Source organism: Myotis myotis, unplaced genomic scaffold, assembly GCF_014108235.1.
Source record: "Myotis myotis isolate mMyoMyo1 unplaced genomic scaffold, mMyoMyo1.p scaffold_m19_p_12, whole genome shotgun sequence".
NCBI lineage: Eukaryota > Metazoa > Chordata > Mammalia > Chiroptera > Vespertilionidae > Myotis > Myotis myotis.
The window spans coordinates 73,503,659-73,631,059 of record NW_023416316.1 but is presented as its reverse complement, the minus strand read 5'-3'; the positions used below and the strand labels follow the sequence as shown (position 1 = coordinate 73,631,059).

The 127,401-nt window shown below is 49.6% G+C and overlaps 1 protein-coding gene, 1 long non-coding RNA gene and 1 other non-coding gene across 3 annotated transcripts; all 3 read left to right on the top strand.

Moving 5' to 3' along the window:
• The first annotated feature begins 14,190 nt into the window (after positions 1-14,190).
• LOC118667643 lies at positions 14,191-15,791 on the top strand. The gene is made up of 2 exons (XR_004971351.1): positions 14,191-14,865; positions 15,542-15,791. It is a non-coding gene; the product is annotated as an uncharacterized LOC118667643 (long non-coding RNA).
• Positions 15,792-25,398: 9,607 nt separating this feature from the next.
• On the top strand, positions 25,399-72,530 carry HSD17B3 (hydroxysteroid 17-beta dehydrogenase 3). Its single transcript, XM_036331418.1, has 11 exons — positions 25,399-25,561; positions 37,857-37,903; positions 49,199-49,274; positions 50,864-50,971; positions 52,335-52,402; positions 54,048-54,083; positions 56,807-56,841; positions 58,615-58,696; positions 59,272-59,337; positions 68,970-69,119; positions 71,954-72,530. Exons 1-11 carry the CDS (start codon positions 25,480-25,482, stop codon positions 72,062-72,064), a joined length of 861 nt encoding a protein of 286 aa, XP_036187311.1. The 5' UTR covers positions 25,399-25,479; the 3' UTR covers positions 72,065-72,530.
• Positions 46,937-47,042, top strand: LOC118667770. The gene has a single exon (XR_004971364.1). It is a non-coding gene; the product is annotated as a U6 spliceosomal RNA (small nuclear RNA).
• Positions 72,531-127,401: the final 54,871 nt, after the last annotated feature.

Genomic DNA, 127,401 nt, shown 5'->3' with positions numbered 1-127,401 from the left:
CTATCTCAGTAAATCAAGTCCTGGGCTGAACAGTGAGGTTGGCTCAAGTGCCAAGCAGTCCCGGCTGAGGGGAGGGAAGCTTCTGGGGGAAATCAATGATACTGGCATCAGAGTAGGACAGAGGGCACACGCATGGTTGCTGGTGGAGTTTAAAGTGGTTCAGTATTTTTGGAGGATGATTTGGCAAAATCGATAGAAATGTTCCAGGTACATCCAAGAGTCTTCCAGGAATCTCATCTGCTGAGATAAAGCACGAGTGCGTACGCCCTGGTCAGAACCCAGGATGCTACTGTGGGCTCTCCTTCCACTATAGGAAACCTGCTAACAACCTGCATTTTAGGCAAGGTGGCATCCATACTAATAAAAAGGTAATATGCTAATTAGACTGAACATCTTCCAGACGACCTTCCGGACGTCCTTCCAGACAAAGCCATGGTGGCAGGGCTGAGGCAGAGGCGGTTAGAGGTGATCAGGCAGGCAGGGGAGAGCAGTTAGGAGGATCAGGCAGGCAGGGGAGAGCAGTTAGGGGGGATCAGACCATCAGGGGAGAGCAGTTAGGGGGATCAGACCATCAGGGGAGAGCAGTTAGAAAAATCAGGCCAACAGGGGAGAGCAGTTAGGGGATCAGGCCAGCAGGCAGGTGAGCGGTTAGGTGCCAGCAGCCCCAAGGGGTCCCAGATTGGAGAGGGTGCAGGCCAGGCTGAGGGACCCCCCCCCTCCATTGCATAAATTTCATGCACTGGGCCTCTAGTTGATATATATAAAAGCCTAATATGCTAAGTGTCCAACCATTTGGTAGACTGTTCAATCCTTTGCTCGACCAGTCGCTGTGAAGCACACTGACCACCAGGGGGCAGACCCTCCAACCTGTAGGTTAGGTTCTACTGGGGTCCCGCTGATTAGGACTGGGTGAGACAGGCTGAACATGCCCTGGAGCCAACCTCCCATGGGCCCTCCCTGGCATCTAAAATATTTCTTCTAATTAATTTCCTTTTGATGTGTACGAATTTGTGCACTGGGCCTCTAGTCTTTTTATAAAGTGAAAGCTGACTGTGCATATTCCCGGTCAGGGACTTGTAACAATACTTTATTGCTGAAGGTCATTCGTTAGAGTGAATGTAATTTATACTGTGAAAAACGTCAGCATAGATATTGTTACCAGAGAAATGCATGGATTTGCCTTCTCTTTTGTTTGGGGTACCTCTGGGAAAAAATTTCTGGAGGCTCCCACAGGAGAAAGCTTTAGTTGCATGAAATTACCAGTTGTATTGGTTAGTAATGTGGATTTTGTAATCAAAACATGATAATTTCAAGAAAAAACATCAACAGTACTTTATTCAAAGTAATGTCCATCGCTAGCTACACATTTCCCCCATCTTTTCAGGTAATTTGTGGATAGCGTCCCAATAGAACTTTTCTTGTTTTGAGGCAAACCATTCAGAGACCCAGTTTTCCACTTCGTACTTTTTTTTTTTTTTTTTTTTTTTGCAGGATTCTATTTATTTTTCTTTTTCTTTTTTTTTTTTTATTGCTTAAAGTATTACAAAGGGTATTACATATGTGTCCATTTTATCCCCCCGCCCTAGACAGTCCCCTAGCCTCCCCTATCCCCCAATGTCTTATGTCCACTGGTTATGCTTCTATGCATGCATACAAGTCCTTTAGTTGATCTCTTACCCCCCTACCTCCTGCCCCGCAACCCTCCCCGGCCTTCCTGCTGCAGTTTGACAATCTGTTTGAGGCAGCTCTGCCTCTGTATCTATTATTGTTCAAAAGTTTATAATGGTCTCTATTATCCATGAATGAGTGAGATCATGTGGTATTTTTCCTTCATTGACTGGCTTATTTCACTTAGCATAATGCTCTCCAGTTCCATCCATGACGTTGCAAATGGTAAGAGTTCCTTCCTTTTTAGAGCAGCATAGTATTCCATCGTGTAGATGTACCACAGTTTTCTAATCCATTCATCTACTGATGGGCACTTAGGCTGTTTCCAGATCTTAGCTATGGTGAATTGTGCTGCTATGAACATAGGGGTGCATATATCCTTTCTGATTGGTGTTTCTGGTTTCTTGGGATATATTCCTAGAAGTGGGATCACAGGGTCAAATGGGAGTTCCATTTTCAGTTTTTTAAGGAAACTCCATACTGTCTTCCATAGTGGCTGCACCAGTCTGCATTCCCACCAGCAGTGCACAAGTGTTCCTTTTTCTCCACATCCTCTCCAGCACTTGTCGTTTGTTGATTTGTTGATGATAGCCAGTCTGACAGGTGTGAGATGGTACCTCATTGTTGTTTGATTTGCATCTCTCGGATGATTAGTGACTTTGAGCATGTTTTCATATGTCTCTTGGCTTTCTGAATGTCCTCTTTTGAAAGGTGTCTATTTAGGTCCTTTGCCCATTTTTGATTGGATTGTTTATCTTCCTTTTGTTATGTTGTATGAGTTCCCTATAAATTTTGGAGATTAGGCCCTTATCAGATATGACATTGGCAAATATGTTTTCCCACACAGTGGGTTTTCTCGTTGTTTTGTTGATGGTTTCTTTTGCTGTGCAGAAGCTTTTTATTTTGATGTAGTCCCATTTGTTCATTTTCTCTTTAGTTTCAAGTGCCCTAGGAGCTGTATCAGTGAAGAAATTGCTTCGGCATATGTCTGAGATTTTGTTGCCTTTGGATTCTTCTAGAATTTTTATAGTTTCCTGTCGTACATTTAAGTCCTTTATCCATTTTGAGTTTATTTTTGTGTATGGTGTAAGTTGGTGGTCTAGTTTCATTTTCTTGCATATATCTGTCCAATTTTCCCAGCACCATTTATTGAAGAGACTATCTTGGCTCCATTGTATGTTCTTGCCTCCTTTGTCAAATATTAATTGAGCATATTGGTTCGGGCCGATTTCTGGGCTCTCTATTCTATTCCATTGATCTATATGCCTATTCTTGTGCCAGTACCAGGCAGTTTTGAGAACAGTGGCTTTGTAATACATCTTGATATCTGGTATTGAGATCCCACCTACTTTGGTCTTTTTCAGGATTGCTGCAGCTATTCGAGGTCTTTTTTTATTCCAGATGAATTTTTGGAGAGTTCGTTCTAGATCTCTGAAGTATGCCGTTGGTATTTTAATGGGAAGTGCGTTGAATTTATAGATTGCTTTGGGTAGTATGGACATTTTAATGATGTTGATTCTACCAATCCATGAACACGGTATGTTCTTCCATCTGTTTATGTCTTCCTCTATATCTTTTTCAACGTCCTGTAGTTTTCTGAGTAGAGGTCTTTTACCTCTTTAGTTAAGTTTATTCCTAGGTAGCTTAATTTTTTTGGTGCGATGGTAAACGGTATTGTTTTTATAATCTCTCTTTCTGAAAGTTCACTATTGGTGTATAGAAATGCCTCGGATTTCTTGGGGTTAATTTGTATCCTGCTACATTGCCAAATTCATGTATTAAGTCCAGTAGCTTTTTGATGGAGTCTCTAGGGTTTTGTATGTATAATATCATGTCGTCTGCAAATAAGGACAGTTTTACTTCCTCTTTTCCAATTTGGATGCCTTTTATTTCTTCTTCTTGCCGAATTGCAATGGCTAACACTTCCAGTACTATGTTGAACAGGAGTGGTGAGAGGGGGCAATTATAGTTTACATTCAATATTATTATTATTTTATTATTATTATTTTTAATTGCTTAAAGTATTACAAAAAGTATTACATATGTCTCCTTCCCTGCCCCCCGACATTCCCCCAGCCTCCCCTACCCCCCATTTTCCATAGTGGCTGCACCAGTCTGCATTCCAACCAGCAGTGCACGAGTGTTCCCTTTTCTCCGCATCCTCTCCAGCACTTTTCCTTTGATGATTTGTTGATGATAACCATTCTGACAGGCGTAAGGTGATACCTCATTGTTTTGATTTGCATCTCTCAGATGATTAGTGACTTTGAGCATGTTTTCATATGTCTCTTGGCTTTCTGAATGTCCTCTTTTGAAAAGTGTCTATTTAGGTCCTTTGCCCATTTTTTGATTGGATTGTTTATCTTCCTTTTGTTGAGTTGTATGAGTTCCCTATAAATGTTGGAGATTAAGCCCTTATCGGTGATAACATTGGCAAATATGTTCTCCCATGCAGTGGGCTTTCTTGTTGTTTTGTTGATGGTTTCTTTTGCTGTGCAGAAGCTTTTTATTTTGATGTAGTCCCATTTGTTTATTTTCTCTTTAGTTTCCAATGCCCTAGGAGTGGTATCAGTGAAGAAATTGCTTCGGCATATGTCTGAGATTTTGTTGCCTTTGAATTCCTCTAGTATTTTTATGGTTTCCCATCTTACATTTAAGTCCTTTATCCATTTTGAGTTTATTTTTGTGTATGGTGTGAGTTGGTGGTCTAATTTCATTTTTTTGCATGTATCTGTCCAATTTTCCCAACACCGTTTATTGAAGAGACTATCTTGACTCCATTGTATGTTCTTGCCTCCTTTGTCAAATATTAATTGAGCGTATTGGTTCAGGTCGATTTCTGGGCTCTCTATTCTGTTCTATTGATCTATATGTCTGTCCTTGTGCCAGTACCAGGCAGTTTTGAGAACAGTGGCTTTGTAATACAGCATGATATCAGGTGTTGAGATCCCACCTACTTTGTTCTTCTTTCTCAGGATTGCTGCAACTATTCGGGGCCTTTTTTTATTCCAGATGAATTTTTGGAGAGTTCGTTCTAGGTCTGTGAAATATGCTGTTCGTATTTTAATTGGAAGTGTGTTGAATTTATAGATTGCTTTGGGTAATATGGACATTTTAATGACGTTGATTCTAACAATCCATGAACACGGTATGTTCTTCCATCTGTTTATGTCTTTCTCATCTCTTTTTCAACGTCCTGTAGTTTTCTGAGTAGAGGTCTTTTACCTCTTTAGTTAAGTTTATTCCTAAGTATCTTAATTTTTTTGGTGTGATGGTAAATGGGATTGTTTTTTTAGTCTCTCTTTCTGTAAGTTCACTATTGGTGTATAGAAATGCCATAAATTTCTTGGGGTTAATTTTGTATCCTGCTACATTGCCGAATTCATTTATCAAGTCTAATAGGTTTTTGGTGGAGTCTTTAGGGTTTTTTATGTACAATATCATGTCATCTGCGAATAAGGACAGTTTTACTTCTTCTTTTCCAATTTGGATGCCTTTTATTTCTTCTTCTTGTCTAATTGCAATGGCTAATACTTCCAGTACTATGTCGAACAGGAGTGGTGAGAGTGGGCATCCCTGTCTTGTTCCTGTTCTTAAGGGAAATGGTTTTAGTTTTTCCCCATTGAGTATAATGTTGGCTGTGGGTTTGTCATATATGGCTTTTATTATGTTGAGGTATGATCCCTCTATTCCCACCTTGCTGAGAGTTTTTATCAGAAATGGGTGTTGGATTTTGTCAAATGCTTTTTCTGCATCAATTGATATGACCATGTGGTTTTTTTCTTTCAATTTGTTTATGTGATGTATCATGTTTATTGATTTGTGGATATTGTACCCTCCTTGCATCCCAGGGATAAATCCTACTTGGTCATGGTGTATGATCTTTCTGATGTACTGCTGGATCCGATTTGCTACGATTTTGTTGAGGATTTTGGCATCTATGTTCATGAGGGATATTGGCCTGTAATTCTCCTTCATTGTGTTGTCTTTATCTGGTTTTGGTATGAGGGTTATGCTGGCTTCATAGAATGAGCTTGGAAGTGTTCCTTCCTCTTGAATTTTTTGGAATAGTCTGAGGAAGATAGGTTTTAGTTCTTCCTTGAATGTTTGATAAAACTCCCCTGTGAAGCCATCTGGCCCTGAGCTTTTGTTTGCTGGAAGCTTTTTGATGACTGCTTCAATTTCTCCCATAGTTATCAGCCTATTGAGATTTTTAGATTCTTCCTGATTGAGTTTTGGAAGGTTGTATTTTTCTAGGAATATGTCCATTTCCTCCAGGTTTTCTGGTTTGTTGGAATAGAGTTGTTCATAGTATTTTTTAACAATCATTTGCATTTCTGTGGGGTCTGTTGTTATTTCACCTCTGTCATTTCTGATTTTGTTTATTTGGGTCCTCTCTCTTTGCTTCTTGGTGAGCCTGGCTAGAGGTTCATCAATCTTGTTTATCCTCTCAAAGAACCAGCTCTGTTTCATTGATCTTATGTATTGTTTTTTTTTTGGTCTCTATGTCATTTATTTCTGCTGTGATCTTTATTATCTCCTTCCTTCTGCTCACTCTGGGCTTTTCATGTTGCTCTCTTTCTAATTCTTTGAGTTGTAGAGTTAGATGATTTACTACCATTTTTTGTTTTTTGAGGTAGGCCTGTAGAGCTATAAACTTCCCTCTCAGGACTGCTTTCATTGTGTCCCATAGGTTTTGGATTGTTGTGTTTTCATTGTCATTAGTTTCCAGGATGTTTTTAATTTCTTCTTTGACCTCGTTGGTAACCCAATCAATATTTAATAACATGCTATTCAGCTTCCAAGTGTTTGAGTGTTTTGAATTGTTTTTATTGTAGTTTATTTCTAATACTATGCCATTGTGGTCTGAGAAGATGCTTGGTATGATTTCAATCTTCTTGAGTTTGGGGAGACTTTGCTTGTGACCCAATATGTGGTCTATTTTTGAAAATGTCGCATGTGCACTTGAGAAGAACGTATATTCTGTGGCTTTGGGGTGAAATGTTCTGAAGATGCCAATTAAGTCCATCTGATCTAGTGAGTCATTTAGGATTGCTGTTTCTTTGCCGAATTTTTGTCTAGAGGATTTATCCAGTGATGTCAGTGGTGTATTAAAGTCCCCTACTATGATTGTATTGTTGTTGATCTCTCCCTTGCTATCTTCCAGGAGTTTTTTTATGTATTTGGGTGCTCTTACATTGGGTGCATATATGTTTATCAGGGTTATATCCTCTTGTTGTATTGATCCCTTTAGTATTATGAAGTGGCCTTCTTTATCTCTTGTGATGGCCTTCACTTTGAGGTCTATTTTGTCTGATATAAGTATTGCTACCCCAGCTTTTTTTTTCATTTCCATTTGCCTGAAAGATATTTTTCCATCCCTTCACTTTCAGTCTGTGTTAGTCCTTTGTTCTGAGATGGGTCTCTTGTAGACAGCAAATAATATGGATCATGTTTTTTTATCCATTCAGCCACTCGATGTCTTTTGATTGGAGCATTTAGTCCATTTACATTTAAAATTATTATTGAAAGGTACTTGTTTGTAGCCATTTCTATTTTTTGTGGCTGTTTTCTTTCTTAGCTTTTTATTTCTTCTTTTTATGCCAGTCCCTTTAGCATTTCTCGCATTGCTGGCTTGGTGGTGATAAACTCCCTTCGCCTTTTTTTGTCTGTGAAGCTTCTTATTTCCCCTTCAATTTTGAATGATAGCCTTGCTGGATAGAGTATTCTTGGATTCAGTTCTTTGCTTTGCATCACTTTGTAAATTTCCGTCCATCATTCTTTCCTGGCCTGATGTGTTTCTGTTGAGAAATCATTTGATAATCTAATGGGAGATCCCTTGTATGTAACTTTCCATCTCTCTCTTGCAGCCTTTAAGATTCTCTCTTTGTCCTGACCATTTGCCATGGTAATTATGATGTGTCTTGGTGTGGGTCTTTTCGGGTTCATCTTGCTTAGGACTCTCTGTGCTTGTGTGACTTTTTTCTTCCCCACCTCAGGGAAGTTTTCTGATATTATTTCTTCAAATAGGTTTTCTAATCCTTGTTCCTCTTCCTGTTGTTCTGATACCCCTATTATTTGTATGTTGCTTTGTTTCATGTTGTCCCATAGCTCCCTTAGACTCTCCTCCTGTCTTTTAATTTTTTTCTCCAATTGCAGTTCATTTTGGGTGTGTTTTACTTCCCTGTCTTCTAATTCGCTAATTCAGTCCTCTGCTTCTCCTAGCCTACTTTTGAAACTTTCCATGGTGTTTTTTATTGCAGCTATATCACTCCTTATTTCTTCTTGATTCTTACATACGTTGTTGATTTTTTCCTCCAAACAGTTTATGCATCCTAGGACCCTTATTCTGAATTCTTTTTCTGACATATTGCATGCCTCTGTTTTACTTAGCTGTTTTTCTGACAATTTCTCATTTTCTTTCCTTTGGGGGTTTCTTTGTCTGCCCATTTTTGGTCTCACCCACTGATCTAGATGTCAAGTCATGCAGGGGCTGCTCCTTGGGTGGCAGTGGTTCCTCGGGCTGCAGTTGCCCCTCTAGTTGTTGCAGTAGTGGCTGCTCCTCAGTTGGCAGCGGCTCCTCTGGTGGGTGCTGATCGCAGCAGTGGTGTCTCCTTTGGTTGGTAGGTGAGGCTGCTCGCACAGCTGCTGTTCCTTGGACAGGGGTGGGCTGATCACGAGGCTGCTGCTCTTCAGGTCGGGTGGGCTGAGCATGGCTGCTGCTCCTTGGACAGGAGCGGGCTGTTCACGTGGCTTCTGCTCCTCGGATGGGCACGGACTGCTCACGTGGCTGCTGCTCCTTGGATTGGGGCTGGCTGCACGCTGCTACTGTTCCTCAGATGGGACGGGCTGCTCATGAGGCTGCCGCTCTTTGGACAGGGGCAGGTTGCTTACAGGGCTGCTGCTCCTCATACGGGCGCAGCTGTTGCTCCTCAGATGGGGGGCAGGCTGCTTGCGTGGCTGTTGCTCCTCAGATGGGGGACGGGCTGCTTGTGTGGCTGCTGCTCCTCAGGCGGGAGTGAGCTGCACGTGTGGCTGCTGCTCCTCAGATGGGGGAGGGATGCTCACCCAGCTGCTGCTCGTCGGACAGGTGCAGATTGCATGTGGCTGCTGCTCCTTGGACCAGTGTAGGCTGCACAGGGCTGTGCTCCTCAGATGTGGTCGGTCTGTCTGTTCGTGTGGCTGCTACTCCTCGGACGGGGGCAAGCTGCTCAGGTAGCTGTTTTTCCTTGGGCAAGATTGAGCTGCACGTGCAGCTGCTGCACCTTGTACGGGGGCTGTCTTCTTGCATGGCTGCTTCTCTTCAGGCGGGAGCAAGCTGCACATGTGTCTGCTGCTCCTCGGATGGGGGCAGGCCGCTTACCCAGCTGCTGCTTGTCGGACAGGTGCAGGCTGCATGTGGCTGCTGCTCCTCCGACAGTGTGGACTGTGCAGGGCTGCCGCTTCTCAGATATGGGTAGTCTGCTCGTGTAGCTGCTGCTCCTCAGACTGGGGGAGCTGCTTGGGCGGCTACTGCTCCTTGAATGGGAGCGGGCTGCTCGCGGTGATGCTGTTCCTCATATGGGTATGGGTTGCTCACACCGCTGCTGCTCCTCGTATGGGGGCAGGCTGCTCGTGCAGCTGCTGCTCCTCGGATGGGAGTGGGCTGTGTGGGGCTGCCGCTCCTCAATTGTGGGCAGGCTGCTCGTGTGGCTGCCGCTCCTCAGATGGGGCAGGCTGCTCACGTGGTTGCTGCTGCTTGGATGACGGAGCGGGCTGCTCACACAGCTGACAGCTGCTGCTCCTTGGACTGGGGTAGGCCAGGTGAGGCTTCTGCTCTTAGGCCCAGGACAGGCTGCTCATGGGGTGCTGCTCCTTGGACTGGAGTGGGCTGCTCACGTGTCTGCTGCTTGCGTGGTTGCAGTGTCCCGGGCTAAGGCGTTGGGCCGGTCAGGGGGGAGCACGCTTCAGAACTCACAAGAGCCTGCGCCCAGGGTGGCTGGAGATTCGTTGATCATGGGACCCCAGCCGAGGTAGCAGGTCCCTGGCAGGGGTGTATGTAGAGTCCTAGGTGTTATCTGAGGATACCCTGGGTAGGGGTGAGGCCTGGCTCCCAGTTACAGCAGCTCTCCCCTTAAAAATACTAGGCTTCTGAGGACGAGCCAGCCTCCTGGAACTGCTTACACGGTAGCAGAGGCTGCCTAGTTAGGTGAGCCCGTTTAGCCTGACCCCGAAGGCCCTGCAGGATCTATCCGTGCCTCACTCACGTACACACACACATTCCACATGATCACACACTCCTCTTTTGGTCCCTCACTGACTCTCGCTCTCTCCTTCACTGCCGTCTTTTTCCTGCCTCTGTAGTTGGGTCTGAGGTGTTATTGACCCGTTTGTGGATGGAGTTTCCTCTCCAGGTGTCTGGTTATGAGCTGACTCTCTAACATCTGGCCAGACAGGATAAAATTCACTTCGACAAGACACAACACAAAGGGACCAAAGCATGAATGCACTCACGACAATAATAACACTATTATCAGTGACCACCTGAGAAAAGAGGATTAGGGGCGAGAAAAGAGAACATAAGTGATATCGAAGAGAGTGAAAAAGATAGAAGAGAAAAGAAGAAGGAAGAAAAGGAGATTATATAATCTCCTTTTCTTCCTTCTTCTTTATTCCTTCTTCTTCTTTCCATATATATATATATATATATATGGGGAAAACACCACAGAACCAATATATAAACAAACAAACAAAACAAACAAACAAAAATAATAGTAATAATAAAAATAAAAAGTAAAAATAAAAAAATACAAACACCAAACCCCCAGGAAAGAGGATGGGGACAGAATCTGTAGATGCTGAGCTTATATATAGAAGATAAGGGGAGGATCTCAGTTCAGCATAGAGAAAGTAGAAAGGGGATGGATGGATAATAGGAAAGAGAATGAGAAAAAATAATAATAAATTTATAAAAAATTTGATTTCAAAAATGGTATAAAAATAGCAAATAAAAATAAAATAAAATAGAGTGATGGAAAGATAATGTGAAAAGAAATAGAAAATAAAGCAACAAACAAAAACAGGAACAAACAAAACAAACAAAAAAGAGATAACAAAGTAATAAAAAATAAAATAAAATAAAAATGAAAAAGTGAAGTGTTCCTTTGGCTGGCTTAAGATCCCAATCTTCTGTACTGTAGTGTTTCTCTTTAGTCCCTCTTCATACGTTTTGAAGTGCTGCTCAGAAAGTGTGTGTGCCATGTGCCATCAATCCAAACAAGTAGGAATCTGAAGGAGCAAGGCCTGGTGAATATGGCAGGTGGGTTCATACTTCCCAGGCAAGATCTTTTAACGAGTCTTTAACTGGTTTTGAAGTGTGTGATGGTGTGTTATCATGAAGCAAAATTACTTTGCCAAGTCTTCTGGCCCATTCTGGTCGTTTCACAATCAAAGCGTGGTGCAAGTTGATTATTTGTTGTCGGTAGCGATCGGTATTAATGGTTTCACCTGGTTTTAGAAGCTCATAATACACCACACCTTCCTGATCCCACCAAACGCAGAGCATTGTCTTCTTTCCGAAGTGATTTGGCCTTACAGTCGATGTTCATGTTTGACCTGGATCAACCCATGATTTTGTGCATTTGGGATTGTCAAAATAAATCCACTTTTCATTGCCAGTCACAATTCAATGCAAAAAAAGACTTTCTTTCGTGCTGTTGAAGCAACATTTTACTGATGACTTTTCGGTTTTCCATTTGTCTTTCGTTCAGTTGATGTGGCACCCATTTTCCGTCCTTTAAAATCTTTCCCATTGCTTGTAAATGATCAGAAATTGATTGCTGAGCAACGTTTAATCTTTCTGCAAGCTGTTTTTGAGTTTGACACCCATCTTCATCCAATAATGCTTATAATTGTTGGTCTTCAAACTTTTTCGGTTGACCTGGACGTTCTTTGTCTTTCACATCGAAATCATCACTTATAAAGCGTTTAAACCAGCGTTCACAAGTATCTTGAGATGGAGCGTGTTCACCATAAGCTTCCCGAAGCTTTCAGCACTGCCATCAGAGCAGGTGGGCTCCACTGCCATGTCCTCCTCGTTCAGAGATCAGAACAGAGATGTGGATCCTCAGTGTCACTGCACAGAACTTGATCCTTCAGGTTCTGCGCCTGCTGCCTGGAGGGTAAGCTACGAGTCGATGGGAGTGGGATGACTGCATGAGGAGCTCTGTGAACCCACTTCCCAGGGAAACCAGCAAAACCAAAGACGACTATAAAAAATTTAGTCTCTTGAAATTGTCCTAAGGTAGCAAATGGAGGACACTGATTCAAAAAAAACCATGCCCTAACCTGTTTGGCTCAAGGGACAGAGCGTCAGCCTGTGGACTGAAGGGTCCCAGGTGCGATTCCGGTCAAGGGCATGTACCTTGGTTGCGGGCACATCCCCAGTAGGGAGTGTGCAGGAAGCAGGGGTCTGAAGCCAGAGATATTTTTAAAATATATATTTGTATTGATTTCAGAGAGGAAGAGAGTAGGAGAGAGAGAAACATCAATGATGAGAGAGAATCATTGATTGGCTGCCTCCTGCAAGCCCCACACTGGGGATCCAGCTTGAAACCTGGGCATGTGCCCTGACCGGGAATCGAACACTGACCTCCTGGCTCATATGTTGACTCTCAACCACTGAGCCACGCAGCCGGGTGAGAGCCCAGGGGTCTTGGTGTCTGGCACGGGGCAGGGGGGGTGGGGTGGGGGGGCTGCAGGAGCAGATGGCTTGGCGCCCCTTTCCGGCAGCCCCCTCTATGGCAATCCTCAACAAGGTGTCCGCTAGGCCACCTGCTCTGCTCAGGGCAGCGGGCCTTCTCCTGGCTCTGCTGCAGGGCCTTTGCTTCAGCTATGCCCTCTGCCTGACATTCTCCACCTGGTTCCTGCACTGTCCTCCTTCCAGCCCCTGCTGGAGGGTCATCGGCTCAGTGCCCCCTCTCCAGTCCCAGTTTAACTCTCAACATGCCCCAATGCCGGGGTTCTTGCCCCAGCACCAAGAAGGGTTCAGGAATTTGGAGAAGGGGTTCTGCGTAGATGACATAGGAATCCAGAGACTAATAAAGAGTCCGGAGACGAAATATAATTTTGAAAGGCATTGGGGGTCAGAGGAGCTTAGCTAAAGGAGCTAAGTTCTAAGGTCTTAAGTCTAAGGCCTTAGGTTCTCCCCGTCCCCAGGACCCCATGCTTTTTATTAAAACAACTTGTCCTGAGGCGAGGCAGAGATATACACTTCAAAGGGTACAGGGTCCATGGTCAGAATGGGGAAATTAGCCTACGGCTGTTCAGGTGTTTGGCCAGTAGGAGGCAATAACATGTAGATTAAGTTGCTTTTTAGCTGTCTGTCAGCCACAATCAGTTTCCTATTCAAGTTTGGGGAAAGGCCTTAGGCCATTCCCAGATGCAGCCATGCTGAACATGCTGGAATTGGTCCCCGGCACCCCAAACCAGCTACACCCCCACGCCCCCCACCTACACACAGCCCCCCAGCATCCTCCCAAATCCAGCCAAGCTTCTAACTTCCCTGCTGTTCCCAGGACAGCGAGGCCTTCAATCCTCCTCCATCTCTTGTGGTTTAGGGTTAGAACCTTCTTTCCCCACTTGTTCTTTTTCTTGACGGCGACTCTCCAAGGCGGCCAGGCGCTGTCCAGAGGCCGGCCACCGTTTTCACTCCTGGTGAAGCTGCACTGGCATCATGGGTCTCGTGTGTCTATTAAGTGGGAGTGAGCTCTAGACTGCACTGCGGGATCCAGCAGCCGCCGGCACGTGGGGCTTTTACAGCGTACGTTATATTAATAACAATAAACTGAGTTTAACATTCTCCTTCTTGGCCAGACTGGCTAAATGTCCCTGCTCAGGAGCCCATGCGCATTGGGCCTTGCTGGACATATCAGAGACCCCCAGCGCCTGCCTCAGGGCAAGGGGATAAAGTGGGCCTCTCCATTGGAAAAATTTATTTTTCCCCTTTGCAACTAACAAGTGATCTGGGGGTCGTGGGGAGAGGGGAAGGTGATCCATAATACTTTCAAGAGAGTGCATTTTTGAGCACCTACTGAATGCAGGCACCACGCAGAGCACAGGAAGAGAAGGACTGTAGCCTCCTGGTTGTGGGAGCGCAGGTGTGGGTCTGTGTGCCCACTCAGGCTGTGGGGCTCCCAGGATTATGACACCCGACAGGTAGGTGTGGAAGGCTTTCCTCAACCTGTGGGCGCCAGCTGAAGTCTCCTCCCTCCCTTAGCACACGATTCATTGAGAACAGCCGCCCCACAAGCTGCCATGTCCTGGCCTTTGTCGGAGGCCCCATGTGCCTCCCTGAGGCTGGGCGCTCAACATGAGGAAGCAGAGCAGACGCCCCCTTGTGTGCTCATTTCCCTAGAGCCATTTCCAGCAGACGGAGGTGTCCTCCTTCAGGGCGGCTGCTGAGGGTCCATGCAGCCAATCTTGAGTGTGGAGGGGGCTATTGGAAAGGATGACAAAAACAAAAATCCCTTGGGGGGAAATAAAGGCAGGTGCCACAGATGAGAAAACTCCAAAATTCGGCTCAGCAAACCACCCTACCCTCAGGCCGGGCTGCCCTCACCTTCAGTCCAAACCAAGCCACTTTCAGTCCAAATCAAGCCACGAGGGAGGAGGCGGGGCCACGACAACGTGCGACGGCAAGTGTGCCCCTCACCCGGCCACGGCCAATAAGCCTGTGAGTTTATATATAAAGCATCGCTGTCGTCGGGCACTCGCACAGATTTGTACAGAGCACAGCAGTGCCTGTGCACGCACAGCATTTAAAGTCGAATAGTTAAATTCCCTTTACAGTTACAGCGACATAGTTTACGCTTCCATTTGACCTGGCGCCACATCATACAACATCTCGTACCGGTGCGCTTACTCCAGGTGTCTTTAATCACGTAAATCCCTCATCTATTGACTAGTTTTACCGTCCAAGCACGTCCTAGAGCCGCGGGGTATTGTGGGTGCAGTATGCAAAACACCGGGCAGACGCAGCCCCGCCCCCCGCCGCATCCCCACGCTCCTGGCGGGCAGAGAAGGGTCGCTCTCGCCGGCGCTGCGACTCGCTGGCGTCAGCCGGGCGGCGGAGGCGGATGGCGGCGGCGGAGAGGCGGCCTGTGGCGGCCGGGAGGCGCCCTCGGGGGCCCGTGGGCCGGGCGGGCGCGACGCTGGGCGGTAAGTCGGAGCACGCGGCACCCGGAGGCCCGGGGCCCGGACCCAGCGGCGGCCCTGCCCCCGCGCGCGGGCCCCGCACCCGCAGCCCAAACCCCAGGCCGCTCATCCACGTGCGCGACCGGCTCTTGCCCGCGCCCTTGGTCAAGATGGCAGTCGCCTCCTCGCGGCTCTTCCCGCCCGCCTTCCGCCGTCTCCTCGGGTTCTTCGTGTTGCTCAGGTGACCGTGGCCCGGACCCCCGACTCTCGACCGGCGGCCGGATGCACCCCCAGACTTGCAACCTCTGACCCCTCCCCGGACCGCCCGCCGCGTTCCCGGGGTGTCTAGACGGTCCTATCCGACCGTCGGGTCCCGCCCCTTAGCGGCCGCCCAGCTCCCAACCCCCTCCCGGACCCTCACCCGTGGGCGGCACCGGATCGCACTCCGGACTCCGGTCCCCTCCAGGCGGCGCCCGCGGCCCCCCCTCCCCCGCGGCCCAGCCCCCGCGGCCGGAGCCCGGTCCCCCTGCCTGGGCCCCGCCAGCCCTGCTATTGAAGCAGGGATTTGGGGGGAACAGAGGCAGGCGTAGGGTTTTTTAGAATTGGGGTCCATGGAAAAGCGTGGGGCTGCAGACTGGGAGAAGGTACATTTCCATAACAAGCAGGTGCAGTCACATGTCCCTATATTTACGAAATAAAGAGAAGGAAGCCCTTCATTCAGATGGAAAAGAAGAAAGCCCAGAGGAATGGAAGGACTATGAGGAAGGAGGGCCTTAGCAATCACGGTAGTAACCAATTCGAAGAGGAATATTGACCAATCAGAGGGATATCGGGACACAGGAACTGCAGCCTTTATAAGCCATAGAGAAAAGGGACTCATTGGACCCTTTCCCCCCTCCCTACACGGGAGTCTACTTGTTCTTCAATAAATTTCCATCTTTGCTATACCACTTTCTGTCTGTGGACTCATTCTTTGATTCCGGTGGACAAAGAATCCGGGTTCCGGTCCAAAAATTCGGTATCAGATGGTGTGTTGGCTGGGGATTTCTCCCTAAGTCAGTCAACACTCTTCACGTCGAATGGTGAGTAGTCACGGATTCTGTCTCTTTTCTGTTTCTGGTATGATTTTGGAGGCAGAAGGCCGCCCACCAGTAACTTAAACTTGGCTGCCGTCTAAAAAGCGGACATCTCTCTCTCACTGCTTCCTTTTTTAATTTATTGATTTTTTACAGAGAGGAAGGGAAAGGGATAGTTAGAAACATCGATGAGAGAGAAACATCGATCAGCTGCCTCCTGCACACCCGCTACTAGGGATGTGCCCGCAATCCTGGCACATGCCCTTAACCGGAATCGAACCCGGGACCCTTGAATCTGCAGGCCGATGCTTTATCCACTGAGCCAAACCAGTTAGGGCTCTCACTGCTTCTTTCTGGATGAATTCTCCAGGGCCAAAACCAAAGCGGGCATGGGTCAGTCAAGTAAAGGTCACTAGGGCAATTGCCGCTAGAAGAAAAAGCCTCCCATGGGAGGATACACTGGTGCCCGGTCGGGTTGAGCATTATGCTTCCGCCAGTTGCAAGTCAAAGCCGGGCCATAGACTAAATGAGTGCTTGGGTCTCTGCCCAGCTCCGAAGATCAAAGAGGCGATTCTACCCCCGGTCTGGGATTCTCCGATGTTCTTACGTAAGAACCACAGTGGAGGTGCTGGGAGCGAATCTCTCCATGGTGTGCAGACCGCCTCAATAGGGTTTTAACAACACATGTAATTAAAGTCTGCCCCGTCTAGGGGATGCATACAAGGTTTGGTCACCCAGCATCCTTGGCCCTCGCGGCTGTCTTAGACCGCTGGGAGAGAAACTGAGATATGGTTCCAAGAACAGCACATTTCTGACCCAGTACTTATGTCGACTCCTCTGGCCCAGATCCCAAGCAGGTTTTAATTGGAGAATCGTCTGCTTTCCTTCTGCTTGCTATCTCAGTCAGGTCAAATAGTATCCAGCCAAGACCGCTGCCTCCGCGGTCCAGGACCCACTAAGCTTAAGATCCTAAGTCACCATTTGTGCACGCCCTTATGGTGAGGGTCCTAGGCAAGAGTTAAGAAAGGAGAGCCAGCTAACTGTTTTCCACCCTGTAGAAGTTTTAGCCTTTTCAGAGAATTCAGCATTAGAGCCAGACAAGCTGTTAAGTTATCTCATTAATTACTGGGTACTTCGCTTCTCGCCTTCATTGTGATTCTGTTAAATGCTCGCACCCTCTCGGGAACATTCTGAAAAGTCTCATTTTCGCCAGATTTTATTTCCCAGTCCATTTGAAATTTGGAAAGGCTTTTGGTTAAGCGCACCAACATTACCACAGATTCAGAATTGGGACAACTAATTTTAAAGGACAAATGTATCACTCAGGCTATCCCAGACATCAGGAGGTTGCAAGAATTGGCTATTGGTCCCGAGTACTTTAAAAATCTCCCGAAAGTTACCACCTCTGTGTTCTATAATAGAGACCAGAATGGGGAAAAAGGAGAAATGGGAAGCCAGGCTAAAGCCAAGGCTCTTAGTGCCACGCTTAGGCAAGGCAAGGACCCCCAGTCAGAGCCCAGAGGCAAAGGGTCAGTCCCGGTCACCTGCTACAACTGTAGACAGGTTGGACTTATGTGCTGGAGTTGCCCAAGGGGCGTGGTGGACTCCTGAAGCCCTGTCCTGCCTGCCAAGGAAACCACTGGAAGCCGGACCGCCCCTGGAGACTGAGGTCCCTTGGGGGGGGGGAGGGGTGCTGACGACCAGTTGGCTCAACAGGACTGTTGGGGCTCGGGGTCTCTCAATTTGGTTCATCAGAGGACTGCCACCTCCACCCAGGAGCCCTGGGTAAGCCTGACAGTTGGGGGGCAAGGAAATTAATTTCCTGTTCTATGCTGGAGCCACCTTCTGTGTACTCCTCCCAAACCTTGGCAAACCATCCTCAGAGGCTGAAGCTGGTACAGGCATGTCTGGGAAGCCAAGAAAGAGATCCTTTTCTCAGCCTTTAGGGCGCAGCTGGGGTAAGTTGTTCCTTTCCCATGGCTTCCTGATCCTGCAAAAAGCCTCACATTCACAAACTTACACTTTCAAATTAGCTTCAGAATCTTCAAATGTTAACCCAACAGAACATGGTTCTGAGTGACACACAGCCCTACACGGTGCAGAGGCAGAGAGCTTTCTATCTTCATAGAGACGCCGAAGAGCCATCCAAGCTAGCAGCCTAGGTACGTCGCAGCAGATAAAGAGACGCTCAAGTTCAAACCCGCCATGTGTTCCTCCTGTCCACAAGCAGCTGAGCCCTGGCAAATTGGGATGTTCCCCGTCTTTAAACAGACTGATTCAAACGTCAACATGAAACATTAACAGAAACACTCTCATACACAGTATTGACAGGTGCGCACAATCCACAGATACTCCGCAAAGCACTCCATTAAAAGCAATGTCTCTCGTCCCGGGTTTGGGACTGGCCCTCCCCAGAACCTTAGCGTTTTCCAATGGACAATTTTGGCCATGTGGCTTGGCTGATTGCCTCGCAATCCCCTTGTGTCATTTTCACCATTTTTCAAAGAAAAACCATCTCAGGGCCATTCTACAGCATCCATGAAGAGGTGGGCTCAGGCCAAGGACCACCTAAAGTGAGGTGGGGCGCCTCTCCTTGAACTAGCCTTTCCTCTACACGGTACAAAAGTCCCAGAAGCACCCCTTAATTTATGAGAAGTGGCTCACCTTTCCAAAAGCCTTCGTGAGCCTTCCAAAAAGGCCGAGGGGTTTTGTTATCCCCTTGACTAATGGTGGTTAATTTAGAGTAGTTAACAGGCTTTATTTTACTAAATTTGAGACCTTCTATAGTGCAGAAAAAAATCAGGCGCTTTCTTTTTAAGGTTTGTGGGTCAAACTTATCCCAATTCTTGAGGATACATCCTAATGGACTGTCTTTTTGTAGTGTAGAAAACACTTCCCATCTGAAATAAGTATAAAAAAATAAAAAACGTGCAAGGATGCCCGCCATCCTTGTACAGGTGACCTATCCAAGGTCCGCGTGCAGTCGCAGACAAGATGGACGGGTGGACCACGCACTTACCACCACTTCACATCAGAAACACTATCCTCTCAACACCGAGCCTCTAGAACAGGGGTGGGCAAACTTTTTGACTCGAGGGCCACAATGGGTTCTTAAACTGGACCGGAGGCCGGAACAAGAGCGTGGATGGAGTGTTTGTGTGAACTAATACATGTTAACACTGCTGCTGGTGAAGGAGCGGAGGGGAGAGCAAAAGAACCCTCCGCTCTTTCGGCTCCGCGGGCCGGACAGAACAGCCGAACTGGCCGGATCCGGCCCGCGGGCCGTAGTTTGCCCACGGCTGCTCTACAAGGACTCAATATTCTAATAGGCCATCTATTCTAGAAGCCCAGAGGAATGGAAGGACTATGAGGAAGGAGGGCCTTAGGAATCACTGTAGTAACCAATTCGAAGGGGAACATTGACCAATCGGGATATCGGGACACGGAACTGCAGCCTTTATAAGCCATGGGGAAAAAGAACTCAGTGGGACCCTTCTCCCACTCCCTATGTTTTCAGATGTGTTCTACATACTTTTTTTTTTTTAAACATTCTCTTACTATGTTTAAAAAATTTAGCACGGTCCTAGCCGGTTTGGCTCAGTGGATAGAGCATTGCCTGCAGACTGAAGGGTCGCTGGTTCAATTACCGTCAAGGGCACATGCCTGGGTTGTAGGCTCAATCCCCAGTAGGGGGCAGCTGATCAATGATTCTATCTCATCATTGATGTTTCTATCTCTCTCTCCCTCTCCTTTCCTCTCTAAAATCAATAAAAATATATTTAAAAAAAACTTCAGCACGAAACACATTTATCAACGGTTACCATCTAGTTCACAAAAGCACTGGGAAGGGGCGGCAGCTATATCTGAAATGAGCAGAAATACCGAGAGGCTGGTGGTGGGGGACACAGCGGAGCCGCCCCTCCCAGGAAGTTCACATTCCTCCTCCATTTTCTCTCTTCTTTCGGGACTCTAATTATTCAGATGTCGGGTAATATTATTTCTGGAACTTCTATTATTCATCCCCTATTAGCTTTTCCCCCCTCATAATTTCTATTTCTTTGACTTTCCTGTCAAAGAAAGGATTTCATTAATTTTATTCTTCAGCTTTTCTACTAATTTTTTAATTTTTTGTTCTATTGATTTTTAAATTTCACATTTCTAATACAATTAAAAATGAAAACTTTTAAAAGAAGTTAAAAATTGTTGGCCAGTTCTGATGGTGTGTTTCTCAGCCCTCCATGCAGGCCTATGTAGCCCTGTTTTATGGGTCACCCAGGGTTCGAACTCTGTATCTTCCTGATGAACGGACTAATCTGTATTTCTAGTAATACTCATGTGCTTTAATGCCCTTTGTGATTGATATTTCCCCTGTTTTCACTTTTAAATGTAGCTTGTGGACATCTAGTTGGAGCCTTCGGGCTTGAGATCGCAGGAGCTTGCTGATGACAGAAAAAAAGCAGGATAAGAGTAGTAGTACACAAAGGAATCCAATTAGGTACCAGGTGGTGTTTTTTAATATATTCCATGGATGAAATCTTTTAAATCATCCAGCAATTCTTTTGCTAGTTTTGCTTGAGATATAATATCATCATGACTATTCTGGATGGTTTGCACATGTTTGTGTAGCCGCACTAGGTCTATACTGATATTATTATGATGCCATATTCCCTGTAGGTGCATCTTGATTTTATTCCAATCCCATAGAGAACTGTTATAGCCGGCTGAAGTCACACAAATATATGTAAAAGCAGCATGGCACTGCAGCTGCTGTCTAATCTTGATACTTTCTAATTGATTACCTAGTCCTATCACTACAGCTTCCAAAGCATTTAGCTTTGTTTCTGGCCTTTTGTCTATATCTTCTTGATCATGAAATGTAGCCGAGGTGTTCTGAGCCAATTTATTGACAAACTTTGCGTTCTGGATGCTTTGCGTCAATGCAAGAGATGCAGTGACAGCAGACGCAGTGACAGCAACTAGGGTAACAAGATCAAAAATAATAAGTCCCAAAGCACACTTTTCCTGGGACAGCTGATTGTGTAATTCCTGCAATGCCTGAAGGCCTGCATCATGATGCCATTTTCCTCTTATGTTGGTAGGAAGCATAATAAAAGAAGGCTGCTTTAAAATTAATATATCTTCATTCAGGTTATGCCTGGAAACACAGCTGGCAAGGTTACAGTAATGACATTGGACAGCATAATGGGTGTCCAATCTGGTGATGTTCACATTTCCAGTTATCAATACATATGGGGGCTGGACACAGGCTCATAGCCATAGCAAGGGCTCGATGAACAGCTCCTTTAGTAGTAGCTAAGAAAGAGCCAGTAAAATTAAGAAAGTCAAGGGCAGCGGCTAAACGCCACAGATCTTTCTGCAAACCTCCTGTTTTCGTGGTCAGGGCGTTACCTACAAACCCTCCTGGTGACATAGGCTCGTGATGGGGACGTTCAGCATCAAGCCTGTGGGACCAATCCAATACATACACGTCAGAGCCAGAAATATGTCTCACTGGTACAGGGCTGGCACAATCTGGCCATTGAGGAAATGCTCCCAGCTCAGTAGTGGTGCTATTAGGGCAGGAGGGGAGCGGGGGATGCTGATCAGACAGCCACGGGTGGCCTTAGGAAATCCTAGTGTAGTAACTGTCTGAACATATTTTCCCATATCCCAAGAGCCTGCAATGTTAGCAATGTTTGTGCCTCCATAGGACGTCTTATTTTCTTGGCCAAGCTGCAAACATCCTGAAGTCCCCCTTTTAGATAAACAAATAGGGAGCTCCCCACTGAAGCCATTATAAGTATAATCACCTTGGGAAGCAGGAGTTATATGCTTATCGGAGCTCCCCCCCCTCCCGACCATATTAGTGTTGTTAGTAAACATTGGCACTGATTCTCCGGTCCAGATGGCTGGATTGACCACAGGGGGGTCTGGAACATAAGTCCAGTAAGTTTCTGATGCAGCCATACATACTTGGCAGCTGACAAGCGCCAGCATAGCAACAAAAAGGTTGGAGGGGGTTACCTGAACCCCCTGTTCTTTCGCCACGAGCATCGGTGGTCAGCTTCTTCAGTTGACACTAGCTTTTGGGTGGCCTTGGCCAGCTGCCTTCTGCTTTTCTCCTTCGGGGCTGGTGGCTGAGCTGGCATCATCACCGGAGGTGTGATCTTCAGCTTCTTGAACGGCGGGATGAGCTGTTCTCCTAGGAGGTCCATGGTTGTGACGCACTGCTTGCTCTGGCACCCAGGTGGGGTTAGAAGCCCCTTCTGGAAAGATACAAACATGGCCTCTTCCCCACATCATTACTGGATCTGGCCCTCTCCACTGCCCTGTTTATAAATCCTCCCACCATGCCATACCGGCAGATGCCATGGCACCAGGGCTTGATGCCTCTCGGCTGCTGTGCAACCCTCATCGTCACCATTTAAAAAATTGAAAGTGTGAAGGGCATGATTTAACTGATTCTGTAGAGTAAGATAATACCCCTCTCCCCCTTTCTGTTTTTATATTTGAGTCTTTAAGGTTCGATTAGCTCTTTCTACAATTGCCTGTCCCTAGGGATTATAGGGAATTCCTGTTTTATGCATAATTTGGTATTGCTTGCAAAACTGCGGAAAGGAGGAGCTAGTACAGGCAGGTCCATTATCTGTTTTTATCTCTAGGGGCCGTCCCATGACTGGAGAAGCCGCTAGGCAGTGGTTAATTACATGCTTTGCACTTTCCCCTGTTTGGGGAGTAGCAAAAATGAAACGTGAGCATGTGTCTGTAGAGACATGGACCCACCAGAATCTGCCAAATTCAGGCACATGAGTAACATCCATTTGCCAGATTTCTTAGGTTTAAGTCCTCGGGGATTTACCCCCAATGCTGGCACAGGGAGGTGGATAACACACCGAGGGCATTGCTTAACAATTTGGCGAGCCTGTTCTCGGGAAATATGGAGTTCCCTGCGCAAGGCAGAGGCATTTGGATGATGCAGGGCATGCGGGGCCTGTGCCATGGAGGATGGAGTGACCTCCTCTACCGAGGCGACGAGGCGATCTACTTCCTCATTACCTGCAGCCAAGGGACCCGGAAGGCCAGAATGGGATCTTATATGGCCAATAAAACATGGAAACTGTCGTTTTTCAAATAACTCTTCGCAAGGTGATAAACAGGTGGAATAGCTCTTCAGAATTCGTATGCCCAATGGCAGCAGTTTCAATAATTATAGCCATTCCAACTACATAAGCACTGTCACTGTAGATGTTGTCAGGTTCAGAGGCAAAGTTTTCTACAGCATAAATGAGAGCTTGGATTTCTACTCGTGCAGAGGAGTAATTTGCCTGAATTACTTTAGAACTCTACACTATGAAATGCGGCTTTCCCTGAACTGGATCCGTCAGTGAAGACTGTTAGTGCTGGGGGGAGAGGTTGCTGCTTAACTATTTTTGGAAAGATAAAAGCTGTAACAGACAAAAACTGTAAAATCTTATTAGCAGGATAATGATTTCCAATTTGACCAGGGTCGTTAGCAAGAGCTGTTTGCTAATTACTAGAGTGTTGCCATAGCCAACTCTGCTGTGCTGTGGTAAATGGCACTATAATGAGGGAAGGTTTTTGCCCTACTAATTGAACTAGTCTGTACCGTGCTTTCGCTATGAGTTGAGAAACTAAATCATGAAATGGTGTTAATACTTTGGTCGGAGAATGGGCCAGATGGAGCCATTCTATTACTCCTGGGTCCTGCAAAATGACTCCCGTGGGAGTGTGAGTAGTAGGGAAAATTAACACCGGAAAGGGAGTAGTTAAATCTACTCTTGCAAGCTGAGCAGCATGAAGGGCGGCTTCTACTATGGTTAAAGCAGTACCAGCTTCAGCAGTTAATTGTCTGGGAGAAGATGGTGAGGAATCTCCTCGAAGAACATCAAAGGAGCTAAATCTGCAGTAGTCAATTTTAATGAGGGACAGAGCCAAGTAATGTTCCTGAGTAATTTTTAAAAATCATTTAATGTATCCATCCGAATTTGTAAACGTTGAGGACACACAGTATGTCCTTCAATTAAACTGCCCAGATATTGAAAAGGAGACATTTTCTGTACCTTTTCTGGTGCAATACACAGCCCCATGGTTAAGAGAGAGTGTTGTACGTCTGCAAAAGCTTCATGAAGAGTGTCTACATTCTCATGAGCCAGCAAGATGTCATCCATATAATGGATGATGTGTGCCTGGGGGTGCTGCTGCCTTTTGGGGTGGAGCGCTGCATCCACAAAGTCCTGGCAGAGCGCAGGACTGTTAGCCATTCCCTGCGGCAGCACTTCAGCAGTATCTCTTCGTTGGCTCCTTAAAGTTTATTGCAGGGACACTAAATGCAAATCCAGTGGACACTGGATGCAAAGGCATAGTGAAAAAACAATCCTTTAAATCTAGAACGAGTAGTTCATAATTAAGAGGAATAGCAGTAAGTGAGGGCAGCCCCGATAAAAGGGGGCCGGCCCATAACCTCCATGGCCTTTATTGCTCGGAGATCTTGCAAAAGTCTCCTCCCACCTGATTTTTTCTTAATTGCTAAAATAGGTGTATTCCTTGGACCAGCCTTAAGTTGTTCTTGTACTATTGTACTAGAAGCTGTGCTGCTTGAAGCTTCTATCCAGTTAGGGGCCATTGATCAACCCAAACAGGCATGTCTGAAAGCCAAGTAATTTTTGCAGCAGTCTTGGGTCGGAGAGACGACCAAGGCCCTAATGAAAAAGCTGTGGCTCCCTGTATCCTAACCCTCTTCTCCCTTGCCGGGTGGACGTGGGGATAATCTGCCTTGCTGCCTTTTGCCTAGACCTTTAACAGGATAAAATCCTTGACTTGACGTTGGGACTCCTCGGCAGGGGACAGTGGGGGTTGGTAAAAGCCATCATGAGCACCAAGCACTAGGCAGGCGTGAAAGATGAGAAGAAAAACCCGGCTCAGCAAACCACTCTTCCCTCACGCCCGCGTTTCCTCAGTGAAAGGGCCCGTCCCCAGCCGGCGCAGTTGCTGGTTCCGAGCCTGGCACCCCGGCTAGAAAGCCGCCCCGAAACGGCAAATTGGCCAGTGAGGGGAGAGGCGGGGCACCGAGACACCCTATGACGCCAAATGGGCCCACTGTGGCCAATGGACCTGCCCAACGCAGGGCTGCAACATGAGACGCCACAGGGCATCGGGTGGAGCCCGCAGCGATTTGCACAGAGAGCACAGGTGCCCAGCGTTGTCCGCCAAGTATTTCAAGGCGGCTGTGCAATTCCTTTTACAGTTAGAGTGATATACTTTACGCTTCCATTTGACCTGGCTTCTTACAGCGCCACATCAGAGAACATCTCGTACAGGTGCGCTTACTTCAGGCATCTTTCATCACGTAAATCCCTCATCTATTGACTAGTTTTACCGTCCAAGCACGTCCTAGAGCCGCGGGGCATTGTGGGTGCAGTATGCAAAACACCGGGCAGACGCAGCCCCGCCCCCCGCCGCATCCCCAAGCTCCTGGCGGGCGGAGAAGGGCCGCTCTCGCCCGCGCTGCGACTCGCTGGCGTCAGCCGGGCGGCGGAGGCGGATGGCGGCGGCGGAGAGGCGGCCTGTGGCGGCCGGGAGGCGCCCTCGGGGGCCCGCGGGCCGGGCGGGCGCGACGCTGGGCGGTAAGTCGGAGCACGCGGCACCCGGAGGCCCGGGGCCCGGACCCAGCGGCGGCCCTGCCCCCGCGCGCGGGCCCCGCACCCGCAGCCCAAACCCCAGGCCGCTCATCCACGTGCGCGACCGGCTCTTGCCCGCGCCCTTGGTCAAGATGGCAGTCGCCTCCTCGCGGCTCATCCCGCCCGCCTTCCGCCGCCTCCTCGGGTTCTTCGTGTTGCTCAGGTGACCGTGGCCCCGACCCCCGACTCTCGGCCGGCGGCCGGATGCACCCCCAGACTTGCAACCTCTGACCCCGCCCCGGACCGCCCGCCGCGTTCCCGGGGTGTCTAGACGGTCCTATCCGACCGTCGGGTCCCGCCCCTTAGCGGCCGCCCAGCTCCCAACCCCCTCCGGGACCCTCTCCCGTGGGCGGCACCGGATCGCACTCCGGACTCCCGTCCCCTCCAGGCGGCGCCCGCGGCCCCCCCTCCCCCGAGGCCCCCCCTCCCCCGCGGCCCAGCCCCCGCGGCCGGAGCCGGGTCCCCCTGCCTGGGCCCCGCCAGCCCCGCTGTGCCACGTGGGTCCTCAGCCTCGGGAAGACCCCTCCCCCTCCTGCCCTCTCCGATGTGAATTTCTAATAAAGTCTGAGGTTCAGCATTACGTCCCGCGTGTGCACTAGCTGTAGCATTTCTCTGTAATTTTCTGCTTCTGTCTTTTAGCCCCAAGATGTTCTTTGACCTTTTGTTACAGAAAAACCGGGCAAGAACCAAACAGCGCTCTGAGAGTTTGGAGTTACACTGTATTCACCCGGGCGGGCTTAGGGAAATTAACCGAAATTCTAAGCAAAGCTACAAGCAGAACTTCCCTTTTTATAGAAGAGCCAGCCCTTTGTGTGCTTGCTGGCGGCGGCCTTGAAAACTACACGGTTCTATCCAATTAAAAAATGCACCTGGCCTGGCATTGGGTGTATCTAGTCTAGTCTCTGGCCTGCAAGGTCAGACAGCCGAGTCTGTCTCCCCCATTATTCAAGCAGGCTAGAAAGCCAAGTTATTTTCCAGAATTAGATAGAGGCCGTCCAAAGAATAGCAGAGAATTCCAAACAGCAGTTTTACAGAATGGGGGTTTGTCTTCGCACTTTGACCTGATCTTATGTCCTGAATGTGGGGCTCCCTTGGGGCCCATATCTAGGCGAGGCCTTACCGGACTTGGTGTCTTCTCCCAGTTCCACCCGCTGCTTTGCATTTATTTCCACTGGTCTCCGCGTCCCCCGCCCCCCCCCCCCCCCACACACACACTCGGGTGATGGGAGAGGTCACTGGAGCTTGGTTACTGGGTCCTCTGTGGTCTTCACATGGCCCAGCCCTCTCTCCTCCCACACCAAACATGGGCATGTTGCAGTGAACGCCATAGATGCGCGCTCTAATCTGAGGCCTTACACTTTTAGTCCAGGGGCCAACTCTTTCCCACCTGAGCAGCCTTTATAGGACCCCACACGTGCTGTCAGAACGCCTGCCTGAGCTTCCCTAGGTGTTCAGAACCTTGCACCTGATCTGTGTGTGAGAGACATGACCAAGCCCTGGGAAGGCTCACAGGAGAACATGGCAACCGACGCAGGCCTGTTGCCCATCAGCAGCCACATGCCACTGCTGGCCCCATCCCAGCCGCCTGCAGGTTCAGTGTGGGCACAGTGAGTGGAAGCCGCAGGCCGTCCGGAGTCTTCCTGACTGAATCGAGTCAGCACTTCTCTGCAGGTGACTAGCCTCCTCAGAGGTCCTCTGCCCTCACCACCTAATCTGCTCTTACACATGGGAGGGTTTTCATTCCTGCTACGTCACTACCCCGCTAAGCGAGCCCCGGGACTGGGAGGGAATAAGGTCTGTTTGTTGATGATTCATACTGGAAAGATGAAAAGGGGAATTTCCAAGCTGGTTATGCGTCCCTACCCAATATGAACTGCTTGGAAGGGGGAACCTCCCTGAGTCTCCATTGGCCCCACAACACAGCTCCATGCTCTTACCAGAGCTTGCAAGTTATCAAAGGACACATTGTTAATGTTGAGACTGTCATGACCGCTGGTGTGCCTGTGAGGTCATCCATGATTTTGGAGCGTTAGGGAAACAAAGGGGTTTTCTTATGTTTATAAGGACCCCCATAAAAAATGGGCACCAGTGCCCTGGCCAGTGTGGCTCGGTTGTTTGGGTGTCATCCTGTGCACCAAAAGGTTGATTTCCACTCAGGGCACATGCCTGAGTTGCAGACTCCATCCCTGATGGGTGGCTTTCAGGAGGCAACCCATCAATGTTTCCCTCCCCTTCCCTTCCCTCCCTCCCTCCCTCCCTCCCTCCCTCCCTCCCTCCCTTCCTCTATCTCTAAAAATCTTAAAAAAAAAGGTCAACCAGTAGACAGCGATGCTCTGACCTTCTGAAAGGACTGTCACCAACACAGGCTCTCACTGGAAGGCCCGCCTGCCTGTTGGAGAAAGGCCCTCGCTGACTTTCATGCACAGGCAGCAGCACAGAACCTTCAAGGTTGTGAGACACCTGGACGAAGTCTATTCTGCTTCTGCAGAAACAGGCCCAGACCTCTGCCTTCATACTTGGAATTATCCCCGTTCCTTTCGCCCTCAACCCTCAGGCAAGGTTGAGAGAACTAACGGGCTCCTCGGACTTAAAACCTCTAAACCTGCTGAAGCTGCTGGAAGCCTGAGGGGCTGCCCTGGGTCTTGCTGAGTGTGCGCAGTAACCCCTCAGGGAAACAAGCTCACCCCACACGCGGTCGTCCCCGCAGACCAATGTACATCGGTAACAGCTCTGCTGATTATCCTGGTCAGGCTAATGGGTTATACTAAAGTCTGTCAGCAGGTCAAAAAGCTTTTCCAGATTTGGACTCAGGATCCTGGTGGTCAAGGGTCCGGGGCCTGGTGGCTGGGTGTTCTGGACCTGCCATCAGAGGAAGACAGCCCTGGACCCCACTGGAGGGGACCTCACCGTACCGGGTGCTGCTGACCATGGGCACTGCCGCACACCAGCAGGCTCTTGGCCTGGGTCTCCATCTCCAGCTGAAGGCTCCGTCTGCCAGCTGGTGCTGAACAGACGCTGGCGACCCTGGACTCACATTGATAAGAAAGAGAAGTAGCTGACTTCCACTCAGCTACTGGATCAGGACTCTATAGTTTAACCACGAAACTGTTTCTTTCCCCCTGTCCTTCCTTTACTCTGGCACTGGCCTACAGAGATAATGTCCTCACCTGTATACCCCAGGCCACTGTTCAGGGGGCACCCTTTCAGACTGCTTGATTCATCATCAGATACTCTGACCTATCCCTGACGCGAAAGACACCTGCTACTCCCTGTGAGCTGTTTCTCTTTTACCCCAATGTCACTGCAGACCATGACTGCACTCCTCCAGCCCCAGAAGTCTCTTATCAAGGTCAACCTTTACGGCCAGAACACCCAGTGCCCGTTTTCACCTTTCTCTAATGAGACCTGTACTTAACCAATTCGACATAAATACCTAGGTTAAGTCTTAGTTCATGTGCACCCCTATGTTCTTGTCATTACACCACATCTGCCTCCAATCACAAAACGATCTCACCAGCAGCTCCCATCTTTGCAAGGGATTTAGAACAACTTTTATTTCAGGTTAGATTGACTTCCCAAATGCGCTGGACACCTAACCGACCCGTGGCTTGAATGGGCAAATGCAACAATTCCTGCTACTGAGTTCATTGGCAATGCCAGCTTAAGGGGAAGGGCTGTGCCGCAACGGGGTTTTCTTTGTCTGTGGTCATTATCATTCTCCTTGGGCCTATGAATGCCTAGATGGCTGGCACATAACCAAGCAATGCCTCTTTGGTTATCTGTGCCCTAAACTGTTCACAAATGAACTGAGATACTTTATTGGTCAATTCCCTTGAATTTACATTATGGAGTTAGAAAAGACCTTCCAGGAGGCATTCATGACTCAGGATTTGCTTCCTTTGGCAGGGCCCTATGTCCCTGGTTAGGAGTAAGTGTAAATGAGGTTATGGTCAGGAACCTCTCCTTAAACTTGAAAATATTGCTGAATCCACTGCTAAGACAATAGCTGCCCAACAACAAAAAATTTGTAGACTCCAGTTAAGGTTGTTCTTGATAATTAAATAGCCCCTGGTTATCTTCTAGCTGAACATGGAGGGCCTGTGCTGTAGCCAGCACAACTGCTGAGCCTGTATTCACACCTTGGGGGAAGCTGAAGTCAGTTACATAAGATCACGGAGTGAGCCGCTTGTCTTACAAGGGTGACTCCTTCAATGGAGTCTTTCTTTTCCTTATTTGATTTTGAATGGTTTGGGTCTGGGGACCATGGCTCTGAAGTTCACTCCGAAAGTTGGAAATTAACCTGCTTATAATAATCATAATGTCCTCCTTGATGTACTGAATTCTCCCAAAAGCTTTAAATGCATGTTCACAGCTGCTAACCACCAAGCAAATGATTTCCTGAAGATGGGAATACCAGAAAAGGAAGGAAGAGGATGACTGACTGAAAAATTGTGAGCCTACAGTCATGACCTGTGAATACCACACAGAGGGTATAAGAGCTGTGGGGACTACAGAGCAGTAGCTGAGAGGGCCACGGATCCCTTGAATTTAGATCACACCTCTCAGGCTGAGAGTCTGATCAAAGAGGTGGGAGAGGGATTTTTTAAGGAGACAATAGATCCCAAGGGAGTCACTTGTACGAGGTCCCCAGTCAGCAAACCAAGACTTCGTACCTAACCTAATTGCAGTTGTAGCCTCCCCAAGAATGTAATCTTTAACCAGTTAATTCGCGTTACCTGGTCAATACTAGTGAGATAGTCAGTCTGATAGACCCCTTCTGTCTTCCATAGGTAGATGAACTTGCCTGAGACAATCCAACCTTTGCTAGAAACTTCCTTTTTGAATAGTTGAATAAAGCCAACTAGATCTTTAAACTTAGGTGATTTTTTTTTTTTTTTTTTTTTTTTTTTTTTTTTTTAACACTGGCATCTCTTACTTTCCTCTCCAGGGCTCCTCTTCACCCACAGGCACTCACAGGCCATCTGATATCTGGGCAAACCTGGAAATGAGGGAGATCATACCCAAGGGGGCAAGCTCGATCAATGGGCACGGGAGCCAATAGACTGCACACTCTACTTCTCTATGTAAGTCAGAGGGTCTGAGCTGCATTCTACAGTTTCTCAGGACGAAACCTCAGTCACCCACAGCAGTGACCAGCTTAGGGACACATCTGTGTCTTTCCATCTTGTCCCTGTTCAGTCTCCCAGTGCCAACCCAACTCCTGCTCATTGGAGTCACTTCCCAGAGTGATTGCCTTTACTAGGCCTTCATATCAGGAAGAGCTCAGGCTCAGAAGGTCATGCTATTTATTTGTGGGTCTTTTAGATTCCATCTCTCAATATAACATACTGATCCTATATAATAAAAGCCTAATGTGCAAATTGTCCCCTTGGGCGGTTGGTCGTTCACTTGCTATGACATGCGTTGACCACCAGGGGGTGGTGCGGAACATGGTGGGCATCAGCGACTCGCCATGCTGGGTGCTGGCAGCGGTGGCAGTGAAGGTGCTGCTGGCTCTGATGGTCCTGATAACAGTGGGACTGTGGCAGGATGGTGGAGCAGGTGAGTGGGAGGTGCCAGGCCAAGGTGGGTGCGAGCAGGGACCCGATTGCCCAGCAGATGGTGACCAGCGGAGGTGGGTGGGCCCGCTGCCCGGCTCCCAGGTGCTGAGGGAGCTGGGCAGGGGACCCAGCCCCCATCGATTGCCCTGCAGGCGGGATGGTGGAGCAGATGAGGGGGCAGCACCAGGCCACGGTGGGGTGCCAAGCAGGGCTACAGGGCTGCAAGTCTGGGAGCATGAGCTGGGGCTGCAAGCCTGGGGCGCACACTGGGGCCCGATCCCTGTAGGTCACCCAGAGGGACCCCAACCATGCACAAATTCATGCACTGGGCCTCTAGTATATATATAAGTATGATATATTTAAAGTTATAAAGAATGTCTCCTTTTCTTCATAGCTCCTTCAAGTTAAGAAGCTTCAATCATTAGATTACCTCAGTTTCTCTTAGAGCAGCAGTTCTCAACCTGTGGGTCGCAACCCCTTTGGGGGTCGAACGACCCTTTCACAGGGGTTGCCTAAGACCATCGGAAAACACATATATAATTACATATTGTTTTTGTGATTAATCACTATGCTTTAATTATGTTCAATTTGAAACAAAATACATCCTACATATCAGATATTTACATTGCGATTCATAACAGTAGCAAAATTACAGTTATGAAATAGCAACAAAAATAATTTTATGGTTGGGGGTCACCACAACATGAGGAACTGTATTAAAGGGCCGCGGCATTAGGAAGGTTGAGAACCACTGTCTTAGAGCAACATCTAAGAGATCCTCCATAGCTGGTAGAGAAAAGATCTTAAATTTTTTCAAGTTGGAAATTGTCATTTAAAGGGTTGCAATGAACTTCTGTATTTTAGGATGCAGGCTGTTCTTTAATGCCAGAAACAACATTTTGATGAATCTTTTAGTAATGTTAATGCACCTACCACTCCCTCCATTATGGTATGATGCTAAGTAAAGGAATGAACAAACAAAACAAAACAAACCAAGCAAATTGATAGATGCAGACAACAGATTGGTGGTTATAAGAGGGGAAGGGGTCGGGAGGAGAACAAAATGGGTAAAGGGTGTCAAGTGTATGGTGACAGATGGAAACTGGACCTTTGGTGGTGACCATGCTATAGTGTATACAGATGTTGAATTATAATGTACCTCTGAAACTTATATAGTGTTATAAACCAATGTTACCTCAATTAAAAAAAGAATCCTTGCCATTCTGTGGATGGGGGGAAAGTGGGTATATACAAAGTAACAGTGGACATTAAATGATAGTAAATTTTATTATGAAATGTCATTATAGAATATCTGTAGATGGGGGTCCTTTAAATTAGTCTCTTATGTATGTTTTTGATATTTTTCTTAATATAAATTTTTATAAGTACAAAACTTTTAAAAGAAATGATAAAAATTTATTGAAGATATTAAGAAGGACTAAAAGGAGAGATATGCCCTGTTTATAGGTCGAATGACTCAATAGTGTAAAAATAAATGCTAGTTCTCCTCCAGTTCAGCCCCAGTAGAACTGGCCCCAGTGATTTCTGCAAGTTTTGCTAGCATTCCAGTGGGGACTTCCTGTCCCAGGCGGCAGTTCTGCTACCCAGCCTCCTCCTCCTCGCTGGGCACAGCTTCTCAGGGCAACCAGAGAACCTCACCGTCCAGGTGGCTGCACCCACACTCTCCCAGTGAGGCCTCCTCCCAAGTTGGTTTGTTCCTTAGATTTTCTGCTTCAGCCCTTGGGTGTTTTTTTGCGTTCTCTTTTATATCCTTTTAGTTGCAAATTCCTTATAAGTAGTGAATAATTTTATATTGTGTAGTCCCTGTTTACATTGCTATGTGGTTTGTGTCTCCTAAGTGGGTCTGATTGATATACTAATAGAAGTAAAATTGAACTTGTACATATGTAATATGTGTGACCAGCTATTGTGTGTGTGTGTGTGTGTGTGTGTGTGTGTGTGTGAGAGAGAGAGAGAGAGAGAGAGAGAGAGAGAGAGAGAGAGAAAGAGAGACTTGCACATGTGTGGCAAGTACAAATACAACAGTATTCACAGCAATGTTGTTTAGCACAATCTAACACAGAGCAAATCCAACAGGAGACAGCTTGGCTGTGCGATGGGAGAGAAGGCGAAAAGTCAAAGGTATCTCCAAGGTTTCTCACGTGAACAACTGGAAGATATGAGTTGCCATCTCTTGAGATAGGCAAGCCTGGCAGTTGAAGACAGTATCAGAAACTGGTTTTAGATGTGTTATGAGGCATCCAAATGGAGGTGTCAAGCAGGCAGTTGGATATGCAAGTCTGGAGGACTAGCCCGGGTTGTGCATTTGGGGGAGTCCTCAGCATACAGAGTCCCCACAGTCAAGAGGTTGGGTAATATCACAGACAAGTGTGACATGGGGGCACTTCTTGGATGACTGCTGCAGTCTCCCTCCCCTGCCGCAGACGGCACGCCCACCCTCTATCTCCGCCTCAGCATCCAGTGACCTTGTGAAAGCAGGATTCAGATGCTGGGACTTCACGGCCTCAGCCTCTCCAATGGCTTCCTGCTGCTTCTGGACGGAAGCCCCACTCCTCCGCAGAGGCTCTGGCTGCCGCCCCCCCCCCCCCCCCCCCCCCCCCCCCCCCCCCCCCCCCCCCCCCCCCGCCCCCGCCCTACTGCGCTTCTCTCCTGTGCTCTGCACACCGGCCGGGACTCATGGGCCTCTCCCATTTCCCTGCATCTGCACTAGCTGCCCGGCCTGCGGGAGGGGCACCCTCATCTCTCCCGGTTCCTTGTTTTCATTCAAATTTCAGCTCCAAGGGCCCCTCTACCGCATTCCTTCCCGAACACTCTCTCTAGGTCAGTGGTCGGCAAACCGAGGCTCACGAGCCACATGCGGCTCTTTGGCCCCTTGAGTGTGGCTCTTCCACAAAATACCATGTGCGGGCGCACACGTACAGTGCGATTGAAACTTCGTGGCCCATGCGCAGAAGTCAGTTTTCGGAAAGGAGATAGACGAAACAAGTATACAAGACGAGTGTGGATGGGAGAGTTGGAAGGGGTCGACCTCAGCGAACGTACCTCAATCAGATGGAGGACGTTTTTAGCAAAGGCCAGCTTAGGAGGACCCTAATTAAGTTAATAACAATGTACCTACCTATGTAGTTTAAGTTTAAAAAATTTGGCTCTCAAAAGAAATTTCAATCGTTGTACTGTTGATATTTGGCTCTGTTGACTAATGAGTTTGCCGACCACTGGTCTAGGGTATTTGATCACGAGTCACCCTAACGGGACACTCAGAAGCACCTTGCTATGGCACTGATACCTGCCGGCATGTTAGCTCTCTGCATGTCATCTGTCTCCCCTCCGAGGCTCTCAGCTCCCCAGGCAGTGGCCCAGGCTTGCTCTCCATTGTGTGTCCCCAACGCCATGGACTGCTACGCCACCTGGGAGGCAGTCACACATATTTGCTGAATAAACGTCTTACAGGATATTGCATTCTTTTTAGCTTCCAAATCAGGGGGAGAACCTTGAGCTGCCATTTTCATTTCGTCCACGCTTTATCTTTCTTTACATCCTTTCACTCCTTCACCAGCTCCCCCATGGTCACAAACGCCCAACAGTGCTCTAAAGATATTAGAAAGAATACTTTATCACAAAGCCTGTGAATCGGAGGATTGTGTAAAGAAGTTACTCTAATCGAAAGGTCCGCGCACAGCGGAACTCACACGGTGACTCCAGTAGGTGCCTGACCCGCCTCCCCAGCAGCTGCGCCCCAGGAGGCCCAGCGGGTCGGGTCGGGTCTGCGAGGCCTGGAGCCCTGAGCTGTGGTGCCGTCATGGGGGAGGCCCTGGAGCACGTCTTCATTCCCGTAGGGCTGCTGGTGTGCCTGGTCTACCTGGTAAAGTGGGCGAGATTCTCCAGATGTATTTTCCTGCACTTCTGGAAAGTTCTGCCAAAGTCTTTCCTGAAGTCAATGGGCCAGTGGGCAGGTAAAGAAAGCGATCCAGTCTTGGGTTTTGTTGTTCCTGCTTATTATTGTTTGTGTCTCAAAAGGCATTCTGCATCTTTTTCCTTTGAGCAAAGATGGACTTCCTTTGGGTGATTTTAAGTTGGGTGAGGACGGGGGGTGTCTAGAAAGCATGAGTAGAATTAGAATTGTTGGGCAAACAAGACGGGGTCTGGGAGATTAGCTGGAGTGGACTGTGCCCACCACCCATGTGCGTGTCCGCGGACCCCACCAGCTGCACTGTCTTCTTTGGGGAGTTTCTGATGATTCAGATATAAATGCTGCAGATGCTCCACATCCTCCTCTCCCGATTTCCAGAAGCCCAGAGAGCCTCCGTTTTGTTACAGGGTGTTTCAAAAGACTGAAATCCAAATAATTTTAATTCACTTTATTGAAAACATTTTTCTCCGAGCCCTTTTGGGAAGCGAGGGTATTACAAAATGCAGGCAACAAAGATCTCTGTGGAGACACCTTTTGAAGATAGAATCTGGGTCTGGTGTGTCCCAGGCAGGTTAACTGCTGCCTCCTAATGGGACTTATTCCTGGGACTGCTGGAATCTAGCCCCTGTCTGGGTGTAAGGTAAAGAAAGCAGGAGGCGGTGGTTTCACGTTACATTTCCAAGTTGGGCACCAAGACATCCAATGGCCTAGGAAAAAAATTTAAGCAGCTTTAGAAATACCATGCCAAGCCAAATAGGAGAAATCATAAGCCGCTTCATAGGGCTGCCAGATAAATACAGGATTCTCAGTTAAATTTGAATTTCAGATAAACAAGGAGTAATTTTGTAGTGTATGACACCCCAAATGCTGTGTGGGACATATTTATACTAAAAACTATTCGTTGTTTACCTGGAAATCAAACGTAACTGGGCATCTCGCCTCCTTATTTGCTAAAGTGGCACTCTTACATCTTCAGCAATGGAAACGGAAAAATTACGATATAGAAATTGTTAGGAGTGGAAAATGGTTTTGAACTGGGGCATGTTCCATTTGCAGTACGTGTGAATGCTCCCTCGCTTGGGGGCTGCACGCTGGGTCCCTGAACTTGCTGGGTGCTCGACCTTGAGGGTCCGGACCCACATGCTCTGCTCTTACAGATGCAAATGCCCATGCGTGAGGGTGCTGTGAACTCTGCAAGTGCTGCCCATCAGTGCTGGGCAAAGCCCTCTAAGGACACTCGTTGCGAAAACAGTTCACATGGGGCTAGAGACTCAGCATTTGTCACTCAAAAAACATAATCTTAACCTGTCTTTTGAATCAGTCCTGAATAGTGTTATAATTAGCAGGAGTAAAATGTCCGTGGGCATAGGCAGATATTGGGAGATAATACAGGTCAAATGGGGGGCGGGGAGACAAGAAGAAGATCCAATTACTAGAGACTGAAATGTCAACTCCTCGGGGCCCTGTTGTTGGTTGGCTAATCATGTCAATGGTGCATCTTAATAGACTTGTGGCCGCAAAGTCAGCCAGCCTGTGTTCAAATCCATCATCATCACTGAGCAGCACGACCTTGACCAAGTTAAGAATGTCCTCTCTCTTGGCTTCTGATCTAGGAATTAAGAATAATGATGGTCCCTACTTTAGGGCTTGTTTTGAATATTGAGATGATGCATCTGTAACACTTGAAGCAGTGCCTGGCAGAAAGGAAGCTCTCGATAGATGCCAGCCATTTATTGATGCCATTATCTTAACTATAGCACCGGCCTCGTCCTGGGTGATTTCTGATACCCCCGTCAGAGAGGGGAAGTGGTGACAATAACCCTGAGCGTGGTACTTCTAGTAAGAGGGGCAGGTAACACCCTGGATTCGCTCAGAGGTGCCTAATTACACAGATGACGCCATTAGCAGTTACTAAGCCCGGTGCCCCTGCCAGGGTGCTGCTGGGAGCGTGCACAGCTTGGCCTGCCCTCACCTACGAGTGCTGGGTGCGGAGGATGAGAAGGCCCATCTGCTTGTTCTATACGAATCAACAGGCCACTGAGCACTGACTCTGCAGGGCCCTCGTTTTATTTCAGCCTCTTCTTGCATTTCTGTGTTTTCCTCTTTGTTAAGTTCCCTGCCTTCCATGGACATTGATTGCCGCTGGTCTGTGGGGGAGGAGAAGGGAAGGGGGAGGAGAACTGGACTTTTAGGAGGAACCTTGAAATGTCCCACAGTGACAGCTGGCTGTGTGGGTAGAGAGACAGCAGGTGCACTGCTTGCCCTTGATGCGTTAAGGCTTGGAGATGTCTGAACCCTTATGGGGCCTGAAGGAACCGTGCCCCGCCTGGGGTGCTTTGTTTCATGTTGGAGTGTGTTTTCATGGCCTCACCAATCCCTCAAAAGGAATAAAAAAAGTTTCATTGTGAACGTTTAGTGAGGGAAGTTGAGTGCTGCTTTGGAATATTTAAAAATATATATTTTTATTGATTTCAGAGAGGGAGAGAGAGAGAGATAGAAACATCAATGATGAGAGAGAATCATTGACTGGCTGCCTCCTGCAGCCCACAGCCAGGGCATGTGCCCTTGACTGGAATCGAACCCGGGACCCCTCAGTCCACAGGGCGACACACTATCCACTGAGCAAACCGGCTAGGGGTGCTTTGGAATATTGTGTCCTAGGGAGGCGGCCTGCAAGAACACATGGCCAGCTAGATAGAGGACTTTAAAGGTTAATTCTTTCCTTTGAAACCATTTCTGCTTTTTGCAGTGATCACTGGAGCAGGAGACGGGATTGGGAAAGCGTATTCGTTTGAGGTGAGTTGTGTTCTTGGCCTTCTCTGCCTCTTGTATTGAGCACGTTATAAAGCAACAGACATTCATTATGAAGGGACATATTTTCTGTAAAAAAGGAAATTTGAAAGTCATAATCTCACTCCCTGGATACCTTTAAAAAATGCAATGATATTCAAAGGTGGCAGTATCTCCCCTTAGGAGTTGTTTTACAAATACAGGGGCATTGTTATTTTCTAGTGGAATTGTACCACAAGCATCATATACTTAAGCACAATTTCAAAAAAGTATAAACTACTTTTCTTTTATGTATCCTTTACATTATGCTTAGGGCATATATTGATTTAAAACATTAGTTGTGTAGACACAACATATTATCTATGACTTTAATTCCACGAAGATCAAGGGGCATTACAACTATTATATAAAGAGAGGATCTGATAGGGCCGAGTCGCTGCAATATTAGTGTCTTTCAGTATTTCGCTCCAGGCTTCTTGTTGCTCTGCAGATAGATCCATAGATAGATTGATTGATCGATAGACAGATACCTAGGGAATAGATGGGTGCCTTTAAAAATACTTTTATAGCATATACAGGCTTACATGCTATTATTACTGTATTGTTACAAATTCCCTTAATAAAGTATTGTTTCCTGGAATTCCTATGTATTTTATTTCTTACTAGTGTCATTATACTGAACAATGTGAAATACAAAAGAAGAAATACTAGTGGAATCTTAGGAATTATGAGGACGACTGTTAAAAAATCAGTGACACCTTAAAGATAGAATCAAACGCGTTTGCGTCGTGAAAACTACATCCAACAGCAGTGCAGCACCCAGGTGTTTTCTTGCCCCGAGGCCTTCATCATGGCAGATGCCAAACCACCTGTGTGAGAGGACAGTGCAAGGTGCATGGCAGGCACTTGACAGAAACTGTTGGGACTTGAACAAACCTAAACTATTCCAGTCATTCATTTTTCAGTTCTAAAATTTCCATTTTGTTCTTTTCTCATATCTTCTATTTATTTGCTCAACCTTTGTATTTTCCATGGGTTTTAATTGTGTTCATCCTTGCTCATTAAGGCATTTTTATGATGGCTGCTTTAAAATCCTAGTCATATATTTCCAACATCTGTGCCACTTCAATGCTGGCATATGTTGATTATTTTTATTTCACTCAGATCGAGATCTTCCTGGTTCTTGGTGCGATGAGTGACTTTTGATCGAATTTTGGACATTTCTGATTTTATGTTAGAGGCTCTGGGTGGTATTAAATCTCCTGTTTCAGGTCTATGCCAGTATTGCTGCGGCAGGGGTGGGGCCGACTTGTGCCCACGGGTGAGGGGAGGCCAGGTCTCCCCCTTGGCCTTCATTGGCACACGCTGCTGCCTCGTTCCTATGGGCTGGGGTCGGGGTGACCCCATTAGGTCAGTCTGGATGGGAGAGGCAAGAGTGCCCCCTCACTGCTCCCAGGAAGCCTCCAGGGGCACTTGGGGAAGGGGCCTCCTTAGCATGGGGTTGGGGTGGGGGGTGATGGTGCAAGCCCCGCCCTCTCTGCCTTCCCTGCTATCTCCCAGGAGAAGGGAGGGAGGGAGAGGGAGCCTTGGCACTGCGAGTGGTGGTAGAAGTTCAGGTTCTGCTGATGTTGGGGTGGGGCGGGGGCGGGAGGGGGGGCTGTGATGAAAGTCCCTGCTCCCTCCTTGGCTCCTCTGATGCCGGCCTGGCTGGGGGGTGGCCACTGTTGCCGCAGCCATACTGCTCCGTGGGTATGATGGGGCAGAGGCCATGTGCTCAGAAAAGTGCCTTCTTCCCGAGCCCAGGCCCCTGCTGGCCATGCCCAGGATTTAACAAGACCCGACTTGCGCCTGGCCAATCGGCAGGGCCCACAGCCAGCTCCCCTCCCTTCACTATTCTCATGGGTGGCACTCGGTTTCCGGTCTCTGCGGCAACTGGAGGCCCGGGTCGGGTTAGCTAACTCAATAAAGGACCTTCTGCTTTTGCATCGGACTGACTCCCTTCCATGGTTTCTTGGGGATCTTGAATTCTGGGCATAACAGGTAAGGGCGCTGACAGATGGCGAGGTTTGGCTGTGGTGACAGAGAGACCCAGTGACAGTCCTGGTTTTCCTGATGAGCAGGTGGCTGTGCTCAGGTTCCTTCTGTCTCGTCTTGTGGCCTTTGCTCTGGTCTTCAAAGCTAGAGCGGGGCCATGAGCATGCCTGTGTCCTGAGAGCCCGCAGACAGAACTCAGTCCTGTGGCCAAGCCGGGCAAGAAAGGCCAGGCGTCACTCGCCACCTGCCCGTGAAGACATGGCAGGTGTTAGCGCCCCCTAGCGGTCTCCGCCAGCGTGCACACCTGCACGTTTAGTTCTTACTCATGTCAGTGCTAATGGAGTCCTGCTTTACACAACCTGCTCTCAGCTTTGCTTTATCCCTTTACTAATCCAGGGTGGAGCTCTTGCCTCAGCAAAGCCATACAGACACCTGCGTCCTTGTTAATGACCTTGTGCCTCTTCATCCCAGGGTGTGCCTTGTCACTTTTATCAGCTTCTTAGGGATGGACACTGAGGTTCTTCATTTTCGTTTTTACAAATAATGTTTAAGATCCACCTTTGAACATGTACACACTCACATATACATCCCTATCGGTAAGAGAGCTGGCTCATGGGTATGTGCACTTAAATATTGGGTACCATTGCCAAATTGTTCTCTACATGGCAGAACCAATTTTAATCCATTCCACATTACTATACATTTTAATATTTATGTAAAGTATGCATTTAATATAACTTAAAATATTGTACATTTTACTTTTTGTCACTCTGATGTATGTAAGTAAACCTGTACTCTGGGCTGTTAATGTCCAGAGAATGCTAGAAGCAAAATGCATGACTAAGACTGTCTGTTTTTATGCCTCCACATCTGGGCAGCTCTAGTGCCTCCCCCAACATCTGGGGTGGCATGGATGCCGGCACTGCTCCAGCCCCAGGGTGGCAGACAAGAGCAGTCAGACTTCTTCTCAAGGCAGCTCTCCTGGAAGCCAAGGGAACGGCACAGAGCTGGGCCTTGGAGGAAATTCACTTCCCAGCTCTGCTTCAGACCAGCCAGGAAAAACAACTGCCGCCCCTGCTCTTGACTGTCAGCACACACTTACTTGGCACATATGATGGAGCCTTACGCCGTCTCAGCAAGGAATTTCTTCTTCCGAACGTTTACATTGCTCGAGTCTAAATTATTCCCGCTGCACTCTCAGCTCATTCTCTCTCATCTTGCCTTAATTGAAAACTGTAGCTTTTAATTATTTTTATGTTCCCCTGGATTCATTGCTTTGTTCCTGGGTGGCTTGCCTTCAACCCATTAATTTTGTTTCAGGTTTTGAGTACCTTAGGTTCATTGTACTATGCCATGACGTGTGTGTGTGTGTGTGTGTGTGTGTGTGTGTGTGTGTGTGTGTGTAATGCATAGGCTTGATTACGAAAGATAATAAAATGAGTACTGTGTCCCTTATCACCCAGCTTAAGAAATAGAACACCAGCCCTAGCCAGTATGACTCAATGGATAGAGTATTGGCCTGTGGACTGAAGGGTCCCAGGTTCAATTCTGGTCAAGGGCACATGCCCAGGTTGCAAATCGATCCCCAGTAGGGGGTGTGTAGGAGGTGGCCGATCAATGATTCTCTCTCATCATTGATGTTTCCATCTCTCTCTTCCTCTCCCTTCCTCTCTGAAATCAATAATAATGTATTTAAAAAATGAAATAGAACATCACTCTCATCCTTGAGACATTCCATAGTCACAACATGCCTTTGTGTCCCTCCCTTACCTCCACTCATGTAAGCACAGATCATGATCATTGTGTTAAAATGTCCTTACTTAGAGCGTTTTATTACATATGCACGTGACCCTAACAATGTGTTGGTTGCACCACTTGTTTTGATTTCCATGCAAACTGATTCAGATGTCTTCTGCAACTTGCTTTTGATGGATCAATAGCATGCCTTTGAAATGCATCCAGGCTGATGTGTGTAGAACACGGTTCACTCATTTTCATAATTATGTAGTATTCCATTATGTAAATATGTCCCGGTTTAGCTACCCTTACCTCTGTTGAAGATCTTTTCTGCCGTCTCTGCTTTGCTGCCACAAATGCATTGTCTGTGTCTCCTAAGGGCTCCTCGAGAACGTGCCCAGGAGCAGAATTGCGGGCTCAGAACTTAGGCAGAGGCAGCATTGCTCGGTAACGTTGCCTCCAGCCAGGTTCCAAAGTTTCCGCGTTGAGGTGATAGCAGCCTCATGAACCGAATAGGGAAATGTTATCTCTTTTATCCTTTTGGAATTATTGGGTTTTTTATTTGAATGTTTGATAGAGTTTATCTGTAAAACCACCTGTGGCTGGAGTTTTCTTTGTGGGACAATTTAAACTATTTACTTATATCATTATCAGCATCACTTCTTATTTATATGAATATATCATATTGATTATTGCTATTATTTTTAGTGACTATATGACTATTGGGTTTTTAATTTTTCTTGAATAAGTCTTGGACTTATATTTTTCAAGAAATACATTTATGACACCTAAGGTTTCAAATGTGTTGGCACATACTTTTTTTTTGAAAACATTCTCTTACCATGTTTAGAAAACTTTAGCACGAAACACATTTATCAACGGTTACCACCTAGTTCACAAAATCACTGGGAAGGGGCGGCAGCTATATCTGAAATGAGCAGAAATACCGAGAGGCTGGGTGGTGGGGGACACAGCGGAGCCGCCCCTCCCAGGAAATTCACATTCCTCCTCCATTTTCTCTCTTCTTTCGGGAACTCTAGTTATTCAGATGTCGGGTAATATTATTTCTGGAACTTCTATTATTCATCCCCTATTAGCTTTTTTCCTCCTCATAATTTCTATTTCTTTGGCTCTTTGCTTTCCTGTCTACAGAAGGATTTCATTAATTTTATTCTTCAGCTTTTCTACTAAATTTTTCATTTTTTGTTCTATTGATTTTTAAATTTCACATTTCTAATACAATTAAAAATGAAAACCTTTAAAAGAAGTTAAAAATTGTTGGCCAGTTCTGATGGTGTGTTTCTCAGCCCTCCATGCAGGCCTCTGTAGCCCTGTTTTATGGGTCACCCAGGGTTCGAACTGCTGTATCTTCCTGATGAACGGACTAGTCTGTATTTCTAGTAATACTCATGTGCTTTAATGCCTGTTGTGATTGATATTGACAAAGCCGTGCCTTTTTTCTTTTGGTTGGTGTTCCATAGATATAGGCAATGGTTTTTCTCATTTCAGTTTCAACCGTATGTTTTGGGTGTGTTTCTGGAAGATAGCATGCAGCCCGGTTTTAATGTACTCCTCTTGGTGTTCTTGTCTTTAATGGAGCGTAGCGGTACGGACACTTCTGAAATCCTGCAGATATTACGATTACAGTGTAATCATTGTGTTCACTTAGCCAAATAACTCAAAGGATCGCTAATATTTTAAAAGTACAAGGAAACCTGTGAAAACTTGTTGGACTTTTATTTAACGTAGCTAGGAAGCATACAGCAGGAAGACAGAGGAGCTCCTTGGAGAGCATTTGATAAGCGGGGCTGTATGCAGTCAGTCGGGAAAGGAATGTGAAATCACATGGGCAAGATAGGTACCAGCCGGGCTCCCTTTCCACGGGGCGGTGATCGCGCCACCCCTGGGTCAGCCTCTCGGCCAGCTTCCGAGCCCGCAGACGCCTCTGTCCCTGGCCCTGTTCCAGGGCAGTGGTTACCTGCCGCAGCGTCAGACCAGGTCAGGCAGCTATTGGAAAACGTTCGAGGGTGGTGTTAATAAACAACCCAAGCATTAATGTTTTGCCCGTATCGAAGTTTGGGATGATGTTTTCCTTAACGATTTAACAGCAAAATTAAATTTTTTAAATCACAATGTGTGCATTATGACCTTGTTAATGTGATAAGCTTAGGGGTAATGTTACCTACAGAACAAACTACAAAGGCTAGAGGCAGTTGTAAAATAAACATTTGTACACAAGAAAATTAAGCTGTGGCATGGGCATTGTAAAACTTAGAATTGGCATAATTAGCTTAATAACGAGCAAATGGTGGGAGAAGACACATCTACCACACTCACTTTCATAAAGATGGAGGTCCGCCCCGGAATAGAGTCTGTTACATAAGACAAAAAAAAAACAACACACAAACTTCTTTGTGCTAAGCCACTGAAATTTGGTGTTATTTGTTACAGCAGCTAATGTTATCCTAACTAGTGCAAATTAACAAGAAATGTCCAAGATTTACATGGAGAAACTTTAAAAGTGTTTTGAAGAATGTATGAAATCTGAATAAATGGATACCATATTTATGGATGAGACATCTGATTACAGCCAAGATGTAACTTCCACCTAAATGTCTCTAATTTTAACATAATACTTTAAAATATATACAACTTTATCTGTAAAATCACACTAAGAAGATTAAAAAATAACATTTTGAAAGAGAATAATACAGGGTAGGGACTTCCTCTATCAGACATCAGATACCAAAGCTTTATTGTAAGATTATGATTAAATCAGAAGTGGCCATGTCATTTAAATAACAAACAGGTCAGTGAAAACAGAAACAGACCCATGTACTTATGAAAATTTTGCATATGACTAAGTTGGCATTCAAATCAGGAAAGAAAGGACAAATAGAAAAATGTCGTTGAGACAATTAGCCACCCATTTTGAAAAATATAGTGCTAGATGATTTCAACCTCACACCTTTTTCAAAAATAAATGACAATAACTGAAGAAACTACGAAGGGTTGTAGGAAAATATACTTATATCCTTGGAGTTAGAGAAAATCATAAGAAAAAAATTAAACCTATCAAGTCACAAACTTGATAACATTAAAATAACCTATCATGTATGCCAAGACACCATAAACAAAGGAGAAACACTGCTACATATACAGTAGGCAAATAATTATTACCCAGAATATATAAAAAACCTCCTACGAATTTATAAGAAAACTAGAGGCCCGGTGCACAAAAATTTGTGCACGCGCTGGGGTGGGGGGGTGGGGGGGTGGGGGGGTGGGTCCCTCAGCCCGGCCTGTGCCCTCTTGCAGTCTGGGACCCCTCGGGGGATGACCACCTGCTGGCTTAGGCCTGCTCTCCGGGGATTTGGCCTAAGCTGGCAATCAGACATCCCTCTGGCAGCTCAGCAGCCCTTGGGGGATGTCCACTTGCCAGCGGGGAGCAGATCTAAGCTGCAGTCGGACATCCTTAGCGCTGCTGAGGAGGCAGGAGAGGCTACCACCACCACCGCTGTACTGGCAGCCATCAGCCTGGCTTGTGGCTGAGCAGAGTTCCCCCATGTGGGAGCGCACTGACCACCAGAGGGCAGCTTCTGCATTGAGCGTCTGGCCCCTGGTGGTCAGTGTGTGTCATAGTGACCAGTCATTCCCAGTTGTTCTCCTGTTAGGGTCAATTTGCATATTACCCTTTTATTATATAGGGTAGAGGCCTGGTGCAAGGGTGGGGGCTGGCTGGTTTGCCCTGAAGGGTGCCCCGGATCAGGGTGGGGGTCCCACAGGGGTGCCTGGCCAGCCTGGGTGAGGGGCTGATGGCTGTTTGCAGCTGGTCACACCCCCTTCAGGGTGGGGGTCCTCACTGGGGTGCCTGACCAGTCTGGGTGAGGGGCTGAAGGCCGTTTTCAGGCCGACTGGCGACTGAAGCTCTGAGCCTCTCCTTTTTTTCTTTTTTTTAATTCTGGGATTTATTTACCTTCTATAATTGAAACATTGTTGCCATCACTGGCGCTCCCAGCTCTGAGGCCACGGCTGGCTGAAAGCAGCTATCTGGGGTTTGTTTAGCTTCTATAATTGAAACCTTGTTGCTTTTGGGCTCAGAGCCGGGTGGCGGCAGGCGGGGGACCTTGGCTTCCTCCATCACTGGAGCAAGCAAGCCTCCTGCTCGCTTCAGCTGCGTGGCTGCCGGCTGCCATCTTTGTTGGCAGTTAATTTGCATATCTCGCTGATTAGCCAATGGGAAGCATAGCAGAGGTATGGTTAATTACCCTTTTTGTCTTTTATTAGATAGGATGACAAAAACCCAGTAGAAGGATGGTCAAAGGGTATATACTGGTATTTCACACATAAACATACAAAAAGATACTCAGCCCCACTGTTAATTGGAAAAATTAAAGCAATAAAAGGATATCATTTCTTGACCATTAGATTGGACAATTTTGAAAAGTTTGTTAATATAAACTATTGGCCAGAGAGTGGAGAAATAGCTATAATTGTATTTTTGATGGCACAGTTTGAAGGGAGGACATTGGGGCAATACTGTTAAAATTTAAAAAGCATATACCCTTTAACACAACAATTCCACTTGTCTATCTACTCTAGGAATTGATTAACTTGTATATACAAGGAGCTACATAGAAAGGTTTTCTTTGTGGCAGTATTGGTAATAAGAAAACTTGACAACAGCTTAAATGCTCACCCATATGAGCTATAAGCACCTGGAAGCAATAAAAAGAGTCAAGTGTCTCAGCATGAACTGATGTGGACATGGGTCAATGCTCAGGGATGAGACACAGCATCACGTTAAAAAGGTAGCACTTACAATGCCATTTGTAAAGTGTGCAAAGAAAGAAAACCCACAACACACACATTTACTTCTGTATGTTCTAATATGTGCGTGTAGATGCTGAGATAACGTTAGGAAGGATCAACGCCAAACTCCAGGCAGGGAGAGCCTATGGTGGGTGAGGAAATGGCACTGTGGTGGCCTCAGGGACGCCTTCTACGATGAGAATGCACTGGTGTATTCAATAGTATAATTTAATAAATCAAAGCAGAAAAATATGTAAACGCTGAGGCTTCCACCCCAGAGATTTTTATTTGGATGGTTTTGGTAGGAATTGGTGTTTTTTGACATCTTCCTGGGTGATTCTGAGACCAGTGGCTTGAAGATCGAATTATTGGTTATTGTAGACCCTATAGTACAGTCTTTAATTCGGCTTCTTATGTTTCCTATAACATGTAATTCCTCATTGCAATGCTGGCATAGTGCTCGCTTTGACCACATATGTCCTAAAACCGGAATGATATAGAGAAGATGCACCTGGGCCTGCACAAGGGTGACATGCAAGTTCATGAAACATCCCATACATTTGTCAACATGGCATATTCTCTGTTGTGTATTGAAACATGGGTTTCGGGGTACAGACTTCTTGTGGCTTCTTGTCTGATGAAGATGAAGAGTAAATTCATGGACTAACACATTTCTTTAATAAAAATGTAGAAGTTTATTGGAAGCATATACAAACTCCATCTGGGCAGAGGTGTTCCAAAGGGGACCCCCTTAGGGAGGGGCCCCCAAATGGGAAAGGCTTCTCTCTCTCTCTCTCTCTCTCTCTCTCTCTCTCTCTCTCTCTCTCTCTCCCCTCTCTCTCTCAAATGGAAAAAGAAATCCCTCCTCGTGCCCCTTTTCTCCAGTTTATATATGTTGCAGTTCTTTGTTTGAACCTGACCCTCTCTAATTGGACCTTTCATTAATTTAGGGCCCCCATGCTTTCCTCATTGGTTACTTTGTTACACAGTATCAGTTTCAAAGGCCAAAGCCCAGTGGCGCCCCCTCTTCCTCTCCCCTTGTCTTATAACATTCCTCTGTTCTCTGTGAAAATATGTTTTCTTCGATCCATTATCCTGTGACTTTTCTATATCCTCCGTGAATGTATGTCTTCCTCCGTCCTCCTGTGGCATTTTTCTGTCCGTTGTACAAGTAAGATAAGCATTTTGGCGTCTCCAAACTGCTCAGTTCAGGGCTGCTTTTGATCTACCTTCTAATTGCTTTAATTGCTCATCCTTCACATATGCATGCCTCCCCCATGGACACTCTGTATTCCCCAAATCAGCCTATTTTGTCCCTAGAATTCCTTTCAGTATAATTTGCCACAATTTAAAAAGTAACAGTATAAGGCATTTAATTAAAACCATAGAGAGATTTTAATGAACTGGGTCCTTTGTCACTAACTCAAATGTCATCAGCCTGTTTGCACGATCATTGGTTTTCCTTCTGTCCTCAGGCAAAGCTCTAATTTTGCTCGCGTGTAGCATTGTTCGGTGCGAAGCCCGCGTTAATGCATGCCATTCCCGTCCTGCGTCCCTCGGGCCCCAGGAGTCAGGCAGTATCTATCCCAAAGAGACTTCCTTACAGGTCTCAGGGAAGCAGGCACGTACCGTCCAGTTGGGAGCCAGAGGGCAGGCGACAGGGCTCAGGCATGAGCATGTCTGTGCAGAGTGAACCACAAGGAGGACATTCTTGTGAGCAGGAAGCAGCTCAGAAGGTGCTGCAGGAATCGGGTCTTTATGGAGCAGTGCTGCCTGGGGCCTGTTATGTAAAGTACTAGAGGCCCGGTGCATGAAATTTATGTATGGTGGTGGTGGTGGTGGGGGTGGCAGAGATCCCTTCAGCCCAGCCTGCACCCTCTCCAATCTGGGACCCCTTGGACATCCCTCTCACAATCCTGGATTGCTGGCTCCTAACCGCTCACCTGCCTGCCTGCCTGATCACCCCTATCTGCCCCCCCTGCCGGCCTGGTTGCCCTCAACTGCCCCCCCGCCCCCTGTGCCAGCCTGGTTGCTCTCAACTGCCCTCTACTCCCTGTGCTGGCCTGGTCGCCGCATGCAGCCTGCTGTTCAGTCATATGGTCGTCCCTCACTGACCCCCCTGCCGGCCTGGTCGCCCCACGCAGCCTGCTGTTCGGTCATGTGGTCGTCCCTCACGGACCCCCCTGCCGGCCTGGTCGCCCCACGCAGCCTGCTGTTCAGTCATGTGGTCGTCCCTCACTGACCCCCCTGCCGGCCTGGTCGCCCCACGCAGCTGCTGTTCAGTCATGTGGTCGTCCCTCACTGTCCCCCCTGCCGGCCTGGTCGCCCCACGCAGCCTGCTGTCCGGTCATCCATCCGGTTTTTTGGTTGTGACAGCCCCGGCCTTTTTATATATTCGGATAGCATAGCTTCTTCCAAATCCTGATTTCCAGCACCATCCACGCCCAAGCGGTCCCGATGAGAGGATGTCAGGCTGTGGTCTGTACAAAAGGGAACATGGACTAGTTCCTCACACGTCATAAACACAAGCAGGATTATGTCATGTTTAGCCTGGCCCAGGGCGGCTGTTTTGCTCAGAACGCAGAAATGTCTGCACATTTAAACCCAGAAAAAGCAAGCACCTCGCCTTGGGACCCAGTGGGTGATGCCCCAACTCACCTTTCAGTCAGGCCTTCCTGTCTGCTGACTGTCTCCTCTCTCTTGGCTTTCCCCCCCCAGCTAGCAAGACAAGGCCTCAACGTTGTGCTGATCAGCCGGACGCTGGAAAAACTACAGGCGATTGCCGTGGAGATTGGTGAGCGACCCCAGGGAATGAGGGAAGTGTCTGCGAGCCCTCTGGCCAGGTCTGCTCTGGTCCTGCCTGCAGAGGCACCGCCAGCATCCCCCTGCTCCCTGGAGCCTGGGGCGCGGGCCCTGCTGCGGGAGCTCAGTTTGCAAAGCTACTTGCAGGCTGTGAAGGGGGCGTTTCGTTCACAGCTGAGTCTCTGGCGGGCCAGGCAGGATCAGAAGCAGCACCAGTAGGTCTTCTCTCTTCTCTGGTCCCGCGTCCTCATCTCTAGAATCAGACCTCCCCATCCAGAGGGCCAGCTTCCTGGTGGCTTCTGCCACTCCCCGTGGGACTTCCCTTCCACATGTCTGTGCTCTGCTCTGGGCAGGAAGGGGAGGGGCGACGCTTCGTGGTGACACTCAGATTTAAAAAAAAAGACTTGGTGCAGGGCTGCTGTGCGGCTGTGAAGACTGCACTGCACAACGCTGGGAGGCCGCACTCACAGGACAGCGTGTTTTTATCATGACGCCCTCTGAAGTGTCCTTAGCTAATGATGATCACAGTATCCCTTTTCGGGATTTGCATTTTAATGATTAATTATTAATTTAGTAATTAATATACTCCTTAACTCAAAGGAATAGGCCTTTAATGATAAAGACTCGGGAAACCACGGCAGGCCGCCTGGGGGACAGTTTGTGTCCCTGGGGCATCAGGAGGCGGAGGGGGAGGCTCAGTGCCCTCGGGCCGATGAATTCTGCGTCTGGATATCAGAGGTAACTCTGGCCAGGATTCGGGGATTCTTCAGTGCTCCTCCCGCAATGTTAAAGTGTGATTTTCATCGGCCTCTTAAAGAGCAAGCAGTGTCTTCAGTCTGAAAGCACCCCACCCCCAAACTATGCCTCAACATCACTTGCCCCAGAAATATTGGGTCTGACTCCAGCGCTGAGAGGGGCAGCTGGTGACATCTGTGCTGCTTCCACATCTGGCTGAGCTCCTGCACAGGCAAGTTCACCGCACGAGGCTAGTTCACGCGGGAGAGTGGCAGGGCCTGGCCTGGAGCAGGGCGGGTGCCTCGGGCAAGGCACTAGCGTCTCAGCTGGGTTCTCCTCTGGAAAATGGAGATGGTGCAGGTAAAGGCTTGGTGAATGCTAACGTGTTGGGCAAATGCAGAGGGTGGCTGTGTCTCCGGAGGGACCCGGCGCAGCACAGGGGGCATCACACTGTGCCTGCAGCCCTTAGGCCAGGCCTCTCCACAGAGCGAGCACCAGAGTCAGCTGGGGCAGGGTGCAGAAGACCCCGGGCCTCCCCGGGTGCCTGGTTCTCTAGGTCCCGGGTGGAGCCTGAGGTTTTGTGGAGCCAGTTGCTGGTGGTGCTGCTGTGTTCTGGGGACCCCCCTTTGAGAATCACTGTGTTAAATCTAATGCGTGTACTTGTTACTGTGGTAAGGCTCAGACTCACCCCTCTAGCACCTGCCAGCTTTATCCGGGCTACTTCTTGTCTCTAATGGGGTGGTGGGCTTGTGCTCATAAATGTCGCTCAGGCTGCGTGGGAGCGCAGGGGAACTCCACGGGATTTGGACTCATGATCACTGAAGAGTAACATTGTCTCGAATGCAGAGCGCACTACAGGGAGGACTGTGAGGATCATACAAGCAGATTTCACCAAGGACGACATCTATGAGGATATTAAAGAAGAACTCAAAGGCTTAGAAATTGGAATTTTAGGTAAGCAAATTGCAATGCTCAAAGCGTGTTGAAATACGTCAGTGCAATAACTACCTCGGTGACCCTTGATTATCCCACAGTGGCTTGAGCTTAACCCATAACTGTGTTTTAAGCTGTAGCATTAACAAATATTAAAGTTCAGTTCTTCAAGAGGCGTTACCTGACTAACAGATGTATATATAGCTTTAGAATGTATCAGACCTTCCCGACTGCCTTCCCTAATGTCAGAGAGGATGGATGTTCTCTCACCGACTGACACTGATACTCGGTGGAAAGAGGGAGTCTCAGAAACACTCGCCGAAGGAACAGTTACCCAACAAGCTTGGCTGTGATTGGCCCGATGAAATGGCAGCGCAGTGCGCGTACTTGTGAACTGACCACCTTATTCAGGACACAAGACGATGTTTCTTCTGTGATGATTATAAACACGCTATTTCATCACTACGCACACAGTACAATGTCTGTATTGTGCATAGAAAGAAGGTTTGATTTCTAAAGTTCCTGCTGAATTTAAAAAAATAATTACTAACTCTTTTTACTAATAACAATGAAAAACATATCGTTGCAGAAAAACTGGAAAGAGTAGAGAAGCATATAAGAGAATTATGAATTTCTTAAAATCCTGACAGCCCGAGAGAGCATTTTGGTGCATATCCTTCCAGATACATATTCTCATATGTCTACATGGATCTTACGTGTTTACACATATTTATTTACATATTTACTTGTTTTAAATTTTGTTCTTTCCATCACCACCTGTCCCGTCTGTGTGTTGTGCATTTTTAAAAGCCGTTCATCACACATGCTTTCCCCTGCCTTCAGCTGAGCAGCCGTGGTTGTGAGTGACTGCACTGCGCTCCAGCCAGGCTGCACCCCATTCCCTTCATGTGCTTCCTGTCCCTGGACCACGATCTCTTCCCTCAGATCTGTTCAGTTATCAAATCATGTCGCAATGAACGACCTCGGGTATCAATCTTGTTGAAGGTATTTTCTTTTTTAAAAAAAATATTTTTATTGATTTCAAAGAGGAAAGGAGAGGGAGAGAGAGAGAGAGAGAGAGAGAGAGAGAGAGAGAAACATCCATGATGAGAGAGAATCATTGATCGGCTGCCTCCTGCACGCCCCCTACTGGGGATCAAGCCCACAACCTGGGCACGTGCCCTGACCGGGAATCAAACCCTGATCTCCAGGTTCCTGGGTCGGCACTCAACCACGGAGTCACGCCGGCCAGGCATGAAGGTATTTTCTTAAAAACACTTTCCAAGAGAAGAATTTCTGGGTTGAGTGTAACTGTTTTTAAGGTTTTCAACAAACATTTGCCACTGGCTCTTCTGACATCTTCTTGTTTTGCCTCCCCCGGCAGTCAACAATGTTGGAATGATCCCCAGCCTTCTGCCGACCCATTTCCTTAACACACCGGACGAAATCCAGGTACAGCTGTGCTTTCTGTGGCGCCGTCCTCTCAGCAGGGCCGGGGAGGGTGTCTGGACAGAATTCTGTGTCCCAGGAGGGTGTCTGGAGGGTTCCCTTTCTTCTCATCCTTGTACTTGGTCCACAGCAAGGCATCCCTGCTCATGGCCATTTCTAAGATAAGGTCACCTCTCCCCTTCTCCGCACATCAGCACCTGCTTGCCAGCTGCTGCCCTAGTCTTTGGGGCTCTGTCCTGTGCTTCATAAGGGGTAACCCTGCCTGGAAATTTTATGGCTATGGATGCAAGTGGGAGAAGCTCTTTGGTTTTCTTTGTCTTCCCAGGTAATAAAATTTGTTCAGAGTTCAGCGTGAGTGAAGTCAGTGATACAAACTCTGCGGTTGAGGTATTTATTGTAAGTCCAGCAAGCGTGGCTCAGACCCATGGCCGCCATTGCTGGCCATGCGTGCATTTGGTGCATTTAGCAGCCCTGGATGGTACTCCTTGTTACGTCTTCCCAGGCTCTGACCTGTGAGGTCATGGGGTCATATCCAGGCTGTCGCGCTCCCAGTCCCTGACTGTGCAGGTGTTCCCATGCTCCCATGTGAGTGAGAGAGGAACGGGCGGAGTGCCCACTGCTGGGACGTAGCTGCACACCCTTGCCACGCCCCTCCTCTCCTTTAAGCAGATGCCATTCTTGCTTCTTTCTCTATTCATGTCTGTACGTGTGCCCGTTTCTGTGTCTACCCCTCTTTCCCTCTCTGTCTGTCTCGGGAGACTCTACTAGTTTCTTTATCTGGCCTCTGTAGCCCGGAACCTCCGCCTTATTATACAGCCACTGGCCTTTCTGTTCTCGCTGCCGTTGTCCCCAGGCCCACGCACGCTGCCCTCTTCCTCCAGCTGGGAAGTAACCGCTCCCTTGGAAAAGCTGTGTCCACATTCCTCTTTAAAGTTTTGAGGAAACTCTTAGTAATTGACTTCGTTCAAGATCACACTCCACAGAAGCACATACGGATGGCACAGAAGCACATACGGATGGCAGCCGTTTCCCAGTCCTGGCGCAGGCGTCCTGAACTTCCAGGGGGAGCCGATGTGCCGGCTGGGCGAGCGGGGGAACAGCTCAGATGCCTGCCTCCGCCCACTTCATGTTTCTTTTTTTTAAAAAAATATATTTCTATTGATTTTTCACAGAGAGGAGGGGAGAGGGATAGAGAGTTAGAAACATCGATGAGAGAGAAACATCGATCAGCTGCCTCTTGCACGCCCCCTACTGGGGATGTGCCCACAACCAAGGTACATGCCCTTGACGGGAATCGAACCTGGGACCCTTGAGTCCGCAGGCCGAGGCTCTATCCCAGGGGTCCTCAAACTACGGCCCGCGGGCCACATGCAAATACAAATATTGTATTTGTTCCCGTTTTGTTTTTTTTACTTCAAAATAAGATATGTGCAGTGTGCATAGGAATTTGTTCATAGTTTTTTTTAAACTATAGTCCGGCCCTCCAACGGTCTGAGGGACAGTGAACTGGCCCCCTGTTTAAAAAGCTTGAGGACCCCTGCTCTATCCGCTGAGCCAAACGGGTTAGGGCCACTTGATGTTTCGTTAGCACCGACTGCATGTCAAGAGAATGTCTCAGCTGATTTGTGGTTATGGTTGTTTATTCCAGAGCCTCATCCATTGTAACATCACCTCGGTAGTGAAGGTACGTGATCAGTGCATGTGCCGAACGCGTTAACGTGGAGCAGCTCCCGGCATGTGGCAACGCAGGACACCCGGCCCTTCCCTGTGGAGGGGACTCTCTGGACTTGAACTGCACTTGACTTGCGAGGCCCACGCGTGGCCTTTCGGTTGTCTTGTTCTGTTTCCACCGAGCGCAGGGAGGGATTCATGCTCCCTCGTGTTTGGGGCCTATTTCTGCCTTCAGTTCTGCCTGCGCAGAATAGACATATTAGACCTGACGCTGCTGAAACTGATTCTGGATTCCAGGGTGACTTTTTAAAAAATTCAGTATTTTCCTCTGATTTTATTCTAGTAAATAGAGGAAAAGTCTCCCTGTGGGGGAAAAAGACAGAGGGCAGGCATGGGTTTTATGGAATCTTGTTCCATGAGTACTTGCCGATTGGCGCTCATGTATCTCTGGCTCCAGCTCAGCCACTAGCTGGCTGGGCAGCGCTGGGCGTGCTGCTTAACTCCCTGGAACCTCAGATCCTTCCTCTGCCAGAAAAGTGTGGCTCTGTGTCGTGTCGGGTGCTGTTCTGAACAAGCGTCAGTAGGCATGACGGCCACGGAGCTGAGCCAACTGTGCCCTGGAGAGAGCGGGGCGGGGGAGGAAGGGCCCTCCTGGGCAGGCGGTTGGGGGAAGGTGCTGCCGAGAAGCAGGCCCAGCCGCCGCCTGCTGAGCGGATGGCACTTTTGTGTGAACATGGGTTTCTCTCCTCTGAATGGCCTGTGAGTGAACCCTGGGCTCTGAGCCCCCACTGGCCCCACAGCCGGTGCCTGGCTCAGGCCACAGAGTTCACACCTGCGCCTGGCACCCTGTGGCCATTCCCCAGGCCCCGTGGAACCGCAGCAGGGAGCCAGGTGTGACCCCTGACTTCATGGGTCCAGACCCTGGCTGGGAGCAGCAGGAGGCTCAGTCTCATCTTGAGAACGTGGACTGGCCTTGGAGGACGGCTTTCCCACAGGAGAGTCAGCTGCTCTTGACCTAAGGGGAGGGGATGGATGCTGAGTAGAGCCCCCAATTTTTTTTTTTTCGGGTGGATAAGTTGGGCTGACAAAAATTGTTTTTACCAGTGACTGTTTTTCTGTAAGCATAGTGGTATTTTACGTAGCCTGCCCAGTGTTCATTGGTACACACATTCTTTTAGGCTGAGCAATCAATAGCTTTTCAAACTCCCAGCTGATGTAATTGTAAGTTTTATATTTCCAACTGTTGTCAGTAGTCTTACCACTGAAATCTTTCACATTATTTGACACGTGAATCTCTCACTCTTGGTCCATTTGATCATGGGGCTTCCCAGATGTATTTGATAAGCCCGACTCCTTTAGCAGAGGAATGTTTTGATTTGCTAAACAATTATTTTATATTGTTAGACACTAACTTCCCTAAATAACAGAGAAAACACACGGAAGGTTAGCTTATAAGCATGCCACCCCAGCTGTCCACGCTGGTGGGAGGCATGACAAGTATCCCTTAATTATTCCACAGGAACCGTCTGGGAATAGGAGAGACCCCTGTCAGGGCAGGGATGGGAGATGAGCTTGTGGGCGGGCAAAAGGAAGGTGAGATCAGAGACTAAATATTGGGAGCTTTGTGACAGAGACTCACAAACCCGACGTCCTCTCTCTAACCGGGATTACTCCCCCCGGGAGGCTAGAGCTTTCAGCCAGGAGGCTCTGAGGACATGCTGGCGTGCTCCTCAGTGACGCTGGAAAAGCCAAGGAAGGGTGATGACAATCTAGCCCTCACCCTTTTCTCACCTCCCTTCAAATCCAGGGTTTCAGGAGGCAGTCCCGTGGGTTCTAGGGACCATCCCCCACCACGCTCTGGAGGCCCCGCAGATAGGGCGTGGCAGGGACAGAGGCACCCCCCCCCCCCCAGCTCCTGGGGCTCCCAGGCCACGTGCAGAGACTGGCAGAGCTAGTCTTCTGACCCCGGGCCTTTTGATTTCTCTGCTTTGCCCCACCTGTTTGGCTCCTCTCTGTCTCAAACCTGCTCCCCAGACAGGGCCCCTGTCCACTCGGATGTACGTTTGAGAACCCTTTAGTCCACACAGCTGCTGCCTCCTTAATTCTTAAAACGTGTGCCTTACAATTACGATGTGAAAAGCTCTTTAATGGAATGTTTAAGCTCCGGAAGTTGCAGGAAAGACCTCTTTTGGGGCAGAAGGTTGGGAGGGGGAAGGGACTTCCCAATACAGTTGTAATTCTGACAGACCGACAGACTGGGGAGCTAGCACAGACTACCTGCAGGTTGCTTATGCGGCCGCTGTTGGATTGACAGGTGTCCTCCCTGGTACTTGCGACGCTCATGGACACCTGCGTGATGTCCTGACGCCCCCCAATCCTAACTCATGGCTGAGGCTTGTGACGAGCAGCATCCGCTTGCCTGTCTCCTGGGGTAGAGAGTATCTGGGATCCTCAGTGCTGACCCCACACCAGGACAATTTCCATAATTTTTCACTGCCCTCATTTTTCAGGAAGACTGGAGCTTTAGCAGGAGAAACCAGAGGCCCCTGAGCAGTTGGCCATTTTCTGAGTTGCGTCCTGTAGGTTCTGGCCTGACTCTAGTGTTGCCAGAATGACCTCCAATGCGTGTGGCCATCTGAGAAGATTAGGCAGTTCCCCAGCTCCCCCCCACACCCACTCCCCCAAGTTGTACCCCCATTGCTATTGTCAAGGCTTAACGTTGACCTTCTCTTGTAGATGACCCAGCTAATTCTGAAGCACATGGAGGCAAGGTAAGGCCTTTCTTTGAAACAGTGAAGTGCACGGGCTCCCTGGCCTGGCCGGCGGCGGGGGTGTGGAGGCTGGGGCTGGGGCGCCTCTGCCTGCGGCTTTAACAAGTGATAACACTGTGATGACAGGACATGGACATTACAGGGGAAATAACATTCTGCCCCGGCCAGCTTTGCAACACACAAGCATATTGAAGGTCAAGTGTAACATACACTGGAGGGAGGAAGAGAACAGCAGATTCAGCACACATTGTAGTAAAAAATTAACTTACGTTGAGCATAAAAGAAACTTCAGAAGTTGGCCTGAGACCAAGACCATCTCTTCGTTATTATAAATTTCAGCTGTTGTCAGAATGAATACTCCAGTTTAGTGCTAAAAGTCAGCACCCCATCAGTACCCCATCAGTGCCTCCATTTATGCCACATCTTTATCACCCTGTTACCCACCCACGGGAGCCGTCCTCATGCACCCACGGGAGCCGGTCTCACACACCACGGGAGACGGTCTCACACACCCACGGGAGCTGGTCTCACACACCCACGGGAGACGGTCTCACACACCACGGGAGCCGGTCTCACACACCCACGGGAGCCGGCCTCACACACCCACGGGAGACGGTCTCACACACCCACGGGAGCCGGTCTCACACACCCACGGGAGACGGTCTCACACACCCACGGGAGCCGGTCTCACACACCCACGGGAGCCGGTCTCACACACCACGGGAGCCGGTCTCACACACCCACGGGAGCCGGTCTCACACACCACGGGAGCCGGTCTCACACACCACGGGAGCCGGTCTCACACATCATAGGAGCCAGTCTCACACACCCACGGGAGCCGGTCTCACACACCACGGGAGCCGGTCTCACACACCCACGGGAGCCGGTCTCACACACCACGGGAGCCGGTCTCACACACCCACGGGAGCCAGTCTCACACACCCACGGGAGCCAGTCTCACACACCACGGGAGACAATCTCACACACCCACGGGAGCCGGTCTCACACACCACGGGAGCCGGTCTCACACACCACGGGAGCCAGTCTCACACACCCACGGGAGCAGGTCTCACACACCACGGGAGCCGGTCTCACACACCCACGGGAGCCGGTCTCACACACCCACGGGAGCCGGTCTCACACACCCACGGGAGCGGTCTCATGCACCCACGGGAGCCGGTCTCACACACCACGGGAGCTAGTCTCAGGCCGTGTCCATGAACAGCAAGTGGCCGATGGCTTTGTCCTCCCTCGAGGAAGCGAGGCTGGCCCTGCTATTCTAATGTGCAGTTTTGTGGTTTTTCTGGAGCAAACCCGTCTCATTGGGGAGGATTAAAGGATTACATTTCCAAAGGGCACTTAGGGAACCCCGGGACTTGTGAGGACGCCTGTGTGAGCAGGTGATGGGCCATCCAGTTCCACCCAAGGCTGACGGCATCTGCCTTGTTGAGGGTCGTCATGGGCAGAAGGGCCCTGAGCGCCTGTGCCCGCGCCCGATGGGGAAGGATCCCCTGCCCTCCTGTCTGCGCTCAGTGGGTTCCTGCGTTTCGGTGGGGGCCCCTGCGTTTCGGTGGGGGCCCCTTGTTGCAGCAGAACCCGTTCCCGGTGGCAAGCCCTGATGCCCACTGACTGCCCAGGGTCACCGTGTGGGGCCGTGGCCCCGAGGGAAGCAGAGAGGGGTTCCCTGGCGCTCACACGCGCCCCTCGGTTTCTTCCTTCTCGCGGAGCCCCCAGGCAGCACAGCTCCTGAAACGTTGCTTCTTTGCCTTTTAGGAGGAAAGGGCTCGTCCTGAACATTTCTTCCGGGGTGGCCCTCTTTCCCTGGCCTTTCTACTCCATGTATTCGGCTTCTAAGGTGAGCGACAGCACGGAGTTCCAGGCCCCTCCTCCCTCCCCTTGCTGTTCCCGCTTGCCATTTTCCTGTGGCCCATCTGGCCAGCCCATGGGCAGATCGCCAGGAGGCGCTCTCCTGTGTCCAGGGCGGAGCTAGTCAGCAGGGGTTTGGGTGCATAGAAGGAGGCACAGCCCCGGCTGACGGCTGATGGCCCTCACTCACCTCCTTGCCTGGGAACCCTGCTGTCCACTGTGGTTTCCTCCCTGCCCTGGAGGCCTAGCCAGGTGTCCCCGTGCCCTCGTCTTAAAAACAAACTCGGGGGAGGGGGGTGCTCTACACAAGGGACAGCCCCCCACCCCTGGGTTGGGTCATGTATGTGCAGTGGCCCGAGGTATGTATTTATCCCCACCATGTATGTTCCCATTCATTGCGGGATCTCTTCTCAGACCAAGAGATGAAGTCCTAACTCGCATCAGAGAAGCGGCCACGTTTTAAGACACGTGGTGGGCTCCTGTGGAGTCTCTGGAACCTGCAAAGTTGGTTCGGAGGGAGAAAGCAAGCTCCGGGCCCTGAGGTGTTTCTCCTTCTCGCTCCAGGCTTTTGTGTGCACGTTTTCCAAGGCCCTGCAAGCGGAATATAAGGAGAAAGGAATAATTATCCAGGTGAGGCTGACAGTTCTGAGTCCCCTGAAGCCGGCCACTGCCTCCTGCAGGGCTGGTGCTGAAGGGCAGCGGCAGGAGTGGTCTGCATGACTCTCCGGGGTTCCTGCGACCCTTGCACTGGCGGCTGTGCCCTGTGGCTGCGCCTGCTGCCACCCTCTGCCGTGCCCTGGGCTGGAGCAGGAGACGGGGCAGGGTGAGTGAGTGCCCAGGGGCGCTGTCACCCCTCTTGCTACCCGATGCTGCATCACGCCAGAAGTTGGGGCCTGGTCGGCCATGCTTTCCTCTCTGCTGTAGGTACGGGAGACGGGCTTGTGTGGGAGGATGGTGGAGAGGGAAAGAGACACGGGCACTGGTCCACGTTGGAAGGGGTGGGGTGCCCCCGTTGCGGGCTGCTCATCTGTGCTGGGCCCAGAGGTCCTCACCCCTGGCTCTGAGCCGCGGGCAGAGGGGCTCTGCCGCCCCTTCACCCTCAGCCGCACACCGATCGGGCTGTCCTGCTGCCTGTAGGCTGGGCAATAGGACATCTTGTGTCCGCGATGCCCACGCGGTTGGCTCACAGCTCGGAGTCCAGTGATTTCTAGGACCTGGAATAAAAGGTGTATTTGCAGGGCTTTGTTGCTGTTGGGGAGGAAGTTGTACGGCATAGTATTAGAAGTGGGAAGGCTCACTCACCGTGGCAGCTCTCTCTTTTTTTTCTTTTTTAATATGTTTTTATTGATCTCAGAGAGGAAGGGAGAGGGAGAGAGAGAGAGAAACATCAATGATGAGAGAGAATCATTGATTGGCTGCCTACAGGGGATCAAGCCCACAACCCAGGCATGTGCCCTTGGCCGGAATCGAACCCGGGACCCTTGAGTTTACAGGCCAACGCTCTATCCACTGAGCCAAACCAGCGAGGAGTCACGCAACAGCTTTACAATCATTGGTGTGCATGTGGATTTCAATTAAAATGCTCACGGGTATGAGACGATCTCAGGTGGCTACGCTATAAGTTAACCAGCTATAGGTAAAGTTTATTCAAAAGGCAGATACGAATTAATCGTGAGAACTTTGCAATTAACATTGACTTCCGCCCCTGAGTGACGGGAACAGCACACCATGCTGCTAGGCCACCCGCTCTTTGCTGACTGAAGTCTCGCCCATCAGGGATTGCCCTTCCTGCCCATCTTCCAGCTCCCGCTGCAGACAGATTCCTTTTGCACAAGTGCTACCCCATGCAGGCTGTTCGCTGCAGCAAAACATAACCCTTCACACCTCACTGACTTCCAACCACAAAGATTTATTTCTCATTCATGATGCGCATCGACTGGGAGCTGCCAGGGCATCAGCTCGGGGCAGTGACGCAGGGACCGGCGGATGGAGCAGCTGCTCTGTGGGGGTTGTGAGCTGACACGCCAGGGCAGCATGGAAGCAGTTCCAGAGGGTCTTGCTTTGATAACGAAGGGCTGGCTCACAAAAGACGCCGGTCACTTTTGCTCATACTCATGGGCCAGATCTGGTCACATGGTCCCACCCAACCATGTGTAATTCTATCACGTGCCTGGAGGAGAAAAGAACTAAAAATACTTGGTGAACCACACGAATGCTTACCAGAGCTACTTGCTTACTGGTCATATGACAGGCTTAGCATCACCATGATCTTGAGAATTGTGGTGAGAGAGGCTGGGGCTGCTGAGTGAGTGGGTTCCGTGGGGCAGCAGGGGTGGGAGAAGGTGGGGGAGGGGAGGGGCCCCTTCCTGGAGGCAGGAGCCTCGGAGCTGCTCTCCTAGCAAGTGAGAGAAGGTGAAAAGGCTCTGCGACCTTTCGGAACCACTGGCCTCTCCAAACACTTATGTAATTGGTGCTCAATAAAGATTTGTGAATTGGGCAACGAAGCAGGCACTAGAGACTTGAGTTTGATTTTCAAATCCCAGCTCTGCCACTTGCCATGTGAGTGATCCTGGAAAACCTGCTGAAACTCCGCGAGCCTCAGTTTCCCAGAATCACCTACACAACCCCTACTGGGGATCGAGCCCCCAACCCGGGCCTGCGCCCTGGACTGGAATGGAACCCCGGACCCTTCGGGTCCCCAGGCCGATGCTCTACCCACTGACCAAAACAGGCCGGGGCGGCACTTTGTTTTATACATGACAATCCAAGGAGGAGACGTAAGTGGGTTACAGGAAATCCACTGGTGATAGATGAGGGAGGGAGGGAGGGAGGGAAGAAGGGAAGGAGCAAAGGGGGGTGGGGAGTGCGGGGACCTCTGGGATTGGATAAAAAGTAAAATGATAGACGCATACTTCTTTAAAAAATTTTTTTTTATTGATTGCAGAGAGGGAGGGAGAGAGAAACATCATCGATGAGAGAGAATCTCCCCATCTGTAAAAAGGGCATATTTACCATGGCTGCTCACTTCTCTAGGTTCTTATAAAGATCTAATGAATGAACAAATATGCACATTTCACCCCTGTTTATGAAGCCCCTGTGCTCCACAATGAGGTGTTTTGTGAACCAAACCCCATTGTGGGAATGAAAATACTTACTATTTCCCCTCCTGGGAGTGGGTTGGGAACGCATGCTCCCGCATCTCTCCAAGAGGAACATGGTGAGATCGGTGGAAGAAAGTGTTTTGCCGATTAACGACGATAGCGTTCATTTCCATGAGGGCCCATTCAATCGTGTTGACTGATTCATAACTGATTCATTCATAACAGTGTCATGTCTGGGGTGGTGTGAAGAAAAGCTGACATGATGAAAATGGCGAACGTGATGTGAAGAAAAGCAAAACCAAGGAAACAAGCACGGACCTCTTTTCTCTAAAGATGCCGCGCTCTGCGTGTCTGGGAGAAAGTCAGCCTCCTGCCGGGTGTGGGGGCCGTGGGTGGAAAGAGGGGGTCGTGAACGTGCAACCTAGAGGCTTTAGTTGCCCCATCGTTGGCTGTGTGCGTTAGAAACACATGTCTGAACGAGGGTTGCCAGATAAAATACAGAACACCCAATAAAATCTGAATTTCAGATATATAAATGAAAATTTAAATGTAAATATAGCCCATGGAGTACTTGGGACATAGTTATACCGAATTTTAAAATTTTTTAAAAAGTATTACATGTCTCCTTCCCCCCCCCATTAACCGCCCCCTCCACTCCTGCCCCCAACTCAGTAATCCCCCCCCCCCACCGCCCCATTGTCTGTGTCCATTGGTTATGCTAATATGCATGCATACAAGTTCTTTGATTGATCTCTAACCCACCCCCCTCCCCTGCCTGCTTTCTGAGGTTGGACGGTCTGATCAGTGTTTTAGTCTCTGGATCAATTTTTGTTCATCAGTTTATGTTGTTCATTATATCCCACATATGAGTGAGATCATGTGATACTTATCTTTCTCTGACTGGCTAATTTTGCTTAGCATAATGCTCTCCAGCTCCATCCATGCTGTTGCAAATGGTAAAAATTCCTTCTTTTTTTTACCACAGCATAGTATTCTGTTGTGTAGATGTACCACCATTTTTTAATCCACTCATCTGCTGATGGGCACTTACGCTGTTTCCAGATCTTAGCTATGGTGAATTGTGCTGCTATGAACATAGGGGTGCATATATCCTTTCTGATTGGTGTTTCTGGTTTCTTAGGATATATTCCTAGAAGTGGGATCACTGGGTCAAATGGGAGTTCCATTTTTAGTTTTGTGAGGAAACTCCATACTGTTCTCCATAATGGCTGCACCAGTCTGCATTCCCACCAGCAGTGCACAAGTGTTCCTTTTTCTCCACAACCTCTCCAACACTTGTTGTTTGTTGATTTGTTGATGATAGCCATTCTGACAGGTGTGAGATGGTACCTCATTGTTTTGATTTACATCTCTCAGATGATTAGTGACTTTGAGCATGTTTTCATATGTCTCTCTGCCTTCTGTATGCCCTCTTTCGAAAAGTGTCTATTTAGGTCCGTTGCCCATTTTTTTGATTGGATTGTTTATCTTCTTTTTGTTAAGTTGTATGAGTTGCCTGTAAATTTTGGAGATTAAACCCTTATCGGATGTAACATTGGTAAATATGTTCTCCCATGCAGTGGGCTCTCTTGTTTTGTTGATGGTTTCTTTTGCTGTGCAGAAGCCTTTTATTTTGATGTAGTCCCATTTGTTTATTTTCTCCTTAGTTTCCATATTGGTAAAGATACTGCTACAACATATGTCTGGTATTTTGCTGCCTATGGAGTCTTCTAAGGTTTTTATGGTTTCCCATCTTACATTTAAGTTCTTTATCCATTTTGAGTTTGTTTTTGTGTATGGTGTAAGTTGGTGAACTAGTTTCATTTTTTTGCATGTATCTGTCCAGTTTTCCCAACACCATTTATTGAAGAGACTGTCTTGACTCCATTGTATGCTCTTGCCTCGTTTGTCAAATATTAATTGAGCCTAATGGCTTGGGTCGATTTCTGGGTTCTCTGTTCTGTTCCTTTGGTCTATATGTCTGTTCTTGTGCCAGTACCAGGCAGTTTTGAGAATAGTGGGTTTGTAATATAGCTTGATATCTGGTATTGTGATCCCTCCAAATTTGTTCTTCTTTCTCAGAATTGCTGTGGCTATTTGGGGTCTTTTTTTTTATTCCAGATGAATTTTTGGAGAGTTTGTTCTAGGTCTGTGAAATATGCCGTTAGTATTTTAATGGGGATTGCATTGAATCTATAAATTGCTCTGGGTAGTATGAACATTTTAATGATTTTGATTCTACCAATCCATGAACACGGTATGTTCTTCTATTTGTTTATGTCTTCCTCTATCTCTTTTTTCAATGCCCTGTAGTTTTCTGAGTAGAGGTCTTTTACCTCCTTATTTAAGTTTATTTCTAGGTATCTTAATTTTTTTGTTGCAGTGGTAAATGGTTTTTGTTTTTTTTAGTTTCTCTTTCTGTGAGTTCATTATTGGTGTATAAAAAAGCCATAGACTTCTGGGTGTTAATTTTGTATCCTGTGACATTGCCAAATTCATTTATTAAGTCTAGTAGTTTTTTGATGGTGTCTTTAGGGTTTTCTAGGTACAATATCATGTCATCTGCAAATAATGACAATTTTATGTCTTCTTTTCCAATTTGGATGCCTTTCATTTTTTCTTCTTGTCTGATCACTATGGCTAGCAGTTCCAGTACTGTGTCGAACAGGAGTGGTGAAAGTGGCACCCTTGTCTTGTTCCTGTTCTTAGGGGAAATGAGTTTAGTTTTTGCCCATTGAGTATGATGTTGGCTGTAGATTTGTCATATAATGCTTTTATTATGTTGAGGTGTGATCCTTATATTCCCACTTTGCTGAGAGTTTTTTTTTAATCAAGAAAGGGTGCGGATTTTGTCAAATGCTTTTTCTGCATTGATTGATATGATTATGTGATTTTTGTCTCTCAATTTGTTTATGTGATGTATCACGTTTATTGATTTACAGATATTGTACCCTCCTGGTATCCCTGGAATAAATCCCACTTGGTCATGGTGTATGATCTTTCTAATGTAATGCTGGATCCAGTTTGCTAGAATTTTGTTGAGGATTTTAGCATCTATGTTCATCAAGGATATTGGCCTGTAGTTCTATTTCTTTGTGGTGTCTTTATCTTGTTTTGGAATAGTGTAATGCTGGCTTCATAGAAAGAGCTTGGAAGTGTGCCTTCCTCTTGAATTTTTTGAAATAGTCTGAGGAGGATAGGTTTTAGTTCTCTGAATGTTTGGTAGAACTACCCTCTAAAGCCCTCCAGACCAGGGCTTTTGTTTGTTGGAAGATTTTTGATTACTGCTTTAATTTCATCGGTAGTTATTGGCCTATTCAGGTTTTTTGATTCTTCCTGATTGAGTTTTGGAAGCTTGTATTTTTCTAGGAATATGTCCATTTCATTTAGGCTGTCCAGTTTGTTGGAGTAGAGTTGTTCATAGTATTTTTTTTTTTTTTTTTTACAATCCTTTGTATTTCTGTGGGGTCTGTTGTTACTTCACCTATTTCATTTCTGATTTTGTTTATTAGGGTCCTCTCTCTTTGTTTCTTGGTGAGCCAGGCTAGAGCTCATCGATCTTGTTTATCCTTTCAAAAAACCAGCTCATGGTTTTATTGATCTTTTGTATTTTTTTTGTGTGTGTCTCTATGTCGTTTGTTTCTGCTCTGATCTTTATTATTTCCTTCCTTCTGCTTACTCTGGGATTTTCTTGTTACTGTCTTTCTAATTCTTTTTTTAAAAAAATATATTTTATTGATTTTTTACAGAGAGTAGGCGAGAGGGACAGAGAGTCAGAAATATCGATGAGAGAGAAACATCGATCAGCTGCCTCCTGCACACTCCCCACTGAGGATGTGCCCGCAACCAAGGTACATGCCCTTGACCGGAATCGAACCTGGGACCCTTCAGTCCACAGGCTGACACTCTATCCACTGAGCCAAACCAGTTAGGGTTCTTTCTAATTCTTTAAATTGTAGGGGTAGGTAATTTATTACCATTTTTCTTGTTTTTTTGAGGTAGGCTTGCAAAACTATGTACTTCCCTCTCAGGATTGCTTTCACTCTGTCCCATAGATTTTGGATTGTTGTGTTTTCATTGTTGTTTCTTATCAGGATACTTTTTATTTCTTCTTTGATCCCTTTGGCAACCCAATCATTGTTTAATAGCATGCTATTTAGCCTCCAAGTGTTTAATTTTTTCCATTTTTTTTATTGTAGTTGATTTCTAATTTTATGCCATTGTGATCTGAGAAGATGTTTGATATGATTTCTATCTTCTTGAATTTGAAGAGACTTTGCCTGTATCTCAATATATGGTCTATCTTTGAAAATGTCCCATGTGCACTTGAGAAGAATGTATATCTGTAGCTTTGGGATTAAATGTTCTGAAGATGTCAATTAATTCCATCTCATCTCGTGAGTCATTTAGGATTGATGTTTCTTTGCTGATTATATTTGTTTAGAGGATTTATGCAGTGGCATCAATGGGGTATTAAAGTTGACTGTATTGCTGTCGATCTCTCCCTTGATATCTTCCAGAAGTTTTTTTATGTATTTGGGTGCTTCTGTATTGGGTGCATATATGTTTATCAGAGTTATATCCTCTTGTTGAATTGCTCCCTTTAGTATTATGAAGTGGCCTTCCTTATCTTTTGTTATGGCCTTCACTTTGAGGTCTATTTTGTCAGATATAAGTATTGCTACCCCAGCTGTTTTTCATTTCTATTCACCTGAAAATTTTTTTCCCATACCTTTGCTATCAGTCTGTGTTAGTCCTTTGTTCTGAGGTGGGTCTCTTGTAGACAGCATATATATGGGTCATGTTTTCTTACCCATTCAGCTACCCTATGTTTTTTGTTTGGAGCATTTAATCCATTTACGTTTAAGGTTATTATTGATAGGTACTTGTTTGTTGCCATTTTTATTCTTTATGCCTGTGTTCCTTCTTCCCTTCTGATTTCTTCTTTTAATAGCAGTCCCTTTAGCATTTCTTGCATTGGTGGCTTGGTGGTAATAAACTCCCTTAGCCCTTTTTTGTCTGAAGCTCCTTATTTCACCTTCAATTTTGAATGATAGCCTTGCTGGGTATAGTATTCTTGGATTCAGTCCCTTGCTTTGCATCACTTTGTATATTTCATTCCATTCCCTTCTGGCTTGATGTGTTTCTGTTGAGAAATCAGTTGATAGTCTAATGGGAAATCCTGTATAGGTAACTTTTTGTCTCTCTCTGGCAGCCTTTAAAATTCTTACTTTGTTGTTAGTGTTTGCCAATTTAATTATGATGTGTCTTGGTGTTGGTCTTTTTGGGATCCTCTTGTTTGGGACTCTGTGTGCTTCTTGAACTTGTGTGAGTTTTTTCTTCCCAATATCAGGGAAGTTTTCTGTCATTATTTCTTCAAACAGGTTTTCTATTCCTTGCTCAGTTTCCTCTCCTTCTGGCATCCCTATTATGTGGATGTTGTTTTGGTTTGTGTTATCCCAGAGCGCCCTTAGGCTCTCCTCCTGCTTTTTAAGTTTTTTTTTTTCCAGTAGCTGCTCTTCTTGGGTGTTTTTTCCTACCTTGTCTTCTAGCTTGCTGGTGCAGTCCTCAGTTTCTGCTAGTCTACTATTGATGCTTTCTATTGTGTTCTATGTCATTCTTCATTTCTTCTTGGCTCTTCTCCATTTCCTATTGATTCTTACACATGTTGTTGAATTGCCTTCCATCCTTTTCAGTGTCCTTATGACCATTGCTCTGAATTCTTTCTCTGACAAATTTCTTGCCTCCATTTCATTTACTTCCTTTTCTGGCGAGTCCTCCTTTCTTTCATATGGGGTCTGTTTCTTTGTCTCCCCTTTTTGCTCCTTCAGGGTGTTTGGTTATGTGGTTCACCCTCTACCACGCTGACTGAAAGGTACAAAATACAACTCAACAAGACACAACACAGAGGGAACACAACAAGAATGTATTCATGACTCTGATAACCCCAATAAAGGTGACCACCAGCAAAAAGAGAATTAGGGGAGAGAAAAGAGCACAGAAATGATATTGAGAAAAGGAAAAAAGGTAAGAGAGAAAAGAAAAAGAAGAAAAAATAAGGGGGAAAAATATATGTATATGGGGAGAAAAGTCCACAAAACAAACAAATAAACCAAAAAATGCAAACCACAAACACCCAGAAAAAAGGGGGGAACTGAATCTGAAGAAGCACAGCTTATTTCCAGAAGGTAAGGTAAAGGAATTGAATGAGTGGGGAAATGGCCACAGTTCAATATAGAGGAGGTAGAAAGAGAATGAGTGGATAAGAAGAAAAGTAAAAAACAAAATAATAATTAAAAAATTCTTCCCTTTCTTTAATCTATTATCTATCTAACTGTATATTCATCTATTTTTGGAAAAGGAGACGAGAGTAGAGAGCAAATAGGCTTGAGTTTGGTGAGTGTAACTAATTAAGCAACTAGGAGAAGAAGAGAGCAAGCAAGGGCAGGAAAAACAAAAGCATAAAAAATGGCTAGCGAAGAAAGAGAAAAGAGAAGTGTGCAAAGACTTGGAGGAGGGGAGAGGAAATTAGATATATGAGTAAGCCAGCAGAGAATAGTATAATAGTAACACGTCAGTAAAGCAGATAAAGAAGATCAATTTTTTATAAGGAGTAAAAAGAAAGGAGAAAGAAAAACGTTCTCTAGGTGTCCTCTGTCCTTTCCAGCCATGGATCGTCTCACCAGCTGTGTTTAATTTGCCAATTCTGGGTGGATGTTTGATTTAGTTGTTTCTTCTATCTGCTCCATGAGAAGGTGCAGGACACATCTGCCTATTTGGATGCCATTTTGTCTTCCCCAGTTATACTGAATTTTGTTGTTGCTGCTGTTTTTCTGGATTCGGTTGAACTGAGTGTCCTGCACTTTTATATCAAAGCCTGGAAACCATGCTCGGAGAGCTGGCTCATGCCTCAGCCGTGTGCACTCGGGGCACCGTGGTGTGTGGCCGAGGCCTCCCCTGGCGTTAGTGGCAAAGGGAAACCAGAGGCTGATTGCCAGCGCTGTGCCGCTTCTGTGCCCGTGCAGTGCCCCCTCCCTGTTTCGGACCCTGGAACTTCTGACAGGATGGCCGGAGTTGGGAAAGGAAGGCATGGGGAGATGGGGGCTCACACTCAGGGATGGGCAGATCGCTCCTGTGTTACAGCTTTATTTCCCATTGTAGGTGCTGACCCCCTATGCTGTTTCAACCCCAATGACAAAGAACCTCAACACCAGCCTGATAACCAAGACTGCCGATGAGTTTGTTAAAGAATCGCTCAATTACGTCACATTTGGCGATGAAACCTGCGGCTGCCTCGTCCATGAAATCCTGGTAATTGATAACTTCTCCTTCTTGAAGCAAGTGAGCACAGGTGTGCAGGCGGCCCTGCGGGCTGAGCCAGCTCTTCCTCGCTCTTGGAGGCCTGGTGCGCCCCCAAGGCGGGCAGTCTCACCCCTGGCTGCCTCACTTCTCCCTCAGAAAGGAAGGAGGCTCCAGAGCTCCTGGAAGAGCCGGCGGAGACCCAGGGAGCGTCTCCGTGGGGCTGCTGTGGCCTCTGACCCCCTGTTAGTAAATGTTTAACTCTGGCCCTCCTCAATGGCTATGCCAGCAAAATGGAGAAACACTGTTTGGAGAATACAGTGGGGCCTTGACTTACGAGTTTAATTCGTTCAGAGACTGAACTCATTAAGGAGCTCGTTAAGGAGCTCGTTAACTCAAATTACTCTATCAACTCAATGCAAAAAATCTGCCAAGAGACAGCTGGTATCTCAAAAAACTCGTTATTAGGCAAGGCCCCACTGTAGTACCTTTCCAGACTTAGCTTATTATTTACAATCTCCCCAGACATCTTCTTTGTATTGGCGATCTTCATCCCAAAATCGAAGTGTGCTTCTCCCTCCAAACACGCCAGTGGATCAGGGAGTTATAGCAGCTTTTAAAGCTCACTACCTAAGGACGACCTTTGCCCAGGGCATTGCTGCAACTGACGAAGACGCTGATGCAATTTTGGAAAAATTACATCTTCAGCTGCTTCAGGAGTCTTGCTTGGGCTTAGAGCCATGGTCGGCAAACTGCGGCTCGCGAGCCACATGCGGCTCTTTGGCCTCTTGAGTGTGGCTCTTCCACAAAATACCACGTGCGGGCGCATGTACAGTGCGATTGAAACTTTGCGGTCCATGCGCAGAAGTCGGTTTTCGGCCTGGGCGAGTCTATTTTGAAGAAGTACTGTTGATATTTGGCTCTGTTGACTAATGAGTTTGCCGACCACTGGCTTAGAGTGATGCCACCAAGGAGGGTATGATTGGCACCTGGAGGAAGACACTCAAGAAGTTTGCCCATGACTTCAAAGGGTTTGCCTAGATTGAGGAGGCTGCAAGAATCCACAAGGCTGTGGCTGAGATGGCACACAGCCTTAACCTGGGTGTGAACGAGGATGACGAGGGGGAGGAGCTCTGGGGGGGGGGGGGGTCTGAGGAAGTGCTGAGGAGGAGTTGTTGGAATGGGATGCGTAGCTGAAGAAGAAGCCAGGGGAGAGGAAACTGCAGGAGCAGAAAAAGAATCTCTAAGAAAATTCATGGTGAAGGTTCTAGCAGAAGGTTCGCAGACCTCAACAAGCTTCTTTAAAAGTTGTTCATTAATTTAAAAACACCAAAAGTTTTTCACTTACAGAGAAGAATGCTCATGTTGCATTATCTGCTCACAAGCAAGTCTATGATGAAAACAAAATTTTAACAAACCGCCATGGACATATTTCCGAAAAGAGTGACACCTCCTCACGCGAGCATGTCATTGCCCCTGAAGACCTGCTAGTGGGACAGGATGTGGGGGTGGAAGACAGTGACAGTGACGATCCTGACCCTGTGTGCGCCTAGGCTAGTGTGTGTTTGTATCTTAGTTTTTTTGTTTGTTTTGTTTTTTATTTACTTAAATTCTTTATTGTTGAAAGTATTACATATGTCTCCTTTTCCCCCCATTGAGCTCTCCCCAGCTGCTCCCACCCCCAGCACATGCCCTCACTCTCCTACTATCTGTGTCCATTGATTATGCTACTATGCATGCATACAAGTCCTTTGGTTGATCTCTTACCCTCTCTCCTCTCCCACCTTCTCTCTGACGTTTGACGGTCTGTTAGATGCTTCTGTGATTCTGGATCTATTTTTTTTCATCAGTTTATGTTGTTCATTATATTCCACAAATGAGTGAGATCACGTGATATTTATCTTTCTCTGACTGGCTAATTTTGCTTAGCACAATGTTCTCCAGGTCCATCCATGTTGTTACGAATGGTAAGAGTTCTTTCTTTTTTATAGCAGCATAGTATTCCATGTATCTTAGTTTTTAACAAAAAAGTTTAAAAAGTAAAAAAAAATTAAAATTTAAAAATAGGAAAAAACTTATAGAATAAGGATATAAAGAAAAAAATATTTTTTGTACAGTTATAAAATGTGTTTGTGTTTTATGCTAAGTGTTATTGCAAAAGAATTGAAAGTTAAAAATACTAAAAAGTTTATAAAGGAGAAAAGGTATAGCAAGCTAAGCTTAATTCATTATTGAAGAATGAAATTCTTAAAAATAAATTTAGTATATCTTAACTATATAGTGATTAAAAGTTTACAGTAGCAAACAGTAATGTACTGGGCCTTCTAATTCACTCACCACTCACTCACTGACTCACCCAGAGCAACTCTAGTTTTCTGAGTGCCACTCGTGGTAAGTGTCCTATACAGATGTACCATTTTTTATCTTTTATACCATATTGTAACCATATTTAACATTTTTAAATATACTTTTCTATGTTTAGATACACAAATACTTTCATTGTGTTATAATCGCCTACAGCATTCAGTACAGTGATAGGATGTACAGGTTTGTTGCCTAGGAACAATAGTCTATACCACACAGCCTAGGCGTGTAGCAGGAGGTACCATAAAGCATGTAAGTTTGCTTTATGATGTTCGCACAATGACGAAATCATCGAATGATGCATTTCTTAGAATGAATCCTTCTTGTTAAGCGACACATGACCGTACTAGAAGATTTGGGGACTTACCTTCAGTAGTCAGAAGAAATATGTTTTTGAAATGATAAATATGAACTGAGATGTTTTAGTTGTAACTTCCTTGCTCTCCTTTTCACCCAGACACTCATGTTTTTGTCTATTTAAGGCGAGCTTTCTGAGCCTGATCCCATCTTGGGCCATCTACAGCAGCTTGGTCAAGAAGCTACTCCTGACTCATTACACCAACTACCTCAAGAGGAACGCCAACGTCCGATAGTCTGGGGGCCTGATGGCCATGCAGCATCATTTTCTTCGCCAGGCTCTGCACTGACTGCAGAGGACCAAGGAGCAGACCGTCAGCCATCACCCCCTGGAGCTGGAGGCCCATGCCACAGACATAGTCCCTAGAACACAATTTGTGTGCCAGTTAGCTCATGTTAAAATCAAGGCCAAATGGAGACAGGCCTTGAAAATTCCCTGAGCAGATAAAGCCAGCTTATTCATACAAGCAAAACTTAGTTTAGCTTATTTTGTAAGACTAAAGATGGGACTCAGGGCAGGCCGCCCTCAATATGTCACTTTGGCATATTTATGATTTTGAATTAAAATTACTTAAGTAGCAAGAATACGCTGACTCTCCTTTGCCTTCTGTGACCATCTTTGGAAAATACAGTGAGCCACACTAATTAATCTTAATATAAGTGTTTATTCCAGCACATATCAATTATGGGGAGTTGGCATTTCAACTATTGGTGGAACAACTTCAAGTGTAGACATTGTGCTTATAAACCTTCACATCAAACCCTGGTGATGTGGGGAAGAACTTCCACAACCAGCAGCCTGAGTGAGAAGAGAAACATACATTAGTGTATACAGCTTGGGGCAGATTTTAGAAATAACTTTTAGTTGTGTGATATAGGGATTTCCCAATATATTAATCCTGGGTTTTGAATGATAGATTGTCTACAAGCTTTTCGAGGGTCTTTACATTAAGAGAGAATTTCCTCAAAATAAAGGTCCCAAGATGTTGGGCTGGCTTATGAAACAAGGGTAGCAAAGCTCTGTATTTTAAGATTTTTATGCCCATCACCACTAGCACTAGCTAATAGCTAACATTTTTTGAGCACTAATAATGTGTCAGGGACCATGTAATCCTCATTACAACGTAGGAAGGAGGAACTATTATTACTGTTGTCTTCATTTTACAGAGGAGGAAACTAAGGCACAGAAAAACTGAGTAACTTGCACAGGCTCAGCTAATCCGTGAGTGGCAGAGCTGGGATTTGAACCTGGGTCCCCTCCCAGCGTACGTACGAAAGCACTACAGTGGCGCCCTGCCTTTCCGGGATGAGGTTCTTTAATTGGGCTTAATGGAAACGGGTGAACCCTATTCCCCCTAACCCTGTGTTTTTTGCGTTCACATATTGTGAAGAGAGCTGAGGAATTGGGCTTCGCAGCCAGGCCCACGTGTCTCCACTCAACACTGACCGCTGTCCCGATTTACTGTTGTCTGGGAATCATTTCAGAGCAGGGAGCCTTGCCAGCTTTCACTGAGCTTTTGTTTCCGCCGAGGAGTGCTGGGCTCTTGCTTCTTGCCTCTTGCTTGATTCCCTTCTTTTTGTTTGGAGGGTGTGACACCCCAAGGAACATCGGCAGCTGGTGGTTTTGATGGAAGCATTTGCCCTGTGTTTGCCCAGCCTTCCATCTGTGCTGCCTCCCGCCTGCTAAAGGCCGGAGGGTCCCCCTGCCACACTTGGTTGGAGCTGGGAAATAAGGTGATTATGGGCTGCTGCCTGGAAACAGTTGGGAGCTGCTGCTGGGGCTGTTTCCTGGCGCATCATTCATTTCTTGCTCTTATGGGATGGGAACCAGAATGCCCCGCTTCAAAAAGACTCCTTTAGCCATCGCTTGCCAGAAAAAGCTGAAGACAGTCATCCAAGGGTCAGCATGATTTTAATCGTCTTTGTCTACTTCTGAGGCCAAAAAAAATGGTTATTCTCACTGTAGTTTATCCACTGTGCGTAGGGCTCAGCCTGTCTTGACTTGCTAGTGCCCTCTAGTGGTCTGGGAGAGGACTGTTGAGTCTTTCTATCTAATCTTGCAGGAATTTTAGAACAGAACCCAACTTGTGGAAAGAAATCCCCTCCCCCCCCAAAAGAAGTAGTTCATTTTAAAAAATTGAGATATAACTGACATATAACATATTACTTTCAGGTGTATACCATAATTATTTGATGTAAGTGTATATTGCCAGATAATCACCACAAGCCTAGATAACATCCATCACCACACATGGTTATAATTTTTTGTTCTTGTGATGAAAACTTTTAAGACCTACTCTCAGCAGCTTTCAAATATACAATGAAGTATTATTAACTATAGTCACCATGCTGTACACTATATCCCCAGGACTTATTTATTTTATACTGGATGTTTGTACCTTTTGACCCCATTCACCCATTTCTCTCAGCAACCCCCACCCCCAAACCTCTGATAACAACCAATCTGTTCTGTATTGTTGTTAGATTCCACATAGGGGCGAGATCATATGGTACTTGTCTTTTTCTGTCTTAGCATAATGCCCTCAAGGTCCATCCCTCAATCTTCTTTTTTGAGCTCTCTGTGAGTGTGCGTAGGTGGGTGGGTCATCAAAAAAGAAAGGCAAGGAGGAGAGTTGCACTTACTCTGGCCAGACGGCTGACGGATCCAGCACACTTAGCCGCTCTGGACTCTAGTTACTTCAGTAAAATTAAAAGCTTTGACTACATAGTCTATAATTTTCTATTCAGCTCTTTTAGACTATACATTTCAAGTAAGTTTTGGAAATAAACTTTCTTTCTCAATCTTTAAGAAGTATTTTTATTGGTTATAAATATACTAGAGGCCTGGTGCATGAAATTCGTGCATGGGTAGGGTCTTTAGGCCTGGCTGGCTATCAGGGCTAATCTGTGAGGGGCCAGCAGGGCAGTTGGGGCTCCTGCTTGCACCTGCCTTCGTCTGCTGCCGCCCGCCCGCCCGCCCACCTGCTCCACCGTCCCACTGCAGTCCCGCTCTCATCGGGGCCTGTGGGGGCCAGCAGTGTGCCAACACCAGCCATGTTCTGCACTGCCCTCTGGTGGTCAGCGCACATCTAACTCCCAGTCAGTCGAACTCCTACCCATGGGGACAATTTGCATATTAGCCTCTTATTATATAGGATATGAGTAGGAAATACAATAACTATAGAAAAAAGAGAAGAAAATAAAAGTCACCATTTATCCCACCACCCAGTATTAACCATTCTTCACTGATTGTAGATTTTCTTTTGTAAATTTTCTGTGTGTAAGTGAATTTGTATGTGTGTCTAAATGCAGATTTTACATTTTTGTCTTTTCCCTTACTATTACAGCAGGAGAGATCCTTGTGTTAATAAGTATTCAAAAGATTATTACAGTGGTTACCTAATACTTATTCATATGACTGAACATAATTTATTTTACCATCCCTTTTGCCTTGCATTTAGGTACTCTCAGATTTTTAAAATCTTATAGATAACATATAACAATGTACAGCCTTGCATGTGCATCATTTGTGGTTGTTTTGAGTATTTTTATAATGGTTGTATTAATTCATGTATATACAATACACCCACTTACACTGTACACTTAGATTGTTTTTATTATATTCACAGAGTTGTGCAAACATTGCCACAAACAATTTTAGAACATTTCATCCCCCCACATAGGAACCTCATACCTGGCAGTTACTCCCCCTTCTCCATTCCCCCTCCCGAGCTCCAGGCAACCACTATATACTTTATGTCTCTATGGATTTGCCTATTCTGGACTTTTAATATAACTGGAATCGTATAACATGTGGATTTTTGTTATTGGCTTCTTTCACTTAGCATAATGTGTTCAAGGTCCATCCATGTTGTAGCATGTATAAGTACTTCCTTCTTTTTTATTGCTGAACTAGAGGCCCGGTGCACGAAATTTGTGCACTGGAGGGGGGAGGTCCCTCAGCCAGGCCTATGCCCTCTCGCAATCTGGGAGCCCTTAGTCAGCAGTTGGACTTCCTTAGCACTGCCACTGCACTTGCCAGTCATGAGCCTGGCTTCTGGCTGAGCGGCACTACCCCTGTGGGAATGCACTGACCACCAGGAGGCAGCTCTTGCATTGTGCGTCTTCCCCCTGGTGGTCAGTGCATGTCATAGCGACCGGTCGTTCACCCGTTTGGTCAATTATGATTATTATATAGGATAATATTCTATTGTATGCCTAGGCCACATTATCAGTTCATTAGTTGATGGACATGTAGGTTGTTTCCACTTTTGGGGCTATTATGAATAATGCTGCTATGAGCATTTGTGTACAAGTTTTGTGTGCATATGCATTTTCTCTTCTTTTGGGTATACATATACCCAGGAGTGGAATTGTTTGGTTGTGTGGTAACTGCATGGCTAAACTTTGGAGGAGCTGCCCAGCTGTTTTCCGCAGTGGCTATGGCGGCAGTGTCTGAGGCCCCAGTCTCTCTACATTCTCGCCAGCGCTTGCTCTGTCTTTTTGACCATAGCCATCCCAGTGGGTCTCATTGTGGTTTTGTCTTCCATTTCCCTGGTGGCACGTGATGTGGAGCATCGTTGCAGGTGCTTATTGGCCGTTTCTGTCTTCTTTGGAGAAACGAATACTTGGATCGTGTGCCCATTTTTAAAGGAGGTTGTCATTTTGTTATTGATGTGTGAGCATCTTTCCATTTCTGATTTCTCCTTGAAGTAGGATTTCTGGATGAAAATATCTAAACATGTTTTAGAGTTCCGAATACTTACTACCAGTTGTTTCTGGAAAAGCCGTATAACTGTGTGCGTCCACCTTCAGCAGTGGTTCTCCCCGAGGGCGTGGTTTGGTCTCTGGGGGGACCTTGTGCAATGCCTGAGGACATGTTTGGTTACTGCGCTCGGGGAAGAAGGGTGCAGCTGGCGTCTCTCGTAGGTGGAGGCCAGCCATGCTCTGACCACCCCGCACCGCACAGCACACCCCTTCCCTCCGCCCACGGGCTTACCCGGCCCCAAATGTCAGTCGTGCTGATGCTGCGAATCTTCGCTGTGTTTATGAGGGTGCCTGTCTCAGTGTGCCCCTGTTTTCTCCCATCAATTCCTGGTTTGAGAATTATGTTAAATCCCACCTGTTCAGGTGATTAGCCTTATACTTGTTAATGATCCCCCTTGGGATCAGTGTATCTGCCATTAATGCAAACAAGAGTGCGATACATTCAATTCATTCCCGCCAGTACTTGCTGAGGCCTACTATGTGTTCCGTATTGCTAGACCAGCGTGGGTTACGGAACAACAGGACATTTACTATTACTAAGGACGTAATGATAACATGTTTACTACTGCTTTTGAGACCTACTGTGTGTTATAGATGTGCATTTTCACTCTGCACAGCAACATGAAGTGCATACTGTACCAGATAGCTTTAAGTGGGAATTTATAATACAGTGGGGCCTTGACTTACGAGTTTAATTCTTTCCGTGACGAAGCTCGTAACTCAAATTACTCGTATGTCAAATCAAAAAGTGAACGAGTGAGACACTTGATGCTGGGCTGATGTTGTGGCGTTCACTGTGACGTTCGCTGTGCCAACTAGTGGTGGGGTATCTGAAGCTGGCTCATAACCCGAATTTTAGCTCGCAACTCAAAGCAAAAAATCGGCCGAGAGATGGCTCGTATCTCGAAAAACTCTAGTGGGGACACTCGTAAGTCAAGGCCCCACTGTAGTGTAACAGAGACTTCCATGTGGCTTTAAAAAGGAAGACATTCATTTCTCTTGCATGAAAGTCTGTAGATGGGCGGTCCAGGGCAGGAAGGGCAGCTCGGTGACTGACGTTTTAACGCGCCCGGGTTCCTGCCCGCTTGGCCTCTCTTCCCAGGGTCTCCAGGGGAGCAAGCAGTGTGTGTCCGGCTCATTTTCAGGAAGGTTCCTCGGGGCGGGCATGTGGCACATTCTTTAACTCTTACAGGCAGCACTCAGTCGCGCAGCTGCAGGAGCTGCGAGGCGGGCTGGCTTTCGGGACCCTGTGCACATCTCAGGACCTCTGTGACTGCGGGGGACAGGGCACCGACACGGGGAGACAACCACAGCCTGCGCACACTTCCCTCCTCCTCTCACAGACAAAGACATGGAAGTCCAGGGACACTAAACTGTCATAAGTTAGCTCTGCCTGTTAACAAAAAATTCATGTTCTTTTGGTTTTGTTATATCGCATCACCTTTCACTTCTAATTCTAATGGGGTTGCAAGGCATGAATCAAGTATAAACAAGGCTTGCACTTTTAAAGTGTGAGACTGTGGCAGGGAGCAGTAGCCCCGTCCTGGCTGTGGTGTGACACCTCCCACTAGAGCTGGGACACAGCCCTCCTCCGGGGAGAGCCTGCGGGAGCCTGAGGGGCAGAGGCCCCGGCTGGGCCAGGGAGCTGGGCAGCTGATCGAAAGGTTGGTTTGGTTAAACAACAACAACAACAACAACAACAACAACAACAAAAGGCTGGTTAAATCTGGGAACAACAGAGGAAAACACATACCTTCAACATTTTAACTTAAGAAATTGCTATAGAAAATTCCAAACATACACAAAGAATCAGAATAGTATAATGTACCCTCTCCATACTATTCAACAATGATCAACATCGGCCATTCTTGCTTTATCTCTAACTTCATCTTTTCCCCATCCCTCGCTCTTTTTTTTTTTTTTTTTTTAAAAATATATTTTTATTGATTTCAGAGAGGAAGGGAGAAGGAGATAGAGGGAGAAACAGCAATGATGAGAGAGAATCATTGATCGGCTGCCTCCTGCACGCCCCCTACTGGGGATCGAGCCCGCAACCTGGGCCTGTGCCCTTGACAGGAATCAAATCCGGGACACTTCAGTCCGCAGGCTGACGCTCTATCCACTGAGCTAAACCAGCTAGGGCCCTCACTCAAGTTTTTAAATTCCATTTTCTTTAGGTAAAATCTACATGCATTAAAATACACGAATCTTAACTGTACAATTTTGACCAATGGAGACAGTGTGTGATCCATAACCCTGTGGAGATATTGAACATTTCTGAGCTCTGTCCCTGTAGACTAGTTTGCCTGTGATAGAAATTTACATGAATGAAATCACACAGGATGGATTCTTTCATGTCTGGCTTCTCCCACTCAGGATCGTGTCTGCGAGATTCACCCATGTTGTTGCACTCATTACTCTTTGCTGTTGAGTATTATTTCATGTGGGAATATGTCACAATTTGTTTATTCATTCTCCTCTCGACAGACGTTTGGTTTTCCAGTTGGGGTTAGCATGACAAATGCTGCTTGGACATCTTTGTAAGGATTTCTGTGGACATGTGTTTTCATTTCTCTTAGGTTTATACCCAGGGGTGAATTTACTGGGTCAAGGGGTAGGTGTATTAAACATTTTATTTTAACGTAAAACATGTAAAGTATAGTCCTCTGCCGGTCTTTCGATGTGGGCCCAGGGCTTTCTTTTAAGTGCGGCTGCAGTGATTGGAGCTGCAGCTTGTCTTTTTTACGTAAATCACACCAGTGGCGACAACAGATAGTTTTTATTTCTTTAAAAAGGAACAAGAACTTAAAGACATTAAAAAGCAATCTGAATGCAGAATTTTTTTGGATGTTCAAAATCCCCCCCACAATTTCTTACAATTACCTTGTCCACAGCTAATTCTACTATAATCATTTTTATCAGACTGCCCCTATTGACTCTTTCCAAAGCATTCACCTTAGTTTTTATAATAATAATAATAATAATAATAATAATAAATTCTCTTTTCATACCAAGACTTTATTGGTGTATATGATTTTTAGTTCAATTGTGTAAGTACAATGACAAACACAACTGAGAGATTTGGGGAGAACGCAGTGCCTCTTCACGAGCACAGAACTCGGCGGGTGGCAGAGAGGCCAGGTGCGCGGCAGGGAGGAGGGACCGGACTTGTAGTAGACATTTGGGAAGCGCACGCACGGATTCCCCGTCAGGCTGTTTTGCAGAGAGAACAAAGAATGCCAGTTTGCTGTGGTTACTATTTCTGGGTGACGAGACCTCCCACATTTAGCAGCTTAATGCAGCTCTTTTATGAATGTGAACAGGGTGTGCTGGAAAGACTTCTGTCTGCTTAAAGACGCAGGCAGCCTCAGCTGGGAAGGCTTGATGGATGGAGGTGACAATGGCTGAGGACCCGCAGCACCTGGAGGCCCCTCTATTTCACCTCTGGCCACTGCTGTGCGCTACCGGCTGGGCCCTCCGCTGGGCTGCCAGCGGAAGCCTCTCCATGTGGCCTGGACGTCCTCCCGGCGTAGGCGTCTTCTTACGTGGCAGCTCTCCTCTCCTTTTCTCACCACCGGTTTCTCTCTCACGCCTCGGTCCTTCTCATCAGCACACAAACACGCTCTCGTATGTGCCCTTAAAGAAACATTCCTTCCTTGTCTCTTAGTCATCCTCCAACTTCTGCGTCCTCTCTCTGCTCCCTTTCATGCAGCTTCTTAAAAGAGTTTTCTTTTGTCACTGTCTCCACTTCCTCAGTCCCCACGCTCTTTCCAACCCATTCCACGCTCCCTTCACCCTGGTCCCACATGTCCACTGAGACTGGGTGCCACGGTCAGCAAGGACCCTTATGTTGCCAATCCAGCGGCCACTTTTTGGTCCTTATTTTGATGGCCACCTATGGACTCTTCTTGGAACATCGTTTTCATGTGACTTCACACCTCACCCCAGCTTCCCTCCGCCTCACGGGTGCCTGCAGAACACTTCTGCTAACTTACCCTCCCCACAGCCGTGGCCGCAGCACCTTTTTCATTTGTTCATATCCCACAGAACAGTTGACATAATAAAGACATGTTCTAATTCCTTAAAGGTTTTAAAGAACTTGTCTCTAAAACCACCTGGACCAGCATATTTTTCTTTGAGATGATTCTTAGCTGATACAGTCAGCTTAATACATACCTATGAACTCATTGATAGTTTTCTCTTTTTCATTTGCCTGATTCCTCCCTGCTGTTGGATGGTGACCTAAAGCTTGGACTGCCAGCTTAGATGGTTTTGTTTATTTATTTATTTTACACTTAATGGGCCCTATTCTTTTCATTCTGATTTATTTTATTTCAGTCAGGTCTAGAGGATGTTGTTCTATAAGAAGAATGAGGGTGTTTGCAATGCTAAGCAGTGACTCCTTCCCACACAGGCTGCAGGCTTCCAGGAATAAAAGGAAGTGTAAGATCTCCAGGGCCTTGCACACTCCTCTCCCACCTGGCACGAGTTGCAGAATTGCTCGAATGGCCCTGGGACTCCGCTCTGCTTTGCTTGGACAGTGAGCTCTCTGGGCCTCACCTCTCCCGGCGTGAGGTGCTGCACGGGCTCGGAATCCCACAGGTTCCCTGGCCTCCTGCCCTCCACTGGTGGGAAGGACGATGGCTTCCCCAGGCCCCTGGCTGGGCAGCTGGCTCTCCCTGATAACTCCTAAACTGCTGGCACCCACTCCCAGGCGTGTGTCCAAGGGTTTGCACATGGCTTTGCTGACCTGGTTCCCCTGGTGCTTGCCCTATAGCAGGGACAGTGGGATACGGAGACCTTCCTCTGCAAGGCGAGTGCACGGTCAGTCTCCAGCAGAGCCCTGGCCTTGGAGCCCATCCGGGAGAACAATGCTGACTTTCCCACCCAGTTTTGCCAGGGGCATGGGATAATTTCTGTTCCCCACATTTCATATGTGGAAGTCCTAAAGCCCAGGACATCAGAAGGTGGCTGTGTTTGGAGATCAGACCTTTAAAGAGGTGAGTAAGTTAAAATGAGGCCATTAGGGTAAACCCTAATCCAATCTGACTGGTGCGCTTCTAAGAAGAGGAAATCTGGGCACACGGAGAGACAGCAGGGCGCTCACACAGCGGAGAGACCACGGAGGAGAAGGAGGCCATCGGCAAGCCAGGGAGAGTGGCCTCAGGAGAAACAAAACCGGCTGACGCCTTGACCTTGGACTTCTAGCCTCTCAAACTCTGAGAAATAGATTTCTGTTGTTTGAGCCACCCCCCCTGTGGTGTTTTGTTATGGCAGCTGAGCAGGTTAAGTCACCCAGTAAAGCCTGTTCCTTAGCCCATGATATGGGACGTGTGGGATTTATTCTAAGCCCAGCGGCTGGCAAGTAGGGGGAGTTTAGAATGGGCCTGATTTGCATGACCTGAACCTAAACTCCTGCCTAGTCCCACAGTAACAAAACAAAACAAAACAAAACAAAACTAACGCATATCAAGAGCTGCCATTAGAAGATGTCGATGGTGTAAAGGTAACAGGAGTAGCTGAGGGAGAGGGAGCTGCTACACCAGCAGCACCAGCACTTCAGGGCAGCCAGGCCCAAAGATCTCATTATATGAAATTTACAGGGAAGAAAACGGAAGCTCCGGGAGGTAAGCAGACTGCCTATGTTCTACTCTAAGTGTTAGGACCAAGTCCAAACCATCACAACTGCGGTGTTGAATAGACACTGCTTTACCCATCACCCCCAGAAAAATAACACAGTGCATGCTGGGAAGTTAAGATCCAGCTACTCCTCCCCCTGGTGGCCAGTGGGTGCATGCTCTGCAAGACTAAGCTGATGGGGTGGCAACATGAAGCAGATGAGGATGTTTTTCCCCCAGAAGACTTATGGCCTGAATCACTGTGCAGTGGGTAGAGGCAGGAGTGTCAGTCACTGACCAAGGCATGATCTGATTCCTAAAGGGGAGAAAGAGCTTTATGGCTGAGAATTTTGATTTAAGAGAGGTGAGCGTGGCGGTGGGGGTCAGATGCACCATTTTACTTAGATTGGATGTTCCGGGGCGGCGTAGGATGTGGGGAGATGATGTTTTTGAAAGGTTTGCTTTCCCAAACTGCCGCTGCAGTGGTGTTTCCCCAGCTTGGTGTTGCTTGTCGGGGCACCAGGAAGTTGACTGTCCATAAATATTTCCAAGAATGCCTGGCTGTGGAGGACGGTGCTGGGTGTGGACTTTGGCTGCTGCTCCTCCCGCTATGTCCTCCTAAACCACTGGCTTCCAAACCTGACTGTGCACTAGAGTCAGTCGGACAAGGTGGAAAGAGATTTGCAGGCTCTATTCCCGACGGCCTGCATTAGCCTGTTTCGGAGGGGCACAGCCCAGAGATCTGATGTTTGTTGTTACTGTTTCTTTAAACAGCTTTTGTTGAGGTGACATCTATACTAATAAAAGGGTAATATACTAATTAGACCGGACATCCTTCCGGACAAAGCCACGGTGGCAGGGCCGAGGCAGAGGCAGTTAGGGGGATCAGGTAGGCAGGCAGGTGAGCGGTTAGGAGCCAGTGGTCTCAGATTGTGACAGGGATGTCCGACTGCGGGTTTAGGCCTAAACCGGCAGTCGGACATCCCCCAAGGGGTCCCGGATTGGAGAGGGTGCAGGCTGGGCTCAGAGAGACACCCCCCACCCCCCGTGAATGAATTGTTATTACTGTTTCTTTAAACAACTTTTTTTGAGGTGACATTCACATACAATAAACTTGTTCATATTAAAAGTGCATAATCTGATAAGTTTTGAAACTATCGCCACAATCAATCACGATCACCACAGCTTTGATTGCTACCTGTTAAACTATTGTTTAGGCAACCCAGTTTGCAGTATTCTGTTATGGCTGCTCTAGCAAGCGAGGCCCCCAAACTTCCTTGTGCCCCATCCCAACCCCAGGAAACTACTGATCTGTTTTCTGTCATTATAGATTAATTGCCATTTTTGAGAAATTTATATACATTTCACCCAGGCAGCCAGGTGGAAGCATTCAGTAGTATGTACTCCTTTTCGGTCTTTTTCCACTCGGCATAATTATTCTGAAATGTATCCATGTTGTTGTGTATAGATCAGTGATGGTGAACCTATGACACGCGTGTCAGAGGTGACATGTGAACTCATTTTTTTGGTTGATTTTTCTTTGTTAAATGGCATTTAAATATATAAAATAAATATCAAAAATATAAGTCTTTGTTTTACTATGGTTGCAAATATCAAAAAATTTCTATATGTGACACAGCACCAGAGTTAAGTTAGGGTTTTTCAAAATGCTGACACGCCAAGCTCAAAAGGTTCGCCATCACTGGTCTAGATCATTCCTTTTCACTGCTGAGTAGTATTCCGTGAATTGGCTGAACAGCCATTTACTTATCCAGCCACCTGTTGATGGACGTTTGGGTGCTTCAGTTTGGGGCTATGACAAGATGTTAAGAACATCCACGTCGACAACTCTGTATGGACATATATTTTCATTTCTCTTGGGTAAATGCCTCGGAGAAGAGTGGCTGGGTCAAGTGATAGGTATATGTTTATATATTTTTAAGGAACTGACAAACTGTATTCCAAAGCAGTTATACCACGTTATATTCCCACCCACAGTGTGCGAGAGGCCCAGCTGCTGTGCACGCTTCGGGATCTGGGTTGTTAACGGGCTCCCCGGTGATTGTGGGGCAGCTCGTCCGTACCAGCCTGAGACTGTTCTGGGGCCGCCCCAGTCCCGGCAGCTGGGTGGGGGCGGGTGGGTGGGAGGGTGTGGAATGCAGGGCACCTGGCTGAGGCCGGATGAAGCATCAGACACCTGAGCTGTGCGCTGCTCCGAGGTTCTGTCATCTTGCTGCGCCCCCCCCCCCCCCCCCATAGAACCAGCAAGTACTTACGGTGTGTCTCGTATACCTGGCCGTGTGCAAGGCACCGGAGATCAGGTGAAGCTGGCCTGCAGCGGATGGGCCAGCTGGGGACAGACACGTCACCATGGAACAAGGTACAGTCACAGCTGTGAGAGCCGGCAGCGAAGAGGGGCCAGTGCGAGCAAGTCTACTGGGCATTCGTGCGTCTGGAGGAGCCTGGGAAACAGGGCTGGGACTAAGGCAGCCAAGTGAGGCGCCGGATTTAAGAACTCACTCCCAAGGTCACGGCCTCAGCGGCCTCAGCTCCGCGTGTTTCTTTTCCATGGAACTGAAGGTTGGAACTAAAGGTCGGCCCCTGTTCGGGCACAGAAGACCTCGCTCAGATTTTGCTGTGAGCAGAGAAGTAATGGAGAGAATGGGATTTAGGAAAAGCAGTTCTCGGTGGATCGGAATCTTTTATTTGGGTGAGGACATACGCAGCGCAGGAGGCCGAGGGTTCAGTCCGGTTCAGGGCGGCTGAGGGGCGCAGGCTGCCCTCACCTGCCTGCTGGGTGCGAACTCGCCGCCCAGGTGCTCAGAGGCGCTGCTCCGCCAGGGGGCGCTGCAGACGGACGGCCTGCCCGCCCGCCCGCGGTTAAGGCTTCGCTGTACCCCGCCCCCACGCCCTCTGCACCCCGAGGCTCACAGCTCCAGCGAGGTGCAGCTGAGCTGAGCCCCACCTTTCAGGCACGAAGCTCTGCGCTCTGCGTCAGGGCGCCTTTATAGCTCCTGGAACTCAAGGAAAATAAAAAACGTCCATCTTCAGCATCTAGGAATGGGGTGCGGCCTTCCCTCTCCCCTCCTCCCACCTTGGCCTTTTCCCGAGTCACCCACTGGGTGGCTCATGGCCCTGCAGGAAGGCACAGGCATCTCAATGCAAAGATCACTGTGTCCTGGGACCTGGGGGCGGAGGGTCCATTCAGTAACCCCGGGGCTCACGATTCTCCTGCAGCGGCGGGGGTCAGCGCCGAGGGGCCGGGCAGTGTTTGTGAACCCGTGAGTGCGAACGGGTGAGTGTGAACGGGTGAGTGCGAACGGACAGGGTCCTATGAGGGGGCACGGCCTCTCCAGGCAGAAGTCAGGCCCGCAGCGAGGCCGCTCCCAGGAGCCACCACGTGGCCACCTCATTTCGGAGGCCCACGGCACCCACGGCGGGCCAGCCTTGAGCCTCGTGGAGGAGGATGAGGTCCCCGTTCTGTTCCTTGCGACCCAAGACCCCGGGCGGGCGAGCTGGACGGGGCTGCGCAGGGCGCGGCGCTCCCTCTAAGCCGTGGAAACCGGCGGCACTACCTGCGTGCGCCTGTGCGCAGGGAGCGGCCCGCTGCATCACGCCCGTTACTCCGGGCATCTTACCGCACCCTGTGATGAAAGCAGCAGTTTTCAATTTTTCCTCCCTTGGCAGAGGACAGACTTCCAGCCCGTGCGGGAGCTCCAGCGCCAGGCCTGAAGCCTGCGGTTTCATTGCGCGCTGGGAACGTCTCCTTCCCGTGGCCCACACCCGCTCTGGGGTTGCAATGCCTTGCAGTTAAACTTCCAGGTCCTGGGAGCGGAGGTGGCGAGTGCGGGCGCCCGCGGGAGCCGGCCGCCGATCGCGCCCCGAGCCGCCGCAGGAGGGCAGTGTGCCTCCGCGTTAGGGCTGCAGGCTCGGCCTGGGGTCCACCCAGTTCGCCTTCCTCAGTGTGGATTGTGAGGCATTAGAATGGGTTTGATTCATCGCTAAGTCTTCCAGAAGCGAAAACAACCAAACCGGGGGCTGGACAAAGAGGGCCCCGAGTACCGCGGGGGGTGGTGGGGGGTGGGGAGGTCGGAGGGGGGAGCCGCGTCTTGCAGCTTTTGTAAGCATGGCCTCTGCTCTGGCTGACTCAGCTGGGGCGTCTGTCCAGGGTCCCTCCCAGACCCCCAGCTCCAGACACTTAATTGGGGACCAGGCACAGACCTCGACTGGACAGCGTTTCAGAGTAACACTCCCTTGGGACAGTGTGGTCAGGGGCCGGGAAAAGCTTTCCTGGTGGTCAGGGAGAGTTCGGTGCCCAGGAAATTGGTCTTTTGCCTCCAAGAGCAGTGTGAGAGGTCAGAGGCCACCCAACAGGCTGCAGCCTCCACCCAGGCCTGGTGGACACTGCCCAGAGGCCGGCAAAGGGCACCTTCCCAGGTCTACTCGGCACTGGGCTTGGTGAGAGAGACACCGGTTTAGGGCACTGGTTGGTTTTGTAGCTTATCTTTTTAATGAGTGATGTTGTCTTTATTTAATTTTAAAAAGTTTCAATTACAATTGACAGTCAGTATTATATTAGTTTTAGGTGTACAGTGGTTAGGCATTAATGTAAGATTTGAGGTGATCCCCCTGATATGTCTGGTACACCTCCCCCTAACACACACACACACACACACACACCAGTTCTGGTTTCCTGAACAGATCATCCCTGCAAATCTGCAGGAGACGGTGGCCCTGACCTTCCTGGCCTCCCCAGGCGGGCCCAGCAGTGCGCCCACTCTGGCAGGCACCCCGCCCAGGGCTGCTCAGACCCCGGGGGGAGCACCAGCTGCTGCTTTCAAGTTAAAAGCCACGGCTCTGCTCTGGCTTCTGTCGGACAGAGCTCTGGCTTCCTCTCAGCTAGCTGGGGGGCCTGCTGCTGAGGGTGACCTGCAGGCCTTATCAGCACTTATCTTTCAGCAAAGCCCCTCTGAGGCCCGCTCTGTGTGCGTCTGGCTCCCTGACAGCTGGAGGGCAGAGCAGGGCTTTGTTCCTTGTTCCTCCCGGCTGCTGGGAACTTTGCTGACAGCGAAAATCTATCCCATGAGTTTGTAGCACAGGCTATGAATATGGACACATTTTCTTTCTGAAAAGCATTTTTTGTTTGTTATAAAGTTAATACACATTTAATTTTTAAAATGTACTCTTTTGAAATAATTGTTGGCTTATAAAAATGTGGAAAAAGCCCTGACCGGTTTGGCTCAGTGGATAGAGCGTCGGCCTGCGGACTGAAGGGTCCCAGGTTCGATTCTGGTCAAGGGCATGTACCTTGGTTGCGGGCACATCCCCAGTGGGGGGTGTGCAGGAGGCGGCTGATTGATGTTTCTCTCTCATCGACGTTTCTAACTCTCTATCCCTCTCCCTTCCTCTCTGTGAAAAATCAATAAAATATATTAAAAAGAAAAAAGCAAAACTTGGATTAAAAAAATGTGTAAAAGTTATACAAAGAATTCCCACCTACCCTTTCCCAGAGGCCCCAAAGAGCTGCATTTGAGGGTGAATTGCAGACAGGACGCCCCTTTAGCTCTCAGCGCTTCAGCCTGCATGTTCTAAAGCCAGGAGCGCAGGCCGAGGACCAGCCAGGAAGTGAATGCGGACACCGTCACCCACAGCCTGCATTCCTGTCTCCCTCGTGCCCACTGATGTCCTTTTCTGGATCGCACTGGGGTGCTTGTTGGGTCTCCAGGCTCTAATCCGGAATAGCTCCCTCAATGGCCTTGTCTTTTATTTTTATTTTTTATTTATTTATTTTAAATATGAAATCAACATCTCTTTCTTTTTATTTTTTAAAAATATATTTTATTGATTTTCACAGAGAGGAAGAGGGATAGGGAGTTAGAAACATCGATCAGCTTCCTCCTGCACACTCCCCACTGGGGATGTGCCCGCAACCCAGGTGTATGCCCTTGACTGGAATCGAACCCGGGACCCCCCGAGTGTGCAGACCGACGCTCTATCCACTGAGCCTAACCGGTCAGGGCGGCCTTGTCTTTTATTATCTTGACATTTTGGAAGTGTCTACACCAGTGATTTAGCAGGAATTCCCTGAATTGAGGCTTGTCTGGTCTTCTCTCTGGATCAGTCTGGGCAAAATCCTACAGGATGTCTGTCAGGAGACACTTAATGTCCTTATGTTACTGAAGTTAGTTACTTTTTCTGCTGCAGTAAGTGATGCCTGCCAGGGTTCTCCAAGTACAAGTTATAGTTTCCTCTTCATGATCAATTAGTATCTTGTGAATATCCTATTTCTCATATACCTTGTCCATCCTATATTATAATATGCTAAGTGTCCGGTCGTCTGGTTGACCATTCAACCAATCAAAGCCTAATAGCTAATGAAATGCTAAGGCTGCTCAACCTCTCGCTATGACATGCACTGACCACCAGGGGGCAGATGCTCTGACCGGTAGGTGAGCTTGCTGCTGGGTCCAGCTGATCGGGACTGAGCGAGACAGGCCGGACATGCCCTGAAGCCCTCCCACAGCCCCTCCCCTGCTGGCCAACCTTCCGTGTCCCTCCCTGGTCCCTATTGTACACCGGTGGGGTCCCTTGGCCTGGCCTGCTCCCTCTCGCAATCCGGGACCCTCAGGGGATGTTGGAGAGCTGATTTTGGCCCGATCCCACAGGCCAGGCCAAGGGACCCCACTGGTGCATGAATTTGTGCACCGGGCCTCTAGTTTCGGATAATTTCACAAGCAGAGTCAAGGAGAAGGAAAAACACCACTCATAGCCCCTCCCCCACACACTATTTTCACAGCCAGCATTTGCTCTTCTTACTTTCGCTGGAGGCTCTGTTCTCTTGCCGCTGATCCCTAATGCCAGGAATGGTGTGTCCTGCGCTGATGTGCTCACTGGCCCCTCCCACCCCCTCCCATTCCTCTGGCGGCATTGTGGGCACTGCCTGCGTCTTAGGTCTGGCACAGGGGGGAGGGGGCTGCTTTAAGTAGGTGAGCCTTTTAGCTCCTGAGACTCAGAACCCAGGGGCCTCCCTCCAGGTGAAGGAGAGGAGAGTGAAGGCAGCCGCTCAGGAAACCAGGGCCCTCATCACGTGAGGACCACAGAATGGCCTTGGCCAGCCTTGTGTCCACGAGTGCACCAGGAGCTCAGGACTTCCTGCCCGTCCTCCTGGAGGGACCTGAGAGGCCAGAGGGCAAGGTGGCCAATAATAGGGGAGCTAGCGCGGTGGGAGACGGAGCACAGCCCCTGGGCAAATGTAGGGAAACTCACATCTCAGCCCACCAGTGTGCAAGGCAGCCAGGGACTGACACATTAGGCTTGAAACTCACTGGTTTGGGGCTATTGGTGAGGGTGGCTGGGGGGTGGGGGCTCCCCAGGCTTCCCCGCCTGCTGCAGGGAACATAACTTGGCAGAGTAACAGAGCAACGTCTGAGAGGCGGGGCTGGGGTCGGGGGGAGGGTGTGGAGAGGGGGGACACAGATGTACACCGTTCATCAGCAAGTCCAGGGAGCTCTACGTCCAACGTACGTCTCTGTCCACTCATTTTGAGTTCTGCTGCCTGGGCCACCCTCCGGGCCCTGGCCCCCGTCCTCGCCCACCTTCCTAAGGCAGTAGCCTCCCACGGTTCTCACTCTCTGACAATGAATTCCCCATATAGTAGCCAAAATGATTTTTTAAAAATATGACGCAGACTAGCCATTCCCTTGCTTGAAACCCTCACCAGCTGTCCACGGATGGATCGGGGCGGCGCCCGTGCTCTGCCTGCATCTGTTGGCCCCGCGTGATCAGGACACATCGGACTGTACTTTCAGTGCAAGGGGTTTGGGAGAGAAGGAAGGGGAATGTTTTACTGAGCAGCCACTAGTGCCAACATCCGAGCTGTGTTGTCACACACGGATGTTCATTTAACATTGCATCCTCTTCTCCTGCCACATCCCCTCATGCCCGCCCACCCAGGGCACCGGCTCCTTTGGGTCCCTGGGCCCTGCTAAGCTGGCCCCACCTTGGGACCTGTGTACCTGCCTGCTGCCCCCTCTGCCCAGAATGCTCCTGCTCCAATTATACACACTTGCTGCTGCTTAGCATTCAGGTCTCAGTCAGAGGTCAGGGGTCAGAGCTCGGATCCCCTGGTGGGGCCAGGAAGCTGGCTGGTGGAGTCAGTGGAGACAGAGTCCACGAAGCTCAAGCCTCGGAGTGCGCAGTGAGCCCAGGGCGGCGGAGGTGGGCGGGCGCCGGGCTGCAGGGCGGGCTGGAGGAGGGAGACCGCCCGCGTGGCTCTGCAGGTCCCGGAGCGGTGCTGAGGGTGGTTGACGCGATGCCAGTGAAATGTGTAGCCGTCGGGCAAATAGCGGGACTCTGCGCTGGACCTCATGGGGGGCTGGACGCTTCACTCAAGTGGAAAATGTTGTTCAGGAAACAGTGCGGAGGTCTTGGTGCCGATAAACGGATTTGGGAGCCCCATGAGAACGCTGGTCAGGCAGCAGGAACCCATTGGTTCCCATGGAATGAACTTTGGCCCCATGAATTTTGGCCAGATAGGAACGCAGGAGCTTCTCTCCAGGTTCAGGTGACATGGAAACGCCCCGGGTGTGAAGAAAGGGACCGGCGAGTTGCCTCCCCCGCCAACCAACAACCAACAAGCACATCTTGAATTTTCCAGCCACTTCCAGCGTCAGGGAATTAAGCTACCGGCCAGCCAGTCCCCTGCCCTAGAGCTTGGTGTGGTCAGAGGGGACCTGGGCGCTTCTGTCACAGGCCGCGAGCTGGAACGAGGTCGGGCACCGGCGGTCGGCCCCTGCGGCTTCTCGCTGCCCGCTCCCTGGTGCGCCGGCCCAGTCCTCCCCGGCACTTGCTGCTTGTTCGCAGGGTTTCTCAGAGCACCTTTCTCCCCTCCGCACCCGGGCCACTGGCCACCTGGGCCACTGTGAGTACATCCACAGCTTGAGGTTTTGTACGTTCGGCTGCGACCACCAGTGAGCGTGAGCCTGTCCGTGCACTTTCCAGGGAGCTTCTCCCGCCCGCTGCTCAGCACCCAGACAGGTTTCCTGCAGCTCCCGGCGGGTGGGGCAGCCCCCAGGTCACACTTTTATGTCTGACGTCCCACCTCCCACCGTGGGTGGTCCTGGCTGCCATCTGTCCCCAACCCCCTCCACAGGCTTCAAACATTGGAGCTCAAAGGTGCCAAGTTCAGCAAAACCCCGGGGATAAGAGCTTCAGATCACAGCTTCGCAGCCCTCTCCCTGGGTGTGTGGCTTCATTTAGATTTGGTGTGATAACGATCAGTTCTTTGATGCGTTTAAAAGATGTTAAAAACAGCAAAGAAAAAGTTATCAAGGTTTTGGCTGTGGGAGGGTGGGGTGAATGCGAGCCAGCCGAGCACCGAAGTCTTGGCAACTCCGCACCTGGCCCTCTGGGTCTTGCCCGTCAGCGCTGTGGGCAGTGGCCCCGGAGGGTCTCACTTGTATGGAGGCTGCCCTTCCTGGCGGCTCAGGGGTGGGCGGGGCCCGAGGGCTCAGCATTGGGCCCGACGCCTCTATCCTAAGATGTCTCAGGAGGGCTGCTTGGGAACAGAGGACTCTCGTCTAGGGATGTGAGACAAAGCTCAAGAGGGACCATGTTCTTTTCCTGGAGGCTGAGACAAAGGACATTAGCTCCAAGGCTTTTAGCAAAGATGGGCATGTCCCTCCATCAGCTTTAAACCAGATGAAAGAACGTGCCCTCCCCATCCCCAGGAAGGAGGGTTTCAGTTCATTGTTACCGCTTTGTGCCCCTCAGGACCATGCCTAGAGCCACTGGACACCACACGGGGCCTTTATTGTTTGTGTGTGTGTATGTATGTGTGCACCAGTATGTGTGTGTGCTCACTGGTGTGTACGCACGGGTGTGTGTATGTGTGTGCATGCATATAGGTGTGTGTGGAGGGTGTGTGTGTGTGTGCATGCATATAGGTGTGTGTGGAGGGTGTGTGTGTGTGTGCATGCACACAGGTGTATGTGGAGGGGTTGTGTGTGTGTGCATGCATATAGGTGTGTGTGGAGGGTGTGTGTGTGTGTGCATGCACACAGGTGTGTGGAGGGTGTGTGTGTGCGTGTGCATGCACACAGGTGTGTGGAGGGTGTGTGTGTGTGCATGCATATAGGTGTGTGTGGAGGGTGTGTGTGTGTGTGTGTGCATGCACACAGGTGTATGTGGAGGGGTTGTGTGTATGTGTGTGTGTGTGTGCATGCACACAGGTGTATGTGGAGGGGTTGTGTGTGTGTGTGTGTGTGTGCATGCACACAGGTGTATGTGGAGGGGTTGTGTGTCTGCTACAGATGGTGGAGGACTCAGGATTCCAGCCCATGGACTTCTCACCATAGACCCTGTTAGACAAATTCTTTAGACTGTGTTGGAGGCTGAACAGAATGTGGGACTTGGCCGTGCTCGTCAGTTGACATCAGCAGTGCGGCCGGAGCGTGTGGGAGGCGCGGAGGCCGAGCGCGGGCACCAGCTCCAGGGCTGCGTTTCCGCGGCCGAGCAGCTGCTGTGTGGTTCTCGGTTCTAACCGGAGGGGGGGGTGTCCAGAGCGAGTGGGAGAGCGGGAGGGGGCTGTGAGCTCTGGACACGGGTGGGAGGTGACTTCAGGAAAATTCATAGACAATAAGGAGATAATACATTGCACTTTCAAATTTTCATAGTATTTGAATATCAGCTCAGTTGAATCTCAAATTAGTCACACGTAGCGGCAGAGTAAGCACACCCGGATGTGACAGGAGGAAAGGGGAGCCGGGGTCCCCGGGAAAGGGCCCTCGGCCTGCACGGTGCCCAGGGGACCGGCTGGTGTTCCAGGGAAAATGCTGTCCCGGCTCGCCCGGCGCTCCAGGGCCTTGCTGGGAACGGGCGCCGGGAGTCCTGTGCTGGGGCCGCGGTCTCCTCCGCCCTGGGAGCTGTGGCCGCTGCTGGCCCTTCCTCCGTGGCCTGGGGAGCCACCAGTGGGTCCACCTGCAGGTCGCTGGGGTGACAGTCGAGAGCGCTCTCCCGGTGAAGTCGGCCATGTCCCGGGCTCAGCTTTGAATAAACGATTAAGTTTCCCTGTTCACACTGACGTCCAGAAAAGCCCACTTTACGGAGACCCCCCCTCCCCCGGCCCCGGCCCCGGGGCGGGAGGACATGCCTTTTCCATTCCGTCTCCGCGCCGGCTCGTCCTCTCGTTCCCACGCTCTTGCAACGTGTCCGTGAGAGCGCTGTGCTCTGTGCTCTGGACAGACCACCTGAAAGGCTCCTGGAAACAAGTCCCCAGAGAAAGAGAGAAGGAACGAATGCGTGAGTAGGTCAGTAAATAGGGCAGAGTACGTGTACAAGCTGTAGATGTTAAAAGAACTTGAGAACCAAATGCTATTGCGGGCCAACCAGTCATTGAATGCTTCATGGATGCAGCGATATCTGAGGCCAAATGAATTCAAAATAAATATGGAAGTGGTAGGAAGTGAAGAAAGCAATCTGAACAAAAGAACGAAGTCGGGAATGGGGGTGGCATTTGCTCAGCGCTAAAGGCCTGTATGAGTAAAATCGTGGGAGAGAGCGGGTTCGGAGGTGGGCCAGCTGATGGGTAAAAGCTGGACAGAGAACTTGAGTGCGATTCAAAGACAAAGACTTCTTATGGACACGGTGGGTCAGTCACAGGAGTTTATCTCCTGTCCCTCCAAAGAAACTCACTCAGATGACAGGAAGGGAAATACAAGGGTACAGTACACCCGTAAGTGCCAGCATTTCAGCGGGAGAGAGATTTGGGGACGTCTAGGAAAGACAGAGAGCAGCAGGAGAGGTGGAACGGGCAGAGCAGGCCGGGTCTGTCTATCCTAAGAGTTGGCGGAGGGGAGGCAGGTGAGAGAGCTTGCTTATCGCTCAGACCCTGTCAGCTCCCAAAGGTCCCGGGTCCCCTGGAAGGTGGACCCAAAAGCCAATGGCTGGTTACAGGTCTGGAGGAAGCTGCCCGTGGACCCTGGCTTCTACCATCCTCCCCCGAAGGAAGCTGGAGGCTCATCTGTGGGACCTGGAGCCAGATCGGCTCAGGGCCAGGGGGCAGCAGGCCCGGCAGAGCAAAGAGGGGTCGCACACATCACACCGGCCTTGTCACAGGCAAAAGTGGCCTGTCACCACTGCTGCCTGCCGCTGTGGGCTTGGCAGGGGCGTGGTCTTGGATTGGACGTTTGACCTGTGGCCAGTTTTCCAATGTTGGGGACTAAGTGCATAATCTAAACCTGAAGCCCCCAGGGAACGACCCTTCGCCCTGATTGACTGTCAAGACGAGCAGGTCTTGATCACTTTAAGGGAAGGTGTCCCTCTAGACCAGTGGTTCTCAACCTTGGCTGCACATCAGAATCACTTGGGAATCTTTTTAACACCCTGATTTCTGGGCCTCGTCCTCCGGAAATTCTGTTTCTTTGTTACTAATGTTGTGGCCCCACCCCATCACAAACAAACAGAATTTCCGGAGGATGAGGCCCAGAAACCAGGATGTTAAAAAGATTCCCAGGTGATTCTGATGTGCAGCCAGGCTGAGAACCACTGCTCTAGACACAGCCACAGGTTGTACTTAATCCAAGTGACCCCCCAAACCGGGTTCCATCATAGGGGTACCTTCTGCTGGCCCCCACTCGTGGTTCTGTCCCTTAGCAAACAACGGAAGTCCCCGAGGGAGGGCGGGACGGAGGGGAAAAGGACGGAGCCCCAGAAGCCTCTCTGCTCTCACTGCCGTGGGTGCGGGGGGCAGGACCTGAGGGCTGACCCCCGTCAGTAAAAACTAAGGCGGCCCGCTGCGGCCCCCGATGTGAGACACACCCTGGAGGCTGAGCCTCCCGCAGCCTGTCTGCGCTGTTCCCCTGTTCCCCGCCTGCCCGAGTATTCGGAAGTTACTTGCTGCTCCGTCCCTTCGTTTATTTGTGCTTCAGTTTAAGGTACTTCAAAGAGTGGCCCCAGTGCTCACTTCTCTTGCAATAGCCTCCCTTTCAGATCGCTATTAACGAATTTCAAAGGCAGCATCTGATTCCGACACCAGTGGCTCCACGTTGAGGAGGCGGGAGGGTGTGTGGGCGCGGGGGGGGGGGGGGGGGGCTGGGCCTAAGGCAACGATGGGACCGGAGCACAAAGTGGCCTCAGATGCTGACCTGGGAGGGAGGAAGAGGAAGAACATTGTGCTGCCAGACGGCTGTTTCGTGGCCGGCAAACCTCTCCATCCCCGGGCCACTGGCCGCCCGTGGCCGCCCGTGGCCGCCCTGCCTCTGCCCCCATGGCCCGGGCTGGCATCCGCACCGCACAGGAGGCCCTGTCCTGTGGCGGGCGTTTCCCATGTGGGTTCGGGTAAAGGGCACGGCCCCCCATTCACATGACTGCCGCCTGCGAGGAGCGCTGAGTCGTTAGCGGAACACGAAATGGGACGCAGGGTTTTGGGGCCTCTTTGATGGGGTGAGTGCACTCTTGGTCCCTGACCACTCGACGGCAACATGACGTTCGTTCCGAGAGGAAGCCGTCCATCCGGGACCGAACAGAACCATCTCCCGTCCTCAGCCAGGCTCCGAGGGCGCAGGGAATTCTCGCTCCTCAAAGACTCACTGAGGAGCTTGGAAGTGATTCAAAGGAGCAGAGTTTTTCCTTTAGCCAAACGAGGTGCTCCTGTGAGAGTCTGATTTGTGCCAATTCACCTCGGAGAGAGCAGCCCCGACACCACGATACATGTTAGAGACGTGGCCATGGCCAGCCCGCCGTGGGGAAAGCAGAGAGACCCCTGTCCTTGCCCTTCACGGCCGGTCTGAGACCCTTGCCCCGGGCCCCAGTGGGGAGGTTGAGGCCCTGGGTCTGCGCCTCCAGCTTTGTTCATGTTGTCACCCACACGGTGCCCTTAGCAGTGCCGCTGTGGCTCCAGGCCTGGCTGTTCTCCGTTGTGATGGGCTTTCATTAAAGCGCCTCCTCCAGTTTCCCCTGCAAAGACATTTTTCCAACTTCTGGAAACTTCTGACACCTTGCAGGGGGTGTGAGGGGCACAGTGGTGCTGTGGGCTAGAGAGCGCATCCTTCAGAATATGCCAGGATGTGCTGCAAAAACAACCGAACCCCAGATCTCAGTGGTTTGAAAAGAAAGGCCTATTCCCCCCTCACATCGGAGCATGGTGGGGCCGGCACCTCTGCTCGGCCAGCTGTCTCTGGGTGCCGGCGGCAGGAGCGCCTCTGCCCGGCTGGCTGGGGAGACGGAGGGAGAGAGATGCCCCATGTGCCGGCTCTGGATGCCCGCCTGCCTTCCCCTGACTAGCGCGGTCACGCGGCCATTCCCACCTTCCCTGGGAAGGGACTACCAGTCCTCCCCGAGGAGGGGCCCTGCGGGGAGGCAAGCCGGGCGTTCCACGGAGCCAGCAGGGCTCACACTGAAAGGGGCCTCTGTCCATTCTTGGCCTCTGGCCTGAAGTTAATGGACAACACTCAGCTCGATCTGCCAGTTCCCAGGAGAAGCCTGAAGATGATCCGCAGAGAGAGGCGACCCACAAGCCTGGCACTGCTGCTCCCCAGAGGAGCACACGGAGGGAAGATATTTTCTTCCAGTCCCACCCTGCCTTTGAAGATGAGCCACACATAGAGGCCCCAGCTCAGGCCCAGGCCTGCCCAGCCTGGCCAAGCCACACTCCCCTCCCAGGCCCGGGAGGGCTCGCCTGCGTACCCTGGGTGGCCCGGCCCTCCGGAGGCATCTTCCTCCAGCCCATCTGGACCCCAGAGCCCAACCGTCTTGGCCGAGGCTGCCCAGGGTGTCAGTCAAACTCAGGAATATTCTTGAACACTGAAGAACCATGTAGGGCTGGCAGGGCTCCCGCCGCCTGACAGATGGCGCGCACATGCCGGGGGCAGCCCGGCTCTGCACATCAATCTCTCTCCGCGGGCTTTCAGCACATCCTTCCAGCCAAGGGCCCTCTCTAGCTTCCCCTCGCGTTTGTAATTCAGGGTCTCTTCTGCGGGCTGGGGGGCGTGGAGAGATTTGGGGGAGGAGGGGCAGGAGTTCAGGTGCTGCTATCAGAGGCTGTTAGGCAGATAATCAGATTTCCCCCAGGCTGGATCTGGGCGGCCTCGGCTGATTGGCCACCGGAGTGGCTCCTCCTGGGTGGGCAGAGAGGCCCAGAAATAGCACCAGCAACTGGGAACCATTTTGGGTTTGTAAGATCGGACCCTTCCCGTTGTAACCAGGCTTCCCTCGTACTTTGGATTTCAAAATCAATCTTCTTTCACATCCCCTCACAGAGCGAGAGCATGCCGGAGAAGACAGCTGTACACCGTCTCAGGGCTGAGGGAGGGGTCTCTGTGAGCCTGGGTGGCCCCTGGAGACGTGGACGCACAGGGCAGTCGGCAGTCTGCTCAGTTGCGGGCTGCGCACCAGGGTAAGGTCTGAGCGGCCGAGTCACCCAGGCCTCGGCTCAGTGTCAGGGCCTCAGAGGTCATCCACACACCACAGACGCCGGCGCCTTTCCCCGGAGCTCGGCTCTGGGCAGCCTCTCCCTTCGGCGCGCCTCCATGTGGCTGTCTTGCAGCATCTCAGACGTCCCACATCCGAAACCAACTCCTGATTTGTGACCCGAAGCGTGTTTCTCTTCCGGTTTTCACGATTTCGGTAAAGGTTGACACCTTCTCCCTCTGCTCCAGGCAGAAAACTGGACAGCAAGCTTGGTTTCTTCCATCTCTCTCCTCAGTCCACCCTGCCCTTCACACATCTGTTCCACCAGCAAATCCTTTCCAACCCGTCTCACACCGATATCTGGAGTCTGTGGGCTTCCCTTTGCCCTCACAGCCACCAGTCTCACCCAAGCCTGCATCGCTCCGCCTGTGGCAATAGCATCTTGTCCCGTCTCCAAGTTGTCCTGGTTTGTTCTCCATGCAGCTCTTTCTGCGGCTGCTCGAGGGGGCCTGGCTCCCACCCCGCCCCCTGTTGAGCTGCTGTGCTCCCTGTCTCTGCTCCCTTCCAGCGGCTCAGGCCCCTTGCGGTCCCGCGATGTTGCTCAAAGTCTGTTTAGCCTCAGGGACTTTGCACATGCGTTAGCCACTGTCCGAGTTGCCGACGTTGCCTCTCCACTTGACTGTCTTCCACTTTTTGGTCATTTAGGTCTCGGCTCAGAAGTGCGGAGCTGGAGAGAGGTCGAGCTGACTCTGGAAGGAGTGATTGGAGGCTCAGTGCCAGGCCAGGGCGTACAGGCTGAATACGGGCTGGGCGGGGCGGGCCGGCTCACGCTGCCTGGAAGGCCTTAGCGGGCACGTTAGAATGCAGACAGGCCCTAGTCAGCGGGCCTTACGATACGATGAGCCAGGTGAGAGTTTAGAAAGGCCTGAACCGGGGAGGTGGCCCAGCTTCAGCGGAGTGACAAGGGGCCAAGAGCAGGTAGGTGGGGGGGTGGGTGCACTTGGGATTGCTGACGCCATCGTCTGAGAACCTGAACCTGAGGCGGGGAAAACTCTACCAGTTGCTTTTCTTCTTCCACCCCCTTCACTGGCTTCCCCTCAGGGGCTGGCATTTACAGGTTAGATGATTGGGGGGGGGGGGGGGAGCCTGGATTTGGGGTAAATTACCCATGCTTAGGTGAAGTAACTCTGGCGTCTTACACATGTGCTTGAAGAAAAGACGTCAAGGGCAGAAAGCGCCGAGTTCTGTCCAACACCCCAGCCAAGTGAAAACCTTCCGGAACACCAGGTGAACCACTGCTTACCGAAACTCGCATGGTGTGTGCCGGGGCAGCCCGCGGTGTCCTTGACGTCTGTCTTCACGTTGCTCTCCGATACTGGGTTTTGCTTTCTCGAGTTTCCTCCTGCAGCGGCGCGTCTTCTCAACTCAGCGCCGCGCCTGTCCTGGGTGCCCTTGGCCTGCCCGCCATCTGCATGAGTCGCGAGCTCCTTCAGGCCAGTGCGGAGGCAAAGGTCTTATTTTATCCGCCCCCCCCTCCGCCCCCCGCAACTTGAATCCATCCACTGAGGAGGCTTCCCCGCTTTGCAACCTTCATTCACTGCGGAACGTGCGAAGCCACGCTTAGCGGGAAATGAACAGAAAATGCCTGTTTTGGGAAATAGCCCCGAGGCCTCTAGCGAGAACAGAGATGGACGGACGGACGGAGTGGGAGAAGCACGGAGCCGCTGGCCTCGCTGGATCCAATCGCTTCCACAGGGACACAAGCGCAGGTGTAGGGAGTCTGAACATTCGTGATGCTTGAGGCATGAAGCCGTCATTAGATATTAAAACAAAAAGTAGGCGCAGTGTCTGTTCTACATCTACCTTGTGTAGATGTGAGTGCTCTATTATCCCGCAGGACATGCTCAACCCCTGAGTGAAGCCCCAGTTGGGCAGTCCCTCTTATTTTTGGTGACACATCTACAAGCCCAGATGTGGCCCCAGCAGATCAAAGGGAAGGGAGCGGGGCGTGACCCATTTGTGGTATCAGAGTCCTCACCTCCTGGCTCACTCTGCTGAGATTTGGAGGCAATACGGGGACACGGGAGTTTGAATGAGATTTACGTTGTAAACCCCCAAAATGTTTATCCTTGTATGAAGCTCAGAAAATATACATGGCCCTTGCTGGTTTGGCTCAGTGGATAGAGCGTCGGTCTGCGGACTGAAGGATCCCAGGTTCGATTCCTGTCAAGGGCACATGCCTTGGTTACAGGCTTGATCCCCAGTAGGGGGCGTTCAGCAGACAGCTGATCAATGATTCTCTCTCATCATTGATGTTTCTATCTCTCTCTCCTCTCCCTTCCTCTCTGAACTCAATGAAAATATACATGAATTTTACAGGGGCTTAACATTTTATCTATTTCCCCCTCTATCTTGATTTTAATAGGTAAAATGTACAATATTTAAGAAGCAAATTTAAAAGGGTACACAATGAGCAATAGTATGCATTGCTCACCGATCAACCTCAGCCATCAGTTGCTTTTCTCTTGTACCGGAGATGACCCCACACCCGTGTGCGTGTGTGCGTGACTGTGTGTCTGTGTACACGCTAAAGAACGTAACTGGTAGCATGCTACAGCCACTGCTCCGCACCCCCCATTGCGTACGCACACGTTTCCCTCTGGGACTGACCTTCCCTGCTGGATAAATGAGCCCAGCCAGGACACCCTTCTGTGAGCTACACTATTAGTGGCGGCCAGTTTGAGCCCGCTTTGCTCAGTGTGGTTCCTATTTCAGTTGCTAAAGAAAAAGAACCATGATGAACTTACTCCCCAACTTCCTTTCAGCTTCCTTAGATATTAACCTCCATTTCCTCACGTTTGTTCAGTGTCTCTCGTCTTCCCATAGCTTCCCCCTCCCTCTCCCGCACACACCCTCCACTTCAGCTTGGCCCCCTAAGAGCCGGTCCTGCTCCCTCTGCCATGTTCTCATTTCTTTCTGGCAACTTTTCTTCCCCCTGAAGGATGAGCCAGGCTTTCCATGAGGCGGCCCCTCCATCAGTGATTGACGCAAGATGCTCTTTTTGGCAACTGAAGGTCTGTCTTTTTGGTGTAAAATATAATAGTATAGAGGGCTCTGCTCAGAGCCGAGGCTATTTCTGGACTGTAGGGAAGTGTTGCTCATCCTTCCAGCTTTCCCACTGCGGGGAGAGGGGAGGTAGGCGTGAGCTCTCCCGCATGTCAGAAAGGGAGCCAGCCGTTAGGCGAAACGAGGTTTGTCACCGTCTTGTCCCCTTTATTCCAACAAGGAGCAGTTGTCTGACAGACAGAGAGCAGGGAGAAGGGAGAAGCAGGCAGTCATGGGAGCGGAGAGGAGGGGCGATGAGACACTGAATAGACCCGAGAAGATGGAGGCTAGTTACCGAAGCAGCTTCCGTGGGAAGGGCCAGCAGCCAGAGGCAGCGGCTGCAGATGGAGACGATCGCTCCACCTTGAAGCCGAGGAGGAAGGACTCCCCCCGTCCCCCGCCCCGTCCTGGCGTGGACCCTGTGCTCAGACGTCAGTCACCAGTGCTGCCTTCGCCAGCCCGGGGTCACGAGCAATGCGGGCCGGTGGGAAGCGGGCAGGCGGGAGAGCAGGCCCTGGGCAGGGAGAGAAGTCTGAGGTGCTGCATCTGCAACACAGAAGACGGCGCTGTGCTTGCTGGGGCAGCCAGGCCCTGGCCCAGAGGCCAGGGAGCGGGCACGGACACCCCCGCCGCCTCTCGGGGGCAGGAGAGAAACCCAGGACCCGCAGATGGGCATTCCTTCCTGCTGTGCTCCAGGGGCTCCTCCCCACTGAAGGCTCCCGACCATCCGGCCCCCACACCAACATTTCTCACCCCCACAGCATTGCTTGTCTCCGTAGCAGTGTCACCTGCTAATGTGCTAGTTTCCTTGCTATCTTATTTTATTATTTTACTTTGTAGTACTTTCCACCTTCCTCCATCAGAATATAAACACCCCCAGGGCAGAGATTCTGGTCTGTGTTTTTTAAAATTTCTTCCTTTCTTGTTCACTGCAGTATCCCCAGTGCACGGGACAGGGCCTGAAGCATTTGTTGAATGAATGAATGGATGAATGAACGGATGAATGAGTGAGTGAGTGGGTGAGTGAGTGAACAGGCAGCTAATACGAAGATCCTTTGGATCTAACCAGGCCAGGAAGGGGTTGGCGTTTCCTGAGCAAAATGATGTCAGATTTATTATCCCATAAGCAATCTGGCCACTGTTACGTGCACTGAAGGAGCATGAATCTCTCCTGCAGGAAAGAAAGCAGCACCTTAGGGAAGAAATCGATCCCTGCTGACATAGGACCTGTTTGCTTTTGGATGTTTTCAGAGCAAATCAGCCAGAGCTGAATGGAAGCTGCTCACTGCCCCGTGCTTGCCCCCCTCCCAGAGCCCACCCCCACTCTCACCCCCACCCCCACCCCCACCCTCACCCCCACCACTGCCACCACTACCACCCCACTGCCACCCTCCCCTCATCATCTCTGAGGACCCCACAGCCAGGCCTTCCTCCTCTGAGGGTGGGAGGCTCTTCTCAGGGCAGAAAGGAGAACGGGCAGGGAGTGGGGACAGCTTAGGAGCCTGTCTTCCTCCCAGGAGTGAGGCCGGAGGGCGGCCCCCCATGGCGCCCTCGCACCACTTCCATGCGGCTGGGAAAAGGCGGATTCCTCAGAGGGCAGCTTTCTCACCTCCCTCCCAGCCTCATGATGAGCCTCGTGGCCTTGCCTGCACTCACCCTCACCTTCCTCGGCTCCGGCCTTGTCTCCCCCCACCCCACCCCCGCTCTGGGGGGTGATCCCCCCCCACCCCCCCCAGCCTCCTCTGAGCATCGGGTGCTGTCCAGCCTTCATCAGTGCAGAGGCCCCTTGCTGTTCTGAAGGCAGATATTTCTTAACTCTGGACCCTCAGGGCAGGGGTGGGGCTCCGGGCTTCCTCATTCCCTGTTTCTGCTTCTCCGAGTCTCCATCCCTCGTCCTGCCGAGACCCCGCTCCTCTGAAGACCCAGCAGGAGCTATGCCCCTCTGGCTCTTACAGTGACGGTGGGATCCCCGGCCTGGCCTCTTGGTTCTCCTGGGTATGGACTTGGGCCTGTAATTGCCCCTCCGCCCACAGCAGGCCCGCTCTCAGGGACCTCAGCATCCGTGTGGATGACACATCCGATGCCTTGCCTCCTTGTCCTTGACATTTCACCACCAATGACCCTTTCTTTCCCTCCATTTTGACCAGCCACTCCCAAGGTCACACACTGAATTTTGTCACTTGCAGACGTTGTTTTATCCGAATCTCATTTTCAAGCACCCCATTCTCTGGCAAGCCCTCCCTCTTGTCCTGGTCTCTGGCTGTTGAAATGCCTCCATCCATTGAGACTTCCCTCCATCACACCTTACACTTTCTATGAGTAAGTCTGCTCACAGGCCCCCTTTCCTCATTACCCACCTAGATTTCCTGGGCAAAGGAATGACCACCCCCTTGCTCTCCCCCTGGAAGCCTCTGTGAGGGAGATTGCATTTTCAATCCATGTGGCCCTTCCCCATGCCCATCTGCGATGGGACTCTGTCACTGCCCATCGAGAGCCACCATCTAACTTCCTGTCCTTGAATCTGACCTGGCTCATGACTCGATTGTAAGGGAAAGGATGCAGCGGAGGCAGCCCTGAGTGAGTGCCAAAGCTGGCTTATGGCCACGCGGCTTCCCCCTCATGCTTCTGGGCTCCTCACTCTGGGGGAGCCAGCCAGCCAGGTAAGGCGTGCATCGCCCTGAACAGCCCAAGCTCCTCCTAATGGTGCCAGAGGGAAGACCGTGTGTGAGCCTCAGTGGACCCAGCCTTCCACCTCCTCCACCAGGTGCCAGACGAGCAAGCGAAGCGGCCTCGAGGCTCCAGACCAGCCCGTTTGCCAGCTGTGCGCCCTGAGTGCCCTCTGTCATGCCACGAGGAGCAGAAGAACCGTCTAGCTGAATCCTGCCTGCATTCCCAACCTGTGAAACAAAATAAAATTGTTTTTTTCAGTTGCCAGGCTTTGGAATATCTTTTATGCAGTGATCATAACAATAATATTCTACTTGAAAACTCAAGCCTGGTTGAACACAATCTGTGTTCCTATCCCCGAGCAGTTGGAGAAAATCGCAAAGTAGGGGTGACTGACTTCACGTTAAACAACAAATGGACACGAAGCCTAACCATCCTGCTATTTCATACGTTTCCTCCTGCCTCAAATCTCCTTCACTCCCTTCTTCTTTCCCACGTCATCCAAGGAGAGAGATGCCAAACAGAAAGCTGGATCTATGATATGAGTCTGGAGTCCAGGGCCAAGGTTGGGGGGAGAGAGAAACATTTGAGAGTCACCAGGGTATAAGTGGCATTTAACTGCATGCAGTCGGATTGTATCACCAGGCTGGGGTGTGAATGGAGAAGAGCGGAGATTTGAGGACGAGCCCGCAAGCTCTCCAAGGTTTAGAGAGCCAGCAGAGGAAGCCACAGAATGCGCTAAGAGAGGCACTGGGCTAGAGCACAGTCACGAGAGGATATTCCAGGGCGAAAGAGCAGAATGTCTTCAGAGGGCACGCCCTTGAGCAGGTGCGGGGAGATAAGGGAAAGAATGGAAATGGAGGGATGGTCTGGCCCCTGGAGCTGTCTCCGTGGCAATAGGAAGTGGCAGCGAGAAGGTGTGACGGATGCTGCTGGATTCTAGATTGGGTGCTGGGAAGAGGAGGGCGCTCCCGATGGACAGTGTTTATTTTCTGTGACGTATACATGTTTACGTCACATATGTAGGCATCCCAGCCTTCATATGTCTACAGCACAGCTCCTTCCTCGCCTCCAGGCCCACTCCTCTCCAAGCTCAGTGAGTGGTTTGCCCACCCACCCGCCCCTTCGCTTCCTCACTTTCTCTCACATCTTATGTCCAATCCAATGGTAAGTCCTCTGGCTCTACCACAAAAGTGTGCTCAAAGCTGACCCCTTCCCACTGATTCTGCCACCCTTGTGTAAGCCGCCCTCCCATTACCCGGTTACTGCTCCTGCTTATCTCTCCCTCTTCCCCCAAATCCACGATCCACAGAGCTCTGACGGAGAGAAACGTAAAAACCACAAATCAAGTTTGACAGCCCCCACCTGGAACGCTCCAGGGCAGCGGTTCTCAACCTGTGGGTCGCGACCTCTTTGGGGGCCGAACGACCCTTTCATAGGGGTCGCCCAAGACCATCGGAAAACACATATATAATTACATTGTGTTTTTGTGATTAATCACTATGCTTTAATTATGTTCAATTTGTAACAGTGAAAATACATCCTGCATATCAGATTTTTACATGACGATTCATAACAGTAGCAACATGACAGTTATGAAGTAGCAACGAAAATAACTTTATGTTTGGGGGTCCCCACAGCATGAGGAAGTGCATTAAAGGGCCGCGGTGTGAGGAAGGTGGGGAACCGCTGCTCCTGTGGTTTTCAGCATGTGCTCTGGGCACCCATCGGCATTGAGCTTGGATTTGGTAAATGTTGGATTTGGTCAAACAGAGGACTCAGCTGGAGAAAGAAAACTGAGATCCTACAGTCACCTCACCAAAGTGCTCAGGTCCTAAAATCAAGGTTACAATTAGAATTATTCTTCCAGTCACATGAATGAGGTCTTGTGAGACACTGGAGCAGGCTCATGGTGAGAAAATGGTCCTGTAAGGGTACCACCTGCTGTCTCCCATGCTAGTGCCTGTGCTCAAAAGCTGGGGCCATGGGGTCTCTTGCAGAAGAAATAATATTCAAATGTCAAAATTTGATCTACCCACTAGGCTTTCACTGATACCACCCTCGCTGGGACAGGAAGGGTTGCCTTGTTACCTGCTCCCCACAGAACCTCCACTGACCCTGGGAGGACGTGGCCTTGTTAGTGCTGAGTGGTGGTGAGAGCCCGGACTCTCCGCGGCCTCCTGACACTACCCCACTGAGGAGGGGGAGCTGTCTTGTTACTGCATGTTGGGGTGGAAGTCCAGGCTCCCCATGTAGTCCCCACTGACACTGTAGGGCAGTGATGGCGAACCTTTCGAGCTCGGCGTGTCAGCATTTTGAAAAACCCTAACTTAACTCTGGTGCCGTGTCACATATAGAAATTTTTTGATATTTGCAACCATAGTAAAACAAAGACTTATATTTTTGATATTTATTTTATATATTTAAACGCCATTTAACAAAGAAAAATCAACCAAAAAAATGAGTTCGCGTGTCACCTCTGACACGCGTGTCATAGGTTCGCCATCACTGCTGTAGGGGGTGTGGTGGGCTGGGGAGAGCCTTGTGTTCCCAATGTGTTGAAAGTTCTGGCTCCCCACTTGGCCTTCTCTGACCCACCCTGGTGAGAGGGCTGGGCGCCTTGTTAGTTTGATGAGGATGGAAGTCTAGGCTGCTCAGCCTTTGCTGGCCGCAAGGTTGGGGGGTCTCCATGTTTTCTGTGGTGTTTGGCTGGAAAGTCATTGCCAAGTGTCCCAGATATCTGAGTCCAGGCACAGTGGGAAGGGTGAGATGAGTGACTGTAATTCCCTCCAAGTGATTTTGGGGGATGGAGGACTCTGATCCAATTCTGTGGAATCTCACACTGAGCCCAGAGGAACTGGTGGGGTTGAGGAGTCAGTCGAGGGAATAGCATTCATTTATTTTATTCATTCATACAACGTGTATTAGTTGAGTGCTGCCCATGTGTCAGGAACTGACTGGGCGCAAAGAATACAGGCCAACTGCTGTCATGCAGATTGACATTAATTATGGAGATCATTCTAGATGTCTGTGTGAAGCCAACAGAATAGAGTGATGTGATAAAGAGTGAAACAGGTGGTGGGGAGAGACCGGAGCTCATGACACATGGAATGGACCTGAAAGACTCAGAGGAGCTGGCCATGTGAAGAAGGGGGCGGACATTCCTGTGTTTAAAGGAAGCGATGAGGCCCCGAAGGGAGAATGAGCCTGGGGAGATGGAGATAAGAAAGGCCAGTGTGTCTGGAGAGGACAAGGGGAGAAGAGTAACAGGAAACGAAGGCTCCGAGAGGTAGCAGGTGAGGCCAGCGGGGCCTCTTAGAGTCTGCAGTGAGGACTTTGGATTGTAGTCTGTGTGTGATGGGAGTCACTTAGGTTTCAATCTGGGGAATAGAGAAGACTCATTTCATTAACGTGCGCCTAGAAGAGTTGAAATAAGTTTTGCCACATTGCTCTTCTGAAGAAGAACGTGGTACAAATAGCTGGTGGCACACACCTGGCGTTACAGGTAGTGGCTGGGTGAGGGGTGGGTGCACTTCCATGAGGGGCCCTTTAAGGTGGGACAGAGGGTAGGTGGCCCTGAGTGCTTCAATCATTGAGAAGACCAGAGAAGACAAGATTCTTAGGGAGCAGTTCTTGGGAATACAGAGGAGGCTTCCTGTGGTTTTTTTTTTTTTTTTTTTTGTGTGTGTGTGTGTGTGTGTGACACATTTCACATGGGAGGTGGGATCCATGTCCCCATCCCTTGAATCTGGGCATGTTTGTGACTGTTTTGGCCAAGAGAGTGTGGAGGAGCGATGCTATGAGACTTCTGAGGCTGAGTCAGAAAAAGCCAGGCAGTAGAACAGGTGCTCTCGGAGGCCTGAGCCACCACGCAGGGAGTCCAACTCTCCGGGGCAGGCAGGCCCCAGAGGCCACAAGGCCACAGTCCCAGGTGGGCTCAGCCTCCAGCCATCCTCGCCAAGGTGGGGACACGACAGTGAAGCTGCCTTCCCACGGAACACCATGGAGTGGCCTCCGTGCTGCCTCACCAGACCGAGCACTGCCCAAATTCCTGGCAATGAAACCTGACCCGTAAAATGATGAGATACCAAAAATGGTTGTTTTAAGCCACGAAGTTTAAGCTTTCGGGTAGTTTGTTAAGGAGCAATAGTAACTGGAACAAGGTCCTCTTGCTCCGAATCTTACCTTTCTTCTCCACCCCACCCTGAGGAAGCCTGGGAATGGAATCCTGTTAGAGGCCACACCAAGGAGTGGACGCTCCCACTGGCTACCTGCTAACACCCTGTGCGGAGGCAGCGATTGGCTTCAGTGAGACCTGAAATGGTAGTGCCACCAGGTACTTATACCATGATCTTCTTCAGAACAGAGGACTGAAGATCTCACCTCACAGGTAAATTCAAGATGGGAAGAGGGCTTAATTTCAGACAGGCCCAAGTAGGACCAACGTTGGCCCACACGGCCCTAAATAGACAATTAGGGGTAGGGAAGGAGCGGCAAGTCAGGATGAGATGAGACTTCAGTGATCTGCTTTTCCTCTCAGGTCGCGTCAGACGAACATGCTGTGAGGAATGGAAAGGGCAGTTACACAGGGTCCCTGGGCTTCTTGCTATAGACTCTGGCACTCAGAGTTTGGGGTTCCAGGCATTCTGTCTGCAGAAGGCCGGGTTCTTCAACCGTGGCTGACCTGAGGGCTGGGACCAGCGCCCCACAGGAGGGCAGTGGCGTGCCCATAGCTGCAGCTGGTCAGGCGGGCCCTCGTGCACATGCTTCTTAGGGTCACTTCTCAGGGGCTTTCCATGAAAACACAACTCAGTGTTCAAAAGACCCTCAGCCACCTTTGGAGGCTCATGCCCTAGGCCACCAACCAAACACAGCGGACCATGAGCTCGAGTGGCTGCAAGACCCGGACTGGTTCGGGCTTCCTGTCATCTTGGTTTGAGAGGTGAGTCCATTCTGAGACAAAAATATGGGCGGTGCTCCCAAATAAGAGAAATCAAAACTCACTGTTCTCCTGCTTTCGCTAGTTTGTGAAAAGAAAAAGCCATGCTGGTCGCAGGCTTCTGGGTTGGCAGGGTGAGCCCTGGACTGGCCTCGTTTCTGAGGGTCACTGAGTGAGTTTATGAGTGAGCGCCTAAGGAAACCCCAAGCGAAAGAGAAAACATCTTTGGCAAAATGACTGTGGGCAGCCCTAACCGGTTTGGCTCAGTGGATAGAGCATCGGCCTGCGGACCGAAAGGTCCCAGGTTCGATTCTGGTCAAGGGCATGTACCTGGGTTGCGGGCACATCCCCAGTAGGGGGTGTGCAGGAGGCGGCTGACCGATGTTTCTCTCTCATCGATGTTTCTCTCTATCCCTCTCCCTTCCTCTCTGTAAAAAATCAATAAAATATATATTTTAAAAAAAAATGACGTGGGCATGGAGCTGTCTTGCTTCAGAACAGATTTCTTATGAGGATTCCATGTGACTGGTCCTACTGGCAGTAAGAGTTGAACCCTTCATGCTTTATAACTGGTTCTTAAGCTGGCCTCATTTCCCGAGGTGGGGAGGCTCAGCACAAAGGCAGGAGGGCCAATGAAAGGTCAGAGGTGACCGGAGGGCCCCCTGGCCACTGGATAGTCCCTGCAGGTCACTCCACCGCCTCCCTGACAGCAATGAGGTAGAGACTAACAGCCGGAATGGGGGTTTCCGCTCCCCAGCATTCATTGGCTCCACTTTGGTCGCTGTAGCTTTAATTTCTCTTATATTCTCTTACTGCTGTTAAATACTTTGGGAACATATTTCAGGTATGTCCATAAATTAGCTTCTCAAGAATATTCATATATATATATATATACATGCATTTCTATTAGTTTTGTCTCAATGTTCTGTGGTTCACTGGTTCCCAGTTGGCATATTTCTTTAATAGCTAGCAAGTGTCATGCTACGAGGATTTTATGGAATTAGAAAAATTGGAAACCATACCATGGGTTTCCCACTTCTTGTGTCCATACCTGACATGCCCTATGGCATTAGACATTGATATAAGCAACATGTGGATGCCCATTGTTTTAACGTAGGCAGAACATCTGAGTAATACTCTATAATAATAAAAGCATAATATGCCAATTAGACCAGTAGCCCGATGACCTTCCGGATGAAGCCGGGGCTGCGAGGGCCAAGCCCCTTGCACGAATTTCATGCATCGGGCCTCAGTAAAGGCATAATTCTGGACCCTGAAAAAACAGAAACATCTGCCGATTGCTAATTATTCTTAGGTGCCAAGACCTGAAATTGTAGTTAATCTATTTGTGATCCATATAATTCCACGGAAACGCAGAGATGGGAATCTAAATTACAAAATGCTCTCCTCAAAGGATTTTGTATAAGGAGATTAATGGATCTTTCCTCTTTGCTGTAAAAACTTAGTGAAACAAATTCTTCCATTAACATACAACAATAACCGAGTTTCCGACCATCGATTTGCTGAGAACAGTTGTCCTGTGAACTAACACACACCCAAGCGATTGGCTTTCAGTTCATCTGCTCTAACATTTTGGGTCACTGGGTCCTGATGCTGAGAATCCATCCTGCCTGCACGTGCCCTCCCACTGCTCAAGCTCCACCAGGAGGCCGCTGACTTGTGCCCAGTGTTGCCGGGGACAGGGCATTGAGGGATCTGCTATGAAGTCACCTGGGAGCGGGCCAGCGGCCGGTCACCGTCCCCTCCCTGGACAGGGGGCTGCTGCGCAGAAGGCTCGGGCCCCGTGCAGAGCTCCACATGCCGTTTCGTTTATTATTTCTCTTTATTGCTTCTGTGCTGGCAATAAAGTCGGGGTCATAAAATTAGAGTGCGGTCGCCACATCCGGTTCCCGGTTTCCATGTCCTGTTGGCTCCCCGAGCCCCTGACGGTGCCCCTGGGTATTTTCACCCGTCCCCGCTGAGGGTGGTGGAGGCTGACAGAGTCTAATTTAAAAAAGGGGAGAAAGCCAAGGTTGACATTTTGAGGCAAACATCTGCCTTATATGGAAGAAAGGTTAGTTATTTACGGCAAATTTGCCATCTTGACAGCCCTTCTCTTGCAGGAGGACTGTAGGCCCGGCGGCCTCAGGCACCCGCAGCAGCCCGGACCACCCAGCGAGAGCCAGGCCTGGGCAGCTGCCCCCAGGCGGGCGCTGGGCCTCGCCGCCACCCTGGTCCCCGCCCAGCAGCCTCCCCAAGCCCCCGGCCAACCAGCCCTGGCCTGACTTCGGTCTCCGCTGGCCACGCCTTTCGAAGGGGCAGGGAGAGGCTGCCTGTGAAGAGGGAAAGCTCAGGAGGTCTAGCCTCAAAATAGCCTGCAGAGAGGGTTTCTTTGTTGCTCCTTCAAAGCTGGGCTCTGATTAAAAAAGGGAAAGAAAAACAAACAGGCAAACACTCCCCAACCCCCACCCCCAACCCCGCAGAGCACATTCCCCTGAAACACACAATCTGAAATGTCTGCTTTTCCAGGGCCAGGAAAATAGTGTTGATAACTGCCTGGGGTGAGGGCTGCATACACATGATCTTTACCACCACGGGGTGAGGGACAGATGAAAGGGGGTAGACCTACCTGTCCAAGGTCACACAGCTGCTAACTCCCCCAGCTCATGCCCCTGACCCCCATGCAGTGTTTTTAAAATTAATTAATGTATTTATTAGATGAATGCATTAAATAAATAAACCTGAGAAATGAAAAAAAATAATACAATTAATTAATGATTTTTTCCATCATCATTTATCGCCTCTATGACTGACCTCTTCCACCTCCCCTCGCCCCCGTCCCCAGGCTGTGTTTTTGTCCTTGAACGTAATGCTGCTGGCCTGGCTTGGAGAGGCGCCCTGCAGAGCAGTGGTTCCTACCAGGAAGCGATTTTGTCCCCCAGGAGACACTGGGGGTGTCTGGGGACATTTTTGATGCCACAGCTTGCATCTGACCCGGGATGTTACTAAACACTTTGCAGGACAACCCCCACGACCAAGAGTTATCTGGCTAAACTGCCAATAGTGCTTTTATTTTGTGACATTTAAGTTTAATGTGGTTTATTATGCGGTGAATAATTAGGAAAAGAGGAACTGGAGGGTAAAAGTGAAAGAGCTCCCATAAATTGTTACCCAAGGCAATGCCTGCCCATATCCTTCTGCACAAAGTGCTTTGGAAGCCAACCGAAAGCACAACACCTTCTCCTTAAATCTGGGCGCAGTGTGCACCCCGGGCTCAGCGTGGTGCTGCCTTCCCGCTCTGTGTACCCAGCCTCTCCTCCCCTTTGTGACATCTGCGCCTGGGTCGCCAGGACATCCCAGGTGAGCTGCTGTCACCCCAGCTCCTGGGGTGGAGCATGCTGACTCCAGCAAAAGGGCCGTCTGGGGGGTATTTCTGGGACTGCTGGGGTCGCGGTGCTCCTCCCGAGGGGGGGGGGGTGGGAGTGAGGTCAGAGGCCAGGAGCAGCTCTGGCCATTTTTCTACTCTGAGGGGAGCCCTCCTGCTGGCCACAGCTCTGATGCAGGCCTGCACCCGGCGCCTGTGTGAACCTCCCTATGTGTGTGCGGCCTGCTTCCTCCTTCCTCCTTCCTCCTTCCCCACCTGCCAGCCTCCGCGGGAGCAGCCTCCGGGCTGACACCCTGCTGCTCTCACTCAGCCTCCGCCCTCTCCTCCAGGGGCCCCTCCTTGATTACGCTGACTTCTCCCTCTGCTACTGACAGGAAGGGCTGAGGCAGATGGTGTTTTTCTAATCCTCCCAATAGGTGTGAAGCCGCTGGGAGGAGGCTGTGCCTTGCGGGCATTCCCCTGTGCTCGGTGCAGAGCACACTCCACGGGCTGTCTGAATAGGTGGGAGTGCTGCCGCCCGCACAGGGCCTCCCAGGGCCGGGGGACGGGTCCGAGTTGTGTGACTCCGTTGGGAGAAGAGAACAGATGGTGGCTGGAATGACAGGCTTTGTGATGCTATACTTCCCCGTCCCTCTCTGCCAGCCGAGGGACCACGCGTCTGTGTGACATTCACGATCTCGTGGCTGGTGTCTCAACCTACTTACTGCACTGGCCTTCTTCCCTGTCCTTCCTTTTGCCATTTCTTAGTGCTTCACGCAGCCGCCCCGCGTCTCAGCTAGGGAACCGCCGGCGAGTCTTCTCAGCCGCACCTGGCCGGGCGGCCTGTCAGCCCGCGGGCGCTCGCTGGCCGGTGTGAAGAACACCAGGGCAGATGAATGCAGAGGGTAAAGGGAAACAGGCATTTTTGGCTTCAAACTCTGCAGCTGGTCAGGGTTGGGGCCGTCTTACCCACAGTCATTCCGGAGGCCGCTGTGGTCCACAGCCCGGGCCACCGGCCGCAGGTGGCTCCTCGGCCCGTGAGCCGTGGCTGTGCAACGGACATGAGCTGCAATGCAAAGCACATGCTGGGTTGCAAAGGTTTCGCCTGAGAAAAGAAACGGACAATCCATTGTTAATTTTTCTTTGCACATCAATCATAGGTTGGAATAATATTTTGGAGATACTTGGTTTAATAAAATATATTATTAAAGTGAATTTCATGTTTCTCTTTTTTTAATGTGGCTATCAGAAAATTTAAAATGACATCTGTGATTCCCATTGTATCTGTGATTCCCAGTGCTGGGCTCCTCAGAGTCTTCCGCAGTGTGACTTATGGGTGTTGAATGATGTTTCTGACCTTAAAGACATCTCTTGCATTGGACTGCGATGGCTGAAATCCTGCGTTAGCAGCTCCTTCCTTCAAGGCTCTGGGCCCTGGGAATTCTCAGGATGGGCCATTTGCTTCTTGCAGGTTTTCAAGGGAGGTGAGTGCGGGTGGACTCTCCCATTCAGAACTTCAGGGAAGCAGCAGGCGGAGGGGTGGGCCATTTCTAAGGCGGTCACCTGAGTGCGCAAGGCTTCCTTGAGTCTAATTTTTTGTTAGGTGCCATTGAAGTGACTTTAATTTCCTGATATAAAGGATTGGATTCCTTAAATTCTGAGGACAACACTACTGGTTTTTCCAATCATTTCCTGAAAAGAACTTAAATGAGGGGAAAAAAATGAGCTCAACAAGAGATATGGAAAAGCTAACAAGTCTGCCACATACTGTGAGGCACTTGGAATTGCCTGTGAGCCTTGGGAGGACCAAGGCTACAGAAGATTCGGAGCTTTAAATGCAATTCCAATCTCTCTCTTCCCCTCTCTTTAAAATCTCCTTGCGTAAACTAACTCAACTAACAACTCCCCCTCCCCTCTCCTCCTCCTCTCCCTCCTCCCCCTCCTCCTTCTCCTCCTCCTCCTCCCCCTCCTCCCCCTCCTCCCCCTCCCCCTGCTCCTCTTCCTTCTGAACATGGAAGATGATGACACAGTTTCTTAGAACAGAGCTGACCCTTAGAACGCAGCTCACCCACTTCATTAGTGACCTTTGAGGAAGCTTTCCTTGTTAAAATTCTTATTAAAATGCTGTGAAGTCTTAAAGTTACTGAACAAGAGCCGCACCAAGGGGCCTTCCATCGCCTTCCCTCCAGCTTCAAGGCTCCCTCAGGGACCTTCAGGGAGAGTGAGCTGTGTGGGTGCCCTCTGTCCTCTTCACTTTCTTCCCATTCGGTTTCAACACCATTTCCTCCTGTCCTTCCCTTCTCTGCCCATTTAGAAAGGCTAGGAGAAAAGTGATTTTTAAAATTTTTAGTCAAGACCTTTTTTTGGAGCCAAATGTTTGTTAGGCCTGTGATTGGAGTTTTTTCTAAAGTCTGACACTTGACTTGAGAATACTGTCTGAAATTGGCCTCAGAAATATATTTGTACAGGTGATTTGCAATCTAGTAAAATGGTTTGGCTTTCTTTTGCTTTGTTTATGTATTTTTAGAACACTGCCACGAATTCCTGAAATGAAATAAAAGTTTTCAGTAATGAGAACTTGAAAGGAATGGGTCTCTGTTGGTAGGCAGTTTCTGGTGGCTTCGCTCCCTCTCTCCCTTCCCTTTACTCCTCCCCCTCTCCCTTCCCTCTCTCCCTTCCTTCTCCCCTGGGGTGACTCATGGCCCCCAGCAAGGGTGAAACATATGCCTGTCTGGACCATGTGGCAACCCCAGGCACGCTTGGAAGGTCAAAGGTGAACAATGTGCAGTCCCTGCCACCAAGAAGCAGTCCGCAGTCATTTCTGCAGGCTGCAGGCACTTGTACGAATTTGCTAGTATCCTGTGTCCTAGGCACGCTCCCCGCATGCCCGTTTTCCTGGGAACATTTAGTGCAGTCTCACCGGCCTCCAACTACCAGCATCTGTACCTGTGTCATTTCCAGCCCTGCCCCTCAACTACAGCGAACCACACAGCCCCGACGAGCCACAAGAAGTGCAGAACTGTTGGCCTACCAGAGGCCTCAGCAAGGGCTGGGAGCAGTGTGTAATACCCTTGGGGTGACCCTGGGGAAATCAATTAAACCACACGCTGGAACTGTGAGACGGGCAGGTGACCCAGGACGACATGGGCGCTGGGGACTTAGGAGCTTCCTCAGGAGCCCCTGCCTTGGCACGCAGGCCTCCTGACCCAGCGGAGTAAGAGCGCGTGAGTGACAGCCCGCTGTGCACGTCCCTTCCCAGCGCCATTCCAGTGGCATAACTTCAGTGGCTTGAAACAGGCCACGGTGAGAGTATTTATACCTCAGAAACTGGCAAAGACTACAACCAGGGCTTTCTTCCTTTCCTTCAGAGAGTCTGCTGTTAGACACTGACCAGCATACCACTGGGCTGACCTACCCTCATCCTTTAAACTCAGGTTCCCAGGCCGCCTCCCCAGGGGACAGGCCCGAGGCCAGGCTGAGCGCTCAGTGCTGCGTGCCTGCCTGAGGGAGAGCTGCTCCAAGCTCCAGCTGACTCTTGTTATTATGTGGGATGCGGAGCCAGTGTTAACATCTTCTAAGTTCTTCAAGAGCAGCCGCAAAATCCAGAATTTTATGTGAAATCTCAATTTTAAAATGCTGGCAACTAATTCAAAAAAATTTTTAAACATTACTCTGGCCAAACAAAACACATCTGTTGGCTGGCCATGGCCATGGGCTGCCAGTTTGCGATTTCCAGTTCTAACCAATAAACACTGCTTTGTGTCTGTGTTCCTTTCCCTGGATGCCCTCGGGCCTGTCCAGATGCCGCTGCAGTGACAGCCTCTGCGCGTTTCGCCCCGAGCCTCCGCCCAGCAGCCATCTTCCGAAGACGAAGACGGTCTGAGTGCCCAGCTCCCCTTAAAGAGAGTGCTTCCGCGTTCACATTTGTGCACACACTTCTTCTTCTCCTCTGGTAGCTTGTATCTTCCCTCAAGATCAAGATGTCTGTCTTGGCCATCGCTGCTTCCCTGGAAATGGTCAGCATGACCCTGCATGTAGTAAACATTCAACAAATATTCGGTAAAATTTAAGACTGGGAACCCGGAGATGTTTACTTGAACCACATTTTATTCTTCCCTTGAGAACTGTGACTCGTCTACTTGGCCAGGAAGACCAAGAGGTTAGATGGGAAATGTCAAAGCCACGCTGACAGCACTGGGGACGTTTCTCATCATTCCTCCGCTTGCGAGACCTGCTGAGGGAAACCTTGATTTTCTTGTGTGTGCGTGGACACATGTGAGCGGGGGTTTCTGGGTTAAGTGCTGTGGTCCACAGAGGGGCACCCCCATAGTCGGGACTGACGATGGTGCTAGGATATAGAGCGTTGTCCTATTTAGTTAAGCTTTTTTACTCTAGATCAGAAGAACACTTATTAAAACCCAAGCCATGATGTTTTCTAATGCTGGCATTTATAAGAATGGGAACGTGCCTTTTAATTGTAAAGTATGCCTCATAGAGCAAGGTGCAAGCACTTCGGCACAAACCTCAAATGAAAATTTGACAGTGATTCCTTCCCTCCTCACTTTTTCTGGGCTGTTTTAAGTAAAGACTCTTCAGTGCTTTTCCACGCTTTCAATACTATAGGTTCATAGAGTTTGTGGCTCTTCATCTCCTCAAGTTCCCTGAAATCTTCAAATGTCCCTGGGTAATCTTTCCCTGACTGCTTTTTCAGAAAAGAATTGATTAGTTATCTCTAAATTCCAGGCATTACAAGCGTCCCTTTTCTTTTACCGAGTTAGTTACCTACTCTCTGTTGTGTGTGTGTGTATTTTTTTAACGGTATTTTTTTCTAAGCAGGACAATTAGAGCTTTCTGCTCTCAGCTGCTTTCTGTTTTCTGTTAAAGGGCTTAGAATTAGAAAACCCCCAACTTATCAGTACTTTCTGTTAAAAATAGATTTAAACCAAATGGTAAAATGATATTAAATACAGATCCAAAGATGATCTTCTCACATTAACCATTGATTTCAGTTATTTGCATACTTTGGAACGAGGTGGTAAAAAATGAAAGTGTGGCTGCTCATTCTTTTCACACAGACTTATAAGTGCATTTTAAACTTTGCAGTTTTTTAAATGATAAAAATTTGTCTGAAAATGTCACTGAAACAATCTGTGTCATTTAAATATAAGTTGAGGTTTTTTTCCTCATAGTTCAGAAAGATTTCAACCCTGCTAGCCACTCCAGTTATCTTACTTCTAAGACCTTGCTGGTCCCTGTGCATTGCGTACGATTGTAAAGCAGGTAATGCATTTACTCAACACATCTCTGTTGAGGCCTGCTCAGTGCAGGGGGGAACAAAACAGACAGGGCTAGGCCTGCCCCGTGCAGCCAACAGTGTGCGGCCAGGCCAGGAGTGAGCCTGCATCTTCAACGTTGCTACCATCACATTCTAACATCAATGGATCAACAGCTTTGAGGTGGACTGCGATTACTTTCAATTGCCCGTAAGAGGTGAGTTCCATGAGTTCAAGACCTAAGTTATTAGGTTTGAAAGGAAAACCTCTCATGTTTAAATTCATCATTAGTGTCCATTCACCCCACCAGCTGAAGTGCCCGATCTCTGCTCTTCACTCATTACCCTTTGCTTCACCGAGGCAGGCTGACCTTAAAAGGGACAGACTGGACGTGTGTGGTGGAGCAAACTTGTCTCCGTCATGGGGATGATTGCCTTTGGCCTTTGCTCTTCTTAGCTAAGCCTGCGCCTTGAGGTGGAAGGATAGGAGGTGTCCTTCTTTGAGGCTGAAATTATTTGGAAACAATGTAAGTTAGACAGTGAGTTTTGTGGTCATTTATGTCATTATTGTCCACCCCCTCATATACCCTCTCATTATTGAACATTGTCCTTCAGGACAGTAATGGTATAGAACCCAGAAAGCCATAGGCCAGGGGGAGCAGCAGCCTTGGATGATCTGAATCCAGTCCCGCCCTTTGACTGAGGCTCAGAGTGGTGAATTGCATTCCCAAAGGCACAGAGTTGGTCACGGAGCAGGACCCTTCTCTTGGTGTCCATAGGGAGAATGATGCTATCAGCATTCCAACCCCATGTTTTATGGCTCTTTATCTTGTTGCCCTATTATATTTTGTTATCTATAATAATAAAAGCATAATATGCTAATTAGATTGGACAGCTGGACGACCTTCTGGGTGACCTTCCGGACCAAGCTGGGGCTGCGCGGGCTGAGCCCCTTGCACGAATTTGATGTGATGTGTTCATTTACCGGATATGAATGTTTTAAGTTTTATCCAGTGAAAGACACTTTTTTTCTGCTCAGTTCATGACTGCTCCTGAGTTGGCGTATCTTCATGGGCAATGCTCACCATTTGTTCCTTTTGCTGTGAACAAAAGGGGGATGCTGTTTACAGCAGTTGATTTTTCGGAGGCCAAAGGAAAGGGGAAAGCAAAAGGCGCTGGAAGTTCGCACATGCTGCTTCTTACTTACGCTCTAAGTGAGTTAGTTGACCTCGGGCCTTTACACCTCCTGTTTCTGTTCCACGGAGTTAACAGTGGTCACATGGCTATAAGGAAGTGATTGAGGTAGAACTGCCAGACCCTGGGGAAAGGGAAGTATTATATGCCAGATGGGTAATAAGTGAGGACTTCCTTCATCTATTAGGTTGAACCACATGAAATTGTCAATATTGCTCCACTTTTGACCTACAGAAATGGTAATTTTATATGGCTTAATCTAATATGATCTTCACTTCCCTCCTTCTTCCTCCCCTCTTATTCTCCAAAGACCGTGCAAGCATTTTTTCTTGGCCTGGTGGCACAATCATTTCTTTGACTTACTATCAAACTGGTGTTTCTTCTCCTTATCATGAAAGGCTTTTAGCCTTTTTGGAGTGTCAAAGATGAGCTCCTCAGAAGACACAATCAGATTCAACCTCAGCTCAAAGGGGACACTCAAATGTAGCTATCAACCAAAAGGCCTGTGTTTCATCAGAAAAGGAAGCTGCTTAGTTGTTCTCCTCAGGTAACCAAATTTGTGTGTAATCGATGGACAGCAGGCCAACTGATAGGGGTCTATTGGCCATGGAGAGGCAGATAATCCCACCACAGGTTTTTGAAGGACTAGTTCCTATGATGAGTTTCAAAATCCCAACTGACTGCCTCAGTCCCTCTATCCTTAGGATAGAAGAGCCAAGGAAATGTGCATAAAATCAGAAATAAATGCAAGGTTGGCCATGAAGACCCATAAGCCTTGTGATGGAACTAGTTCTTAGCTATAGAAATTGAACAATAAGACAACAATTCTGGAAAAATACTTAGTGTCAACTAGTGCAGGGGAAGGAAAAGGGGAAGCAGGATGAATTGGAACATTATTGGATACTAGAGGCCCAGTGCACAAAATTCGTGCACGGGTAGGGTCCCTAGGCCTGGCCAGTGATCAGGGCCGATCGGGGCCTTCCAGCCGCTGGCTGGGGCCTTCCTTCATTCCGCGCCGCCTCCTGGTGGTCAGTACACATCATAGCAAGTGATTGAACTCTGGGTTTCCCAATTGAACTCCCAAGGAGACATTTTGCATATTAGTCTTATCTACACTAATAAAAGAGAAAGATGCAAATTGACCATATCTTTGGGACGCCCACCAGCCAATCAGGAGTGAGTATGCAAATTAAGCCAACAAAGATGGCAAGTTAATTTGCATATACAGGCACCAAGTGGCCAGGGGTGGGGTGGGACGCTTGTGTTGTCATCATGGCGACGACACAGTCATCCCGCACCACCCCCAGCTGCTCCGGGCCTCTGGGCAGTGTGGGAAGGCGGAAAGGTGGCTCCGGGCCAGAACGAAGGCAGTGCCAGCAGCCAGGGGAAGGAAGGCCCATTCTTGCATGAATCTTCATGCATTGGGCCTCTAGTATATATATAGATTATTGTTCTTCTTTTACACATTGAGCAGGTTGGTTTTTTTTTAATCCTCACCTGAGGAAATATTTTTATTGCTTTTTAGAGAGAGAGGAAAGGGGAGAGAGAGAGAGAAACATTGATTGGTTGCCTCCCACATACACCCTGACCAGGAATCAAACCCTAACCTTTTGGTGTATGGGACGACGCTCCAACCAACCGAGCCACCCAACCAGGCACGAGTGGATTTTGTTAATAATACCTGGCCCTAAGGAAAACTCGATCTTGGCTGTGGTTGAACCAATGACTTTAGATTCTTCCTGAGTCCCAGAAACCCTGCGATGCAACCCAAAGTACTCAGCCTTCTCCACGCTTCACTGACAGAAGCGTGGTCCTGTAACCAGCACGTATTTATTGAGCAGGTCTTACCCTAGGCCAGTGGGAGGCAAGTGTGGTCATTAAGTGGGAAGCATCAGCATCACCCAGAGACGTGTGAGAAACACTAACTCTCAAGTCAACCCACCACTTGATAAAGCACGGGCCCTGGGAGTGGGGTCCTGGGAGTGGGGCCCTGGGAGGGGGGCCCTGGGAGGGGGGCCCTGGGAGGGGGGCCCTGGGAGGGGGGCCCTGGGAGTGGGGCCCAGGGTCTGCGTCCTAGCAAGCCCTCCAGATGACTCTGGAGAAACGCTATGATGGAGAATGACTGTTCTAGGCACGGGACATGGACAAGCGAACAACTCTCTTGGGCATGGTTTCAGTGTCTTTGTTCTTGTGTGGTAAGGGTCATAAAATGTGCCTGACAAACTGTTTCTTAGAAAAAAAATCTTTAAGTTTGCCAACCCATGAAAAGGAGGCCACATTGAGGAAATGATGAATTCATGTTTTGATGAAATGTCACCATGTTCTCTGAAGCTAGGCCACATATTAGGAAATTCTGGAATTGTTTAGCCATGATGTAATCTTGTAATTTTGCTGTGAACAAGTTTAAGAGCCTGAAGAAGATTTTCCCCTTAGTTTCTAACTATAACCTGCAATGGAGTTTTGATATTAGAAAATAATGTTCCATGGCACTGTCTCCACCTAGGAACTGAGGGTAAAGCTGAAAACTCTGCTATCAGTGCTGTCCAAAAAGCATGGCTGGTTTTGGTTTGGGTTTTGTTTTCTTCCTTCCCTCTTTCCTTCTCTTTCTCCCTCCTTTCCTCCCTCCCTCCCTTCCTCCTTCCCTCCCTCCCTCCCTCCCTCCCTCCCTTCCTCCCTCACCTCTTCCCTCTCTTCCTTTCTATTTTATATAAAAAATTTTAATCTGATGAGATGTCTCTAACCTCAGGCACTCAACTAAATTTAGCTCACACACCTGGTTTCTTTTATAGAATAGAAACAATAAAGGAATAAGGTTGCTTTATAAACATTCATTAAAAACAACAACACATACTATCATGATGAAGGAACCTTTCTAAATATTGGTTTCCTAAATCCCCCACAAACAATGCCTTCTGACTAGTCTCCTATGAAGATAAATAGCAGTGGAATCAGAGTCAAAATATTGCCAGAGTTTCTGCGTCCCCATGCCTGCCCACTAGGTAACACGTGGTGATTTGCCAGTCTCACCTTTTGCGTGGCCTATTGTCACCTGTGCCAAAGGAGAACTGGGCCTGCAGCCTATACTCAGTTGTCAGCTGGGTTCATCACTGGCCCCTCCATCCCTTTACCCTCTCAGGTGTTGTCTCCTGCTCCATCTCAGATACGCTGCCAGAGAAGGCCTTGAAGTAGTGGTACATCCAGGGCATGGAAGAAAGTTCCGATGGTAGAATTTCAAATGTCAACCATCAGGCAGGGCACTGGGGGCCCCAGGCTGTCCTTCTTGGGTAGATGTGGTAGACCAGCTGGACCAAGTAATGTTGGTGGCTTATGTTTCAGGCTTCTCTTTTGGGGAATTACAGCAGCACTTATTCTAGCAATTGGGGGAGCTATTGCCCTTCTTCCAACCTTTCAAAGTCAGAGCTATGACAAGGATGAAATGTCTCTCCCAGCAGATAAGTGCGATTTAATATCAAAGTAGGAGATACTTTATACACTGAACTTGATTGTCTTTGAAAAATAGGATTTATCTCGGTGGCACAGAGAGAATTTTTAGGGCCATGAAACTGCTCTGTACTGTAATGATGGGTACATGTCATTTACCAAACCCATAGAATGTGCTACACCAAGAGCAAACCCTAGTGACAACTATGATGATGATGGGTCAGTGACGTGTATCTGCTGGAGCAGGTGTCCCACACTGGGGGGGCGGGGGGGGGGGAGGAGGGGGTGCTGACAGTGGAGGAGGCTGTGCCCTTGGGGGACACGGAATATAAGCAAAGTCTCTGTCCCTCTGGCTCCATTTTGCTGTGAATCTAAACTGCTCTAAAAATAAAAGCCTTTCTTTACAAAAAAAAAAAAAAAAAAAAATAGACTTTATCCTTAGAGAATGGGAAAATGAATTTGAAGGCAAATGTTTTCCCTTCCAGTCTGTGTAATACTCACCAACCTGCAGCTGGGAAAGGAGGAGAGGAATTTGGATGCCAGTCAGAGATCATGTTGAAGCAGATGATTTAGTGGCTGAGGGACAGTGAGTGGATAAGCAGAAAGGCCAGGCGGACACATGCAGCTATGCACATGGCCATGTAGCCAAGTCTGAGAAAGCTCGGGAAAATGAAAAACAAAAACAAACACCCAGCCCCCGCTCGCTCTGCAATAACAAAACAGCCCGGTCAGCAATTCCTATGCAAGACCCTGGTGCCCCACCGGCCGCCATGCAGGGCGCGCTGGGGAGAACGGCGCGAGTGAAGGGCTCCTCCACTGACTTGTTCCAGGGGGTTGAGGTTTCCCAAATCGCCTCCATTTTCACAGCTGACCCGGGCCTGGAACCCTGGTCCAAGGCCCTGGCGGCAGCCCGCACGGCCCCGCCCTCCCCGCGGCCGGAGGGTTTGGGAGGCCCATCTGGTCCCTGCAGGCGCAGCCTGGTTTGCCTTTTCGGTGACATTCTGTTTACGCAACACTCTCTCCCGGCTGAAGGGGAAAGCTGAACATTTTCTTCCTTTTGACCATTTGTAGCTGCTTTTCTCTGTCACCATTGAGAAGAATCAAACTGCGGGCAAGTCAAGGGGGACGAAAGCCGGGACGAGAAAGGCGGGGGGGCTGGCCCGACCCGCAGTCCCCGCGGCACCCACATTCCTGGGGGGCGCCCCGGAGGCCGCGCCGTGGGTGGGCTGCGGGCTGCGCGTCCCTCTCGGAGCTGCCGCCGCGAAGGCGGATGTTTGTTGTTTGAGTCAACAGCCGGGTCGGAGGCGCAGGCGGCGGCCGCCCCGCGGCCCAAGCCCCCGAGGCCGCTGCCACCCACCGCGACGGAGGCGGCCTCCTGCGCACCCATCCCGCGGGCGCGGAGAGCCCTGCCCGGGCCTGCGGCGGGAGCTGCGCGGCTCCTCCACGTTCTCGGAGGCCCCCGGCCCCCATTGTCCCCGGCCCAGCAGGCCCGAGGCCGGGACATTCGGGGGCGACCCCGTGCAGCTTCCAGGGCACTTGTCACACGCCATTCCGGCCCCGCCCGACCTGCTGCCCCAGCAGCTCCAGGTTTCTGCAGCTTCGCAGGTGACTGGAGGCCGGGAGCTGGGCGGGGCTCCTGGGAGCAGGGCTCTCAGTTCTGTGCTCCCAGCGCACCCCCAGCCGCACCCCCAGCCGCACCCCCAGCCGCACCCCCAGCCGCACCCCCAGCCGCAGACGGGCAGCTCCCAGCAGGCGCCCCGAGCGCCTTCACAGATAGCAAGTGATGCCCCTGGGAGGGCAGCTGACGGTTTGGGTTGGTTTTTCCTCGCCTCCTGGCCAAGCCCTGGGTCGGCCACTGGGCTTGCCGACCACTTGCCTTGCTGCGGGACTGAACACAGTCCCGGGCGGGGTGGGGGGAGGGGAGGGCTGTGGGGGGAGGGGAAGGCTGTGGAGAGAGGCGAGGCCTCTGAGACAGCCGGACATCTGGCACACTGCTTCCTGTTTCAGGAGGACAAGAACAAGGGCTCCCACACTCTTTATCTTCCCCGGTTCTTAGCCCAGCGGCTCCTACACTCCGAGGACCTAGGGGGACGTGGGGTGGGGGCACACTTTTGCCCCCAGGGGACACATGGCCCTGTCTGTAGACAATTTGGGGGACGGTGCTACTGACATCAAGTGGCTGGAAGCCAAGGACCCTGCTACCCTCCTGCCCCGCCCAGCACAGCCCTCCCCCCCCCCCCCCCCCAGTATTACCCAAATGGCAGTGGTGGGAGGCCCAGACCGTGCCTCGGGAAACTCTTTGGCTCCTCCTTGCAGCCACCTCCTAACAAGTCGTTTCTGGTAAAGTAGCTATGATGGCCCAACACGATGCCTTCCCATGCTCCCTAACGCCTCCCCTGATGCTCCTCTCCGTCCTCCCTAATGCCTCCCTGATGCTCCTCCCCGTGCTCCCTAACGCCTCCCCTGATGCTCCTCCCCGTCCTCCCTAACGCCTCCCCTGATGCTCCTCCCCGTCCTCCCTAACGCCTCCCCTGATGCTCCTCCCCGTCCTCACTAACGCCTCCCCTGATGCTCCTCCCCATCGTCCCTAATGCCTCCCCTGATGCTCCTCCCCATCGTCCCTAATGCCTCCCTGATGCTCCTCCCCATGCTCCCTAATGCCTCCCTGATGCTCCTCCCCATGCTCCCTAATGCCTCCCTGATGCTCCTCCCCATGCTCCCTAATGCCTCCCTGATGCTCCTCCCCATGCTCCCTAATGCCTCCCTGATGCTCCTCCCCGTGCTCCCTAATGCCTCCCTGATGCTCCTCCCCATGCTCCCTAACGCCTCCCCTGATGCTCCTCCCCGTCCTCCCTAACGCCTCCCCTGATGCTCCTCCCCGTCCTCACTAACGCCTCCCCTGATGCTCCTCCCCATCGTCCCTAATGCCTCCCCTGATGCTCCTCCCCATCGTCCCTAATGCCTCCCTGATGCTCCTCCCCATGCTCCCTAACGCCTCCCTGATGCTCCTCCCCATGCTCCCTAACGCCTCCCCTGATGCTCCTCCCCGTGCTCCCTAATGCCTCCCTGATGCTCCTCCCCATCGTCCCTAATGCCTCCCCTGATGCTCTTCCCTGTCCTCACTAACGCCTCCCCTGATGCTCCTCCCCGTCCTCCCTAACGCCTCCCCTGATGCTCCTCCCCGTCCTCACTAACGCCTCCCCTGATGCTCCTCCCCATCGTCCCTAATGCCTCCCCTGATGCTCCTCCCCATCGTCCCTAACGCCTCCCTGATGCTCCTCCCCATGCTCCCTAACGCCTCCCCTGATGCTCCTCCCCGTGCTCCCTAATGCCTCCCTGATGCTCCTCCCCATCGTCCCTAATGCCTCCCCTGATGCTCCTCCCTGTCCTCACTAACGCCTCCCCTGATGCTCCTCCCCATCGTCCCTAATGCCTCCCTGATGCTCCTCCCCGTCCTCCCTAACGCCTCCCTGATGCTCTTCCCCGTCCTCCCTAATGCCTCCCTGATGCTCCTCCTCATGCTCCCTAACGCCTCCCTGATGCTCCTCTCCGTCCTCCCTAACGCCTCCCTGATGCTCCTCCTCATGCTCCCTAACGCCTCCCTGATGCTCCTCCTCATGCTCCCTAACGCCTCCCTGATGCTCCTCTCCGTCCTCCCTAACGCCTCCCTGATGCTCCTCCCCGTCCTCCCTAACGCCTCCCTGATGCTCCTCCCCGTGCTCCCTAATGCCTCCCTGATGCTCCTCCTCATGCTCCCTAATGCCTCCCCTGATGCTCCTCTCCGTCCTCCCTAATGCCTCCCCTGCATTCTCTTACCCGTGCTCCCTAGTGCCTCGCCAGCTCATCTTCTACTGCCTGACACTTGTCTGTGCCACAAAGCCTGACTTATGCTATGCAGGTGGGGACATGGCCTCAACACCTCCCTGTCTTTAGCCTTTAAGACCAGAACTCTGGGTACCATGCTCTGAGGTCATTGCTGTTATGCTCGTACTTCAAGGTGTGCCCAGTGTCTGCAGGCCCAGCCTGCACCAGCATCGTGGCTCCACCTGAACCCTTGGCTGGACGTGTGTGAAGAAAGAGTTAGGACGCTGAGAGAAGTTTGAAAACCACCACTTGCGATTTTCTGGCTCCAACCTGGTTCTTTGAAAGTGGCTGAGTAAGGATGTTTCTGGAATGTAATGAGTAGGCGCTACTCTTATCATTGGTGTCCCCACTACTAGGATGGGTCTATGCGATGAAGATCAACATTGGACACTTCTTAGCTTCCTAACCCCACAGAATTGAAGTAATTAAAACCAGAAGTCGTGTCTTGGGGCTGTGCTGCTTTGATTGTGGTGGTTGGTGTGATGCTGAGAAGGAGCAGGTACTGAGCGGCCAGGAGGGGGAGCGAGACTCCGTTAACAATGTGCCAAACTAGGGGTGGGGCACACGTCAGGGGCAGATGCTCCTGTGCCAGGCACAGCCCCTGGTGCTTAGGGGTGGGAATTAATATCCAATGCCTCTTCCCCCTCTTACCTGTACTTGCTCAAGATTGCTAGTTAAGATGGCTAAGCATGACCGTCTTCCCCCGCATGGCTTAGGGCAGACCCTGACCTGGCGTTGGACTGAGTGACGATGTGGAGAGGCGTGGCGGTGACGAGAGGGAGAGCGTGGGAGAGCAGCCACCTGCAGGAACGCCCAGGAAAGGGTATTCTTGCTCTTCCTTGGGAAGGGCACTCAGACTAAAGCACCTGGAACATCAGTGGGGAAGGGCAAGCTCCAATAGCTAGAACGGTCAGGGGTAGCTGCGTTGCAGGTCTTTCCCAGCACACGAGACCTTGTGGTTGGGGGCGGGGGGGGGGGTGCCTGCTGCCCCAGGGAAAAGCAGTGTGAGGCCATTGGCACTGGACGGGCGTCACCCACCTTGACCAGTGGCTCGCAGACAGGGGCCTGTCCTGCCCAGAGGACACTCAGCAATGTCTGGAGACAACTATTGGTTGTCATAACTGGGGACGTGGGGTGCTACTGGACGTGGGGTAGAACCCAGGGGCATTGCTAGATATTCTACAACGCCCAGGACAGTCTACACAACAAAGAAGGAGCTGGCCTAACGTCAGGGCACCCCTGTGGGTCAGCCATGGGCTAGAGAGAGGGAGACGCTTCTTGGGAAAGACTTCAAGGCGAGGTCCTGTGGCGGAGCCAGCATCAGGAAGGTCCGTGGGGTGTCCAGGCCGCCGAGGGACACACTGTAGACACAAGCCACCCGAGCCTCCGTGGGATGTACTGGCCTGTGTCCTACTCTGCAAATGCAGCACCAGGGAGAGCGAAACCCCAGCATATTTGCTTGCATATGATTCTCCCCAAGCCAGGGCCTGTGAAGGGAGCCGGGTGACTTTCTGTAGAGAGGACAAGTGAAAACCCCGCTGCGCCCTGAGGGACCTGGAAGAACATGTGAGCGTCAATGCTGCCAGGCTCCTCCGAGGATAGGGGGCCTTGCCTGAGTACCTGGGCCGGAGGACCGGCCCTTCCTTTGCCGGGAGGATCTAATTCAGAGCACAAAGTTGCGTTGTCAGTGCCAGTGGCAAGAGCCAGGTTCAGGGGAGAGGGCAAGGCACATGGGAGAATGGCTCACTGCGGGAGGGATGGTCTGGATGAGCACGTGGGAGAATTGCAGGCCCGCCTCTGAGAGAGGCACTTCCTTCTATGTCTGACCTTGATACTGCCTTGTCCCGCGCTGTCCAGGGTCTTGGGAGAAGAGCGGGTACTCTCACTGACGCCCAGAGTCCCCTGAGATTCCCAGCCGGGAGTCTGTGGGAGCTTGT

Coding starts and splice junctions, on each gene's coding strand:
- HSD17B3 (XM_036331418.1), top strand. CDS start 25,480: ATGGCGGCGGCGGAGAGGCGGCCTGTGGCGGCCGGGAGGCGCCCTCGG. Junction 37,904..49,198: donor GGAAAGCGTATTCGTTTGAG/GTGAGTTGTGTT, acceptor TTCCCCCCCCAG/CTAGCAAGACAAGGCCTCAA. Junction 50,972..52,334: donor CTTAGAAATTGGAATTTTAG/GTAAGCAAATTG, acceptor CTCCCCCGGCAG/TCAACAATGTTGGAATGATC.